This window comes from Urocitellus parryii, chromosome 8 (assembly GCF_045843805.1).
Source record: "Urocitellus parryii isolate mUroPar1 chromosome 8, mUroPar1.hap1, whole genome shotgun sequence".
Classification (NCBI taxonomy): domain Eukaryota; kingdom Metazoa; phylum Chordata; class Mammalia; order Rodentia; family Sciuridae; genus Urocitellus; species Urocitellus parryii.
In genome coordinates, this window is record NC_135538.1 from 122534864 (window position 1) to 122679042 (window position 144179).

Here is a 144179-nt window from a genome sequence, read left to right on the forward strand (position 1 = left end):
TTATAATATATATGCTCTTGTTGACATTTGTGTGCATTTTATTAATGTTGGTGAAATCTAAACTGATTTTAACATTTTTCCCATCTCTCTTTGCTTTCTTTTTCTCTAATTGTATTCTAAATTGCTGAGAAAAGCATGAAAATCTCTGGTCGAGTTTCTGGAGTTGTATATTTCTCTGTATAGTTCTGTCTATTTTGCCTCATTTATTTAAAAGCAATGCTGTTGGGACCATGTACATTTTTGAGTGCTATGTTGTCCTGTTGACACTTTTATCATCATGAAGTGTGCTTCTTTACCTCTAGAATACATTTTATTGTGAAACATTTTTTTTATATTATTGTAGCCACTCCAGCCTGCTCAGGCTTGCTGTTGGTATAATGTATCTGTTCCCATGATTTTACTTTCACTTCAATATTTAAGGTACAAGTGGATATCTTGCCAACAGCATATCATTTGCCACTCAACCTATCAGCTTTTTAATTGAAGGAGTGAATCCTAAGGTTTACTGTGGCTGTTAACATCAAAGGTTTGGGGCCTACCCAGTTGCTTTTCCTATTTTTTCCTATTTCTTATTCTCAGGAACCTCTTTTTTTTTTTTTTTTGTTTTTTTTTTTTTGCTTGAGAACGTATCAGAAACCATAGAACAAGAAGAAAGCAAGCACCTTTAAGACTCTGAGCAAAACATTGTCAATCCATAAGTATATTTAGCAAAAATGTCCTACAAGAATGAAAAGCAAATAAACAAATGCTCCAATGAATGGTAAAGAATTTTATCTTCAGTTTGAAAGCAAATAATATCAGTGGAAAACTCAGACTCCTATAAAACGTAAGAGCATCAGAAATGGCAGACATTTGGCTCATTGCAAAAGACTATCTTCCTCTTTCTCTTTCCGACTTTTTTTTTTTTTTTTGTACTGGGGATAGAAACCAGGGGTGCTTAACCACTGAACTACATCCCAAAATAAAAATCTATTTTATTTTGAGACAGGGTCTCACTAGGTTGCTTAGGGTCTTTCTAAGTTGCTGAGGCTGGCTTTGATCTTATAATCCTCCTGCCTCGGCCTCCTGAATCTGGATTACAGGTGTGTACCACCATGCCTGGCTCTCTTTGACATTTTTTGTTTACTTAATGAATACAAACAGAGGTTTTTCTTTTGGACTTTGTATGCTGAGTAGACATATTAACTATGATACTTACAACCTAACAATGGGAACAGTTTAGAAGTCTAAAGATGTCTATGTTTATGTGAACTAAGACAATGTTAAGTGGTGATAGACTGAAAAGTTAAGATGATCACTGTAATACTAAGGAAGCCTTTATGAAAATAGTGCAAAAAATAAAACTAGCCAGAAAATTACAATGAGATTCTAAAAACAATTGAAATCATTCAAGAGGTCACTTCTGAAGGGTGGTTTCAGTGGATATAAAGTCATTTGGCAGTCTTTTTCTACCAATTATTTGCATTCATCACTCCAATTTCTTCTGGCTCCTTTCTTTCTAAAGAGAAAAAAGTTCTTGATTTTATAGTTGTCCCTGTGCATTTGTTACTTACTGATTTGTAACAATCACCCCAAAACAGAGCAGCTTAAAATTACCAGGGTTTATTATCCTGCCCCTTTCCTATCGGCAAATTCAAGGCCAGAACTGGAAGGCTGATGGGCAGGGAAGGACATCCTTCACAGCTCATTCCTGCAGCTCTTGGCCACAGCCCTCAGTGCCTGGCCATGAGGGAGTCTTTTATCTTAGTAAAAGAGATCTTCCTCTTTCTCCTGTTTTTCATAGACAAAACCTGTAAAATTTCTTTGGGCCACAATGACTCCTTTTTGGTGATTGTTCAGTCACATATCACTTAGCCAGGAATGAATGCAAGAGAGAGCAAATTAAGCAGGTAATCTCCATGTCTTTTTGTTAGAACATCCAAAAAATGCCACCAGAAAACTTCTAATACTCATAAATAATTCATCAAAGTAGGAGGATATAAATTTAAATAAACCATAAATTAATATACACTGTTTTTGAATCAGCTGAAAGAGAAATTATGGAAAAATTCCTTTCACAATACCCTCAAAAAATATATATCTTGGAGTCACTCTAACAAAGAGGGGAAAGACCTCTACAATGAAAACTACAGAACACTAAAGAAAGAAATTGAAGACAATCTTAGTGAAAGGGTAAAGTTTCTAAGCTGGAAAGCTTGAATGTAAAAGATTAGGTATTATTAAGTTCCTCTGTTACACCCAGAACCTGGAATTCCTGAGATAGTTAAAACAACGCCCTACTGGCCATTTAGCCTAGGGCCCTGTGCAGTTCATCACAGGGCCCGAACCAATCAGTTTGAATGTGTAACCCGCTTACGAATGACCAATCACCCCCGCCCGAATGTGCCAATCACGTCTCAGAGTTGTTGTTCAATTTCCCCGCGCCTCATGATGATTTGTTCTGATGTATGCAAAGACTCCCGCCCTCCCCAAAAGTGTACTTAAGCACTGCTTAACCCCTGCTCGGGGCTCTGGGCTGCTCTCCCTTCTTGAGTGAGCCTTGAGCCTCAGCACACTGAATTAGGATCCTCTTCAATAAACTCCCTCCTGCCTATTGCATGAAGCTGGTCTCTTGTGGTCTCTTTTTCCAACGATTCGCCGGATCCTTACATTTTGAAGACAGAAAAATCTCCTATGTTCTTGGATAGGCAGGATTAGCATTGTCAAAATGGCAATTTTGGCTGCACACCATTGATTCTGCTTTGACTCTTTCCTAGAGGTAAATTTAATAAGTCCAGCCACATTCAGAAGGAGGGGAACTAGTTTCCCTTCTTGAATATCATGGAACTTGTGATCAGTTAAAAGCCACCATAGTCATCCTTCTGACCACAAATTATTCATATTCCTTCCACATGCACAATAAACTGCTTTCCCTTCCAGGCCTCCAAAAGACTCATCACCTAAACAGTGCAAACCCCAGAGTCTCATCATATGAATCACATCCAGCTACAGGTGAGGCTCCTTGAATGATCTGAGGTCAGTGCAGCTCTCCATATTCAGTTCATAAGAGCTCACCCTGTGGACTAAAGAGAAGAGCTAGCTGCACCCTGACAACCCTAATATACCATGGTGAGGCATAGATGCTGGTCCCAGGATGTCCTGGCTTCTCTGGATATGATAAGTAGTCTCCAGGGACTCAGAAAGAGACAAACAAATTTATTTGGGCCACATTTACTCTTAAGGAGGTTAAAACCTGTAAATTTTTTTTCTTTCTTCCTAATGCACTCCTCCCACTTTTAAAAGCATTCCTTGTCCCAGGGCTTTTCTGACATGGAATTTTTGAAACAATTTATATTTTGTCCATTTTCCTTCAAAGATGGCTTTGAATAAAACACATTTTCCTACCAATTTCATTTCAAAATGTTCTGGAGCACAGAGCATCATGGCCTGGCTTCCTTCCTCCCAGGCAGTATTACAGCTGCCTAACAACAACTTGAGTCTTACCCTCTTCTTCCCAGACTGGGATATTGTGCTGCTTGGTAGCAACCTGGCCTTTTAGTGTGGGTTAATGGAAAGAGAGAGGAGAAGGAGAAGCAGAAGGAGAAGATCTCATTTATTAATCTTATATGGCACCATTTTTGTTAGTTTGGGGCTACACCATTTCCCTCCCTCCCTCCGTTCTTTCCTTCCTTCCTCCCTCCCTTCCTCCTTCCTTTCTTCTTTCCTTCTCTCCTCTCCACTCTTATGATCATATTTAGCCTCAATTATCTCTTAAAGACCAAATCACTAAGCACAGTTACATTGGGATTAGAAATTCAACAAATGAATTTTTGTGGGCAGCGGGACAGAGTTGTACAAGCACTCAGTCTCCCCCAGACCTTTGTTGCATGCAGAACATTCATCTATTCAATAACTTAATTGTAACTCATCTGTTCAATAACTTAACTTCAAATCTTAACTCAATCCAGCATCATTTTTAATATTTTATGTTCCTAGTGTCATCTAAATGTCATTTAAATTAGATATGGGTCAGACAGACACATGGTATAATTCATCTTGAAGTAAATGTCTCTCCAGGTGTGATCCTCTGAAACCAGACACCAGGGCTCAATGGGCACCCTGACCCCCAGGCTCCAGGAGCAACAGCCTGGCCTGTGGAAAGTGCAGTGGGGTCTCTCCAGGCCTGTGCACTCTGATGGAGTGGTGGCCTGTGTAGGGAGGGGCAGCCCTGATTTTCTACTGTAATGAAAATTTCCTTAGTTAATTCTCTTAATTTTTCACTATATTTTTTATTAGTGTTTGCTCTAGGATTTACTAAGAAACGTCTTCAGATGTATATTAACTTAATTTCATCAAGATATGGAAATTCTTGATAGTTGTATTTCCTTTTCACTTTTGTGCTATTATCTTTAAATGTGTATCTAAATATGTTACAAACCCAACATATATTGTAAGTATTGCTTTGTGTAATTTACAAAAAATTTTGTTTCTTTGTTTTCAAGCTCACTGATTTTTATTCTCCAGTGCAAGTTCTATCATTAATCCCACATCACATATCAGATACTTTCATCTTTGGAAATTTGATTGTGATGTTTTATGTATCCCCTCTAATTTAGTTGTCTAGTTTTGTGATACTAGGGATCAAACTCAGGGCCTTGGATATTCAAGGCAAGCACTGTAATCCTTGATATTCTTATTTTATTTTGAAACACTGTCTTGCTATGTTTTCTAGGCCACACTTGAACTTGCAATCCTCCTGCCTCAGTCTCCTGAGTAGCTGGAATTACATTGTGTTACCATGAATGACTTCTTTTTTTGTCTATATTGTATGTGTCTTATGCAACCTTGTGAGCATGAGGAATTCATTTACAATAACTGTCTTAATGTTAAGTTGTCTGAATTGTTTTTTTCTGCTGTGTGTATGTTGCATTTTTTCATTTTCATTGCATACTTGGTAATTTTTTGTTTTATGTTACACCTTATTCACTGATAGCATCACAGACCCTTCTGCATACTCTCTCTCTAATGTCCAGCAAAGTATTAGGCTTTCTAGTTTCTTTTTTTTTTTTTGGTGGTGGTGGTGGTGGTTGTGGGGGAGGACATCTGTTTATTAAGAAAATCACCCTAAATTAATCTTACAGAGAACACAGAAGCTAGGTAGACAGAGAATAGGCCTTTGGAGGACATTTATTCCTGCTCACCCATACCTAAAGAGCTTCATGGATTTTTCCCTTAACCTTCGTACAGAGATACTGTGCAGGGAAAAATTATTTCTTTCTTGTGAGTTCTGATACAGTTACCCAATGTCTTTCCTCACAAATTTCAACACAAAGTTTAAACTCAAATGTGCTTATTAGGAGTTTTATAAAGTGCTCTTTGCTGACATTGCTTCTATACATCATGTCAAAATTCTTCGTTTCCCCTCTAGTAAAATGGAGAAAACTTTCTAAGGAGAACAGTAAAACATATGAATACTTTGAGTCAGATTTCCAGTCACTTGACCCTTTCTGTTTACAGTGGGCACAGAAACGTTTTCTGGCCCTGTGTGTCCCTAGATACCATTGTCCCCTCTGGTGCTTTTGCTATCTCTCCCTGTCCTTGGAAGGTGTTCTTACCTGTGTGTCCTGATGGACTGAGGACTTGAGAGGTGCCCTCTAGACCCCCAGTACTGTTATTCTCAGCATCCTTCCCTATGTGCCCCAATCTTGCCTATTCTGCAGTTGTGGCCTGTCAAGATACATGTGTCTGTCCCTTCATGTCTTCTAGGCTCCTTGTCCCTGCGCTGTGTCCTGGGAACTTCATCCAGGAAGGAAGATGGACAACTGAAGGCTTCACTTCTTTCATTCCTTTTCTCTCAGAGATTGCAGTCTCTGTCATACTTGTCCAATGTCTGACTGTTTTTCTACATTTTCACATGTTTTTATGAATTTCTAGTGTTTCTTACTCCATTATGGCTCAGAGCAGGAGTCAATGAACAGGATTTTTAAAATAACTGAATTTACTTTCTAATAACTAAATTTGGTGACTTTGAAAAACATCTAGGTCATGGTTAGTTTCCTCCATCTGCAGACATTTTGAATCTTGTCTTATTTTTCTTTGTATATAACACTGGTTCCGATATGTAATTTCCTGTTTCTTAATTCAAATATAGACATCTTATGAGCCTCTTTCTACTATTGCTTGTTTCTACTGATTTTTGATATTGCCATTTTCATCATGTACTTACACAGGAGTACAGGGTGGTGATTACAAATTCCCCAAATACTTGTGTTTCTTCTCCTCTTTTTCTTTTTTCCCCCCTGACTTAAGGTAAATTTCCTAAGAATAATTTTGGGTGGGAAAAAAAATGCTGGGTGCAGTGGTACATGATTGTAATCCCAGTGGCTCAGGAGGCTGAAGCAGGAGGATCATGAGTTCAAAGCCAGTCTCAGCAACAGTGAGGCACTAAGGAACTCAGTGAGACCCTGTTTCTAAATAAATACAAAATAGGTTGGGGATATGGCTCAGTGATCAAGTGCCCTTAGTTCAATCTGCAGTACCCACCTCTCCCAAAAAACAAAAAGATTTTCACTTCTTGCTCAGAGGGTACGAATTTTTTGTTTCCCAGATTTAACAGAAAGCCAGAATGTCTCCCATTATACTCCTATTCAGCGTATGTCTGAGAGTAATCATCCATGTGCTTGTTGTAATTGAATGATGAGTGTTTCTAAAGCCCCTCTGCTAGAGGCTTGGTGTCTACAGGGAGATGGTGAAATCTTTGAGGGTTGTGGCCTAGTGGAAGGTCCTCAGGGCATTGGGGGCTGTGTCCTTGAAGGACATTATTGAACACCCTCCCCTTCTTCTCCTCCTTTGCCTCCTGGTGAGGAGGTGAATGGTTTTGGTCTGCCCAGTGCTCCCAACATGATATGCTGCCTCACTACAGGTGTGAAGTGGCAAGACTTCATGGAATCATCCTTTAAAACTGTGAGCCATAACAAACCTTTCTCTCTACTTTAAAAACAATATGTTCTAATTAGTTACACATGACAGCAGAAAGTATTTCAACTCACTGTACACAAATGGAGCACAACTTCTCATTTCTCGGGCTGTATGAGATGCAGAGTCACACCATTTGTGCAATCATACATGTACATAGGATAATAATGTCCATCTCATTCTACAATATTTCCTACCCCCACACCTTCTCCACTCCTGACCCTCCCCTCTGCCCAATTGAAAGCTCCTTCATTATTCCCTACACCCCCTGACTCATCGTTATGGATCACCATCCACACATCAGAGAAAACATTTGGCCTTTGGTTTTTTGGGATTGGCATATTTTGCTTAGCATGATACACTCCAGCTCCACCCATTTATCTGCAAATGCCATAATTTCATTCTTCTTTAAGGCTGAGTAATGTTCCATTGTGTATATATACCACAGCTTCTTTTCCCATTCATCTGTTGAAGGACATCAAGGTTGGTTCCATAGTTTGGCTATTGTGAATTGAGCTGCTATAAACATTGATGTGGCTGTGTCATGGTAGCATGATGATTTTAAGTCCTTAGAGTATAAACCAAGGAGTGGGATAGCTGAGTCAAATGGTGGTTCCATATGTTAGGAATCTCCATACTACTTTCCATAGTGGTTGCACCAATTTGCAGTCCCACCAGCAATGTATCAGTGTGCGTTTTCCCCCACATCCTCACCAACATTTACTGTTGCTTGTGTTCTTGATAATTGCCATTCTGACTGGAGTGAGGTAAAAATCTTAAAGTAGTTTTGATTTGTATTTCTCTAACTGCTAAATGTTGAACATCTTTTTCATATATTTGTTGATCAATTGTATATCTTTTTCTGTGAAGCGTCTATTCAGTTTTTTAGTTCATTTATTGATTGGATTATTTTTGGTGGGTTTTTTTTGAGTTCTTTATATATACCAGAGATTAGTGCCCTATCTGATGTGCATGTGGTAAAGATTTCTCCCATTCTGTAGGCTAACTCTTCGCATAATTGATTGTTTCCTTTGCTGAGAAGAAGTTTTTTAGTTTGAACACATCTCATTTATTCATTCTTGATTTTATTTCTTGTGCTTTAGAAGTCGTGTTAAGGAAGTCAGGTCCTAAGCTGACATGATAAATATTTGGGCCTACTTTTTCTTCTATTAGGTGCAGGGTCTCTGTTCTAGTGCCTAAATCTTTAATCCACTCTGAGTTTTGTGCAAAATTTTATTTTGTAACATATGCATTTCCAGATTTTTCCAGTTTTCCCAGCACCATTGGTTGATGAGGTTATTTTTTATCTACTGTATGTTTTTTGTGCCTTTGTCTAGTATGAAATAACTGTATTTATGTGGGTTTGTCTCTGTGTCTTCTATTCTGTACCATTGATCTCCATGTCTACTCTGGTGCCAATACCATGCTGTTTTTGTTACTATTGCTCTGTAGTATAGTTTAAGGCCTGTTATTGTGATGCCTCCTGTTTCACTCTTCTTGCTAAGATTGCTTTGGCTATTTCGGTTCTCTTATTTTCCAAATGAATTGCATGATTATTTTTTCTATTTCTATGAAGAATGACATTGGAATTTTAATAGGAATTGTATTATATCTGTATCATACTTTGGGTAGTATGGCCATTTTGGCAATATTAATTATTCCTATCCAAGAATATGGGAGGTCTTTTCATCTTCTAAGTTCTTCTTCAATTTCTTTCTTTAGCATTCTGTAGTTTTCATTGTAGAGGTCTTTCACCTCTTTCATTAAGTTGATTCCCAAGTATTTTATTTTTTTTTGAGGCTACTGTAAATGGGATAGGTTTTCTAGTTTCTCTTTCAGAGTATTCATCACTGATGTATAGAAATGCATTTGATTTATAGGTATTGATTGTATATCCTTCTACTTTGATGAATTCATTCATTAATTGTAGAGCATTTCAGGTGGAAGTTTTTGGATCTTTTAAATGTGTACTCATGTCATGAGCAAATGGTGATAGTTTGAGTTCTTCTTTTCCAATTTGTATTCCTTTAATTTCTTTTGTGTAATTGCTCTGGCTAGTTTCTAGGAGTATTAAAACTTTCCTCTTTATCAGTTAATTATCTCAGGTATTTGGTTCCTCTGAGAGGAATCTATCACAGTAATATATCTTGAGATTAAGAAAAATCAAAGATAAGCTTTCTCCAGTTTGGGCAAATGCCTTGGGACAAGTGTAATTTTTCTCCAAGAATTTCTGCCGACTTTTATACTATGAGCTAAAGAATTGCCCTCTTACTTCTCTATCTTTGGATGTGTCTTCCATTTTATGGCTTCTTAGTTGATTTTAGGGGAAAGGGCAACCTTAAAATCACATTACTATAAATGGAATCATCATGAACTACTGATTCCTTCCTGCTTTTAGTCTGACACCAGGGCAGATGCTGGAACACTCCCTGCTACCTTGAGAGTCCTCCCATCTCAATTGTATTCTCAGCTCAGCACTTAGTATGACGCTTTGAAAAATGCACCATGTCAGTCTTTGCTCAAAACTGCTTCACTGGATGCACAATTCCTTTTGTTAACATTCAGATCTTCAGTGACTGGTGGTGCCTCTGAGCTCCTCTCTGACTCTGCTCAGGACATCACAGATCCTTGCTCTCCCCAGAAGAAACACAGGATCCTGCCCTGGTGCATTTGCACTGCAGCTTCCTCCAGCCTAGAAAGATCTTCCTCCAAACATCCTGACAAATTCTTTCATGTCCTTCAAATCTATCCCCAAAGGTCACCTTGCTAATAAGTCCCATGCTGAGCACCCTCAGAAAACAGTCATCTTACCTGTCCCCACACACCCACTCTGAGACCTGTCCTGGAACACTTATCACCTAACATGAACACTGTCCTCATTTACTGTGCTTAGAGTGTGTCTTCTTCCTCTTTCCTATAGAACACAGGCTCCACAAGGGGGGCACTTTTGGTTTGTTTTCAGTTCCTTAATGTATGCTTGGTGCAAACTGTGTGTCATCTCTTCAGTACTCAACAAGTAAGAGCTGAATGAATGGTCAGTGTAGCCCCTCCCTCTTCTAGGAACTCTGTCTTTATTAATGGAGCCTCAGAACAAATGCTGCTGGGCATCTGCGGAGCAAGGGCTTCTCAGTCTGAGGTCAAAGCCATCTGGGCTTTTCTCACAAGTGCTGCTCTCCCTTCCCCCACACCAGCCCTCCTGCACTCCACACAAGTATGTTTTGATCTTCAAGAAAGATGATCCTAGACTAATGGGTCATGTTTTGCAGCTAAAAAGAAATATCTATTAGACTCTGTTTTATTGATCAAGAAATCTGTTACGGAGCAAGTTCTAGGATTAGTATTGTTAGAGAAATTTATCTAGGATGAGAAATCATGAGCTCCTTCCTCTCTGCTAGTCTCATAATCTGGATCCTTTAAAAATATTGGAGGGATGATGGGAAATAGAATCCAAGAAACTGCTCTGGGATTTTTGGGACAATGACAGAAAAAAAAGAGTTCTGCTGCTATCAATGATGAGAGACACCCAGAGGAGAAAGAGCCCAGACATCATACTTAGTAATAAGAACAAGAGTAATTCTCTATAGAAGCTGAGAAACAAAAAAAGATGGTAGCAGAAGGTCAGCTTCAGGTCTCATCCTATACTGAACCCACAACATGGTGCCCTCCCTGCCCATGATCCTAGAGACAGGATGAGCCCTTGTGATGCATGAGTCCCTGTCATCACAGGTCCTGGTGGGATGGGGTTCAACTGGAGGGACAAGACTAAGGAGCAGGAAGATGATCCAACTGAGGAGTGACCATATCAGAGACCAGGATGCACTGAGCAGAGATTGGGTGTCACCTTGTCCACCCTCAGCTGCTTTCAGTCTTCTCCTGTCCCTACCTGCAGCAGTCTCAGCACAGCAAACATGGATTGTAGGAGATTTCAGGCTTTATTTTCTCTTTGAAATTTAGGAATCTTCATTTAATTAACCCATCAAATGTTACAGTTAAAGCAACATCCTGGGGTTTCATAAATTGGCTTCCAGACCACTCAGGTATCATCGAATCAAGCATTTATTGAAGCTCACCAGTGGTTGCTGAGGGCCATTGCCAAGTAGGAATGACGCATCGAATTTTCCTTGCCAGTGTACCCCATATTGCTTAGAGGACATTTGATGGGACATTGCATGTATGCTTTAGTAAGGTGACCTTGCTCAAAGACCAGGGCGGATCCGGGTTTAGGGCTGATCAGGTTTGAGGAAGTTTCCCTGCTCCTTGAGTTTAAGGCGTTCCTGGCTTAAGACAAGTTTAGGGCGTTCCCAGTTTAAGACAATAGGGGTTTTAGGGAAGTTGGAGGTTGAAGATTATTGCTGCTGGGATTAGGGTGTTCCTGCTGCTTGTTCCCATTGAGTTCTCCTGAGATTCAAATGGGATTTGGAAAAAAGCCTCGGGGAGTAGGTGAAGGGGGCGGAGGCAGACTGGATCAGAGCCCTGGGCACTGTCATTACCTGAGCAGGAAAAACAAAAAACAAAAAACAAAAAAACTGAACCTGGTCAGAGCCCACAGGAGATGTGGGTAATGGAGAAATTATGGATGGATCAGCTCCCCCATGGCTCCCCACTAGACTATTCCTAGGGTCTTAGGGATCCATATTCTTCATACTTACAGGCAGCTGGAGTATAGGGCCCTTTTTTTTACACCTGAGGGAAGAAAGCATCCTGTGAGAGAACAGTATGGAGATAGGTCTTACAGGTGCCCCCTAGTGCTGGACACTGGGACAGTCTCCAGAACTGTGACTGCAGACTCAGGGAAGCATCAGGAGACAGGAAGAAAGTAGGTATGTAGGGATGGAGCCAATTGCTCTCCTGGAGGTCTGTCCTCAGCAGGAAGATTCCCCTCTGGCGTCTAAATTCTGGGAATCAGGTCCCATCACCATAAAAATCAAGAGGATACATTGTCCTTTAGATTCTATGCACAAAAAGTAAATAGGGTCCAGGTTGGGTAAGGACACATGTAGATTTTACTTCCCATTAACAGGGCAGGGCACACTTCTACCAGGTACTTGAAACCATCAGTGGGTCAAAAATTCAGACCCTGCACTTTCCCTACCTGTGTTTTTCTTCTTCCAAATGACAAATTAGATCACAGCTCCAATGACAACAGCTCCAAGGAGAACTACTGCAGCAACAATTCCCACCATGGGGCTGGTGGCCTGAGGGGGTGACTCTGGGAGAGAAAGGGTAGTCAGGTGAGGGGCCCTGATCAGCAGCTTTCAGTCTCTACCCTGCTGAGGGTTTCCAGAAAGCCTCCTGCTTTCCTGACAACAGGCTCTGGGCCCTCACCCCCTCCTCACCCCATCTCAGGGTGAGGGGCTCAGGCAGCCCCTCATGATGCACATGGCATGTGTATCTCTGCTCCTCTCCAGCAGGCACCACCACAGCTGCCCATTTCTGAAAGTTTCCATCCCCTGCAGGCCTGGTCTCTATAAGTTCCATGTCCTCGGTCTGGTCCTCCCCATCTAGTTGCCAGTTCAGGGTGATCTCCTTAGGGTAGAAGTCCAGGGCCCAGCACCTCAAGGTGACATCCCCTTCAGGGCTAGGGTGGTGAGTCACATGCATCTTTGGGGGGTCTGACCGAAAGAACACAGAAATTCAGACATTTTTGGCATTTCCTTATGGACCACTCAAGCAGTGCTCAGATGACCATCCTGAGAGTGGACAACATTACTGGGGTGGGGAGGAGCACAAAACCTAGACACAAGCAGGAACTGATTTTTTTTTGGCATAATCTATTCCTTGGAAAGTTCTAGAATCAGATTGAGATATCCCAATGGAGGAGGCTTCAGGTCCCTAAGAGGGACTTCAGATTCTGATTTGGGTAGAGGCTGAGACATGTGGAAAAGCTGGAGTCAGACCTCCGAGGACACTAGGCTGGAGTGGACCTGACAGTCTGTCCCTGATGCCAAGGCTGCTGACAGGGACCTGTGGTGGGGTATTCCTTGTCTTTCCCACCAGCCAGGGAGAGAGAGAGAGAGAGACGGGGTCCCTCACTTGTCCTGAGAGACAGTGGCCTCAGTTCCTCTCTAGGGCAGCACCTGGGGGTCCAGGCCCACTCACTCCCCCCTGGACAAGGAGCAGGAGGTGTCTAGTGTGGGCGCCATTCTCCTCCCTCCTTGTGGGAAGCTGGAGGAGGGACCTACAGGGGATCAGGCAGGTGAAGCCCCTCACACCTGTGCGCTGCAGCGTCTCTTTCCCGTTCTCCAGGTATCTGGCCAGCCACTCCACACAGGTGCCCTCCAGGTAGGCCCTGATGTGCTCCGTGTCACCCGCTGCCTCCCACTTCCTCTTGGTGATCTGAGCCGCCGTGTCCGCCGCGGTCCAGGAGCGCAGGTCGTCGTTCAGGGCGATGTAGTCCTTGCCGTCGTAGGCGAGCTGACGGTACCCGTGGAGGAGGCGCCCGTCGGTCCCCACGTAGCAGCCGTATGCGTCCTGGAAGGTGTGAGAGCCTGTCCCCGCCCCGCGTCAGCCGCGGCCCCGCCCGCCCGCCCCGGGTTCTCCCTAAACTGAAAACGAAACCGTCGCAGTCCCCGGGCGCTGTCTGGGTCGGGGTCCCCGCGGGTCACAGCCTTGGGGTGAACCTCGGCCCGGGATCCCTGACGACTCGGGGCCGTCCGTGAGGGACGTGAGGGGTCGTGACCTCCGCCAGGCCCGGGTCACTCACCGCCCGCGCTCTGGTTGTAGTAGCGCAGCGCCGTGTTGAGGTTCACTCGGTTAATCTGCGCGGTGCCCTTGAGGTTCCGTGTCTCCCGCTCCCAGTACTCGGGCCCCTCCTGCTCTATCCAGGGCGCCCGCGGCTCCATCCTGGGATTCTCGGCGTCGCTGTCGAAGCGCACGAACTGCGTGTCGTCCACGTAGCCCACGGAGATGAAGCGGGGCTCCCCGCCGGGGCGGGACACGGAGGTGTAGAAATACCTCATGGAGTGGGAGCCTGGGGAAGGGAGCCGCTGAGACCCCGGGATCCTCTTCCAGGCACCCGACCCAGGTCCCAGGTTGACGAGGACAGGAGGAGAGGAGCGGGTCTAGAGGCGCTAAGGGGGTGGTGGGACGCGGGAGGGCAGGACTTAGGGTCGCGAGTGGAGGGTCAGGATGAACCACGCCAGAGTGGGGAGAATCTGGGCTGAGGGCGACAGGGATGGCGCTCTCCCGAGTCCTGCAAGCTGACAGGATGGTGCCCTAGTTCTTCCCTAGCAGAGGCCATTTCTCTCCCCACCCCGCACTCACCCGCCCAGGTCTGGGTCAGGGCCAGGGCCCCGAACAGCATAAGGAGCAGCGTTCGGGGGGCCGTCACCCCCATCCTGCAGCTTTGCGGAGATCTGGGACTTTGCGGGCGGGTGGGACTTTAAAACCCGAACCGCGATGAAGCTGATTGGCTTCTCTTGGAGCAAGACACGCAATCGGAGTGAGACCTGCGGCCGCGTCAGGAGTATCCAGGCAGAAGGACCTGACACGGGTTGGGAGAAGAAGAAGTGAAACTCCAGAGAGAAGAAAATCCCCAGTGCTGGGTGTCCACACCATGGCCCCCTCTAGACCCTGAGAGCCACGCCCAGGGCTGGGACTTTGCCCTGAACACTCCTCTGTACTAAACATTCTTTGTCACACTGTCCCCTGTTTCCAGCTTCAGGGTGTAAAATCAGTAGTTCTCAAACGTTTTGGTTTCAGGATCTTCACATGCTCTTAGAAAGCAGTGTGCACTCCAGAGTGATCGGTTAATGGGGATTATGTCTGTCAATATTTACCATATTAGAAATTAATTCCACGTTAAAGATATGTTATTCCTTCTGAGTATTTATAACTAATTGCATGTAACAAACAGCAATTTGAAAGAGAAATAACTGTTTTCCAAAATCAAAAGATTTAGTCTTAACACTTAATGTTTTTTCTTTTTACAAGTTGAAAGTCCTTTCTATTTGTCATAGAGAATGCTAGATATCATGTGTTCTGCATTTATCCTGTGACTTTGAAACAACAACAACGAAAAATGCATCCTCCATATTACCAAAAGCACTCTACAGATTCAATGCAATTCCGATCAACATCCCAATGGCATTCCTCACAGAAATAGAAAAAGCAATTATGAAATTCATCTGGAAAAAAAATAGAAACCCAGAATAGCTAAAGCAATTCTAAGCAGGAAGAATGAAATAGGTGGTATCACTATATCAGATCTTAAACTATACTACAGAGCAATAGTAACAAAAACAGCATGGTACTGGCACCAAAACAGGCTTGTAGACCAATGGTACAGAATAGAGGACACAGAGACCAACCCACAAAACTACAACTACTTTATATTAGACAAAGTGCTAAAAGCATGCAATGGAGGAAGGATAGCATCTTCAACAAATGGTGCTGGGAAAACTGGAAATCCATATGCAACAAAATGAAATTGAATCCCTATCTCTCACCATTCACAAAAGTTAACTCAAAATGGATCAAGGATCTAAGAATCAAACCAAAGACTCTGGGTCTAATAGAAGAAAAAGTAGGCCCTAATCTCTATCATGTGGGGTTAGGCCCGAAGTTTCTTAATAAGATGCCTATAGCACAAGAATTAAAACCAAGAATCAACAAATGGGACGAATTCAAACTAAAATGTTTTTTTCTCAGCAAGAGAAATAATATGTGAAGTGAATAGGGATCCTACATCCTGGGAACAAATTTTTACCCCTCATACATCAGATAGAGCTCTAATCTCTAGAATATAGAAAGAACTCAAAAAGTTAAACAACAAAAAAATAAATAATCCAATCAACAAATGGGCCAAGGACCTGAACAGACACTTTTCAGAAGAGGATATACAATCAGGATATACAACAAATACATGAAAAAATACTCACCATCGCTAGCAATCAGAGAAATGCAAATTAAAACTACTCTAAGATACCATCTCAATCCAGTAAGAATGGCAGCCATTATGAAGTCAAACAACAACAAGTGCTGGAGAGGATGTGGGGAAAAAGGTACACTTTTAAATTGCTGGTGGGACTGAAAATTTGTGCATCCAATTTGGAAAGCAGTTTGGAGATTCCTTGGAAAACTGGGAATGGAACCACCATTTGACCCAGTTATTTCTCTTCTAGGACTATACTCAAAAGACCTAAAAATGGCATACTACAGGAACACAGCTTCATCAATGTTCATAGCAGCACAATTCACAATAGCTAGACTATGGAGCCAAACTAGATACCCTTCAATGGATGAATGGATAAAAAAAAAATGTGGCTTTTATACATGATGGAATATTACTCAGCACTAAAAAATAACAAGATCATGGCATTTGCAGGAAAATGGATGGCATTAGAGCAGATTATGCTAAGTGAAGTTAGCCAATCCCCCCCTCCACAAAAAACAAACAAATGCCGAATGTCTTCTCTGATATAAGGGGGGTGGGGTGACTCAAAATGGGGTAGGGAGGAAGAGCATGAGAAGAAAATTACCTCTAGATAGGGAAGAGATGTGGGAGGGAAAGGGAGGGAGAAGGGGAATTGCATGGAAGAGGGAAGGAGACCCCCTTCATTATACAGAATACAGGTATGATGATGCGAGGGGAAAAAAGAGAAGTGAATCACATTAGATTGGGTAGAGAGAAGTGATGGGAGGGGAGGGGAGGGGAAGGGGGGAATGGAAGGACAGCAGAATAAAACAGACATTATTATTGCTGTGGGTATATGCGTGACTGCATGACCAATGTGATTCTGCAACCTGTACACTCAGAAAAATGAGAAATTATATCCCATCTAATTCAAATGTATGATATGTCAAGATCATTGTACTGTCATGTGTAGCTAATTAAAACAAAAAAGAAAAAGAAAAATGCAGCCTCAGAGAAGTATCAGGAAGCATGTTTTTAACAAAGTTTTTAGTAACAGTGGCTATTGTCTTTGATACACTAACTTCATACAAGTGTTAGCTTCTTAAAATTTTTTTGCCATATGGACCCTGAAACATTACCATGGAATAGTTCATATTCTGTTGTATTAAAGACTGTGGGTGTGTCTTGCAGATTGAATGGATCTTGTGCTAATGCGTGATATTTTTTACAGACATGCACTGTTTTTCCAATATATATATATATATATATATATATATATATATATATATATATACATACATAGATATGCCTTCTAGTGTTAACATATTTAAATGTAAATAATCAAGAGGTCCAATGTTGATATTTCCACAGATTCACCAGAAAATATTGTAGGTACTTGGGTGTCTGTCAGGTTGATAATGGTGAATGCAGGTTCTCCTAGGTTCTGATATTCTCTTGAGAGCATACATTTTATCATTGAAAACATTGCTGACTGTGATTATCTTGAAGGGAGAGACTCAGTTCATATTTTAGAATTTTGGCCAAATATTGAAGTCTAAGGAATGGGTTCTCTGTCATTCATTCTTTGAAGCAGGAATGGTATTAAAAAGAAAATGGGGCTGTTACAATTTACCACATGGCTTTTGTTGACAAATCACCCTACTTTCAAATGTAGCAGATGTGCTTTATGTGTACTTATAATTCTATTAAATAAGTGTATTTATAATGTGGATTCTGGAATGGCAATTTAATAAAGTTTATATTTTTAACACTTCGATCAGGACATGTTTAAGTGAACTTGCATGTTTTGCCTTCTGCTGTTACAATGTGCTCAGGAATACAGTAACTACTATTGCAGTTTGTTACCAGAGCTTCCACTTTGGCAAGTTTTACTTTGGTGTAAGTAATATTTTAGTGATATTATAAAAGTATTTTTGATCATATGGATCCTGTGCAATCGTTTGAACACCTCCAAGGGTTCCACAGATCACACGCTGAGAACTGCTGCTCAGAGTAACCTGTGGAGAGATCCCAAATGGTCCCAATTTCTTTGCTTGTTTGTATGCCTCTACTCTCAGTAATTGCAAAAACCTGTAAAAAGACATGGTATTTGTGAATAATTAATGAAATTATGCACAATTAGGTGCAGAAGAAAAACCAAAAATAAGTTCATAGAAATTAAAAACTGGTCACAGAAATGAATAATTCTATAGATGATTTGGACAATTAAAATAGTCCCAGAAAAGAATTAGCATGGTACGCTGTTTGAGGAGGCTCCTGGGAGCCTGTGTGCCTTTCACCTGCAACAGCCACACCTTTGGATGTCTGCCACATCTGCATTGCTGACCAGCACTACAAAAATAAGACTCCTTGCTCCCATAGGAAGCTAATTCTTTTTTCTTTGGTTCCTGGGATTGAACCTGGTGTGTGTGTTGGGGGCTAACCACTGAGAAACATCCCTAACCCTTTAGAGGTGGGTCTGGCTAAGTTGTCCAGGCTCCCTGGATTTGCTGCAGTCCTCCCTTGGGTATTACAGGCTTGAGCACCATGCCCAGCCTGGCCTAAGCTAATTCTTCAGATCAAAATAAGACTAGCATGTTGAATGAGAGGGTCAGGAGTGGGGGTAGAGATAATCCTGGTCTCATGGACCTTACTCTGCTGCCCTATGCAAATAGGACAAGCAGGGGTGAAAAGTGAATCCAGTTTCAGCTAGAGGATTATTCCTGGGTACTCAGCTGTGAGGCCAACTCCAACCTATTTTCCATAATCCTAATTTCTTGTGGCCAATGGTTTTGATATTAATGTTCCAATTTGGGAAATTTCCAATCCCAACACTTCAGCTACAAAGGGAATTCAGGTTTTTACAGCCTTTCTCTGGGTTCCCATTTTCTTTGATCCCTGTTTCCAGTGGGCCCCCAAAGGTGACTGGGAATGTGGGGACCTGCCGGTGCCCTAGCCATTGCTGAGGTCTGCATGGGAAGATGGCTCTCTGCACTCAAAATCCTCCAACCTCAGCCAGGTAGTTGGCCTCACAGGCATGTGCTACAACCCAGCTGAACATTATCTTTAATAAGCTGTTTTCTTGGGAAAAAAAATTAGTCTATGGTAAGGAACAGAGAAGAACTGTAAGAGCACAAGGCACAAGGATTTTCAACAACTGAACAATATGAATTGGAGAATAATTGAGAGTAAGGAATGATTTTAAAACCTCAAGACATTTTCTCAGCATTTAGAGTTCCCCACAAATTACATTGAATTGCCTCAAAATAAATGAAATAGACCTATGTCAACATAGGTTACGATGAATTTCAGAGAACAGGTAGAAAAGAAGAGATTCTGAACATTTCAAGAAGCAGGAAAAACAGCTTTGGAAGCTCAAAAATGTTGAAACAATATCATGCACACTCCAAGTAAACGTATTTTCAACACAGAATTCTGTACTAAGTTAGAGTTGGAATGAGAGCTAGGGTGTCTGAAAGACATTTCAGATGTTTAGGGTTTTAATATTTTCTGTTCCATGTTCCTGTAGGATATGGCTAAATGAAGTGAGAAACAAAAATGATGGAGAAAACGCAAGAAAAGGGAATATGGGAAATGTAGTCAATTGGGAGCCAGCATGAGACAGGGAGGCCTTGTTCCCCCATGAGGTAAAGCAGATCCAGGGGGTCAGCCTCACTCCAGTTGTGAAGGCATCCAGTCCAGGTCTGGCAGGACTGAGAGCTCTGGGACTGGTGTCTTCACAAAGACCAAGATGGTGGAATTCTGGATATACTTATACTGGTAGAGACTGTCTTAGTCTGTTTGGCTGCTCTAACAGAACACAACATATTGAGTAAATTGTGAAGAACAGATATTTATTTTCTCACAGTTATTAAGGTTGGGAAGTGTCACGAGCCATCCATGGGCTGTGAGTGTGAGCTATGAGCATTTGAGCAATAAGACTGGTCTTGCTTTGTGCACTGATTGGGCTGTGCAACATCAATGTGCCTTCCTCTTGCTCTGCCTGTGATCCCGCACAGTGTGAGTGGCCAAGATGTCAATCAATCTTCTGACCACAAGACATCACAAAGCAAGACTCCACCTTCAAAACCCTATCTCAGGCCTTCTTTGGTGAAAAACATTCCATTGAATCTCCTTTGTGTGTGTCTCCCCTATAAAATAAAATAATGGAGGTGCACGCTCTCTTTCCAGTATGGAGCTGACACTTGGGTTTGCTGAGCAGTCCCACCCTCAACTTGAGAAACTCATGTTGTGTGCTCCATGATTTCTTGATGGTTTTCTTTGTTATTACTGCATCCAGCTCCTTTAAACCCAGCTCATCTCTTCAGCCTGGCAGCTGGTGACAGGAAAGTCCAAGGTCAAGGCACTGGCATCTAACTAGCATTCTCCTGCTGTTTCCTTATATGATAGAAGGTGAAAGGGCAAGCAGAGGCAAGAGAGACAGGAGGGGCCAACCCATTCCCAAGATAACAGTACTGATCTATTTATGAGAGAGCGACCCCCATGACTCACTCACCTCCCATTAGGTCTCATCTCCCCACACAACTGTGTTGAATATTAAGATTCCAACATGTGAACTTTGGAGCACACATTCAAATGATAGCAGAGACCCTGGAGAAGAGTTTGGGAAATTTCCAGTAATGAGAACAACAGAAACTAAGCAAATGAAGGAAGAATACTTTTATTAACTGCAGGGAAGTTACAAATCAGTTCAAGGAAACAAAGTAATGAAAGCTACAAGCCTAGTTGTGAATAACATTTCCATATTTTTCTGATTGAATATACATTAGAGTCATCTATCATCTAATGACAAGAAATGTGTTCTGATTCTGTGAAGCCAGTATCACCCTGATACCAAAGCAGATTAAAGACAATCTATATATCAATATCCATGGTGAGCATAGAGATGTAAAAAACCTTGATCTAACCAAAGTTATAAAATGACTAATGAGAGGATAGGGCTTGTGAATGGCAGCTCTCCACTAAGAGTGCAACATGAAATGAACAAACAAAGAAGGAGCCCTGTTAGCATTTTGTGTGGGGACACAGAGGAAACAGGTAACAATAAAAGCACCCCAGGCCAAAGTAGTAAAGCAGGCTGCCTATGGGGATCAAGAAATGGGGCTGCATGGAACATGGGATCATTTGTATTTTTACTAAGGCTTGTAGCAGTATTTTTCCTTTCAAATGCTGCCATGATTCCACCAGAAATACAAAAATACCATGTTTAAAAGGACAACATTAAGAAGGGACTCAGACATCACTCTATAAAGTGTATCAGAGAAAAGAGGCAGTAATGGGAGGGAGACATAGGATCAGGCAGTGGATATTTATGGAGGGATTTTGTTTTATTTACTGAGGTTATTTGTTGGTTTTAATGGGATATATTGCAGTATTTTGAATGTAGGAATGAATGAGCCACAGAGAGTGGAAGGTGAGGATGTAGGGAAGGAAGAGGCCAACCTTGTTTCCAAGTGCAGAAATGGCCTTGTCAGCAACAGACCATCCATCAGATGTGGGGCCTGTGATGGGACTATGAGGCCATTCTTCCCTGAGTCCTAATTTTTTTTCAAGTTATGGATGATGCATTTTATCTTCTCTGAATGAGGAGTGAGGATATAGTACTGGGGTGTGAGAAGGGAAGAGAAAATAAGAAATTGCCCCCTAAGGGGATCAGAGAGTTAACTCACCTGGGAAGTGACATTTGCAGAGGGCAGTGCTGGGAGCCACTGAAACCTGTGTTCCTCATGTGAGGGAAAGAGGGACTGAGAGAGAAATATGCAGCATTCAGACTGTAGGAAGAAGAGGATAACAGACTAGAAGGGAACACAACAGAATTTTTCTGGTCTAGGCATACGGATAATTTTTAACTTGCCATTTATCTTTTTCAGCATTTAATAATTTTTCTATATTAAATACACATTATAATCATCTATCATCTAATGGTAAGCAATGTGTTCTCATTCTATGAAGCCAGTATCACCCTGATACCAAAGCAGATTAAATACAATCAAGGGAACAAAAGTATATATCAATATCCATGATGAGTATAGAGATGTAAAAATCCTTAATCAAATATTAGCAATCTCTGTTCAAAAACACATTAAGAAGATTATACACCACAATCAAGTGGGTTTTATCCTGGAAGGCAAAGTTGGCTCAGCATATGAAAATCAATAAATGTAAAATATCATATAAATAAAATGAAAGACAAATATCACATGATCATCTCAGCAAATGCAGAAAATCTCAGCAACTCCAGAAGCTGAGGCTGGATGATAGGAAGTGTCAAGCCAGCCTCAGCAAATTAGGGAGGCCCTACGCAACTTAGTGAGAACTTCTCTCAAATCCAAAAGAGCTGGGTATGTGGCTCAATGGTTAAGCACCCTTGGTTTAATCCCTAGTAACAAAACAAATACCTAATGAATAAATGAGTAACTCATAGGAAAACAACAGATCTAGTAAATCTTAGAATAAACAGGGAGAAGTAAAGGGAGTCAATTAAGAAATAAGTCTAGAAATAAATATCTATGGGGCTAACTCCTGCCCTGTTTTATTGAGATCATTGTAAAGTTAGGATTTATAGCCGTGGGTTTCTCAATGTAGGTCACAAGGGAAATTTCATTAATAGCACAGGTGCACTAAGATAAAGTTTGCCTGCTCCTGGAACCCAGCACCTGTATTCACACAGGATTGATTTGTGGATGAAGTCCCCCTGAATGGAATGGTTGCCATGTCAGTTACTGAAAGGACCAACTAGGGTCAAACACGACCTGCTCAACATGAAGGAGGAGTTCAGTATCAGATTGGTGAAGATTGCAGAAGATGGACCCACCTTCTCCTGCCAAACATCAAACTTAAAAATTTTGTAAGTAGTATCCAGTTTCCTTTGTGCTTCTCTGCTGGGGGATGGATGACCCACTCTCTTTCTCTCTTAAGAGCATTCTTTGCTTGAGCCTCACTTTGACTTATAACAAAACTCTCTTGCTTGGCTTTTCATGTTTGACTCTAAATTTTCTTTCATGGGGCACAAGAACTGAAGCCTGGAGCTTCATCTCCCCATTTACCTGTGACACTGATGGGGCAGGAGTGAGAGGAGCCACTGGAGTGTTGGCCTAGGGTGGTGAGGGAGCCTCCTGAAGAGGTGAACATGGGGAGGAAACAGGGACATTAAGGAAATGGAGGCTGAAGAGGGGAGGGGAAGGAATCAGACCAAAAAAAAAAAAAAGAGCCACGGGAAGGGTCAACCTAGTGAACACTTGTGGCAGGGGATGGGTCTGTTTGGGGAGAGGTTCAGGGTCTTCTAGCTGGGGTGCTGGAGGAGGGCTCCATTTTTTACTAGGCTGGTAATTACATAGGTATTAGCTGTCAGTCATCAGTAGGCCATAGGATGTTCTGGACAGTCGTCTGTGTTACATGCATAGAGTAATTCACTCACATACAGGGTAGAAATGTGAAAAGAAGCAGATGCAAGAGGGGAATTAATGAAGGGGATCCCTCTTTTCCAGAGCCACACTCACTAATGCTGGGGTGGCAGGCAGAATCAAGGAGAGGAGGGAAGAGTAAGGCCTGTGGCTCATGGTGAGCCCTGCTCCCTGATTTCAGGGTTCCCAGGGTCCCCCTTATTGTGCTAAAATGTCATGGTCTTTTCTAAGCCCACCCCCAGGTATCCTGCAACAAGCCTTGTCTACCTTGATGTCATAATTCAGCAAAGTCGCTGCAGTAACAGGGGGCTCAGGGCTGAGAGTGGGCTAAACAGCGGGCAGCCAGGGAGACAGTGTTCTTAGAGGGTCAAGAATAGATGTGGCAGTAGCTGAAGACCATAGGGGGCTACAACCAGACCTGTGATGAGTGAAAGCCCAGGTCCACCCAGCATCTCCCCTGATGCTGAAGTGATCCCTCTCCACCTCTCTAGACTTCCAAATGCAGATAGATGTTCAATCACCATCCCTCTGGATGCTAAGGGTGAACCTTCTCCAACAAATCAGATCTTGTACCCTCTTGGAGCCTGGAGGTCCACCTCTCCGCAACCCCAAGTGTCCAGGACACATTGTTCTGCCTCTTCTCTTCTTTTTTGGACCTAAGCAGGCATAGACCTGTTGCTACATTACTCACCACCTGTCATCTCCAGTTCAGAAAATTAATGGTCTTATGGTTTTTTAAAAAATATTTATTTTTCAATTGTAGTTGAACACAATACCTTTATTTTATTTATTTATTCTGATGTGGTGCTGAGGATCAAACCCAGGGCCTCACACATGCTAGGTGAGTGCTCTACCACTGAGCCACAACCTCAGTCTGGTCCTGTGGTTTTGAGTTTATTTTGATCCCTGCTATGAGTCCCCAGAGTTTGGGGGTTGCTGTTGGGGGAGGCTCCTGAGGGATCCACAGTGTGCAGCTGGGGCAGGACTCTGAGATGGGAAGCCGCAGTGAATTCTCCAGCTTTGGCTGCTGGGATCATCCTGCACCTGGCCAGGATCCCCCTCCTGACTCCAGGGAGCTGTGAATGTAGGTTAGTGGTCAGAATTCCTCTTGGTCATGAGCTTTGTGCTATGTCAAGTGTGGAGGGCACTGTAGGGCTTGCTGAGTAAGGGGTTTCATTTGGGAATAAAGCAATAAGTAGCCCCTACCATACACACATGTGCAAAGAAGACCCCCCAATTACATCCAAGAAAACTACCTGCCTTTCCTGTCCTAGTTGGGGCTTCAGGGAGATCTGCTTCTTGGATTTAGTGACTCCTTAACAAGTGTTTTCAGTTATGTGCCTGGCACTTGCAAAAAAAAAAAAAAAAAAAAAAAAACACCAAAAAAACAAAAAACAAAACAAAAAAAACAACAACCAAAGCCAGGCAAAATTCACAGCCCCTAAGGAGCTTACCTTATGATGGGTGATTTAATAAATAATGAGATGACTGCAGTAAATAAGTAAGTAAGTAAATAAATGAGTGTCAGAAAGTAGACCGATTTAGAGAAAAAGAACAAAGTAGGGATAACAGACATGGTTGTAAATTTTAATCATTTTAATTATTATTCTCAGAGTAGTATTTACTTAGAAGAGACAATTGATCACTGCAACACACTTCTGTGTTATACTGGGAACAACAGACTGCAGTAGGAATGGGAGTGGGCAGATTTCAGGAAGGACTTCCTGTCTGTGATTTTGGACACAAGATTTGTGGATTGATCATATGATGGCTTCTCTTTAGGAGCCTCATGGAGTCTTCCTAAAATCCTGAAGTTTGGGGAGACTGAAGTTCCTGGTATTTGGAGGAAGGTTGGGAGAGCACGGAGCAAGCTGAGGTGGAGTTCCACTCCAACTCCATCTCTGTGCTCTTCTCTTGTCTGCAGAGTTTGAGATATAAGAGAATCTGGATATTCAGCAAAAAATTAAATAAGACAACAAAAGGTAGCTTACATTACCTAAACATTGTAATCCACAATGAAGATGTAATGCTTCTTCAAGATCATAGAGAAAAATATCCAAATATAAAAACCAACCTGCGTATGGTGATACACACTCAACCCAAATTACTCAAGAGGCTGAGGCACGAGGTCACAAGTTTGAGACCAGCTTGGGTAATTTAGCAATTCTCTGTCTAAAAATTAAAAAAAAAAAAAAATGAAAAAGGGCTGAGGATGTAGCTCAGGGTGTAGTGCCCCCTGGGTTCATTTCCCAGGACTGCAATAAAGGAAGAAAGAAAAAGAAGAACAAATTTTATGTTGCAAGTAAAAAATACAGAAAGTGGAAAATTTTACTAATAACAAACAACAAATTTCAAGGCAAGAAGTAGTACCCCTTTTGGGTCATCCTAATTTCCTGCATAATTATTTGTCTTTAATATGACTCTCCAGCTTCCCCAGCCAGGATCTGTTAACCTATCTCATCACCCTCCTTTCTACCCTGCATCTGGTCCACAGTACATGCTCAGTATGTGCAAATAGTCGAGGGTGTCTCTGGAAATGCACTGAGTATCATCAAAATGCCTGACTCTGAGTCTGTCCAAAGCTTCTGTGTACTATGTGCATATAATTGTGAAAGGTGTCTAAGGTATTCAGTTGGTCCCATCTTACCCACCTCTTCTCCTGTTTAACTTCTTCCTCACTTAAACTGACTCCTCCAAGAAGAAGGATCCCTCACTCTGTCCCCTTCCTGTCTTCTTATCTACCTCTGTATCTATTTTCCTCAGCACCTGCACCCACCTCCCACACATGCAGCCGTTTATTATCACATTCATTTTTCTATGAAGAACCAGTGCACCCCCACACCTTGCCACAGAGAGGAGAAGGTACAGTCTCCTGCAATTTAGAGCTTAAAACCCATTGGCTGCCTGATTAACTTGTTAAAGATCTCAATAAATCAGAATAAACCCTTGTCTGTCCTCACTCCTGCTTCAAATCTCTTTCTAAGGAGAGGTCACACTGCAGTTTGGAGTAAAATGATTTAGATACAATTTAGGTGGTCCCTCACCTGCAAAAGTTCCAGTGCTGGCTGCTGAACCTTCTTCTCTAATTCAGAAGTCAGAATCCCAAGCCGTATCACCTCCTCAGGGCCTTTAGTGATATGGCTGCTCCTCCCTTCTGTGAGCTCTTACTCCAGCCCCACCAGCAAGTCCAATAGGAACTGCTCCTTTCTCTCCAGAGCTGATGGCCTGTTCAGACACTGTCACAATATCTTGCCTGTGGCCCTGGGATTTTTTTCTACAGTAAGTGCAGAAAGAGAATCATGATTTCCTCTGGGAGGTCAGCAAACACAATATGTGTGAGTTCTTTGGGATGAGGTCAGAACAGGAATCCCACCCCCTTGATCCCCTCCAAGATCACACCCACACTCTCCCCTAGAACATTCTTCTTCTGTGTACACAGAACATTTTCTGGAGAGTTCTCTTATGAGCAGGGCCTGAATCTCATCTTCTCCTGTAGACTGAAAATTCTGAATTCTATCCCTGTCTCCCTTCAGAATCTTCAGATGGTTTAGAATTTTACCCTATGGAAATAAACATGAATAATCTCAAGATTAAGATGAAAATGACCTCTTTCTAGGCCCTGGGTTTAATCCCCTCTACCAGGGGGGGAAAATGGAAAGAAAATAGAGAATGTCTCAAAACACACACACACACACACACACACACACAAAAAAAAAAAAAACAAAAAAAAACCAACCAACCAAACAAACAAACAAAAAAAAAGGAAGATGCAAAGTGATTCCACAGTGAAATCCAATAGCATTTGATTCTATGTCCTATAATAATAGACATTTGGAAGAGTTTCCATTCTAATTAATGGGAAACAAATACAGTGAACATAGGTGACTTAGAGCAGTTTCTTAAAAGGTAAATAAAAGAAAAATCAATTATCCTTAGAAATACTGAGACTTATGGTATAGTTTTTATTTATATTTACCTGGTCTTTTCATACCAAAAATGCAGGCGATTTTAATGAAAATTAATTAATAATATAAAAATAGAAGAATAAAATCAAGTCAAAATTGAAGGAAAGTATCCATGCTGTTTGAGTCCATTTTCTATTACCATAACAAAATACCCAAGGCTGGTTTAATTTATAAATAAAAAGGTTTATTTAGCTCACAACCCTGAAACTTCAAAGGCAGGGCATTGGCATCAGCTCAGCTCTGGTAAGGACCTCATGGTGATGACATCACAATGGCAGTAGCACATATGAGAGACCAAATCACCAGACAAAAAGCCAGAATGCAGCAAGAGGCTAGCAACAAACTCCCTCTAATCTCTACCTTTCAAAGGAGCACCATCTCCCAATATTAACACTTTTGAGGACCAAGCTCCACACACATGAACACTTGGGGGACTAATTTAAACCATATCCAACTATATCATATCCTAAATCCACATTATGCAAAGAATGGCTAAATTGGTTTTATGATTTCTGTCAGCCAAGGAGAAAAGGGAAACAATAAGTTGCATCATTTTTTTGTGGTACTGTGGATTGAACCCAGAACATGTGCATGCAAGGCAAGCACTCTACCAACTGAGCTATATCCCCAGCTCATTTTTTTTTTTAAACAGACAAGAGGAATGCTACTCTGTCAGTGAAAATTGGTGAAGGCGTTCTCCTCCCATTGTCTTAACAAGGTCACAGTGAGGATGAAAGTGTTTGGCAAGACCTCACTTTTGGGAAACTGAGACCATGAAATCCTTTTTTATGTAATTGGGACTTTTTATTTTATTTTCATAAACCTAAAGAAGGCATGAGTATACTTATTGTTCAGCCAGATTGAGTTCTAGAGGGCCAAGAATATAACAGGTGGTTCATGACTTAAAAGGCTGTTTTACTATCTCTCAGGACATTGAGGACAAAACAGAAAAATATCAACAATCATTCTGGAAATGTTACAGAAACTCTAGGCACCACAATTGATGTTATCAACTAAGAATCCAAATTCATATCCTCAGTCTCTAAAAAAGCCTAAGTAGATACTTATCATGCCTATTGCACGAAGCCCACCATGTGTACCTATTGGATTAAGGATAGGTTATGGTATTCATCCAGGGGAGAAAAGGCTAATAAAAATACATTTCCCTTCTAATAGACCCTCCTTTACTTTCCACAGGGATTTATGATGAGCATAGTTGATGTTAGCAGCAGGGGCCTGACATACAGGGCCTGCCCTTTAGTTAAAGATGACTAAGATTTAAGAATGGCTGTACTTTGACTAAGGAACAAAGAAACTCTCTGAGAAAGTGGCTCAACCAGTTTTATCAGAATAAATGTAGGCATTTTTAGATGCTTTTAGGATATATTATAAGATTGTTATAAGGGGACTTTTAGATGGGATCCTAGATTAGAAATAAAGTACAGGAGTGCTTTAAACTTAAAGGTTAACGACAGGTTAGGAGACATAGAATTTGGTTATGAAGTAGTTTGGCATCTGTTAAACAAGGAAAGGTTACTTCCTGGCAAAATCTGGAATTGTAAATTGATGATGCATTTTACTAATGATTCTGTACCCATAATGATGAAAAAAAAAGTAGAATAAAAAGAGACCCAGAGAAAGCAGTTTTAGAGCTCTCTCTCTGGAGATTGCTCCAATGGAACGACTCCTTATTTCATCCCTGAGCCGATGCCACTCATCCTTCAGGACTCTCTGGGTCCCGCTGGGGCAGGACCCTGGCAGAAATAACATTTTCTCTGATATTAAATTCTGAATGAAAACTTATACAGGAGATTTTATACTGGAAACACTATCTTCAAAAATATCTTTACAAAGATTACATGCTGAAGAATATGCCCTACCAGCAAGTCCAATATGAAGCTGTATACTAAGAGGGCTGGTGTTCTACATTGCTCATTGAGACCCAATGCAAATGCCTCAAAACCCAACACACCCAGGCATTGGGCTAGACTTATTATTATAACAGCTGTGGAAACTGGCATGTGTGAATGTGCCCCCCAAAGTTCATGTGTTGGAAACTTCATCCTGCAGTAGTGTAGAGAGGTGGAATTTGAAGAGGTGATTAGGTCTTGAGGGCTCTGCCCTCATGAAGGATTAACACCATTACTAAGGGAGTGGGCTTGCTCACTGGAATAAGTTCCTTATTTGTTTTGGTCTCCCCACCCCCTCCCCCTTGTGATACTCATGCCTTCATGGTATTTTAATGCAGTAAGAAGACCCACACTAGATGCTGGCACCTGGATCTTGGATTTCTCAGCCTCCTACACCTTGAGCCAATAAACTTCAGTTTATTATAAGCTACCTAGTCTGTGTTATTCTGTTATAGCAGCACAAAGCTGATCAAGACAGAAACAACCAGTTTTATCATCCAAATTCAAGAAGAGAGCTTCCAAAACTTTCTATACTAAAGCATCTTTTGGACCATCATATCAGTATAAGGGCTGCTATTTTTAAAAAAAGATAACAAGTATGGCAAAAATGTGGAGAAAAGGGAATCTTCATACATTGTTGGTCAGAATGTAAATTGGTACAGCCATTATTTTTAAAAAGTATGGAGGTTTCTAAAAAAAAAGAAAAGAAAAGAAAATTAACACATGATCTTGTAGCTCCACCTATGGGTGTTTATCCAAAGGAAGTATAAGTATAATCTCCAAGGGTTATCTTCATTCCTATGTTCCCTGTGGCAATATCACCAGAGGTAAGATATGGAATCAACCTACTGATGGATGAATGAATAAAGAATATGTACCATCTACATATAAGGGAATATTATTTAGCCTTAATTTAAAAAGATTACACATTACACCCAGTGAAATGAGCCAGATACAGAAAGGCAAATACCTCAAGGTCCCACCTGTATATGAAATCTAAAATAGTCCAACTCATAAGCAGAGAGCAGAATGGTAGTTGCCAGGGGCTGGGTGGAGGAAGGGATGGAAAGCCTGGGAAGTCAAAGGGAACAAAGTTGTTTTTGTTGTTGTTGTTTGTTTGTTTTTTTAGTTGTAGTTGGACACAATGCATTTATGGTGCCGAGGATCCAACCAGTGTGTTGCACATACTAAAGCAGTACTCTACCACTGAGCCACAACCCAGCCCACCACCCCCCCCCAACAAAGTTTTATAACAAGATAAATAACTTCTGGTGGTTTGTTATATATCATAATGTCTAACGCTAACAAAAGGAGCACCACAGGGAGAAATCTGGAAGCTCCACCTTGGCCAGGTGAAGAAGGTTCACAGCATCAGGGATGAGTCAAGAGGGCAGTGCATGCCCTGGACATTCTGTGTTGAGTGGCATTTCATCTCTGTGGTCTCCTCAAACCCACAGCCTGGCCAACCAAATTCAAATCAAGGATCATTGTGAGCAACACTCCTCAAAAATGTGAAGGTCATCAAAAGGAAGGACAATCTGAGAAACTGTCACAGGCAGAGGAGCCTTAAAGAGACATGATTAGAATTAAATGCAGTGTGGTATCCTGGATGGTGTCCAGGAACAGAAAAGGGACATACAAACCAATGAAATCCAAAGAAAACATGCTGCTAAACGTATGATCTAATGCGAGAAGTTAACAGCAGGGGAAACAGTGTGCAAGCTACTGGAAGTCTGTCCTACCTTTACCTTTCTGTAAATCTAAGAGAATATAAAAATATCGAGGATTTTATTCACTTATTTGGACTTATTTTGTCAGCACTGGTGATTGCAGCCAAGGCCTTCTACCACTGAGCTACATCCTTGGGGGTTTTGTTTAATTTACTTTGGGACAGGGCCTTGCTAATCTTCCCAGTCTGGGCTTGGACTCCTTAGCCACTGCCTCCTGAGTAGCTGGGATTACACACATGTGCCACCATGCCTGTCCAAGTCTAAGTTTAAAAGCTGCTTTTGGGAAAAGAATAGTTTGTAGAAGAAAAAATACACCTGCTCTACTTTTAATTTTCCAGGCTATTATCAAGAAATTGGGGGCTGGGGATGTGGCTCAAGCGGTAACGCGCTTGCCTGGCATTTGTGGGGCGCTGGGTTCAATCCTCAGCAACACATAAAATACAGATGTTGTGTCCACCGAAAAACTGAAAAATAAATATTAAAAAACTCTCTCTCTCTCTCTCTCTCTTAAAAAAAAAAGAAATTGGAGAAAGGATTTACAGGAAGAATTGAGGAACCTTCAGGATATTTTGTGGGAACGTCCTCTAACTTCTTTTCAGTCCCAGGACTGCTCAGAAGCATCTTCATCCCCACATTGTCGCACCCTCTATTTATCAGCCATGTCTTCCACAGCCTGTTCTCTCCAGAGCTGCTCAGGCAGCTTCCAAAGGCAGCGCAAAGGCGCCCCCGTGTGGACACAGGGCAGAGCACAGAAGACTTGATGGCGCTTTTCCTGTATCACCTGGGAAAACTCCTGGTCTACCTGGGCTCCCAGCTGCTTTAAACTGAGGAGCCAGTTCATAAAATGTCAGTATACGAGTCCCAACTGTTACTCAAAACACAAGAAGGAGTATATCTCCTCCCCATTCAGTGATCCTGGACTCTGGCTTCCAGGATGATGTTGCCGCCCACATAGTGGGTGTCCTGTCTCCTATATGGGACCATGAAGCATCAAGCCCCTGACACTTGTTTCTGCTGATGCTCCTGGGTAAAGGGGCACCAGTTAGGGAATTAACACTGGATTTTTTAACAATAAGATGGCAGGGATGAGAGGGGCTTCTAGAATGTTGGCCAAGGAGGATTAGGGAGTCCATCAAAGATGTGAAAACTGGGTTATTAAGGGAATAGAGGAAAAGAGGGATGGGTAGAAATTAGTCTGCAAAGGGATATGGGAAGGGTAAAGCTTAGTGGACTCTCATGGGGGAGTGTTGGATTCTGTTTGGGGATAGAGTCAGGGGCTTTTGGCTGGGTGCTGTAGGAGGTCTATGGTTATCAATGGGGTGGTATTTGCACATCAATTATCTCTGCCATTCATCATTAGGCTATAGTAGGTTTTAGGCAGTGTTCTGTATTTACAGGAAAGATTCAAACACACATGGAAGAAATGGAGAAAGAAGATGAGAGGGGAATTAGTTTTGTGGATTTCCCCTTTTCCACAACTTGGGCCCCCAAATGCTGATACATAGGCAAAATCATACATAGGCAAAATCAAGGAGGGGAGGAAAGAGCAAAAACTATACCACATGATGAAGGGTCAAGCCCCGGTCCTTCATTCTGGGGTTTCCAGAGTCCCATTCAATGTGCTACATTATCATGGCCCTTTCCAAGCTCAACTTCAGGCAACCTGCACCAAGCCTTGACTTTCTGGATCTTTGAGGTCTTAGGAACTTCTTTAGGAATCTGGGGCTTGGGTTGAGAGTCCCCAGTCCCCTTGGTGGCCACAGTAACAGAGTCCCTGGAGAGTCCAGAGTAGAAGTGGCAGGAACTGAAGATATTGTCTACAACCAACCAGACTGTGATGGATGTGAACCCAGGCATCTGCCAAGCCTCTGCCTGGAACCCAAAGGTGTTCCTGCTGCCCCTTCCCATTCCTCGAATAACCAGACATCCAACCACCAGATCCCTGAACACCAAAGTTGTGCCTTTCTCCAGACTGTAAATCACTCACCCTGAGTATGGAGGGTGTCCCAACACAGCCCTGAGAATCCAGGACACAGGAATTCTGCCTCTTCTTTTCCCTTTGGGATCTAGTTAGACAAGGCCTGTTGCCTGCATTCCTCAGCCCTCATACCCTTGCAACCTGCCTTCCTCCAAATCAGTCATCTTGTGATCCTGAACCCAGACCTTATTTTGAACTCTGACATGTGGTCCCAGAGTTTGGGAGTCATATTAGTTAGAGTTCTCTAGAGGAAAAGAACCAACAGGATGTGTGTGTGTGTGTGTGTGTGTGTGTGTGTGTATGTGCGCCTGTGCATGGGTATGTAATTTTCAAAAGGGGTTTATTAAATTGTCTTACAGAACCAGAAGCCTGATAGTCTTATAATGGCTGCATACAGGTTGGACAGCTAGAGGAACTACAGACACTATAGGCACTCAGTCCAAGAACATGGAACCTCAGAACAAAAGATATCAGTGTTGCAGCCCCCATCTGGTACCAAAGATCTGGAATCTCCTTGGAGAATCATTTGTCAGAGTCTGCTTTGGAAGCATGAAGGAGCAGCAGTAATCAAGAATCTGTTCAATTGTTAATAAATATGTGAAAAAAAATGTTCAAAACCTCTAGCACTTAGAGAAATGAAAATTAAAACTACTCTGAGATTTCATCTTACTCCAAACAGAATGGCAATTATCAAGAATGTGAGTAACAATGGGGCTGGGGCTGTAGTTCAGTGGTAGAGCGCTTGCCTCACACTTGTGAGGCACTGAGTTCGATCCTCAGCACCACATAAAAGTATATAAATAAAGACATTCTGTCCCTCTATAACTAAGAAAAATTGAAATAAAAAAGAATACAAGTAACAATAAATATTGGAAAGATGTGGAGAAAAGGTACACTCATACATGGTTGATAGGACTGCAGATTAGAGCAATCCCTCTGGAATGCAGTATGGAGATTTCTCAAGGAACTAGGATAGGGCTGATAGGGCTGAAGACCTTGTGTTGGGACTGCCATAGATGCTGAAGAAGCACAAGTGTTGGGGAGAAAACCCATCCCAGCTCCAAAGGGCAGTTATTTCTACCTGCAGAGCCGAGTAGATTCTCACCCCAAACTCAAGGCAGCAGTGGAGACAGACACAGTATGAAGACGAACATCAGGTCTTCTCATCCCATCCCAGTCACCTATCAAACACTTTCAGGCTCAAGTGAAGCATTGGTGTTTTTCAGGAAAAGTGGTCTTCAAGATCCTGAAAAAATCCTAGGCCACCATTATCATGATCCCCACTTGAGATGTTTTATCAAGAGTAAACTCATGGGAAACTAATACTCTCTTAACTAGCTGTGTGAGGGCCAAAGTCAGTGAATTTTAACGTGACTGGGAACAAGTGAAGCCACAGGGTTTATGTAGGCTTTTTTCACCAGTAACAATTTCACTTTGTGCAAACATTCTGCTTCTGTGGTTTTTATCAGTGTCTCATGATGGATCAGTTGGAAGAGCACAGGGCAGAGAAGCAACACACCATGTGACAGGGTGATAATTTACTGTGCCCAGAGGTGTATTTCATGTCCCCTCCTTTTGTCCCACCATGATGGTTTCTGACTGTCTCACTGAGAGCAAGAGTGCTCTAAGACCCATCTGCACATCTTCAGCTCTACTGGGAAACACACTCAAGCTGCATCAGAAATAGGAGTGGGCTGGCATCACGGAGGACTTCCTTTCTGTGATTCTGAACATCGGAGTTCATAACTCTCCTGACTGCTTCCCATTTGTGTCCCCTGGAGACTTTCTGAGGTGCTGGAGTCTGGGGGAGGGCGAAGTCCCCATGGGAAAGAAAGCAGCAAGGTGAGGTGCAGTCCTACCCCCAATGCCATCTCTGGTCTCTTTCTCTCCTCATCTAGAGTTTGAGGTGTTAGTCTGATGTGTTCAGCAAATCCCAGTGCCCTGGATCTAGAGGACAGTTGCCACCTGGCAGGATGTAAAATGAAGGAGTTTTCAGCCCCAGTTTCTCAAAACACTAATACCTGGAAAATGTAATCACTAAAACAATGGGAACATTTAATCAAAATTAAATATGTCATATTTCTATTTTTATTTCTTTCTGTATAAGTGAATTGCCACTTAGCATATTTTTCCTTCAGTTGAAAAAGTTAGTTTCAAATTATTTGTAGCAGAGGATTGCTAGTGTGGATTCTGTTCATTTTTAATTATCATAAATTGAGTTCATTTTGCCTTTTCCTCCTCCTTTGTTTAATAAGATATTTAAATGAAATACAAATCACAAATTTGGAAGTAAATTTACATGAATATCGGTGATTGTTTAGAATCATGTTCTGTGACCCCCACCAAGATGTGCTCTTACCCACCCTGGCCCTAAAAGCTTTCTCACACCCTTTATGTTTGAACCTCTCCTCCACCCCCAGTCCAAGGTCATCACTGATCTCCTTTCTGACTGTAGTTTTGAATTTAGAATTTCATACACATAATCATGTAATATGTAGTCTTTTGTATAGCTGAAGATTTTTAAGCTTCATTTATGTTTTCTAACTGTAACTATTACTGAAAGCTAATTTATCCATTGGTTTCTTCACTGAAAAGTTGGTAAAGACATGGTTTATTACCAGTTTGGGTCAGATATAAATATAAATATATGAATAAAACCAGTATGAACATTTGAGTGTAAGTCTTTTTAGACATCTTTCACTTTCTTTTGGATAAATGCTTAAGAATGTGATTATTGGGTCATATGTTAAGTGCATGTTTAATCCAGGATTGTGAAACTGATTTACAAAAGGTGGTGTCATTTTTCTTTCTTTCTTTCTTTTTTTACATTTCTTGCAACAATACATGAGATTTTTACCTGTTGGACATCTTCTTACCACATGGTATTGTCACAGTGTTTTTAATGTTAGCCATTCTAGAGGATGTGAGGGGGTATCTGTGGTTTTAGTTTACATTTCTTTATTGACTCATGATGGTGAGCACCTTTTAAGTACTTATTAGTGGCGTGTATACCTTCTCCTGTGAACTATTTCTCATCTCCATGGTGGAAAGTGTTGTTTGTCTCATTAATGAGTTGTAAGTGTTCTCCATCTACGCTGGACACTGGCCATCTATCCAATGTATGTCTTGGAACAGTTCTCTCCCTTTCTATGGTTTTCATTTTTATCATGTTTGTTAAAAGGTATGTTTAATCCTGATTAAGTTATTTAATCACTTATTTGATTTATACTTTATGTTTTTTGCTTATTTTTTATGTAGTTAAACATTTAGCTCACCCCATTGTAAAAACTTTCTCCCTATGTTTGAAAAACATATTTAATAGTTTTATTATATTTAGACTTATTGTGCTTTAATTCTCTTAGTATGTGCAGAAATAATGGATCTTCATTTGCTTTTCTCTTATAGATATTCAGGTGTTCCAGTAACATGTGTTGAAAGCCCCATCTTTTCTCTGTTGAATTATCTTGGTGTCTTGTCAACAAATAATAGATATAAAATATAGTTTCTTAACTATCCTCTATGAGTTTAGAGTTATCTATATGTGTACTTTTATACTAATGTCATGTTTTATTAATTACTATAGTTTTATAATATTTCTTGATATAAACGATTTCAAACCTTCCAAAGCTCCTGTGTTGGTTTGGTCCCTATCCATTGCACTGTTGAGATGAGGTTGAACCCTTAGGAGGCGGGACCATAAGAAGGGCAGTTAGGCCATGAGGGTGTGAGTGAAATGTATATTGGCACACTGGCCCCTTTTTTCTTTGTCTCTTTGTCTTCTGACAAATCTATAATTTTTAAAGTGAGTACATGTCTGGGGTTGTGGCTCAGTGGTAGAACACTTGCCTCACATGTGTGAGGCACTGGGTTCAATCTTCAGCACCACATAAAACAAGTAAACAAAATAAAGATTAAAAAAAAAGTGGGTACAGAGGGAAGGTTGGAGAGTTGCAAGATTCCTGTATTTGTGTGAATGAATACAATGTTTACTGGATGGAAACTGAAATGTTAAGATGAGTACTGTAACCCTAAGTAAAACTTTTATGAATATAATGTAAAAGAAAAATGCTGACAAGATAATTAAAATGGATTTCTGTGGTGAGCCGTTTCTGTGAACTGTGGCCGCCATTACAAGATGGCGCTGGTTTCCCCTGTAGTCTGTGACAAACAACTCCTTATCAGAATGAGTTGGCACGCTGTGACTTGGCACCCTGTGAGAAAAGTCCACGTGGCAGCTTCGCATTGGGGCTTGAGGTGCTTTATTAAGGCTGGGAGGGGCATCCAGGGGATAGAAGAAAAAGTATCAAGGACCTGAATAAACTGCTGAGAGAAGATTCCCGAGTTGCGTCTTCCTTGCGGGCAAGGGGTCGCGACAAGTGGTGCCGAAACCCGGGAACCAGAACTTTCAGTCAGTCAGGGGTGGTGCACCGGTTAGTCCCAGGTAAGTGGGATCCGCGACCAAAGCGGGGATAGTCCCAGTAAGTGGGATCCTCGACCAAAGCGGGGTCAGCTCCTCTACAAAGAAAGAGAGAGCCTCATATTTATTGCAGCTGCACTGTGTACTTTCACTTTTGTTTTCTGTGTTTCTTTTGTTGTGTCATCTCGTTTTTGTTTTTTGTGGTATCTCTTGTTGTTTTTTGTGCTTCTTTTGTTGTTGTGTCATGGGTGTCGCATCTTCAAGTCCGCTTCTCCTGGCCCTAGATGACCTGTTACGTTCTAAGGGCCTAGAAGTGAAACGTAGTACTTTAGAGAGATTTTTACAGAAGACAGATATTGCTGCGCCGTGGTTTGCATTTTCGGGCAGCCTTACTATACCTAGTTGGGACAAATTAGGGAAAGATCTGGATTTCGCTTACAAACAAGGAACTTTAAGGGGCAGTACCATTCCGCTTTGGAAATTAGTGAGGGGGTGTATAATGGATGGTAAATGCCAGAAAGCTGTGAGCGAGGGTCAGGCTGTTCTTGAGCAATTGCATGAAGAAAAATCGGAGGGGTCACATAGCGAGGTAGCAGAAAGTCTTAGGAGTAAGAGTGGTAAACAGATAAGGGAGTCTGAAGTTAAACAGAGGAGAAGGCTCTATCCGGACTTGACTGAGTTAAAAACTCCCAAGGACACAAGTAGCTCGGAGAGTTCTGAGGAATTGGATCCACCCTAGCTGCTCTCAACCCCGCCTTCTCATCTTCCCCCTCCCTACCAGGCCCACAGAAAAGTCTTAATTGACCTTCTCCAGAATATTCACCATGGCTTATTTTAGGACTTTCAGCAAAAGAATCTCTACAAAAAGGTTTAATGTAGATAAACTTCCTATTTTCATGTTGCCCTGTTTTATTTGGCTACTGTCTGAAAAAATCAGCATTCCAGGCACTGGACACTCCCTTACTAGTTTTTCACAAAAATATGTAACAAGGCCTCTGGCCTTGAGCTGGGCTTCACAGTGCTGACTACATTTCTAAGATAAGGGAGTTACTAACTGGGCTCCATGGTAACAGCTGGCAGGAGGAAGAATTGGAAAGGGAGATAGAGGAACTGGAGGGTCGATTGTAAAAGTCAAGATTTAAAGCACCTACAGCCCCGATCGCTGTCACGCTCCCTCCTTATAACCCCGATTGGGACAAGGGCAACCCCAGAAGGCTGGGGGGTGTTCAGTGGCAGCCTAAGACGGCCCAAACTTCCCAGTAATTGAAAACTTGGATGCCGATGGACAGCCGGCCAGAGTACATGTTCCTTTAGCCTTTAAGGATATTAAACAACTAAAGGAGGCAGTTACTAATTACGGATCCCATGCCCCCTTTACATTGACTCTCTTCGAGTCTTTCTCTGCCAATCAACTGACACCTAGTGACTGGCAACAGCTTTGCATGGCTGTGTTGTCCGGAGGGGATTTTTTGTTGTGGAAAAGTGAAAATCAAGAGAGGTGTCGCGAGCTAGCCCGAGTCAATCAGGACGCCGGCTTCCCACGGCATAACCTTGAAATGTTAACAGGCTTGGGACTATATGCTATCATAAATCAACAAATTAATTATAATCCTGGGGTCTATGCTCAGATAGCTACAGCAGCCATTTGGGCTTGGAAGGCTCTACCTATTTCAAATGCTAAAACAAAAATTTCAAAAATTGCTCAAGGACCCTCTGAGCCTTATTCTGACTTCCTTGCCTGATTGATACAAGTAGCAGAAAAAATATTCCCTAACTTGGAACAAGCCATGCCGGTCATTAAGCAATTGGCTCTTAAATATGCAAATTCCTATTGCCAAAATGCCATTAAATCTACCAGAGCAAAGAGTGTTGATGACATGATTCGAGCTTGTAAGGATATTGATGGAGCTCATATTACTGGACAGGTTCTGGCCGCTGCCCTCAAAACGGGAACAGGGGCCCGCCCCAAGGTCTACTGGGCAATCCAGGGACGGAATGGTGCCCCGGGGAGTGGGCGACTTTGTCACCTCCCACGGACCAACCCCTTTCTATCTGTAGACTCCCTAGGGGAATGCCAGGAAGTACAGGATGTACAACTGCAACCGCAGGTCGCAGAGACAGAACAAGCTGCTACCGCAGTAAGATCTTGGCCAGGCGGGGGAAAATGCAGACAAAATCAAACAAAATACAATCGGCTAAGAAAACTTGGAGAACTTTTGCCCTGAAAATGGGCACCAGACTCCATGTTGTTTGCATCACCATGGTAACCATGGGGTGCCTGGCCGGCATAGCTGCTTCCTGGTCCCACCTCCCACACTTTTGCGGGCTTCTGATTGGTTCTTCCACAGTCACTCAGACAAGACTTCTGGTCCCGCTTTCCAGCCACTAACCTGTACTGCTGTGTTTCAGATTTCTACCGGAGCTGCTCAGAGCCTGTATTAAAAAACATGCCTACCTGTAAATGCTAATGAAAGATATCTTTTTCAGACAAAATTTAATTCCACAGGTTTCTATGTTACAGTCCTAAATTTAAGCTAGTTCTAAGTTAAATAACCTGACTTTTTCTCTATAGTTGTGTTACTAAATAATGTTCTATTGATGGGAGATATCAAATATGCTTCTTTATATTTTACTTTTAATTTTGAAGGTTATGAGGATGCATTTGCTCGCCACAGGAACAAGCCGGCAAAGTTCCTGTGATGACCAAAAAATCCTTATTTTCATTGCTAACTATAAAAATAAAAATGTATACTCAAGGATCTTATTTCAGTTACATCAAGTGACGTCACATAGAAGAGTGCACTCCTAGTTAAAAATAAATTTAAATGGATCCAAATATTTTAAGACCACGTGGTTACATAAAGTTAATACAATTATAAGCTATGTTCTTATTCTTAATGTATATATATATTTTAGATATTTAGATAACCTATATTTGTTAATCTATAAATTAATTAGTACATGCCTAATTGATTAGTTAATATATATTTGCCTAATTGTTTTTCTTCAACAGAAAACCCATAATTTATGTTTTATATTTACATTTATCAGATACTCTGCCTTTTCAGTTACAGATATTTGAGATAAATGTGTTTACTATAAATTTGCTTTTAAGTAAAAATACAATCAAGTAATTTCTAATTTTCAAGGTTATTGTTCAAACTCATAAAATGATAAATTATTATAATTATTTCTCCAAAATATCTAAAGGTTTTAACTTTATTTTCATTGATATTTCTTATCCAAATATAATACTTTGTTTATAGATTCTAAGGTTTTCAAAAATTGTTCCATAGTATAAAAAAAACAAAACAAAACAAAAAAAAAGGCACACATGCCTCCTCCTGGATGAAGAACCTTGGTGTCCTGTGATTTTTTTAAAATTTTTTAACCTCGACGTCTCTCGCCGGACTCGGTTTCCGTTACCCGGACTTGGCATCTGGAGGTCCTTACCGAGATTCGGAAAGCAGAGGTAAGCGGAGGAGGCTCACCTTCTAAGGGAGAAGGGGAAAAATTGGATCAAAGATAATTTAAAGAGACAGGGTACATACCATGGGTAACTCAACAGTGAAACTTCGTCTGGCCAACGAAGTTAAAGAACTGTTAAGCAAACAAGGAACAAGTATAAAAACCAAGACAGCAACTGAATTTGTTGAAGCTATAGCCCAGGCTTGTCCTTGGTTTCTGACAGGAGGCTTTCTTAATAACAGTGATTGGGATTTGGTAAAGCAGGATCTCCAAAAGTTGTTGAGGGACCAGGGTCCAGATAGAGTCCCGATTGCTACTTTCTCTCTATGGAGATTGGTAAAGGATGCTCTTTTAACTGATAAAGTGAAGATTAAGGAACAGCTTGCTGAATGCAAACAGGCTCTTAATCAGGTCCAAACTGCTGCCACTATTAATCAGGTTATTCAACAAACTTCCAACATACTCGAATCTCGAAGTAAAATTAATCAACATATTTTGTCAGGGATTTTAGCTGCCAACCAAAAAATAGATTTACTTCAGGCTCAGGTAGAAGAATTGTCTGACCTGGTGCTTTTGGGTTGCGTTGATCAACGTGCACATTTATGTATAACTTCTGTCAGATTTTATGATTCCAGAAATGCCTCATGCATCATCGGAGAATATCTATCCGGAACCTGGTCCATGGAAGCAGAAAACTTGATCCAGTCTCAACTAACTCAGATTGCTGTTTTGAATAACACCCATGTCAATCCAGTGACCTTGGGTCAATTTACCAATTGGTTGTCATCTGCCTTTTCCTTTTTTAAGGAGTGGGTGGGAATAGGCATTTTTGATGCAATGTGTTGCTTCGGTATGTTCCTCTGTTTGTGGTTTCTCTGTCGCCTCAAGGCCCGCAATGCTCACGATAGGGCTATGATCATACAAGCTCTTGCAGCTTTAGAAAATGGCAATTCACCTCAAGTCTGGCTTGCGCATCTTAAACAGTAAATCTTTGACATGGTCGTTGCACCCCAAGTTATTATAACATTGCACTGGGATCGACATGTCTTTCCTCGCTGTTCTCTTAGTGTTGGAAAGCCCTTGCACTCTGCCGGTCTTGCTGCCATTGCACGCAGATGGGTTTCCACACTAGTGCTTCTCTATCGCTTTAAAGTCCGTGCCTTTCTTTCAGGGTGCTGTCAACTTGTTTGTCATTGTACACAGCCACAGTTCAGCCTCAGCTATCCCCCTCCGTCCACCATCGTCACGGTACAGGATGCGAGGCAAGGCACTGCACTTGAGTGATCCTTGGAGTGGACCTCAAGGAGAGCATGTCCTATTGCATGCGGGTTTGACGTCCTTCCTTACCCCACCTTATCCACGCCCCGCCCCACGAAAAAAGGCGTCGGCTGATATGGCCTCGGATCTGGGGAAGGCGCCTCCTTGGGGCTGAGCCATACTATGCAGCCACTTCTGCACAGTGGGATAGGACCTCTACTCTCGCCTGTATTGTCATACAAAAACAAAAAAGGGGGAACTGTGGTGAGCCGTTTCTGTGAACTGTGGCCGCCATTACAAGATGGCGCTGGTTTCCCCTGTAGTCTGTGACAAACAACTCCTTATCAGAATGAGTTGGCACGCTGTGACTTGGCACCCTGTGAGAAAAGTCCACGTGGCAGCTTCGCATTGGGGCTTGAGGTGCTTTATTAAGGCTGGGAGGGGCATCCAGGGGATAGAAGAAAAAGTATCAAGGACCTGAATAAACTGCTGAGAGAAGATTCCCGAGTTGCGTCTTCCTTGCGGGCAAGGGGTCGCGACAGATTTCTATACACAATGGAAATAATTGAAGAAGTTATTTTTATTTTGAAGGACAGCATTCGTATGTAGATAGCTTTCATTTGGCAGCCCTTTTTTCTGTTAGTTATTGAGACATATCACTCCAATTTCTTCTAGACTACATTGTTGCTAACAAGAATTATGCTCTTGATTACATCATTGTTTCCTGTACATTTGTTACAGTTTTTGGTTTGTAACAAATCTCTCCAAAACATAGCAACTTAAGCTAACAAGGATTTATTATCTTGTTGCTTTTTTGAGACTAATGTCCAAGAATTGGCTTAGCTGGGTGTGTCCACCTCTGAGTGTCTCATGAAATTGCAATTAAGATATTGGCCAGGACTGGAAGAATTGATTGGCACAAAAGGACCTTCTTCATAGCTCATACCTCCTGCCCATATAGGAATCTCCTCAGATGTTTAGCCACAACCATGGCAGGCGCTTTCCCAGGAATGACTGGCCCAAGAGAGATCAGATCAAGCAGAAAACCCCAGTTCTTTCTCTGTGCATATGCATACTGTCACTTCTGGTTTATTTTATCTACTAGAGGTGAGTTTAGTAAACCCAGACTCATTCATGAGAAAGGGAATTGTTTCCTGCCCTTGGGTATCAAGTGTTTTTTTTCAGTTTTTGAAAACTACCAAGTCATACTTTGAGCACAGACTTTTAATATTTCTTTCACATGTACCCTAAACTGTCTTCTATCAAATTCCTCCAAAAATCTCATTCCATCACATACTCAGTGTGAAGTCCAGACTCTCATCATCTGAATGAGGTCCAGTACAGATGCAGCTCCTTGAATGAAGTGATGTCAGTGCAGCTCTTTACATATGCTTCAGGAAAGTTCACTCTCTAACCCTGACTCACACAATATGCAATGTTGGGGCACAGGAAATCACTATGGACTTACTAATTGTGGGCAAGTGAGAGGAACAAAGGAGCCCCAGGACTGCAACATTGTTCAAATACAGAGAGGTAAATATTGGAAGTTTCTTGATTATTTCTTGGTATTATTTTTTCTGAGAATAGTTCCTGGTTCTTGACTCTATACTCAGATCTGTTTTGTGCTCTTGGTGATGCTCTGCTTGTGTTGGCTTGGTCCCCATCCATTGCACTGTTGAGATGAGGTTGAACTCTTAGGAAGTGGGACCATAAGAAGGGCAGTTAGGCCATAATTTCTTCACAGCCTTTTGCTAATTGAACTTGATGACTCTCTGAGGGTTTTTTTTTTATTTCATGCTATCTCTGTCCCTTGCATTGAAAACTCACAGTGTTTCTTCTATTCTAGTTCTCCTAAAGAATCCCCTCAAAATCCTTCTAAGTCTAATAATTGCCCAGTTATAAAGCTACTCCATGCTTTTAAAGTTTTGTTATGGAAGCACCTATTTCAAGTGCTAATGTCTATTGTAGGTATCTAAAACTGAGTAACAAATATTAACAAATATTTATTATATTTATTCAGTGTTATATTTTTAAAGAAATTTTCTTATTGGTAATAAAATGGATGAAACATGAGACATTATGGTAAGTGAATTAAGCCAGGTCCAAAAACACTGCATGATCTCACCCTATGTGGAATCCAGTGTGGGGCAAGGTACTGGTCAAAGAGAACAACCTCCAAGATATGGGAGATGAAGAAGTACTGGAGGTGTAATCTGTGAACATACAGCATGGTGACTATAGTTAATAATACTCCATTTTTTCATAAAATATTCAAAGAGGGAAGATCTTAAAAATTCTAACCACACACAAAAATATGAATAGAAACAGGTCAAAATTGTTAATATTTATTCAGTTGAATTTGTCATTTTATTATTATGTTCTATGTATCCCATATTTTTTTCCTCAGTACTTACCGTGTTTATCCTTTATGTGCCAAGTGGATATTTTATTCTATGTTAATTCCCTTAAGAGATTTTTCCCTAGAGTTTTCTTAATGCTTACTTGGAGGACTTACCTAATATACTTGGTCTTACTAGAAACCACTTTGGAAACTACTATATAGGAATAGAGGATGCTACCTCCATACCTATTTTCTCTTCCTCTTCTATCTGTGCTTATTGTTAAAATATTCTGTCTGAATATGTCAGATACCTCATTTATGTTGTAAAAATTATATCTTTGTATTATTAAGGAAAGTTTTTGTTCCCATGCCTTCAAAAACACTGATCTTTTCTACAATACAGGGTCTACAATTAATCTATCTTATATTCAATATATTTTATATCTTAGACATTTCATTCATTAAAGTTTGATTTTGATTTTCATGTATTTTTCATGTTTCATGTAACTTACTGAACACACATCATATACTTACAATAAGCATTTAAAAATTATCAGCTTCTAATTTTAACCTTACTGTCAGTTCTAGGTTCTGATTGTCTGAATTGCATTTTCTTGTTTTCATTGTATTCTTGGTGGCTTTTTATTTGATGTCATACATTCTGACTTGACAAGTTAGGTGGCAAATATTTTTGCATGTCATAAAAATCTTTTAGAAAATAAAATCATTCAAGAACTATTTGGTCCTTATTGCTCTGTCTTTGTATCTCTCAGGGGAATCAGAAAGGCTAATTATTCACCACTACAGACATGAGACCCCTCTGAGTATTTTATCCAATAACCAGAAAACTATGAGCTTTTCTAATATTGCTAGTGGGAAAAGACACTGTCACTGGCCCTGTGTACCCCTAGGTACCATTGTTCCCTCTAGGCATTCTGGATCATTCTTCCCCTCTCCTGAGTAGTTTTCTAATGCTCATTTACTGATGAGCTGATGACTGAGGGGAGCTCTCTGAGGACCTTCATTGCTTTTATTTTTAGGGACCTTCTCTAGGTGCCTTCAGTTTGCATATTCTGGCTGCCCTGCAATCTCCAAATTCACAACTCTCCACCCTCAACTCCCTGAGCTGGCTGGCTGTGTAGGGCTCCTCTTCCCTGCACTGTGTCCTGGAAACTCCAAAGGAAGGAAGAGGGACAATGGCAGGCCTCACCTCCTTCATTCCCTTTGTCTCAGAAATTTCAGTCTCTGGGGGGAGTGGGGAGCTGGTGTTGCACAATCTGATAAGCTATTGATCTTTGCATATATTTTCTGAATTGTGTTTAAAGTGTGAGAGTAAATCTGGTTTTTGTCCTTCCATCATGGTGTTAGCTACTAGGGAGGCTCTTTTAGGGCAGCACCTGCACTTGTGGGGAAGAAACCGCTGCCCATTTATATGACTGCAAACATCCCTTTTCTCCTTTGTTTTTGTTTCTTTATTTCAGAAATGCCCTCAAGAGTAAACCACGAGGAACATATTAAACCACCCAAAGCTTCCCAGCCCCTCCTCTAGGTGACTTAGAATAAACTTTACTCACTATAACACTAAATTTTTTGCCCTCTTTTTTCCTTTTTTTTCTTTCTTTCCTTTTTTTTTTTTTACAGGCCAGAAGAGGTACATGCAGAAATGGTGAGACTTCTACCTTACCTTGGGAAACAGTAAAGCAAACTTTTGCACTCATATAGAGTCCTTGAGTCTGCTAAGAACAATTTGAACATCAGCTGTCAATACACCAGTTTGGGTAGCAAGGAAGATACACCAGCAGGGTGTTTAGACTTTTGTGGGCAAAGAGAAATAAGTGATGATGTATGGACACTCTCCCTATTTGCATGTACTGAAAAATATAAAGTTAATATTAATGTCAGACCATTCATGGATCCTTAGCTATCTTCCAGATTTGGGTTTTCAAATCCTAGCAAAAGAAAAAAAAACAGGAAGAAAATTCATCGAATAATAATTTTACTATCCCACTGTGTCACTCTGAGGACATAAATTGGAGTAGAAGAAACCTGGACTCCAAATTGAACTATCAGAGAAATAATTTGGTAGATGTTGTTTAGAACTTAGTCAATGGAACTCAGGTGACTGTGATGTGCTGGAGCAAGTTCCCTCAGTTCTCTGTTTCAGGATCAGAAATTAGTGATTCCATCCTTCAACCTTCTGCTCCAGCACTTGAACTCACTTCTTACCTTAGGGAAATTCCACACGTACAAAATAGCAGTTGGAGGCAGAAATCTTTTCCTGGCATTAAAGAGGAAAATCCACTTTTCTTAATGTTATTGTATTTGAGCATTTTACCAGGCTTGAGCTCTACTGGTCAGGTGACACATGTACCAGACCCATGACCATGATGAGTAGACAGAGAACAGCTGGCACTGTGCACACTGATTTGCAAAAATAGCATTAGTGGCAAGAGTTGTGCCTAGATTCCATGAGTAGTAATGACAGCAGTCTTTGATGCAGAGTCCAGTGGCCAGTATAAGGTCTCAGTGGCATCTGAGTCCAGCATCAGGGTCAATGGTTCCCACCAGAGGGAAGATTTGTGGATTGTTTCTGGCTATGAAGCTTCAAGCCTGGTTCTCTCACCTAATTCAAAATTAAATCAACTCCCTTGAACACATATGTAAATTCCTTTATGTTTAAACTGGAAAAACTGGCACTGTTTTTTTTTCTTGAAAGAAGTGACAGATAAATCATGTATGTAGAGTGGTTTCAGAGGTCAGCATTGAGAGTTTTACATTATGGTGAGTTGAGTCACCTCTTAAATCTTCCATCTGCCAGTACCTGCCAGGACACAAAATGATTCTTATCTCCTAAATTGTGTATAATAATTGATTGTATTTATCTTCCATTTCCTTTACAACAAAAACTAGCCCATTTAAATGCAGACGTAAGAACCCTCTCCACCCTGAACTCTCTCATCACTGACCTCAGAAGTTCCCACCTGTCCTAGTAGCTCAATTGTTGGTGGGCTCAGTATGGGAGACCCAATCCTCTCCCCAGACCTTTAATCTCAAGTATGATGCACAAGCTTAATAACTGCTTATTGAACAAGCATGAAATGAGTTTACCACTCACAGTCTAGGAATCCTGCTCTACCTGCTTACCACTGCAATAAGCAGTGTGACTACCAGAGCAGCAGCAGCACCACCACTTGTCTTAAATATGCAGTCTCTTGCTTAACTCTAGACCATCTACTTGTTAAGGTGACATCCAGTGGATTCTCATGCAGGAAAGTCTGGGACTCCCTGGTCTACCTGCTTCTAGACATGGTGCCAGTACTTTGCAGTATGCTCTGGGCATGGGGTCTGATCAGGTCACTTACACTGGAGCTCTAGGGCTCAGTACTTGTTTCTTTCCCCTCTGCAACCAATCTCTCCCTTGATGACCTGTTCAGTTCTCAAGGCTTTAACTATCATTTATATGGAGGCCTCTCCCAGATAAAATCATCCAGTCTAGAAATGTCTCTCCTAAATATGTCCACATTGTCTATCCCAATGCCAGTCAGCCACCCAACGTGCATTTATGGTGCACATCTCAGCACAGCATCTCCTGCACTGAGTGCTTTGAATGCATTCAGTTTTCTCCACATGTGCTCCTGACAGAGTCCTCTCCTTATCTGCTAAGAGCAGCTCCATATTTCTCCAAGCACAGTCCAAAAACCTTGACTGCTCTTTCTCATACCTCAGATTTTGTCCATCAGGAAATGCTATCAAGTCCATCTTCAATGTTGTGTAGAATTCAGTCACTTCCACTGTTTTCATTGCCACAACCAGGTAAAGTGACAGACATGTCCATCCCAAAGGACTCCTTAGTTTCCTCCACTTTTCCCCACCTCCTCACCTGCCCCCTCCATACTGTTCTCAGCAGAGCAGCCAGAGTGAGTCCTTGGAAGGAGAAGTTGTTTCTGTCTGTCTTGCTCCAGACTGCCTCACTCACAGTAAGAATCCTTCCAATATCTCCAGGTCCACATGTTCTCTCTGTACTGATAGCCTCCTCTTGAAGACCCTGCTCCAGTCACACAAGCCTCCTTGTTCTTCCAGAATGCAGAGACACAGTCTTGCCCTAGTGCATTAGCACTGACAGTCCCCCTGCCTAGAAAACAACTCCCCAGTGTCCTCATGACAGAGCTCTTCATGTTCTTCAAATTTGTCACTCCCAACAGGCCCACATTGACCCTAGTGAAACTCTCTTCTTCTTCTTCCCTATCCCCATGCACTGCACTCTGGATCACATTTCCTGTAACACTGACCACCTTCTAACATGAACAGAATAACTTTCCTCACTCTGCTTATGGTAGATCATCTCCTCTTCCCAGGAAAACACAAGTTCCATAAAAAATAGAAATTTTTCTCCGTTTTTAGTTCCTAGATATGATGGAAATGCAAAAATTGTTTGGCATATACATAGTACTCAAAAATGCCAGTTAAATGGCCACTGTAGAGCACCTCCCTAACCTAGTAACATAGCTTCATTGAAGGAACCTCACACCAAAAGCTTCTCTGTGGCAGCTGCAGCACAAGGTCCTCTCACACTGAGGTCAGGATCACCTGGGCTTTTCCCACCAGGTGATCTACATCCCCTTCTACATGGGTCCTGTTTTCCAGACAAATAAAAATCTAAATTAGACTGATTCATATATTATGGATTTGGATAGGAGTCAGCAGGAGGATTACTAGGATTATGGGCAGGAAGAGGCATAAGTGAGCAGGGAATATGGAAACCTAGCAGTAATTTATCTAAGTGAGAAATTATGTCATGCCTCCTCTATGCAAGTCTCATCATCTGGTTCATTTAAAAAGGATTAGGGAAAAGATGGGAAACACAATTTAGGACCCCTGAAGACTGACTCAAAGCTCACAGTGGACTAAAAACCAAGTTGGCACAACCCATAAATACTTGGCTCCTCACAGCCATCACCTGTCCTCACCTGCAAAGAACTCAGAACAGTAAGCACATGGGTTCTAGAAAGTTCTCAGGTTCAATTCTTCCCTCAGGTGTTAGGAGTCTTTCTTCATTTTAATTAATCCATCCACCACATCTCATGACAAGAATTTTACTTTTAGTAGATTAGTAGAAGTTGCAGCGCAGTGCACCATGAAGTTGAGACAGGGATGGAGACAACCCAGCCACACCTCTGCTGGAAAGGAAGGTTGAAAACAGGCAGGGGTCTCTGTGGGGAGTGGGTCTTCTTGCTCTGGGACAGACAACATCTCATTTCAATCCAACAGACAGACAGACAGATAGACAGACAGACACACACACACACACACACACACACACATGGCAGTTGCAAAAGAATTCAGGAGCTCTTCATGTCACAGTAGGGATGGGGACAGACTTCACCAAATCTTGTGTTGTCCAGTCCCCTACAAGGCAGCTGTCTCACACCATAAGAAAAATAATCCTGAATGAATTCAGATCAGTCTCTGTAAGAGCTGACACTATGAACAGCCCATCACACAAAAGTCCATACCCAGAGACCCCTTTACAGGTTGTGTTCCTTTACCCCACCTGCTCTCCCCCTTCAGGACCTCCATGGACTCACATTTACAAGACATTAGAGAAGCTTTGTTGAGAAAGCCATTGTCACTATCTGGGGTAGAACAGATTTGGTCAGAGCCCACCAAAGATATTATTAAAGGAAGAATTGCTGGGTGGTTGAACACCCCCCAGGGGCTCTCATCTAACTCACTCAGAGGATCAGGATCAACTCTACTCACACAGGTAGCCTGTCCATGGCTCCCTGTTTTTCCTATCTCTGAGAAGAAAACAACTGGGAGAAGCCAGGGAGGAGGCAGGGCCATGAGGGCCCAGAGGAACCAGAAAATCCTGAACCCCAAGGAATCTCACAGAACTGTGATGACAGATCCATAAAAGGAACAGAAAATATTAGGAAAGAAATGTGAAGGTGACACCTCTGGATACCAGTGACGAGTCCTGCTCCCTCACATGTTGAAGTGTAACATTAGAGAAGCATATAAAGCAGGGTTTATTTAAAAAGGGGTAACATGGACTTCTCTGGTAGGGACAAGGGGGCCATAGCTGGTATCCTGGTATCCCCAGAGAGGTGTTTTGCCTTTTTATATATATATCCTAGGCTTCCTTTATTCTCCTGGTCTCCTCCCCTAATGTCTCTCCTTCCTGCATACATGAATAGGCCCAGGAGATGCTAGGTGGGATGGCCAACAGGTGAGAAGCAGATGGGCTGGAGGGCCAGAGAGGAGTGATCCAGGCAGGAAGGGGGTGTAATTAACAACTCCCAGTAGGGAGGGACCATTACCTTAGGACAGGTTGGAGTAGGGGCAGGTTATCTTGATAAGGGTGGAGGAAGGGCTTTGAAGAAATTAACATTTCAGTTCCTTCATTCTCTATATTTGACCCTAATTTGGGCTACAAAGGAATTGGGGCCAACTGCCCTCTTGAAGATTTGTCCTCATCTGGGACCTTTCCCTTAGACCTCTGACTGCTAGGAGTCAGGTCCCATTAATCTAATTGTTAATGTACTTTTGCTTTCCAGGTACTGTATAATAGAGTACATTTCAGGAAATAGCCCCAGGCTGCTGGGTAAGCGTGTGTGTGTGTGTGTGTGTGTGTGTGTGTGTGTGTGTGTGTGTGTGTTGTTTCCCAATAAGGAAACTACCTGGGCCTGACCCCCCACCTGCCAGGAGCTCAGACCCCCCCTCCTCACTCCCTACCTGTGTTCTTCCTCCTTCGTGTCACAGGAGCCACCACAGCTCCAAGGAGGACCAGGACAGCAATGATGCCTGTTAGCACAAAAAGACCTGGAGGAAGGTAAACTTCACAAAGAAGCTCAGTGGTTTATTCAGGAACTAAGTCTCACAAGGAACAGGGGATGCAGGGACAAAATACTGACATGTTGGGACCCACTTTCCTGGTGGAAAATGAGCCCCTGAACAAAGGAAGGACTGGGCTTCTATAGATTATTCCAAGAGGTGGTCTAGTGAGCGTATAAGGTTTCTTGGGCACCCAGGAATTTGGGATTTGTTCTATTAATCAGAGAAAGGGTCAGTTTGAGTGTGAAGAATTTGAGCTCTTGGGTCAGGAGTCTGTGCTCAGATGTGGAGAGGATTTACTCCAAGGAAGGTCAGTGTCCCTGAGAGTCTATCACCTTAGTGTGATGAGACACCTCCTTCCTGCCTGCAGTTAGTACCAGGGAAACATTTGTCTTTGGAAATGAAAGCTGTCAGTGCATGGCCTTCTTTTACTCCCTTTTTCTCAGGCCACAATATTTTGGGGATTCTTCATTTTTTATACCTATTAATACCCACATTAATGGGCTGAGGAGGTGGCTCTGGGAATGGAAGACAAAGTGAGGGACCTCCACCCCCCAAATTCAGAGCCTGCTGAATTGTTCCAGGTTCCTTTGACAACAGGCTCTGTGCCCTCATGTCCTCCTTATACCATCTAAGAGTGAACTTGGACAGAAGCCCATGATGCTGTGCACAGCATGTATATGTATGCTCTTCTCCAGACGGCAGCACCACAGCTGCCAACTTCTGGAAAGTTCCATCCCCTGCTGGCCTTTTCTCCCCGTATTCTAGGGGTGGTCTTCCCCATCCCTCTGCCAGCAGGGAAAAGCCCAAGGTCCAAATAAAACATTTCCAAATATAAGTGCACCTAATAACCAAACACCAAAAATAAAGTCATATACCACATTATAATGTTTTTGGTCAACAATGTTCCTATAAAATTATATTACCTAGCAATATCTTGGCTCTCTCAGGTTGTGTAAGTGCTCTCTAAGATGTCACACCACACTCAAATGACCAAATGATGTATTTCTCTGTCACAACATAGGACTGAACCAGTCAGGGTCACTCCAGGTTATCTGAGTTGGCACCAAATAATGACACACAGATGGGAAAAATACCTTTTTATTTGGGTTCTGTGACAGTTCCTCTGACTCAGCTCCTACAAATTGGGCAAGGCAGGCAAGCAAGTAAAAAGGGAGCACATCTTGAACCCTGGCTTTATTTGGGAGGATGTTGCATGGAACATACCATCCATATAAGGCAGAAGGGAATATTACAAGGGGCAGCCCACGGCTCATTGTGTAACGCCAACTTCCAGAGCTGTGCTCCTCTGCTGGGCTGAGATGGGGATTCATCTGCTTCCCTGTGAGGGAAGCCAGTCTCCACATTTCCATCACTCAAAGCTAGGGGGAGCTCAGCTCCTATGTGGCAGCTCCAGGCATTTCTCAGGGTCCCTGTTGGTAAGAAAAGCACAACTATGAAAGAAAACAAATTTGGTAAAAATGAAGAGAGAAATGCAAAATCCAGAAATGTTATTTGAAGATCTCTTCAATATTTTACACTAAGTGATAAATTAAACTACTAGGCAAATGATAAAAAGAGATTTGAACAACTCTATAAGCCATCTAAACATAGTGGACATCTATAAACATTCCTCTCAACAACAGATGAACATACATTTTTTAAGGTACACATGGAATATTTTTCAGGATTCACCATATGCTAGTCTAAACATTAATAAACATTAATCCATTTGAATGCATAAAAGTAATACAAACATCATCTCTGACCACAGTAAATGAATTACTAATCAATCAAATAATAAAAGAAATCAGGAAAAATCACAAATGTATGTAAATTTTTAAAACATTCCAGAATAATCAATGGCTTAACAAAAGAAAAAAAAGTTAGAAAACACTGTCCAATTAATGTAAAGGAAGAGACACCTCACCAAATCTATGAGATAATAATCAAGGAGCATTTAGAGGGAAATTTATAGCAGTAAATTGGTAGCTATAAATGCCTGCATTGAAAATGAAGAAAGGTTTCCAATGAATAGCTAAACCTTCCACCATAAGGCACACAAAAAAGATCAAACTAAACCCCAAACAGACAGAAGAAAAGAGGGAAGAAGGAGTAGAAGATAATAGCAGGAAATAGTAGAAAATAGTGAGTAGAAAACAGTGAAGCAATCAAAGGAATCAAATATGATGGTTTGAAAGATGAACTAAATGGAAAAATAGTCACTGGACACACTAAATAAAATTAGACTAAAATATTTAGAATCATAAAAGAGAGAGGGTGCAATATTACCAACTTTGCAATACTAAAACCAATTTGAATTCTGCTGTGAAAGATAGTATGCCAAAAAATTAGCTAGCATACATAAAATGGACAAATGGCAGACACAGCAACCTAATAATGTTGACTCAAACGTAGACATTTTTGAATGTAGCTAGAACAAATGAAGATACTGAATTAGTAATAATATATTTTATATTTATATATGTCCAAATGACTTTACTGATGAACTGTACCAAGTAGGTGAAGAAAATTATTGATGGCAGCTCAGGCTCCTGGCTCACTATGGGAATTCTAGAGTTTGGCTGCTTGGGTTTGAATCTTGGCTCCATCATTTGTAGGTTGTGAGACCTTGGGAAAGTTTCTGAGCCCTCTGTGTCTCTGCTTCACCTTCTGTACAATGGGGATAACGCTGACTGTTGTACTGAATGTTCACTGGGGTTAACTAAGTGACTAAGGTTAGAATACCATAAACATGAAAAAAATTTGAGATACTCTGGTGGAGTCAGTAATTATTCAGACATATGGCTTTGTAAACTTTTGACATTGTATTTCCTTCACAGGACATGGCCAAGACTGGGAGAGAGACCTAGGACACCTGGGCTTTCTGTGAGCTCTGGGTGGAGGTATCCACATCAGGCAGCAGAGGCTTCTGCAGCCACAAGCACCGAAACCGAACGGTGGATATTAAAGAATAGAAATACAGAAACATTCCCCTTTCCTCAAGTGGAAAACGAAGGAAACAGGAACTAAGTCAGGGCACCCTCCACTGGTCACGTTAGATTTGCTCTTCTATCTGAGGTAGCCATGACCTGACACAAAACTCCTTGTCTTCCTGGGCTCAGCGGTCTCTCCTGTCTAGAGAAGTAACACTTAGAAAGGCACAAGGTCCCCAAAACATGCTTTAAAATATATGAGGCAAGAAATTGTTTTTTAAAAAAGTAAAATACATGAGGCAAAATTGACAGAATTATACAAATGTACGATTCCAGAAATTGTTTTTCCATATTTTCATGTGCTTTTATAAATTCATAGTTTTTTAATGTACAACTCCAAAAATGGTCTTGCTATATTTTCATGTGCTTTTATGAATTTAGAGTTTTTTAGTCCATTATAACTCAAATCAAATGTCATTGAACTGAATTTTTAAAACAACTGTTATAATTTCATTTTCTAATAATTGAATTTGATATCTTTGAAAAACGGTGAATTCATTGTCAATTTCCTACTTCTGCAGGCCGTGTGAAGGTTGTCATATCTTTCATTATACATAATACTGGTTATGATACATAGTTTTCTGTTTCTTAATTCACGTATGGATGTCTATAAGCCTGTTTCTACCACCTGTTGTTTTACTGGTTTTCATTCCTGTTGTTGTTTTCCACTTATACTTACACTTTTCCCTTTTTTTCCATTATGTATAAATAAGCACTTTTTTTTTTTATCAAATAGTTCAGCATCAGAACAAGATTTCCGGTTCTAAAAGGGTTTTCTTTACATAGCATTACACTGTGAGACTATATTAGAAGAAACTGATAATATGTCCTGTTTTAGTTTCTCTTTTGCAATTGGGTAACTTGCTTTGATCTAAAAAGTCAAAATTTCTCTCACACTTGTTAATGCAATATTAGTTTCATTTCAAGTAATATAATTTTACCAGGGCCAGTTTAAGAGACCTTTTTTTATAGTGACATATGACCAACTACAACAAAAACTCATAATTATTTTTACTTACAAGGGCAAATCATCCTTAAAGAAATGAAAGGACTTTACAGAAGTATGTAAGGCAGATGAACCCAGAAATAACATTCATTGAAAGGTAATACTTCATATCCAATAATCCCATATGGTAAATTAATTACTCAGAGTAAGCAGAAATTTAAATTATCCCTTGGGACTTTGACAATTTAATGCTAAGGCTTCTTGTGAATTCTAATTAATGCTCTAAATTAACTATTATATTAGAACAATCTACCAGAAGTCTATGAACCTCAATAATTACAAGCAGCTTTAAATTTATCCTGTGTAACTTTATCCAGTATTCCACAAATAAAATTCTTCTTAGATTGCCCTTGAGATTTATAATCAATTAATTGAGTGCCTATTATATGCTAGGCACTGTGCTGGGTGCTGAGAATGTAGGGGTGACAGAATTCATTGCCTAGAGAAGTGATATCAGCCTGCTGAATAATGGAATGCTTGGCTAGAGGAGCATACACCAATATCCCAAGAATCAAAGCTGTCCAACTTCAGTGATTCAAAAGAGCAAATGGTTAATATAAGACATTTGCATTGTTTTCCTTGAGCGCAATTGCATCTGATGAGAGTATTTGATGCTTTCTATGTAAACTTGGCTTTAGGCAGATGGAGAGGATTGACAAACATCAGCCAAAAGTAGTTCATTATAAATGCTCTAACTGAAGTGAAGCTATTCACCACTGGCTTCATTGTACAGAAAATGAAAAGGTTCAAAAACTCTTCTTTTCACAGATGGGATCAATTTTTAAAGGCTCTGACTCTACCATCTTTACTAAGGAAGATCTTCAGCAGAACATGGTCCATTTCTGCAGAGAGTGAAGTTTTTTGCTACAGTCTGATGCTGTATGCAAAACCTGAAGCAGAATTCTTCTAAATTCTGAGCATTGTATTTGGTGTCTCTCCTGTCTAGAGAAGTAACAGTCAGAAAGGCACATGGTTCCCAGAACACAGTGAGGTCATTGTTAGTTTCCTACTTCTGTAAGCATTTTGAAGGTTGTCATATTTTTCTTTATATATGATACTGGTAATGATATACAACTTTCTGTTTCTTAATTCACATATAGACATCTGGTTTTCAATCCTGTTGTTTTCCACTTAACATTTCTGCTCTGAGCTTTTCATTTCCTTTTGAAATGAATTGTATAAATTGTTTGACACATTGGTTAAATATGGATTCCCATAGAAATCTTTATTACCTCCTTCAAATTTTAAGTTTATATCAACCCAGTACATTTTAAAAACAAAATCAAAATTTAAAGTTTTTGCCTCAAATGGTAAAGCCAATCAGGGCAATGCATCTACATCTATAGGAATACAATGTGTGGATTACAAATTCTCAAAAAGAGTGTTTTCTTTTCTTTGTTTACTTAAGATAAATTTACTAAGAATAATCTTGGGTAAAAAAAAAAGATTTTCATTTCTTGCTCAGAGAAATCTTTTGTTTTCCAGATTTAACAGAAAGCCAGAATGTCTCCTATTATAATTCCTATTGAAACTATTTCTGGGGATCATTAACTGTGTGCTTGTTATGATTGATCCAAAGCCCATGTGTTAAAGCTTGATCCCCGGGTGGTGCTATAGGGAGGGCGATGGTGAAATCTCTGAGAGTTGTGGCATAGTGGGAGGTCCTTAGGACATTGGGGCTGTGCTCTTGAAGGGCATTGTTGGAAACCTGGTCTCTTCTTGTTCTCTTTTCCTTCCTGGTGAGGAAGTGAGTGCTTTGCCCTGTACAGTGCTCCCAACACCATGTGCTGCCTCTCTACAGGTGTGAAGTGGCAGGGCCAATCCCGGACTTCACCTTTCAAAACTGTGAGCCATAATAAACCTTTCCTCTTTATAAGTGAATTACCTCAGGTATTTGATTACACTGACAGAAATCTAACACAGTAATATACCTTGAGTCTAAGGTTTTTCCGAATTTGGCAAATGCCTTCAGGATAAGAGCAACTTTTCTACATGAATTCCTGCCAACAATTATATTTTGAGCTAAAGAATTGTTATCTTACTTACACTTCTGTTCTTTTGAATACTTATTCCATTTTATATCTTCTTTTTATGTCATTTCAGGGGAAGGGGCAGCCATAAAATCAGGTTATTGAAAATGAAGTCACCATGAACTGTTGGTTCTTTCCTGCTGTTGATCTGACACTGGGGCAGATGCTAGAACCCTTTTCTATCTAGAGCAATGCAACTCAAATGTATACTAAGTACACTAGCACTAGACTTTGCAATACTTTTTTTAATCTTCATTTTGTTTGTTTAGTATTTTGTGTGGTGCTAGGATTAAACCCAGTGCCTCACACATGCTAGGCAAGCAATAAAGACCCATATAGAGAAAGTGAGAGTGTGCAAGGACACCTCTACCACACCTTGTCCCAGACTGACACCAGTCAAGCAAAATTAGAATATTTACATCAAGCCCTTGGGTCTGCTGGGAACAGTTTGATCATCAGAAGCTGGTATAGCAGCCTGAACACCTCAGCTCAGTATCTCCACTGAGGCCCTCCAAAGTCCTGTCCTCACACATCCTGTCATTCTCTTCTTCTCCACTGATGCAACTTTTTTCTTCTGATTACAGCATCACAAGTTTTTGATGTTCTCTTTACTTACTATTTTTCATATTCCAGTGAAGTTCATTAGGAAGTGCTGTAAAGTTTATCTTCAAATGTGTTCAGCAGCCAAACACTTCCACTATTTCCCCTGCTCATACTTCTGGTCAGTGACTGACATCTTCGGCATAGAGTGACTAGTTTCCTACAGTTTCCCTGATGCCTTCCTAATCATCTGTCTCAATTCTTTGTCAGCTCATCAGTCAGAGCGATGCTTTGAAAAGATACTCCACGTCTATCTTTGCTCAAAACTGCCTGATTCAATGCAAGATTCCTTCTGTCAAGCTCCAGATCTTCAGAGACTCGCAGTGCCTCTGAGCTCCTTTAGGTGACTCAACTGCGAGGACATCCCAGATCCTCACTCTCCCTAGTCCTCCCTCACAGGATCCTACCCTAGTGCATTTGTACTGTGGCTTCCTGTTGCCCAGAAAAATCTCCCTCCAAACATCCTCATGACAAATTCCTTCATGTGCTTTGAATCTTTCTTCTAAGGTCAGTTTGCTCATAAGTCCCATGATGAGTACCCTAAAAAAACAGCCATCTTCCCTGTCCCCACACACCCACCTGCCCTGCAACAATTACCACCTAATGTGAACACTGCCCTTATTCACTTTGTTTAGAGTATATCTTCTTACTCTTTCCTATGGAACACAGGCTCCACAGAGTTGACACTTTTGTTCTGTTTTCAACTCCCTGATGTATCCTAGATGCAAACTGTGAGTCATATATATATGACGATATTCAATAGTTAAAAATCAGAATTGAATGAATGATCAGAGTCAACCCCTCCCTCTTCTAGAAACACTGTCTTTATTAATGGAGCCTCAGACCAAATGCTGCTGTGGCATCTGCAGCACAAGGTCTTCTCATACTGAGGTCAGAGCCATTTGTGCTTTTCTCATAAGTGCTGCCCTCCCTCCCTCCACATCATCCCTCCTGTTCTCCACAGCAGCTAAGGACATTTTGATCTTCAGAACAAGATGTCCTTGACTAATGGTCATCTTTTCCAACTAAACAGAAATCTCTATTAGACTCTGTTTTATCCATGCAGGAATCTGTAATGGAGCAAGTGCTAGGGTTAGTAGAGCTCAGGGAAGACACAGTGTTGAGTGGAGAAGATGAGAACCTAAGAGGAATTTATCTAAGATGAGAAATCATGAGCTCCTTTCCCTCTGATAATCTCATTATCTGGTTCCTTTAAAAATATTGGAGGATTGATGGAAAAAACAATCCAGGATCCACTCTGTTTTTTGTGGGACAATGACGAGAAAAATGACTCCTGCTGCCAGCAAAGATTAGAGATACCCAGAGGACATGAGACCAGAACTCCTACTTATTAACAAGAACAGGGATAATTCCCTATCAAAACTGAGAAACAAAAAAGATAAGAGCAGTAGGTCAGACTCAGGTCTCAGCCTATGGTAACCCAGTGGCATGATGCCCTTCCTGCCATGGTCCTGGAGACAGACCAGCCCTGGTGATGCTTGAGTCCCTGACATCACAGGTGCTGGTGAGTTGAGGTTCAACTGAAAGGACAAGAACTAAAGATCAGGGAAGATAATCCAAATGAGGTGTGACTACAGCAAAGCCCAGGATAGACTGGACACACACTTGGTACTACCGTGTTCACTCTCAGCTCCTCATCCTTCTGCTGTTCCCACCTGCCCCAGATTCAGTACAGCAAATATGTGTACAATTCATCATGAAGCAGATATGAAAAATCTACTTTTTAATTAATTAATTTTAATTAGGAATATATGACAGCAGAATGCATTTTGATTCATTGTACAAAATTGTGACACAACTTTTTATTTCTGTGGTTGTACACAACCTAGCATTTTACCATATGTGCAATCATACATGTACCTAGGGTAATGACCTCCATCCCATTCCACCATCTTTCCTGCCCCATGCCCAAGATACAGAAAATCTTAATAGTTGTATTTTTCAGACAGAAAACCTGAAACCTTCCATAATCCACATATTTGCTATGGAAGGTTTCAGGTTTTCTCTCTGAAGTTTTAGGAATATTCCTTTCATTTATTCACCCATTAACCACATTTCATGGCACAAATGTGAAATACAAATCAATATTCAGATTCAGTTTTTCAAAATGGAAGAAATGAGCTACAACTCAGGGCAATATAAAGCTAAGTCAAGAGTGGAGACGTCCCTGCCCCACCTCTGCTACCAAGAAAGTTGATTGAGGAGGAGAATAGGACAATGTGGGGAGGAGTCTTCATGCTCAGGGATGGGCTCTTCTCTCCAGTTCCTCACATTATGATGATAAGAACACAGACACATAGACATATGGTTAGATACCAGTTGATCAAAGATAAGCCAGGACCTCTTAAAATTGCAGTAGGGAGCAGGAAGAGAACTGAAGAAATCATTCAATCCCACAAAATGTGGCTGTCTCACACTGTAAAAGAAAGTATTATGAACAAATTCAGACCATTTGTTGTAATGGAGACACTCTGAACAACCCATTATTGTTTTCTTAAACACTTTTTAACTGCAAAAAGGAAAATAAAGTCATTTCACTTAAACATGGCCTGATTGAAATATTAAAAATTATTAACTGTATTAAATCTCCATTCCAGAATCCACATTATAAAAGCACTTATTTGATAGAATGGTAAGTACACACAAAGCACTTTTGCTACATTAAAAAGTAGGGTGTTTGTGTCAACAAAAGCAATTTGGTGAGTTGTCCCTGCCCCATTTTTTTGTAATACCACTCCTACTTAAAAGAACAAATGGCAGAGAGGCTGAGCACGGTGATTCACACCTGTAATCCCAGAGGATCAGGAGGCTGATGCAGTAGGATTGTGAGTTTAAAGCCAGCCTCAGAATAAGTGAGTTACTAAGCAATTTAGTAAGACCCTGTCTCTAAATAAAATACAAAAGAGGGGGATTCGGGTTGTGGCTCAGTGAAATAGTACTTGCCTAGCATGTGTGAGACACTGGGTATGGATTCTCAGCACAGCATATAAATAAATAAAAGTCCATCAACAACTGATAAATTAAAAAAACTCAAATAATGGAATGTAGATTTAATAAAGTTCATAATTTTTAATATTTCAATCAGACCATGTTTAAGTAAACTGACTTTATTTTCCCTTCTGCAGTTAAAAGGCACTCAAGAAAATAATAAATACTATTGCAGTTTGGTACCATAGCTTCTTTGTTGACAAGGTTTACTTTAGTGTAAATAATGTTTTACTGACATTATAAAAATGTTTTTTGATCATATAGATTCTGTGCAATAGTCTGAGCACCTTCAGAGGTTCCATAGATCACACTTTGAGAACTACTGTTCTGAGTGGAGAGATCAAAATTGGTCCCAACTTCTTTGCCTAATTTGCTGCCACTACTCTCAATAATTACTGAAACATTTAAAAATATATGGTATTTGTGAACAGGTAATGGGATTATGCACAATTATATTCAGAAAGAGAACAAAAAGAAGTTCTTAGAAATTAAAACTGATCACAGAAATTAATAAGTATAATAGATGATTTGGATGATTAAAATAATACCAGAAAAGAAGTAGTACAGTTGGAAAAGTAATAGTAAGGAAGACAGAAGAACTGTAAGAACACAAATATCAATAAAGAATTTCCAACAACTGAATGACAAGAATTCCAAACTAATTGAGAATAAGAAATAATTTTGAAATCTGAAAAAAAATTATTTCAGCATTTACAGTTCTGTAAATTACATTTGAATTGTACCCAAACAAATGAAAACTGATCCATGCAAGATACATTACAATAAAATTTCAGAAAGTCTATAGAAGAGGCCCTGAATATTTCAAGAGACAGGAAAAATAGCTTTGGAAGCTACAAAATATTGAAGCAATATCATGCATATTCCAAGCAAAAATATTTTCAACACAGAATTCTGAATGAACAAAGTTGAAGTTGGACTTAGAAATAGGGTGTCTTAAAGACATTTTCAGATGTTTAGAATTTCAATGTTTTCTTCCACGTTCCTCCATGATATAACTAAATGAAGTGAGTAACAAAAATGATGGAGAAAAACCAAGAAAAGAGGATATGTGAAATGCAGGTAAGAGGGGAGCCAGCATGATAGAGGGAAGCCAAGTGTTCTCCCATGAGGTGAAGGCGATCCAGGGAGTCAACTTTGCCCCAGATATGCAGGCATCTAATCTAGGTGTGGCAGGACTGAGGGCCCTGGTACAGCTGTCTTCACAAAGACCAAATTGGTGGAATCCAAGATATGCTTGAACATATCCACGATATACAGGATATCCAGGATACTCCTGGAGACTGTCTTACTCTGCTTGGCTGCTCTCACAGGATACCACATATTGAGTAAATTATGAAGAACAGAAGTTTATTTTCTTAGTTATTAAGGTTGGGAGGTCCATGGTCAACTCACAGGCATCTAGATAGGGCCCTCCTGCTATTTCTTCATGTCGCTGAAGGTTTAGGGCAAGAGAGGCAGGAGGGGCCAACCCATCACCAAATAACACTATAGATCTATTTATGAGAGTGGGACTCTTGTGACTCACCCACCTCCCATTAGGCTCCATCTCTCAACACCAGCACATTGAAAATCAAATTTCCAACACATGTACCTTGGGGCACACATTCAAACCATAGCAGAGATCCTGGGGAGAGTTTGAGAAAGTTCCATTACAACAAAAACTAAGCAAATGATGGAACAACACTTTTACTAACTTCAGGGAAGTTAAAAATCAGTTCAAGGAAACTGAGTAATGAAAGCTACAAGTGTAGTGTGAATAATATTAAATCAGAATAATATAAACAACATTGGTCTAACCAAAATTATAAAATGACTATTGAGAGGAGAGGGGTTTGAGAAGGGAAGCTGTTCACTTAAAGTGCAACATGAAATTAAAAAACTAAGGAGGAGCCCTGTTAGCATTCTATTTAGGGGGACAGAGGTAACAATAAAATCATCAGGCAAAAGAAATAAAATAGGCTGTCTCTGGGGATGAGGATATGGGGCTGTATGGAAGATTGGAGCCATGTGTCTTTATATCAAGCCTTGTAGAAACATTTGACCTTTCAAATGCTGTCCATGGCTTCACTAGAAAAAAAAATCTTTTTTGTTTAAAAAGACAACATGAGAAAGGACTCAGATGTCACTCTATAAGTTGTGTTAGAGAAATGGGATAGTAATTGGAGGGAGACATAGGATCAGGTGGTGGATTTTTTTTTGTTTGTCCTATTTATTTGTTTACATGACTATAGCCAAGTCTTGTGGGTTTTAATGGGAGATACTACAGTAGGATTAATGCAGTAATGAATGAGCCACAGAAAGTGGGAGGTGATGATGCAGGGGATGAGGGGCCAAGCTTGTTCCCAAGTGCAGAGGTGGCCTCAGAGAGCAGCATGATCATCCATTATCACTGGTGGGAATATGGAGAAGACACTTTCAAGTATGGGGGCCGTGATAGGATTAAGAGTCCTACTTTTGAGTCCTACTTTTTTTCCAAGTAAAAAGAGAAACAAGTTCATCCTCTAGGAGTGAGGAGCTGGGAATTAGTACTGGGATGTGAGAAGAGGGGGAGAAAGTGAGAAACAGGCCCCTCAGGGGGCCAGAGAGTCAACTGAACTGGGAAATGGCATTTGGTGAGGGCAGCTCAGGGGCCCCTGAAGACTGTGATCATCATCTGAGGGAAAGAGAGGAGAGAAGAGAAATGTGACGCATTCAGGATGCAGGTGGAGGAGGATAACAGACTAAAAAAAAAACACAAAAAAAATTTTCTGTTCTAGGGATGTGGATTAATTTTAACTTGTCATTTATCCTTGTCAGAATCTTATAATTTTTCTATATCAAATATATCTGTAGTCAACCATGACTAGTGACGGGAATACTTTATAAGAAAGTTTTCTTATTCTATAAAGCCAGTATCACCCTGATACCAAAACAGATAAAGACCCATGAAGGAAACAAAACTATTTATCAATATGCCTGATGAATACAGAAGGAAAATCTTCAATAAAATATTATCAACGTATATTCAAAACCATTATCATGTGGGTTCCATTCAGAGATACAAGACAAAGATCACATTATCATCACAGTAAACTCAGAAAAAAAAAACTCAGTAAAATTCAGTTTCCATTCATGTTAAAAAACACTGAAGAACCTCATAATTGAAGGAACTTGTGTCAACATTGTAAATGCTATATATGTCAAACCCAAAGCCAATGTCATACTAAGTGGGGAAAAACTGAAAATATTTATTTAAAATCATTAATAAGACATCAATGTTCATTCTCTTCACTCCTACGTAATACAGTACTTGAAACTGTAACCAAAGCCATGATACAAAAGATGGAAATTAAAGAGATGAAAGTAGAAAAGGAGTCAATTTTTTCTCTATTTGCTGATGACATTATTCTATACTTATAGACCCCAAGGAAAAAAAACCCACCACACTTCTAGATCTGATGAGTTAGTAAAGGAGCAGGACAGAAGACCAACATACAAAATTTAACAGCTTACTTATACACAAATAATGATTCTTCTTATATAGAAATTAGGAAAAGAATTCCATTCACAATAGCCTCCCAAAATTAAAACCTGGGAGTGCATTAAATCTAGGAGGTGAGATATATATACAGTGAAATTTATAAAACTGAAGAAAGAAATTGGAGACGGCACTATGTTCTTGGTTAGGCAGAACTGATATTGTCAAAATGACCATATTACCAAAGCAATCTACAGATTCAATGTAGTCTTCATCAAAATATCAATGTCATGCACAAAGAATTAGAAAAATAGTACTAAATTTCACATGGAAGAATAGAAGACCCAGAATAGAAAAAGCAATTCTCTGTATTAAGACAATGTTGTAGGCATCACAATACTCAATCTCAAATTATATCATAGAACTATGGTAATAAAACAGCACATGTTAGCATAAAAACATACATGAAGACCAATGGTACAGAAAACCTACAGAGATATAATCATCTGATCCTTCATAAAGGTGCCAAAAGCACAAGTTAGAGAAAACAGCTTTTTTAAGTGAATAGTACTGGGAAAACTGGATATGCAAAAGAATGAAACTAGATGACTATCTCTCATCCTGCACAAAAACCAACTTTGTCCTTTGGGTATATACTGAGGAGTGGGATAACTGGATCAAATGGTGGTTCCATTCCAAGTTTTCTGAGGAATCTCCATGCTGCTTTCCACAGTGGTTTAATGAGTTTGCGGTTGTACCAGCAATGTATGAGTGTAGCTTTCCCCACATATCTGCGCCAACATTTATTGTTACTTGTATTCTTGATGATTGCCATTCTGACTGGAATGAGAGGAAATCTCAGTATAGTTTTAATTTGAATTTCTCTAATTGCTAGTGATTTTGAATTTTTTATATATTTGTTGACATATTATATTTCTTCTTCTGTGAAGTGTCTGTTCATCTCCTTTTCAAGAATCAATAAATGGGATGATATCAAACTAAAAAGCTTCTTTAGACAAAGGAAATAATCAAGAACATGAAGACAGAGCCTACAGAATGGGAGAAAATCTTTGCCACCAGCACCTCAGAGAATTAATCTCCGAAAAAATATAAAGACCTCAAAAAACAACACCAAAACAATAACAGTAAAAACAACAACAAAAATAAAACCAAAACAAATAACCCAATCAATAAATGGGCAAAGAAACTGAACAGACACATTTTTAACTTTTCACAGACTACCTAAGGTAACCTTGTACTATATCCAGTAAAATACAGGAAACTTATTAGCTTCATGTTTACAGTTAACCACCCCTCTGGTATTATCACCATGTATACTACATCAGTGTTCATGATAAACCTAACCAGACAGTAGAATACATAGTGGGGAAAGCTACACTCATACATTGCTGGTACAACTGCAAATTGATTCAACTACTGTGGAAAGTACTATAATACATAGTGGTATAAAGTCATCAATCATTTAAAAAATTAAGTAAAAATACCTAAAAATATATGTCATATTCTGTGGTTAGTTATTCTGTTTTGTACAAATTAGTTATCATCTCCCATCATTACACTCTAGGCTTTTCTTCATTCCAAATTACTTATGGTAGAGAATCACTTAGTAAGGAATCCTATCAATTTTTATTTATCAGATAAATACTTGGTTTTGCTTTGTTTCCACCTTTTTGTCTAAGAGATTTGTGTGAAATAAAATTCACTAATTTTGGGTGTAAATCTAAATGAATATTGACAATTATTTAGAATAATTTTTAAACACCACTGTGGTCAGGATATGCTTTAGCTAGCCTTGCCCTAAACAGTGTTCTCATCTGTCTTCCCATTTTATCCTCTCCTCCACCCCAGTTCTATATGACCACCAACCTCCTTTCTGACTGTAACTTTGAATATTCTGGAATTTTATGTACATTCAAACATGTAGTATATAAACTTTGCTAAAACATAGTTATTTTTAAGCTTTGTTGTGCTATTGTGTGTATTAGTATTTCATTCATTTTTAATACTGAGTATTACTAAAATACTAGTTTATCCACTGAATCTACAGAAAATTTGTTAAACAGGTATGTTATTCCCAGGGTATTATAAATAAAGGCAACTTTTGGGTCTGCTATGTAAAGAATCATGTCATCTGCAAATAGTGATAATTTAAGTTCTTTTCCTATTTTTATGCCTTTAATTTCTTTCATCTGTCTAATTGCTCTGGCCAGTGTTTCGAGGACTATGTTGAACAGAAGTGGTGAGAGAGGGCATCCCTGTCTTGTACCAGATCTTAGAGGGAATGCCTTCAATTTTTCTCCATTCAGAATGATGCTGGCCTGTGGCTTATCATAGATTGCTTTTACAATGTTGAGGTATGATCCAGTTATCCCTAATTTTTCTAGAGTTTTGAACATAAAGGGATGCTGTACTTTGTCGAATGCTTTTTCTGCATCTATCGAGATGATCATATGGTTCTTATTTTTAAGTCTATTGATGTGGTGAATAACATTTATTGATTTCCGTATATTGAACCAGCCTTGCATCCCAGGGATGAATCCTACTTGATCATGGTGTATAATTTTTTTGATATGTATTTGAATCCGATTCGCCAGAATTTTATTGAGGATTTTTGCGTCTAGGTTCATTAGAGATATTGGTCTCTAGTTTTCTTTCTTTGAAGTGTCTTTGTCTGGTTTAGGCATCAGGGTGATGTTGGCCTCGTAGAATGTATTTGGAAGTTCTCCCTCTTTTTCTATTTCCTGAAATAACTTGAAAAGTATTGGTGTTAGTTTCTCTTTAAAGGTTTTGTAAAACTCTGCTGTATACCCATCCGGTCCTGGGCTTTTCTTAGTTGGTAGTCTTTTGATGGTTTCTTCTATTTCCTCTATTGTTATTGGTCTGTTTAGGTTGTCTATATCCTCCTGACTCAATCTGGGCAGATCATAAGACTTAAGAAATTTATCGATGCCTTCACTATCTTCTATTTTATTGGAGTATAAGGATTCAAAATAATTTCTGATTATCTTCTGTATTTCTGAAGTGTCTGTTGTGATATTGCCTTTTTCATCCCGTATGCTAGTAATTTGGGTTCTCTCTCTTCTTCTCCTCGTTAGCATGGCTAAGGGTCTATTAGAGCTAATAAATGAATTCAGCAAAGTGGCAGGATATAAGATCAACACGCATAAATCAAATGCATTCCTGTATATCAGCGACAAATCCTCTGAAACAGAAATGAGGACAACTACTCCATTCATAATATCCCCCCCAAAAATAAAATACTTGGGAATCAACCTAACAAAAGAGGTGAAAGACTTATACAATGAAAACTACAGAACCCTAAAGAAAGATATAGAAGAAGACCTTAGAAGATGGAAAAATATACCCTGTTCATGGATAGGCAGAACTAACATCATCAAAATGGCGATATTACCAAAAGTTCTCTATAAGTTTAATGCAATGCCAATCAAAATCCCAACAGCATTTCTTGTAGAAATAGATAAAAGAATCATGAAATTCATATGGAATAATAAAAGACCCAGAATAGCAAAAACAATGCTAAGCAGGAAGTGTGAATCAGGCGGTATAGCGATTCCAGACTTCAAACTATACTACAGAGCAATAGTAACAAAAACAGCATGGTACTGGTACCAAAACAGGCGGGTGGACCAATGGTACAGAATAGAGGATACAGTAACCAACCCACAAAACTACAAATATCTTATATTCGATAAAGGGGCTAAAAGCATGCAATGGAGACAGGATAGCATCTTCAACAAATGGTGCTGGGAAAACTGGAAATCCATTTGCACCAAAATGAATCTGAATCCCTTTCTCTCGCCATGCACAAAAGTTAACTCAAAATGGATCAAGGAGCTTGATATTAAATCAGAGACACGGCGTCTGATAGAAGAAAAAGTTGGCTATGATCTACATACTGTGGGATCAGGCTCCAAATTCCTCAATAGGACACCCATAGCGCAAGAGTTAACAACTAGAATCAACAAATGGGACTTACTCAAACTAAAAAGTTTTTTCTCAGCAAAAGAAACAATAAGAGAGGTAAACAGGGAGCCTACATCCTTGGAACAAATCTTTACTCCACACACTTCAGATAGAGCCCTAATATCCAGAGTATACAAAGAACTCAAAAAATTAGACAATAAGATAACAAATAACCCAATCAACAAATGGGCCAAGGACCTGAACAGACACTTCTCAGAGGAGGACATACAATCAATCAACAAGTACATGAAAAAATGCTCATCATCGCTAGCAGTCAGAGAAATGCAAATCAAAACCACCCTAAGATACCATCTCACTCCAGTAAGATTGGCAGCCATCATGAAGTCCAACAACAACAAGTGCTGGAGAGGATGCGGGGAAAAGGGCACACTTGTTCATTGTTGGTGGGACTGCAAATTGGTGTGGCCAATTTGGAAAGCAGTATGGAGATTTCTTGGAAAGCTGGGAATGGAACCACCATTTGACCCAGCTATTCCCCTTCTCGGTCTTTTCCCTAAAGACCTAATAAGAGCATGCTACAGGGACACTGCTACATCGATGTTCATAGCAGCACAATTCACCATAGCAAGATTGTGGAACCAACCTAGATGCCCTTCAATAGATGAATGGATAAAAAAAATGTGGCATTTATACACAATGGAGTACTACTCTGCATTAAAAAATGACAAAATTATAGAATTTGGAGGGAAATGGATGGCATTAGAGCAGATTATGCAAAGTGAAGCTAGCCAATCTTTAAAAAATAAATGCCAAATGACTCCTTTGATATAAGGGGAGTAACCAAGGACAGGGTAGGGACGAAGAGCGTGAGAAGAAGATTAACATTAAACAGGGATGAGAGGTGGGAGGGAAAGGGAGTGAGAAGGGAAACTGCTTGGAAATGGAAGGTGATCCTCAGGGTTATACAAAATTACATATAAGAGGAAAGGAGGGGTAAGACAAGACAATACAAGTGGAAGAAATGATTTACGGTAGAGGTGGTAGAGAGAGAAAAGGGGAGGGGAGGGGAGGGGAGGGGAGGGGGAATAGTAGAGAATAGGACAAACAGCAGAATACATCAGACACTAGAATGGCAATATGTCAATCAATGGAAGGGTAACTGATGTGATACAGCAATCTGTATACGGGGTATAATTGGGAGTTCATAACCCACTTGAATCAAACTGTGAAATATGATGTATTAAGAACTATGTATTGTTTTGAACGACCAACAATAAAAAAATAAAATAAAAAAAAATAAAGGCAACTATGATTATTTGAGTGTAGTCTGTCTATGTGGGTATGTTTTCCTGCCTTTTAGATAAATGCCTAAGACTTGGGCCATAAGGTCAGTGTGTTCAATGATATCAGAAATTGTCATACAATTTGTCATTTGTTTCACAAATGGGTTGTAATTTTTCACATTTCTAGCAGTGATATATGAGGTTTCCTGTTGCTCCATATCCTGTTGACATGTGGTATTGTCACAGTGTTTTTAATGTTATCCATTCTAGTTGAGGTGAGGTGGTAGGCATTTCACAGTGGTTTTAATTTGTATGTCTTTGGTAACTAGCGATGGTGAGCATCTTTTTAATACTTATTATGGACTTGCAGAGCTTAGCCTGTGAACTGCTCTTCACATCTCTTGTCCATGGAGTTAAGGGTTGTTTGTCTCATTGAATTGTAAATATTTTTCATATATTCTGAATATTGACTGTATGTCAAATATATTTTCTGTAACAATTTTTTTCCTTTTTTATGGCTTGTGTTTTAATCTCCTTTATCATGGTTATTTAAAGGTGTGTTTTAAGCATGGTCAAATCCATTTCATTACATTTTGTTTTATATTTTATACCTTTTCTTTTATACTTCAGGTAGTCAAAGTTTTTTGTTAATTCAATTTTAATAAATCTGCCTCAATTTTTGTGAAAAGATATACAATAGCTATATTTTATTAAATATGTTGTGATTTCTCTCTTTATTATGATATGAGTAAGGATTGAGCTCCATTTCAAGCCCACATGGATTTTCAGGTATTTTAGAACCATGTGTTGAAGTTCTATCTTTTCTCCATTGAATTATCCTCATATCTTTGTTAAAAAAAACTAATTGATAATAATAGAAGTGTGGTCCCATAACTGGATACTTCATTATGTTAGAAGTAATCAATGTTTCTGCTCTTACACTAATTCCATGTTTTGTTGATGACTACATTTTATAAGTCTTAAAATAAGATATTTTAAGCCTTTCAACTTTGATTTTGTTTTTCAAAAGGATTTAATTATTTTAGGTTGCTGTAGTTTGGATAGTGATAGTCACCCACATGTTGGCTTTATCCCCAACCCATGGCTCTGTTGGGAGCAGCTTGAAACATTTAGGAAGTCAGTTATATCACTGGGGGTTGTGCCCTTGGAAGAGATACTGGGAACCCAGCCCCTTCTTGTTTCTGTATTTGCTTCCTGGATAGTATGTTTGAATGATTTCCTTCTCTCTTAGCTACCACCATGATGTATTGCTTTGGTACAGGTCCAGAAGCAATGGAACTTACCATGGAATAGAACTTCTGACCCAAATAAAATTTTTCACTCTTAAGATTTTTTTTTAAATCTCAAACTTTAATCATGGATCACTGACAAACACATAGGTAATATACCTGTCACTACACATTTTTAAAGTAACATGCTAACTAAAATGTAAACCTGTTTGGAATTTCTTTGGATTACAAACCTGGGTCTTTCAGACCTCAAAGCATCCATGGGTGGGGTAACACTAATGTTCATTTTTATAATTTCCATAACAATCTACATATTTCTAGGTAGAGGATCCATAACATTCATTAGATTTTCTTTCTTTCTTTCTTTCTTTCTTTCTTTCTTTCTTTCTTTCTTTCTTTCTTTCTTTCTTTCTTTCTTTCATTCATTCTTTCTTTCTTTTTTTGTTTTGATTGCCTACAAAATTTAAATCACCCTTGGGCTGGGGATGTGGCTCAAGTGGTAGCGCGCTCGCCTGGCATGCGTGCGGCCCGGGTTCGATCATCAGCACCACATACAAAAACAAAGATGTTGTGTCTGCCGATAACTAAAAAATAAATATTAAAACTCTCTCTCTCTCTCTCTCTCTCTCTCTCTCTCTCTCTCTCTCTCTCTCTCTCTCTCTTTCTCTCTCTCTCTTTAAAAAAAAATTAAAACACCCTGCTAGTGTAACAGTCATTTTACTCTAACTCGTATTGACAGCTGTCACACAAACTAGCAGAGTAAAGGTCTTGATATACAGGTGTACCTTTGCTTGACTATTATCCATGTGAACAAGATAAAATAGTTGCTTACTTGCTTACTCTCACCATTTCTGTACATATCTTCTTGTAATGTGCTAACAAACAGGGCAGAGAATTTAGCATTATAATAAGGGCAAAATGTCTAGAGGGAACATGGTACTTATATATACACAAGGCCAGATAAAATGTCTGCTTCTGCCAGCAATACTGGAAAGCCTCATAGTTTTTGGTCATGGGATAGAGTACTTAGAATGGTCTCATGTCCAGAGTGGTGAATAATCAGCTTGAACTAAAGAATTTCTGGTTTTCCTAAGAAATGTTAAAACACAGAACAAAAAGAACCAATCAATCCTGAATGACTTAATTTGTCCTAAGAATAAATGCTAAACAATATTTATGGTGTGCAAAATAGTTAGCACCTAACTTTGTTAAGTCAGAAGGTTTTGTTTTAAATATAAAGTCACCAAGAATAAAGTGAGAACAAGAAAATGAAATTCATAAGGCAGAGAAACAATTGATCTGAATTAACCCAGAACTGACACGGAGATTAAAAATAAGCAGACAATGATTTTTAAACACTTATTGTAAATGTATGACATACATTCAATAATTCACAAAAGAGACATGAGAGATTCAGAAAAAAATCAAAAGGCAACTGGCAAGAATAAAAATGTCTGAGATGTACAACACACTGGATATGAGATAGGATGAATGGTAGACTATGTATTGTAGGAAAATCAATATCTTTAAAGACATATAAACAAAACCTTTCCTTAATTATATAAAGATAATTTTTAAATCATATGTGGGATAGATAACATTCAGATAGGACATGTTTAATAATAAACACACAAAGAGGAGGAAGAAGAAGTAGAACAACAGAGTTAACATTTCTACATGCTACTGAAATTGAGTTGGTAGATTCCAAAGTGGTTTCTAGTAAAACCAGATGTATATGGTAAGTCCTTCAAGATACCATTAGAAACTCTAGGGGAAAAACTATTCAGGGAATTAATATACTGCAAAATATTCATATGACTCATGCAGAATTGAGGAACAAAGAGATATGAGACATACGGCGAACACCCAGGAAAATGACAGACAAATTTCACTGTATAAATATGAACATTAAATGGAAGGGGAGTAATTAAGTCAATCACAATGCAGGGAGTGCTGCCTTAGGTAAAAGAATAGGACCATATTCTGCTGGAGGAGACGCACTTCACAGTCACAAGTGCACCAAAATCTAATATTGAACCATTGGCACATTAAAATGAAGCATAAGAAATCTGAAGTACTTACACAAATATTAAATAAAATCAACTTTTTAAATGATAGCAGTGACAAACAGGGATATTTTGTAATGAGTAGATAATAAATATATATAATAATTCAGCTTTCCACCAGTGTGATTAAACATCTAAGACAATCATGGTGGAAAGGCTTATTTCACTCAAAGTTTCAGAGATTATAGTGCATGGGTTGTTAGACCTGCTGCCCTGGGCCAGTGGCCCAGTGAGCATCACTCTGGGGAAGACTTGGTGGACCAAACTGCTCACCTCAGATTAGCCAGAGAGCAAAGACAGACAGGCAACAAAAGGCCAATTCCCAACATTCTCTTCAAATTCATGCCCCAAATGAGGTGACTTTCTCTCCACTTAAAGGCCCCTCCACTTAAAGGCTTCAACTTCTCCCAATAATACTGTGAGCTAGTGACCAAGTCTAATACCTATGTCTGTGGGGGACACTTATGCAAATCATAGCAAATAATTAAAGTGTTACTTTTCTGTGCTAGGAGGTAGTAATCTGACCCAGTAGAAACAATGATGGTAGAATGTGATATATATGTACACCTAATCACCAAGCACCAAAAATATAGTCATATACCATGTAATAGTGTTTTGGTCAATGATGTTCCTATGAAATTATATCACCTAGCAGCATCTTGGCTCTCTTAGCTTGTGTAAGTGCACTCTATGATGTCACACAACACTGAAATGACCAAATGATGCATTTCTCAGTATCCCTGTTGGTAAGCAATATACAATTACACAAGAAAACAAACCTGGTATAAATGAAAATAGATATGCCAAATGCAGAAATACTAGTTGGAGACCTCCTCAATATTCCACATCTGATGATGGATAAAATACTAAGTGAAAGATAAAAAAAGATTAGACCAACACTATACACCACATAAAACTAGTGGACATCTATAAACACTCTTCTCAACAATAGCTGAATACACATTTTTTTCAAGTGCATGTGGAAGATTCTCCAGGATGCACCATATGCTAGTCTGTAAGATAAACATTACTCCACTTGAAAGCATAGAAATAATATAAACATGTTCTCTGACCAGGATGGAATGAAATTAGTAAACAACCAAATACTAAAAGAAACCAGTAAAGGTCACAAATGTATGGAAAATTTTAAAACACTACAGAATAATAAATGGCTTGACAAAATTAAAACAATGTTAGAAAACACTCTCAAATTAATGAAAATTAAAGAACAACTCACAAATATAGGAGCTACTAATCAAGGGGCACTTATAGGGACATTTGTAGCAGTAAATAGGTAGCTGTAAATGCCTGAATTAAAAAGGAAGAAGGATTTCAAAAGAATAACCCAAACTTCCACCTAAGGTGCAGGGAAAAGAAGAGTAAACTAAAATCCAAACAACCAGAGAGAGGGAAATAGTAAATAGATAGTAGACATAAAAGTAAAAAATGTTAGAAAATAATGAAGTAGAAAATAGCAAAGCAATCAGTGAAACCAAATATGGTGCTTTGGAAAGATGAAAGATGAACAAGTTGACAAATTGCTAGCTAGGCACACTAAATAAAATAAGAATAAAATAATTAGAATCAATAAAGAAAGAGGCAATAGTAGTAACTTTACAATGATAGAAACAATTTATAGTACAATGTGAACAGTGGTAGGAAAATTTGTTTAATATTTGTAAAGTAGACAAATGGTAGGTTGTTATAGTTAAAACTTCGTCCCAGGGTTTCATAAACTGATTTCCAGACCACTCACATATAATCGAATCAAGCCTTTATTGAAGCACATCGGTGGTGGCTGACCAGAACATAAAGCTGTTCCCCTGATCAGCCCCGAACAATTGCAAGGGCACTCCTTATAAGCCTGAAAACCGCAAAAGGGATGTTCAGGGGTCTAGCCAATGCAAGCAAGCCAGGTTACAGAAGCGGGACAGTGCAGTCAAGCGGAAGGAAGCCTAACCAATCACAGTTAGCCCAGTCACCCCAGTTACAGAAACAGAGTCCCATTACCCTAGTTACAGAAACAATGCCCCATTAGGTAGTTCCGTGTTCTTAAAGGTTTCTATAACAAAAGGAAAAGAACATCTTGCCCCAGTCATGACTCTTCTACTTGGCATGGTTGTTCTGCAGGATGAAGTCATAAAACAAAATGGAGTCACATTTGCTCCTACTACCACAGGTAGACAACAAACTAAAAATGTTGACTCAAGAAGAAATAGACATTATTAATATACCTAGAACAAGTGAAGACATTCATTTAGTACTAATATATTTTACAAAACTACCCACAAATAAAAGTCCTTCTCCAAATGACTTTATTGGTGATTTACAGCAAATAGGTAAAGAAGAATTATTGATGGCAGCTCAGGCTACTGGCTCATTATGGGAATTCTGGAGTTTGCTTGGGTTTGAATTTTGACTCTATCATTTAAGGATTGTGAGAACTTGGGAAAGTTTTTGAACCATCTCTGTCTCGTTTCACCTTCTATAACATGGGGATGACAGTGCTTGTTGTACCTATTGAGAGCCACAACCAAGTCAAGATGGTGCCTGGCACTTTGCCAGGGGGAGTAGCTTGAGAAGTAACACCATTGAGCCATTAAGATGATGGAGATTCCTTAATGGCTGACTGCTGTGTCTAATGATGGTAATTAACTTAAGCTGTGTATAATTATTAAGATGATGAGGATTCCTTAATGACTGATTGCTGTAACTGGATGATGCTAAATTGAGTCAAGCTGTGTATTCAGTTATGTATAAATACCTTAACTGTCTTGCAATAAAGCGGCTCCCACTGTTTCAACCTTCACAAGTTGCTTGTCACACCCCCCCGCCGTTATCTTGCCCAGCCAGACTGCCACAGTACCGAACATTCATGAACTTGTTAGAACAATGCTAGGCATATAATAAACCTGCATACTTGTTTGTTAAGTCAGTAAATGAATGCTTTCTTAAATCTGAGAATTAAAGAATTAATTCCAAATCTTCACAAATTCTTCAAAAAAGTAGAGGAGGAGGGAATACTACCCAACAAATACTATGAGGTGAGTAATACTCTGAAACTACAACCAAAGACATGGTATTAAATAACGATTTCAGAACAAAATCTTATGAATACAGATTCGAAAATCCTCAACAAATCCTACTTAACCAAAATTACCAACACAAAATAATCATACACTACAACCAAGTGAGATGTATCTCAGGAATGGTAGTTTCTTTTAACATCCACAATTTAACTAATGTAATACATCATATTATTACAATGAAAACCAAAAGCCACACAATCATCTTAACAAGCACAGAAGAAACATTGCACACAGTAAAACTCATACATATTGTAAAGGACAATTTTCTCTAGTTGCAGATGATAAGATTTACCATACAAAAACATTTAAGATAATTAATAAACAATTATTAAAACTAAGGAGTTCACCTATGTTTCAGGACATAAGACTCTTTGTTTTGGAGATACTTGTAATGAACAAACTTCAAATAAGAAAACAATTCTATGTTCAACAGCATTTAAGAATGAAATATAAATGACATCAGCAAGATGGCAGCATAAGAGATACTAGGCTTCATCTCCCTCCAGAAAAAAAAAAAAAGAAAACACTAGCCATGAACAAAACTATCATTGAGGTTCCAGTTAAGAATGTGTGCCAATTTGCAGGTAAATGGATAGAGTTAGAGAAGATAATGCTAAGCAAAGTTAGCCAATGCCAAATAACCAAATACTGAATGTTTTCTATGATATTATGAGGCTGATTCATAGTGGGAAAGCGAGCATGAGAGGAATAAATTAACTATAGATAGGGCAGAGAGGTTAGAGGAGAAGGGAAGGGGCATGGGGTTAGAAATGTTGGTGGAATGTGATGATCATTATTGTACAAAATACATGTATGAAGACATGAATTGGTGTGAGTATACTGTATATACAACCAGAGATATGAAAAATTATGCTTTATATATGTAATAAGAATTGTAATGCATTCTGCTATCATATATAAATAAAAATAATATAAAAATGCCCTTTCTATTCCAAATAAATAAAAATAATGTGTGCAAACAAGATTAAAAAAATGAGAAAATAAGCACACACCAAGGATCACTGGGGAAAAACAACCCTGGCACATCGGGAGATGGCTAAGAACCAAGAAGGAGGGGCTACTATTATCAGAAATGTGGAAGGTGCTGCTCTGGCCCCCTGAGGCCTGCTCTGAAGACAACATCAGCAGCATTTGTCACTAGGGTAACCAATAGGGCATGTGCCTGACTTGTCCTGACAGCTATTTTCTCTATTCAGTCCTGACAAAGTAACACACAATCAGGAAGGTGAAGCTACAGAAAGCTATGAATGTCAGAAAATGATAAGACTTTCAGTGTTAACAACAGTAAGCTTCATCCTACATTTAATAGTGAGAGTAAATTAAGTATCAAAAGCCAAATCCTGGTGCAGTGGCACTTATCTGCAGACACCCTTCTCAGGAGTCTGAGGAAGGAGGATCACAAGTTCAAGTCCAGCCTTGGCAACTTAACAAGATCAAATGTAAAGTAAAACATTTTTAAAAATGGGCTGAGGATGAAGCTTAGTGGCAGAGCATTAGGTTAGTTTAAGTGTGGCCCAGGGTTCAATTTTCATACTGCTGAAGAGAGCAAGGAAGGAATAGGTTAAATGTCAGGGAGGCTAGTCAGTGGCTAAAGTTGTGTGTGACTGTAAACTGTGGGCTCCTGGATCCTCCTCTAACACAATTTCCACTATACCATGGGAAGGACAAACTGAAGATGCCAGGAAAAGGGCTGAGACTCATCTCCTCCTGGTGCATTTACTCACAGAAAAGGAAGGATTCAAATGAAGCCAAACATAAAGGACACAAGAAGCAACAGGTCTGTCCCAGACAGGTCTATTCTTGCACTGGGGATGATACACCTTGGACTTCACTCAGGAGTACAGAGAAGAAAGGGAGGATCTCCAACTACCAAGATTAGATCTAAACTGTGAAAGTCTCCAGGGAAAAGATTTGGGCTCTCACAACACTGAACCTGGATAAAAATTTCCTGATGGTACAGAGACCTTGATTTTTAGGACAAAGCAGTTAACAATTGCTAATGCAGAAAAAGAGGCCAACATTTTTCTTTTCAGAATTCTTTCCAATGGCAAACAGTCCCATTATTTAAACTGTATGAAATCAGGCCCTAGCTGACTCTATGTATCTAAGAGGTACACAACTTTCCTATGATTTCTTGTGAAAACCTTCCCAGCAATGGATTTCTAGTTATCAGAGTCTGTCACTCACTGGCCATTACTGAGAGGACAGAGGTGGCAATCTCCTATTATGGCATTCTTGTGTTTCCAGCCATGCCCAGATTTCCCACCATCTGTAGCAGGGTTCTCAAACCTGAGTGTGCACAAGAACTGAGGGCACTTACTGAAAAGCAGATTCCTGCCTCCACCCCAGGGACCCTCTGTGTTAGAGATGGAGAATTTTCTTTATAAGGAGAGCTCCAGGTATTTTGGATCACACTTAGACAAAGATGGTCCTAGAGCAGTGCTTCTGAAACTTTAGTATGTAAGCAAATCGTCTGGGCAGTTTGTTCAAGTGTGCATACAGATTCTGTCATGGGACAGTGGGCCATTCTGTAACCATTCATTCATTCATTCATATTATTCATTCATTCACTTATACCATGTCCCAGAGGAAGTTGATGTTGTGGGTCACACTTTGAGTTGCCATGACCCAAAGATTTCTAACCTTTTCCTGGTCCTCAGAGAACAAAATTGCCAAGAACAAATTTGGTCCTCAACTTCCCCAATTTAGGTGGAGTAGAAACCCTTCTCTCACCTGCTCTCAGACAGATTCCCATGCAGGAGAGGGCCCTGCTCTGGCTTGTCAGGTACTGTGTCCTTAGTTCAGAAAATTCTTACTGTGGAGAGACCCACATATTTGGCCACTGAGGTCTCTGGCTAACTGTCAAGTGCATGGGTTTGAGCTCAGATCCTCACCCTGGCCAAGCTGCACATGTTGCCATTCTAGCCAGAGTCTTGCTTGCAACCCAATGAGAAAATTGTAGTCAAAACTACCTGTCCTGCTTGCTCCTAGAGTCCTGCTCTTCACCAATTAGTTTTTGTTTTCAGCTACCAAAATATTTGCAGCTTTATTGAGGTGTCATTATCAAATATAACTCATGTATGTGTAGGATACTAATATTCAATTCCTTCTACTATCCTTCTTGTCTCCATACCCCTCTCCTCCTTTCACTCCTGTCTGTATAATCCAAACTACTTCTATTCTTTCCTAGTCCCTTCCCCAACTTATTGTGAATTAGCATCTACATATCAGAGAAAATATTTTGGATTGCCTTTTTTTTCTTTTGCTTAAAATTATATTCTCCAGTTTCATCCATTTACTGGCAAATGTCATAATGACATTCTTCTTTATGGCTGAGTAATATTTCATTATGTGTATATACTCCAAAATTCCTTTATCCATTCATCTGTTGAAGGGCAGCTGGTGTGGTTCCATAGTTCAGCTATTGTGAATTGAGCTGCTATAAACATAGATGTGGCTGTTTCACTATAGTACATGATTTTAAGTCCTTTGGGTACAAAGTGAGGAATAGGATAGCTGGGTCAAATGGTGGTCCCATTCCAAGTTTCTGAGAAATCTGCTTACTGCTTTCCATAGTGCTTGTACCAATTTGCAGTCAAATGAACAATGTATGAGTGTACCTTTTTCCCACATCCTCACCAACATTTATTGTTGCTTATATTCTTGAAAATGGCCATTCTGAATGGAGTGAGGTGGAATCTCAGTGTACTTTTGATTTGCATTTCTCTAATTGCTAGAGATGTTGAACATTTTTTTCATATATTCATTAATCAGTTGTATTTCTTCTTCTGTGTAGTACCAGTTCAGTTTCTTAGATAATTTATTGCTTGGGTTATTATTATTTTGTTTTTGGTGTTAAGTTATTTTTCAGTTCTTTATATATCCTGGAGATTAGTGCTCTACCTGAGGTGTATATGGTAAAGATTTTTTGCCATTATGTAGGCTCTCTCTTCACATTATTGTTTCTTATGCTGTGAAGAAGATTTTTAGTTTGATTTCATCCCATTTATTGATTCTTGATTTGCTTCTTTGTGCTCTAGGAGTCTTGTTAAAGAAGTCAGTTCCTAAACTGGCACGATGGAGATTTGGGCCTACTTTTTCTTCTATTAGGCACAGAGTCTCTGTTCTGGTGCCTAAGTCCTTGATCCACTTTGAGCTGATTTTTGTGCATGGTAGACACAATAGACAGCTATTTTCTCTATTTAGTTCTGATAATTAATGCTGAATCAGGAAATTGAAGCTACAGAAAATTATGAATGTCAGAAAATGTTAAGAGTTGACAGTGGTAACAACTGTAAGCTTCATCCTACATTTAATAGTGAAAGTAAACTGTCAAAAGCCTGGTGCAGTGGCACTCATCTGTAATTCCTCTTCTCAGGAGCCTGAGGAAGGCGGAGCAAAGTTTGAGTCCAGACTTGGCAACTTAACAAGATCATGTCTAAAACAAAACAATTTTTAAAATGGGCTCAGTGCTAGAGCAATAGGTTAGTTTTAAGTGTGGCCCCGGGGTCAATCCCAGTACTGCTGCAGGAAGTAAGGAAGGAAGAGAACAAAGCCAGGAGGGAAATAAGTGGCTAATTTTGTGTGTGACCTTAAAGCTCAGACTCCTGACTCCTTCTCCAACACAATTTCCATTACTCCAAGAAAAGGACAAAGACTGAAGATCCCAGAAAAAGGACTAAGACTCATCACCTTCTGCTGCTTTTCCTCATAAAAAAAAAGCAGAATGAAAATGAAGCCAAACATTAAGCCCATGAGAAGCACAGGTCTGTCCCAGACAGGTCAATTTCTTGCCATGGGTGAGAGTATGTGAAGGTAACTTATCATAATGCTTCAAATCACAGATAATAGAATTTTAAAAGGTGGAAGCTGAATATCAGGTTTTTGTTTTCCCTACTGAGCTCAAGCCATCTCACAGGAATGTTATTAATACAGAAGCAAAATGAGGAATTGCGGTTAAATATCCATTTTCATGTGAATCCAGTATTCCAAGTCCCAACATAAATGCCTTGTTCTTACAAAGATACGGATGAATTTCAAGAGGCCAGATTTACTTTTTAAAATTTTTTTTTTCTTTTTAGATATACATGACAGTAGAGTATATTTTAACATATTTTACATACATGGAGTATAATTTATTCATTTAGGAGCTCATTCTTGTGGTTATACATGAAAATCATGTCTGATTCATTCTACTGTCTTTTTTATTGCCCCTGCCTTCCCTCCATTCCCTTCATCTAATCCAATGAACTTCTATTTCCCCCTCTCTGTCCTTATTGTGTATTAACATCCATATATCAGAGAGAATATTTGGCCTTTTATTTTTGGGGATTGGATTATTTCACTTAGCATTATAGTGTCCAGTTCCATCTATTTACCAGGAAATGCCAAAATTTCATTCTTCGATATGGCTCAGTGATATTCCATTGTGTATGTATGTGCATGTGCATGTGTGTGTGTGTGTGTATGTGTGTGTGTGTGTGTGTGTATATATATATATATATATATATATATATATATATATATATATCACATTTTCTTTATCCATTCATCTGTTGAAGGGCACCTAGGTTGATTACACAGCTTCACAGCTTGGCTATTGTTAATTCAGCTGCTATAAAAGTTAATGTGACTAAATTACTGTAGTATGCTGATTTTTAGTCCTTTGTGTACATGCAGAGAAGTTGGATAACTGGGTCAAGTGGTTGTTCCATTCTAAGTTTTTTGAGAAATCTCCAGATTGCCTTCCAGAGTGGTTGAACCAATTTGCAGTCCCACCAGCAATGTGTGAGTGTACCTTCTTTCCCATATCCTCAACAACACTTATTGTTACATATATGCTTGAAACTTGCCATTCTGACTGGAGTGGAACACAATCTCAGTGTAGATTTAGTTTGTATTTCTCTAATTCCTAGAGATGTTGCACATTTTTTTTCATATATCTGTTGACCATTTTCTGTGATGTGCCTGTTCAATTCTTTTGACCATTTATTGATTGGGTTATTTGTGTTTTTTTTTAATGTTAAGTGTTTTGAGTTCTTTCTATATCCTGGAGATTAATGCTCTATTTGAGGTGCATGTGGTAAAGATTTTCTCACATTCTATAGGATCTCTGTTCACATTCTAGATTGTTTGTTTTGCTCTAAAGAAGCTTTTTAGTTTGATACCATCCCATTTATTGAGTCTTGATTTTAGTACTTACATTTTAGGTGTCTTATTGAGGGAGTTGGTTCCTAAGCTTACATTATAGAGAGTCAGGCCTACTTTTTCTCTAGTAGGTGCAGGATCTCTGGTGTGTTGATTTTTGTGCCAAAAGGGCGATAGGGGTTAAATTTCATTCTACTATATATGGATTTCCAGTTTTCCCTGCACCATTTGTTGAAGAGGCTATCTTTTCTCTAATGTACATTTTTGACAACTTTGTCTAGTATAAGATAACTGTATTTATGTAGGTTTGTCTCAGTGTCTTCTATTTTGTACCATTGGTCTTCCTGTCTGTTTTTGTGCCAATACCATGCCATTTTTGTTACTATGTTTCTGTGGTATGATTTAAGGACTAGTCTTCGAATGCCTCCAACTTCTCTTTCCATGAAAAAGGTTGTTTTGACTCTCTTGGGCCTCTTGTTTTTCCAAATAAATTTCATTTATGCTTTTTTTTTTATTTCTAAGAAGAACATCATTGGAATTTCAATAGGAATTGCATTAAATCTGTTTAATACTTTTGATAGTATGGCCATGTTGACAATATTAATTCTGCCTGTCCAAGAACTTGGGAGATATTTTCATCTTCTAAAGTGTTCTTCAATTTCTTTCTTTAATGTTCAGTAGTTTTAATTGTAGAGGTCTTTTACTCTTTTTGTTAGATTGATTCCCAAGTTGTTTTTTGTTTGTTTGTTTTTGATTTTTTTGTTTGTTTTTTGAGGCTATTGGAACTCAGAACTCATTCATCATTGTTGAATAGGAGCACAACTGACTTATTGGGGTTAATTTTATATTGTGTTCCTTTGCTGAATTTGTGTTGAGCTCAGGCAAATTTCTGGTGGAGCTTTTGGGTCTTCTAAAAATGGAATCATGTCATCAGCAAACAGGCATAGTTTGTACTCTTCCACTTTGTATCCCTTTAGTATCTATCTGCTATAGCTAGAGTTTCAAGGATGATGTTGAATAGAAGTAGTGAAAGAGCACATCCTTGTCTTGTTCCAGTTTTTAGAGGAAATGCTTTCAATTTTTGTCCATTTAGAATGATGTTGGCCTTGGGCTTAGCATTTATATCTTTTATAATATTCAGGTATGTTACTACTATCCCTAGTTTTTCTAGTGTTTTCAGCATGGATGGATGCTATATTTTGTCAAATGCCTTTTCTGTATCTGTTGAGATAATCATGTGATTCTTGACCTTAATTGTATTGATTTGGTGATTTACATCTATTGATTTCTATATGTCAAACCATCCCTGCATCCATGGAATGAATCCCACTTGATTGTGGTGCACTATCTTATTAATATATTTTTCTATGTGATTTGCCTGTATTTTATTTTTAAAAAATTGTGTCTATGTTCATCTGGAATATTGGTCTGAAGTTTCCTTTCCTTGAAATATCTTTTTCTATTTTTGGTATCAGGTTGACACTAGCTTCCTAGAATGAATTTGGAAGGGTTCCTGCCTTTTATATTTCATGGAGTAATTTGAGAAGTATTGCTATAAGTTCTCTTTGAAGTTCTCATAGAATTTGACTAAGAATCCATCTGATCTGGAGCTTTTCTTTGTTGGTAGGCTTTTGATGGCATCTTCAATTTCATTGCTTAAATTGATCTCTTTATATTTTCTATGTTCTTCTGATTTAATTTGGGTAGATCATATGTCTCTAGAAATTTGTTGATGTCTTCAAGATTGTTTGCTTTTATTGGAGTATAGATTTTCAAAATAATTTCTGATTATGGTCTGTTTTTCAGTAGTGTCTATTGTGATATTTCTCTTTTCATCACACATTTTTGTAATTTAAATTTTCCTTCTCTTTCTCTTGTTTAGATTTTCTAAGAGTTTATCAATTTATTGAATTTTTAAAGAAATAATTGTTTTGTTCATTTTTTGAACTTTTTGGTTTCCAATTCATATTTTTGCTTTGATTTAAATTATTTCTGGTCTTCTGCTGCTTTTGGTGTTGATTTGTTCTTCTCTCTAGGGGTTTGGAATATAATGTTAGGTTATTTATTTGGTGGCTTTATATTCTTTAATAAATGAGCTAAATACAGTATACTTTCCTCTTAGAACTGCCTCATAGTGTCCCAAAGCTTTTAATATGTTATATTGAGTCTCATTTACTTCTAAGTATTTTCTTATTTTATCCCTGATATTTTTATCTATTCATTGGTCATTCAATATCATATTATTTAGTCTCCAGGTGTTAGCTTCTATTTTTAATTCATCCTTTATTTCTAATTTTGTTTCATTATGATGTGATAGATTGCAAGATATTATCTCTATTTTTTTATTTACTAAGAATTGCTTTGTGACCTATGATATGGTCTATTTTAGGAATGGCTCCATGTGCTGCTGAGAAGAAAGTGTATTCATTTACTGATGGATGAAATATTCTATAAATGTCTGTTATATCTAAAATTTTTATTGTATTCTTTAGTTCTATAGTTTCTTCATTTAATTTTTGAATGGAGTAGTGAGAGAGGCATGTTAAAGTCACTCAATATTATTGCCTTATGTTCTTTTTGATTCTAGTTATTGTGAAATGTTTGTTTGATGTAGGTAGCTGCCATTGTTTGGGGCATAAATATTTAAGATTGTTATATCTTGTTGATGTATATTTCCCTTAAGCAGTATGAAATGACCTTCTTTGTCCCTCTTATTGACTTAAGTCCACTTTATCTGATGTTAGGATAGAAGCTCCTGCTTGTTTATGAGATCCATGTGATTGATATATTTTTCCCCGACCTATTACCTTCAGTCTGTGAGATGAGTGTATTTGGGGGTCTCGTTTTTAAATCCAATCTGCCAGTATATGTGTTTTGATTAATGAGTTTAAGCCATTTACATTCAATGTTATTAATGAGAGATGATTTTTATTCCATGTCATTTTGAGTTATTTCTTTCTTTTAATTTGAATTAGTTTCTTCTTTGGTTGACTATTCTTCTAGTTTACTTCATCTCTTTGTTGGTTTTCAATTTTATTTTTAATTTTTCTCCATGAAATGTTTTATTGAGTTTTCTAGTGCAGACTTTGGTTATGAATTATTTTAATTTATTTTTTTATCATGGAAGTTTTTTATTGCATCATCAACTATAGTGTTAGGAGCCACAGCAAAAATATTGATATAGGCACCTTTGGATTTTATGACTGCCAGCCAGCAATTCACATTCATATGGTATTTGGACTCATGCTGTTTAGCTGGGCCCATTTCAGGACTCAGGTTACTCATGTCACTCTTGTAATGGGAGAGTTCCCATTGGTTGGAAAAGGATGGTAGGAGGGTGTTCCGGGGGAAGTGGAAGCGCCCCCCCGGCTCAGGTAGAACACACACACTTGGCGGACCCACCTGTTAGGGGACGCACACGGCCTCTCTCTAAATAAAACTTTGTCTCAGTTTGACTGGCTTGTGTTTTTGTGCCCAACCGGGTTGCAAGATTGCAAGCCCGCATGCACTGACAGCTCAGCAGGGAATCGCTCAGCAGGGGTGCCGCAGGCAGTGCTCGGCAGCAGGAGCGGGACTCAGCCGGCCCGGGGCCGGGCAGTTTGCGGCATTTTGGTGGCCCGTACGGGGAACGCCCAAAATTTAAAGGTGAGTAATATCGCTCGCCCCTAAGGAAAGGCGACAGAATGGGTATTTCTGTTTTGATTTATTCTGCTTTTATTTCAGGCTCTCTAGCCTTACAATTTTTTCAAGTGAATTGGGAAAAATGGTTAACTCAAGGTTTGAAGTTATTCGGCCCTGAGAGAGAGAAAATTGACATAATCATTTTCCTCCTCTCCGTTTCTGTTTCATTCTGTTTTGGCTTTCTTCTATCCTATCTTATTGGGTTACGTTACCTTTATAGTAGATTAGAATCTAGTAAAAAACAAACCGAAAAACTGTTAAGTAAATTGTTAGAGGTCCAAGCCATGGCAGAAAACATATTAGGTCAAGCAAAACAAAAGGTCTCTCAAGCTAGTCAGATAGAAGAAAATTTGAACAAGGCAAGCTCAGGGAAAAAACGGTCGTCAGATAGGGAGGCTGCTACTAACTCCGTTCCACCACCAGAGGGCATAATTCAACCAACAGCTTTACCTGCCTCCATAGATGATGAACGGAATCCTGAGGCGGGACCCCAAAAACTAGCATGCCCTGTAGTTGAGCAGGGAGAAGAAAGAGAACGAGCTTACCGTGCCTTAGATTTCAAAATAATAAAGCAATTAAAGGAAGCTATAGCAACCTACGGCCCGGCCGCTCCCTTCACAGTCAGTATGGTCGAATCTATTACCAGCTGGAACTTAACACCAACAGATTGGGCTAACGTGTGTAATTCTGTGCTAAATAGAGGACAATATTTATTATGGAAAATTGCCAATGAGGAATTTTGTAAGGAGACAGCTAAACGAAATGCAGAAGCAGGTTACCCTGAACGAGACCTAAAAATGTTACTGGGGAAAAAAGAATTTCAAGGGCAGATGCAACAGCTCAGATATGATCCTGGCGTATACGCTCAGATCGCTATAAATGCAATTAAGGCATGGAAAACTTTGAAGGGACAAGGGCATTTTCAAGGTCAACTATCTAAGATAATACAAGGAGTTAATGAGCCCTACGCTGACTTTGTAGCTAGACTTATTGAAGCAGCCTCTGAGACATTTGAAAATACAGAACAGGCAATGCCATTTATAAAACAACTGGCTTACGATCAAGCAAATCGTTGCTGCAAAGAGGTCATTAGACCATGGAAACAGGAAGATTTAAACACATATATTAAATTATGTAGAGACATTAATGAACAAGGACAAGTCATGGCAGCTGAAGTAAAGCAGGCTTTAGGTACCAAGCCAAAAACATGCTATAATTGCAATCAAGAAGGACATTTTAAAAGAAATTGCCCCATAGGAGGAGAGTTTAACAAAGCTAGATATCAAAAGAGTAGAATCCCGGGTATTTGCCCACGATGCCATAGAGGGAGACATTGGGCTAATGAATGCCGTTCTCAAACCACCATAGAGGGTATTCCGTTATCAAAAAATGGACAAAGACCAAGTGTCTACCCACGATATCGTGGAGAAAGGTATCAGGCCCCGTTGTCAAAAAACGAATTGGAGGGCCCAATGCCCCGGGGCCCAAAACCACAAATATACGGGGCAATGGAGGAACCCAACAGCACCATCAAGGTGGTGCCCAGGACGCATTATCCATTAGATCCCTCATCAGACAGACTAGAGGGAGCGCAGGGTTGGACATCTGTGCCTCTGCCAGAGCAGTATTAACTCCAGAGATGGGAGTTCAAATCATTCCCACAGGAGTAAAAGGACCTCTTCCCCAGGGAACAGTAGGCTTATTATTAGGACGCAGTTCTTCTACACTTAAAGGACTTATGATAAGTCCTGGGGTAATTGATCCCGATTATGAGGGTGAAATAAAAATTATAGCTAGTTCTCCAAGAGGTATATCAGTAATTTCATCAGGAGATAGAATAGCACAGTTATTAATAATACCAAGCCTACATGATAAATTTTCCAGTTGTAATGTAGAAAGAGGTTCCAAGGGATTAGGCTCCACAGGTGTAGATTGGGCTATGCTATCTTTAAATTTAGATTCTCGCCCTATGCTAAAATTAAATATTCAAGGACATGATTTTAATGGACTGCTGGACACAGGCGCTGACCTCAGCATCATATCTCGCCAGGAATGGCCTAAGCATTGGCCATTACAGCAAGCGACCCAAACGCTTAGAGGCCTAAGAGTGGCAACTAATCCCCATAGAAGTGCAATGGTATTAGATTGGAGGGATCCTGAAGGATGTGAAGGAACTATACAGCCCTATGTATTGGACCATCTCCCCATAAATTTATGGGGACGAGACGTCCTAGATCAATTAGGATTGACATTAACAAATAACGTCAATCCTAACGCGCCCACTACTAGGGCAAAACAAGGCTTTAGAAAAGAAAAGATATTAAGAGATCAAGAACAAGATATAACAGCACCAATTCAAGTAGATCAAGAGATAAATAAACATGGATTGGGTTTTCAAAAAGGGCCACTGAGACAATCAAAATTACTTGGAAATCAGAAAGACCAGTGTGGGTTCCTCAGTGGCCCCTAACTAAAGAAAAGATACAAGTAGCCCATGATCTGGTCAAACAGCAATTAGCGGAAGGACATATACAACCTTCCGTATCTCCCCATAATACTCCCATTTTTGTTATTAAAAAGAAATCTGGTAAATGGAGATTATTACAAGATTTAAGAGCCATTAATAATGAGATGGTTATTATGGGACCTGCTCAATCAGGGATTCCCCAATTGTCTGCTCTACCAAAAACCTGGCATGTTCTAGCTATAGATATTAAAGATTGTTTCTTCTCAATTCCAATTCATCCCGAGGATAGTCCACATTTTGCATTTACTATCCCTGCACTGAATCATGAAGGTCCTGATCAGAGATATGAATGGAAAGTACTCCCTCAAGGGATGGCTAACAGCCCAACTTTGTGCCAAATTTATGTTGATAAAGCAATCCAGCCACTTAGAAATCAAAACCCTGAACTACAGATATTTCACTATATGGATGATGTGTTAATGGCACATAAAGATAAAAACACATTGCTAGAATGTTATGCCACGCTTACAAACTTATTAAAAAATTATAATCTAGAGATAGCAATAGATAAAGTACAATTAAATCTTCCAATTAATTATTTAGGAGTTCTATTATCCTCAACCATGGTCCGTCCACCAAAAATTCAAATACGAGTAGATCAACTCAAATCACTTAATGACTTTCAAAAGTTATTGGGAGATATAAATTGGATAAGGCCTTATCTAGGCATACCAACAGGAGAATTAGGACCTTTATTTGATATTCTAAAAGGTCCATCAGATCCAAATTCACCCCGCATGTTAATGCCTGAAGCTAGAAAGGCATTAAAAATCATTGAAACATATATGGAAAATATGCATTTGGATAGAATTGATATAAGTTTGCCTTTATTATTTATTGTACTACCAACAAAAAATATTCCTACAGGGGTATTTTGGCAAGAAGGTCCATTATTATGGATACATTTATCTTATTCTCCTAATACTATTATTACTAGATATCCTGAGGCTGTAGGGCAATTAATACTCAAAGGAATAAAAGCAGCAAAAGGAGTGTTTGGGATTTCTCCCAATAAAATTATTACTCCATATACTATGGATCAAATTGATGAGTTAGCTAATGAGTTAAATACTTGGGCAATAATCATGTGTAAATCTAGTGTTGCATTTGATAATCACTTGCCATCTAATCCTTTGTTGTCTTTTTGGTCTAAGCATCCTGTAGTTTTTCCAAAAATGACAAGAAAAACCCCTATCATAAATGCTCCAAATATATTCACTGATGGGTCAAATAATGGTACAGCAGCAGTAGTTACTCCTGATCAAACTTTTACATTTTTAGTACCCAAACAATCAGCTCAAAAGGTAGAGCTCAATGCAGTATTGCAAGCTTTTATGATGTTCAAAGATTCTATATTTAATTTATTTTCTGATAGTATGTAGTTAATGCTATTGTATCTCTTGAAGATGCTGGTAGGATTTCTCCTTCCTCTACTGTTTTCTCTTTGTTTTCTGCTATACAAAGTCTAATCTGGGATAGAAAGGATCCATTCTTTATAGGACATATCAGGGCACATACAGGATTGCCTGGAGCCCTTAGTTTGGGTAATGAACTAGCAGATAAATCTACACATGACATACATATTTTCTCCACAATAAAGAAGCTATAAATTTTCATAAAAGGTTCCATGTCAATGCTAATACTTTACAAAAACGTTTTAAAATAACTAAAGAACAAGCCAGACATATAATAAAACAATGTCAAAATTGTGTGACATTTTTGCCACAGGTTAATCTTGGAGTCAATCCTAGAGGACTGATACCTAACCATATTTGGCAGATGGACGTCACACACTTGCCAGAATTTGGAAAATTAAAATATTTACATGTTACAGTTGATACTTCTTCTGGATTTTTGATGGGCTCCCTTCATCCCGGAGAAAAAACTAAAGATGTTATAGCTCATTGCTTACAAAATTTTGCCACTGTGGGTGTTCCTAAACAGTTAAAAACTGATAATGGCCCGGGTTACACCTCCAAGTCTTTTAAACAATTTTGCTCATCATTTGGCATTACTCATATAACAGGAATCCCATACAACCCACAGGGACAAGGCATAATTGAAAGAGCTCATCAAACTATAAAAATGTACTTATTAAAGCAAAAGGAGGGAATTAGTAAAGGGTATATATCCCCCAAAGATAAACTTAAAATAACCCTTTTTACTCTAAACTTTCTAAATTTGGATTCATCAGGACTTAGTGCTGCGGAAAGACATATGTATCCGAAAAATGTACATAAGCCTAAGGTACTTTGGAAAGATATTCTAACAGGACAATGGAAAGGTCCAGACCCAGTAATAGTCTGGAGTCGGGGCTCCGTCTGTGTTTTTCCACAGGAGGAACAGCAACCAATTTGGATTCCAGAGAGATTAACTAAAACAATTTCTACAGAAAAAGAAGATGATTTGACTCAAATCCATAACAGCTGATATCCAGAGTTCCAGCCTGGCTATTCTTACATCTGCGACAGTGATTTACCACGGTGCCTTTTTCAATATCTATTTTATTATTTGCATTTTTCCCACATCATAAAGTTCTATTTTATTTTATTTTATTTTACCTTATTTTTTAAGCTCATACAAACCTAGGTTAATGTTTTTCTGATCAGTTTTATTTTTTGACTGTGTTTTGTTTTTTCTTAACTGTAAAGTTTTTAAACATTGCAATGGAGATTTCACCTAGCTATAGCTACAAGGCCTTTATTTACTATTGTCTTATATGTTCTATGTTATGTATGCACTGTTTTGTGTTGTATGTCTGTATGTGTGTATGTCCATATTTCATTTACAAGGAGCGCTCATGTATAAATAGATACAAGTATTCAAAAAAAAAATTAGTCACGTGACTTATATGGTTTAATTTACTTTAGGTAAACAGCTGTTATTAAATTTTGCTTTTAAAGGTGGTTAACAGATATGTTTGTTTACTTTCACCTTTCCTTTTCATTATATTTCATAATTCTGTTCAGGATAATGTCTCTTTAGCAACATGGCCATAATTCCCATCTCCATCCCAGTGCCGGTGAAGACTAAGACCAAACTACAACTTTTATGATAGCTATCACTATAAACTATATAAACTGATACATCAATCAATATAACTCAATAAGACTGCTCAATCAAGGACTTAATTTACTTTGGGAGGAAATGGACATATTGATAGACTCCTCCACTTTGAACTGCTCAATCAAGGACTTAATTTACTTTGGGAGGAAATAGACATATTGATAGACTCCTCCACTTTGAACTGCTTACACAACTTGCCTGGACTATGTATCACCTGTATGCATTGTGCTCTATTTGTTGATACAGCGAACTGATAATGCTAAATATCTTAGCCGATGTGTCACCAGTGTTTCCAAAGGAGCCGTCAATTGGCTTGGTGTCGTGGCAATTCTGCGTCTTTCTCCCTTCTGCTAGTGATGGTCTGATTTTGGGGGCCAACAGAGGTGAGGCAAGAACCTCACCCCCCACTGGCACCAAGGTTAAATTTGGGGGCCAACAGAGGTAAGGCAAGAACCTCACCCCCCCACTGGTGCATAGGCCTATTTACACAGGTATGGCTATATACTGGACCGGTAGTCAGTGACGGGTATGATTCGGTTACAGTGGTATCAACCTAAGCCAGGAGACTGACGCAATAAGGTCAGTTTTCCCATGACGGGTAAGAACCATATGTGAATTGGACATACCTAACAGGCACGGTCCCTAGCCACATTTGCCTGTTGTTTATTTAAACAGAAGGGGGCAGATGTTAGGAGCCACAGCAAAAATATTGATATAGGCACCTTTGGATTTTATGACTGCCAGCCAGCAATTCACATTCATATGGTATTTGGACTCATGCTGTTTAGCTGGGCCCATTTCAGGACTCAGGTTACTCATGTCACTCTTGTAATGGGAGAGTTCCCATTGGTTGGAAAAGGATGGTAGGAGGGTGTTCCGGGGGAAGTGGAAGCGCCCCCCCGGCTCAGGTAGAACACACACACTTGGCGGACCCACCTGTTAGGGGACGCACACGGCCTCTCTCTAAATAAAACTTTGTCTCAGTTTGACTGGCTTGTGTTTTTGTGCCCAACCGGGTTGCAAGATTGCAAGCCCGCATGCACTGACAGCTCAGCAGGGAATCGCTCAGCAGGGGTGCCGCAGGCAGTGTTCGGCAGCAGGAGCGGGACTCAGCCGGCCCGGGGCCGGGCAGTTTGCGGCACTATAGAAGCTCATTTTGCTGTGCATTATATTCTTGGTAAGCACCCATTTTCTTTCAGAGCTTGGAATATATTATTCCAAGGTCTCCTAGCTTTGAGTGTGAGGGTTGAGAAATCAGCTGAGATCTAGATTATTTTCCCTGTAAATGTGACCAGTCCCCCCCCCCTCTTTTGGCTGTCTTTAAAATTCTATCCTTATTCTATATGTTAGGCATTTTTATAATAATATGCCTTGGTAGGAGGAGGAGTACACCATGACCCCAGGCTGTTGCATGGAGAAGGAGTAGACCATGACCTGAACTCATTACATGGAGTAGGAAGAAGATAATCACACACATGAAGCAGAGGAGAACAACTGTGCTGTGTCTTCCCCACCTACCAACTCATGGCTCCCCTGGCCCACTACTATCTTGAGACACTGCAGTCATTTCCATAGCTTGTGTTAGTCTCCATCTTAGGACAATGGGTAGGCCAGGAAGAAGCTGCCTGCCACAGCCCTGCATGTCAAATGACGTACCTCCAAACAGGCTGCTAACAACATTGTACAGCTCTCTCAGCTCCATCTCTGAAAGTAGTCACTTCCATCTTGGGACACCTCTGCTACCATCTTGGGTTACTGCCACTGTTGCCACCACCATCTTTAGTTGAGGCAGTTTCCATCTTCTACACCGGCTAGGGTGTGGAAGTCCAACATCAATGTAACAACAGGTTTGATGTTGCCACCAACATCAGCTAGGGATGTGGTTACTTCCATTTAGGAACAACAGCCAGGAGCTGTAAGACTATCACCAAGTGCCTGAAGACCTGGTTACACCAGAGATATGTATCCCTGCTAGTTTACTCTTAATTCCTCTTTCATTCTTCCTATAATTTGATACCTCTATATTCTCACCTCCTACCTCATAAAACCCACATCCTGCACCATCCCTCTTTGTACACCATTAGAAATAGTAGACCATTATGCAAACCTACTATTTATATTGTAGATATTAATTGAACACATCATTTCTGTTTATTGCAATAAAATTCTAACTTTCTAAAAAGAAACTTTTTGGTTTAAGACTGCATATTGTTTGCATTGAGTGCTATAAATATTGATCTCCCCTTTAAAGGAAAGGTATTGGTTACCTGTAGGGATACTACAAGTTATAGGGTAAAAATTATATGTTCAACATCATGCACAATGAAATCTTCTGGTTCTGAAGTATTTTCTATTAGCAATAATTGCGCCTCGGATAAACCTCATTGGCTACGATACTGCCACTGCACAAAGCTATTTTCTATGGGAAGGTTTCCCCTCACAAAATAAAAATGTCTGCAATTGGTATATGACCCATCATATTTTTTTATTTTTTCTCTTAATAAGTTCTTGATTTCATCTAGGTCATCTCATGTATTATCATGAATTTATTACTAATATTCACAGATCATCATTCTAACATCTGCAGTACCCATACCAGTGCCATTTGTCTCATTCCCAACATTGGCAATTTTCATTTTTTCCTCTAAATCCATCTAGGTAGAGGCTCATAGAATTTTTTTTTTTGTAGAAAATAAAATCCAAATTTTGGGTCTATCAATTTTAAAATTGTTGTTCTATTTGTCATTTGTCTTTATTTCCTTCCTTCTACTCGACTTGGGTATGTATTGTTTTAAGTTTGAAGTTATCAACATGAGATATTCCACATTTTAAAATACTTAACTTCCTTATCATTCAGTTTAAAATGTTTTCCAATTTCTTCTTTGATATAATGATTATTTAAAACTATTTTGTTTATTTTCCAAATATTTATAATTTACTGGTTATCTTATTAAAATTTGCTTCTAATTAAATTCTATTATGGTCACAAAATATATTCTGTATCATAAAACAGTATCTTCGGATTTGTTGAAAATTGTTTTTTATTGATTTCTTAAAAAAATACATGACAGCAGAATGCATTACAATTCTTATTACACATATGCAGCACAATTTTTCATATCTCTGGTTGTACATAAAGTATGTTGACACCAATTCGTGTCTTCATACATGTACTTGGATGATGATGTCTATCACATTCCACCATCCTTTCTAGCCCCCTGCCCCCTCCCTTACCCTCCCACCCCTCTGCCCTATCATCTATTCCTCCCATGCTCCCCCTCCCTACACCACTATGAGTCAGCCTCCTTATATCAGAGAAAAGATTCAGCATTTGTTTTTTGGGGATTGGCTAAATTCACTTAGCATTATCTTCTCCAATGCCATCCATTTACCTGCAAATACCATGATTTTATTCTCTTTTATTGCTGAGTAAAATTCCATTGTGTATATGTGCCACATTTTTTATCCATTCATCTACTGAAGGGCATGTAGCTTGGCTCCACAGTTCAGCTATTGTGAATTGTGCTGCTATAAACATTGATGTGGCTGTGTCCCTGTAGTATGCTGTTTTTAAATCTTTTGGGTATAAACAGAGGAGAGGGATAGATGGGTCAAATGGTGATTCCATTCCCAACTTTCCAAGGAATCCCCATACTGCTTTCCATATAGGCTGCACCAATTTGCAGTCCCATCAGCAATGTATGAGTATACATCCCCCCCCATCCTCTCCAACACTTATTGTTTGTCTTCATAATAGCTGCCATTCTGACAGGAGTGAGATGAAATCTTAGAGTAGTTTTGATTTGCAGTTCTCTAATTGCTAGAGATGATGAACATTTTTTCATATATTTGTGGTGCTGTGAAAACTGGAAATCCATATGCAACAAAATGGAATTAAACCCCTATCTCTTATCATGTACAAAACTCAAAGTGGATCAAGGTCCTAGGAATTAGACCAGAGACTGCATCAAATAGAAGAAAAAGTAGGCCCTAATCTTGATCATGTGGGATTAAGCCCCAACTTCCTTAATAAGACTCCTATAGCACAAGAATTAAAACCAAGAATCAATACATGGGATGGATTCAAACTAAAAAGCTTCTTCTTAGCAAAAGAAACAATTTGTGAGATGAACAAAGAGCCTACATCCTGGGAGCAAATCTTTACTCCTCACACATCAGATAAAGTACTAATCTCTAGGGTATATAAAGAACTCAAAAAGCTAAGCACCAAAAAACAAATAATCCAATCAACAAATGGGCCAAGGACCTGAACAGACACTCTCAGAAGAGGCTATACAACCATTCAACAAATATATGAGAATTGTTTTATGGTTCAAAAAATGGTCTAACCTGGCAGATATGCCATTCACACTTGAAATAATATGTATGCTGTTGTGATATTTGTTCGTATTTTATTAATGTTAGAGAAGTCAAAGTTGATTGTAGTGTTTTTTCCAACTATCTATTTGCTTTTTTTTTTCTAGTTGTTGTCTAAATTGCCAAGATGAGTATGAAAGTCTCTGCACATATTTCTGGAGTTGTATATTTTTTATATAATTCTGTCAATTTTTCCTCATGTGTTTTAAAGAAGTATTTTTGGGAACATGTATATTTCTGAGTGCTTTGTCTTTCTGCTAACCCTTTTGTCCTCCTGAAGTATGTTTCTTATTCTGTAATAATGCATATTATTTTGAAATGTAGTTTTCTGATAGTATTGTGACCATTGTGGCCTGCCTAGGCTTACTGTTAGCATGGCATATTTTTTCCCATAAATTGACTTTCACTTCAGTATTTATACTATAAGTGCATATCTTGCCAACAGCACATCTCTACGACTCAACCAATCAGCCTTTTAATTGGAGAGGTGACTTTAAGGTTTGTTATAGCTATAAAAACATCAAAAGTTTGAGGCCTACCCAGTTACTTTTTCTGTTTCTTGTTCTCTGGAATCTCCTTTTCTGCCTGATGACCATAGAACAAAAAGAAAGTGAGAAAAAAACCTTTAAGGCTCTGAGCAAAAAACACCATCAATCTATAAGGATACATCTAGCAAAAATGTCCTTCAGGAGAGAGGAGAAAATAAACAAAAGTTCGAATGAAAGGTAAAGATTTTCATCACCAGTACGTCTATACTCTATTGAATGGTAAATTGTTCTTTAGTTTGAAAGCAAACAATGCCAGTGGAAATCTCAGACTCCTAGAAAAGATAAGAGCATCAGAAACTGCAAATGTTTTGCTCAATGCAAAGGATTATCTTTGTGCACTTTGTCGCTGAATTGCGCTCTCTCTCTCTCTCTCTCTCTCTCTCTCTCTCTCTCTCTCTTTTTCTCTGACCTTTTGCACTTACTTAATAAATACAAATATAGCTTTTTCTTGGACACTCCATACCCATAACAGATATATTAAATATAATATCTATAGCATAACAATGGGTGCAGTTTGGAGGTCTGAACAGTTGCAAGCTTTTTACATTTGTGTGAACTAAGACATTGTTAACTGGAGGTAGCATAAGAAGTTAAGATGAATACTGTAGTCCTAAGGGAATATGGAATTATGAAAATAGTGAAAAAAAATAAAGCTAGCAAGAAAATTAAAATGGAGTTCTAAAAACAATTGAAATCATTCAAGAGGTCACTTTTGCAGGTCAGTTTCAGTCAATAAAAAATCATATGATAGTCTTTTCTACCAATTATTTGTATAAATCATTCCAATTTCTTCTGGACTCCTTTATTTCTAAAGAGAAAAAAAAATCTCGATCTCATGCCTTTGTTCCCTATGCATTTGTTACTTGCTGGATTGTAACAATCATTCCAAAACAGAGTAGCTTAAAATTTACCAGGGTTTATTATCCTGCCTCTTTTCTGTGGGTAATGTTCAAGGCCAAAATTGGAAGGCTGACTGATATGGAAAGCTCTCCCTCATTCACAACTCATTGCTGAATTTCTTGGTCACAGCCTTCAGTTCCTGGCCATGGGAAACTCCCCTTAGGTTACTGTCCAATAGAAGATGACTTAGCCAGGAATGAATGATACAAGAGAGAGGAGAGAAAGCAGGAAACCCCAGTGTCTTTTCCTCTGTAGCCACACACTATAGATTCTGCTTTGTCTCTTTAGTAGAAGTGAATTTACCTAGCCACATTCATGGGGAAGTGAACTAGTTTCCCTTTTTGAGTATCAAACAACCTGTGTTCAGATGAAAACCACCATAGTCATTCTTCTGACCACAAAGTATTCATATTCCTTCCACATGCTCAACAAACTGCTTTCTATCCAAGGCCTCCAAAGTCTCATTTCATCACCTAACCAGTGTAAACTCTTCATGTGAATCAGGTCCAGGTAGAGATGAGGCTCCTTGAATTAACTGATGTAAGTGCAGCTCTCTACACACATTTCACAGAAATCCATCCTGTGAACTAAAGAGAAGACCTGTGTGCACCTGACAAACCTAATATAATGGTGGGGAATAGAGGCTGGTCCCAGGAAATCCTGGCTCTTTTTTGATATGAGAAGTCTCCAGGGACTCAGAAATAGACAAAACCTATAAAATTTCTTTGGGCCACAATAATTCCTAAGGAAGTGACACCTGTGGAATTATTTTTTTGTCCTAATACACCTTTCCTTGTCCCAGAGCTTTTCTGACATGGGACTTCCTAGATATGAGGTATCCCCCAAAAGCTCATGCAAGACTTTAGGGGGTGATGTGATTAGGTTATGATAATTATAACTTAATTAGTGGACTAATCTGGGTGATAATTGTAGTCAAGTAGGGTATAGGTGGAGGAGGTAGGTCACTGGGGCATGTGCCTTGAGGGTGTATATTTTGCCCCTAGTGAGTGGAGAGCTCCCCCCGCCCCCAGCTTCCCAATTGTCATGTCCTCGGCTGATTTTCACCTCCACATTCTTCTGCCCTGGTGTCTGTCTTACCACAGGCCCAAAACATGGAGTCAGTTATCTATGGAATAGGACCTATGAACCTGGAGCCCCTCCCTTATTTTATTCTTATTAGGTCTTTTGGTCACAGTGACTCAAAGCAGACTAAATCAATTTCCAATTTTGAATCAATAAGTTTTGGGGATGCCCCCCCCTCAATGAATTGGGAATACACTTTTTCTGCTTAGAGAAGGAAGCTGAAGGTCAGATCTCCCACCCTTACAAGGCTCTAAAGAAGTTGGGTACAGAGATGCCCACTCAGGCCTATCCAACTGCAAGATCACTATGTCTGCATAGGGACATTTCCTGCCTGTGTCACTCCCATGCCTCTTCTTTTAAAATTAGGCTAATTTTCAGGAATTTTGGAGATGGGACTTATGAAACAATTAAGTTTCTCCTATATTCCTTCAAAGCTAGCTTTGAATAAAACCCATTTTCCTTCCAATTTGATTTCAAAATTTTCTGGAGCAGAGAGCATTATGATCTGGTTTCTTTCTTCCCAGGCAGTATTACAGCTGCCCAATAGCAACATGACAGTGAATATTTCTGCAACAATGAGAATTATAGCCTAACCTCTTCCTCCCAAGGCAGGACATGTGCTGCCTGGTAACAATCTGGTCATTCTTGTATGTGTTAATGGAGAGAGAGAGAAGGAGATGAAGAAGGAGGATCTCTTTATTATGCTGTGGGACAACAGTATTATTGGTTTTGGGATGCACCTTTTTTCTTCCCTCTCCTCTCCTCTCCTCTCCTCTCCTCTCCTCTCCTCTCCTCTCCTCTCCTCTCCTCTCCTCTCCTCTGTTGTGTCCATATTAGCCTCAATTATCTTCCACAGACCCCCCATCTCCAAACAAGCTTGCCTTGAACTTGCAATTCTCCTCCCTCTGTCTCCTGAGTAGCTGGCATTACAAGGTTGTGCAACTAAGCCTGTTTTGTCTTTTATGTCTCTTAAGTAAACTTCTGAATATGAGGAATTCATTTATAATAACTGTCTCAATATTAAGTTAGTCTGTGTTATTTGCTTCTGCTGAGTTGTCTTTTCTTGTTTTCATTACATACTTGGTAATTTTTTTTATTTGATGCCACACATTATTCACTCATAGTGAATAATGTGTGGCATCAAATAAAAAATTATTCTTCTGAATACTTTGTCTGAAGTCTGGCAAACAGTTAGGCTTTCTAGCATGGACAGTGGGAACAGACATTGTTTTCTGGCCCTGTATATTGATAGGTACCATTATTTCGTCTTATCCCTGTCCTTGGATGGTGTCCTTATGTGTGTGTACTAATGAACTGAGGACAGGACAGGTGCCCTGTAGACCACCAGTGCTGTTAATTTCAGCAATGTGCCTTCATCTTGCATATTCTGCTGTTTGGCCTCTCCAAATACAGATCTCTGTTCCCTCAACTTCCTGAAGCTTCTGGGCTGTGTAGGGCTCCTCCTCCCTGCACTGTGTTGGGAACTGAATCCAGGAAGGAAGATGGACAATTGGCAGCCTCGCCTCTTTCATTCTCTTTCCCTCAGAGACTGTAATCTCTGTAATATTTGTCTAAATGCCTTTCTATCTTTTCATCTTTTTATGAATGTCTAGTGTTTCTTACTCTAGTATCAAAGTAAACATCAACAAAACTGAACTTATAAAATGATTGCTGTAATTTTCCTTTTTTAAAAAAAATACATTTTTTAGTTGTAATTGGACACAATATATTTACTTTATCTAGTTGTTTTTATGTGGTGCTGAGGATGGAAGCTAGGGCCTTGCACATTCGAGGTAAGTTGTCTACCACTGAGCCATATCCCCAGCCTCTAATTTTACTTTTTAATAACTAAATTTGAAAAATGGCTAGGTCACTGTTAGTTTCCTACATCTTCAGGCATTTTGAATATTATCAGATTTTTCTTTATACATTAAACTGATTAAATATGTAATTTTCTGTTTCATAGTCACATATGGATGTCTTATGAGCCACGTCCTACTATCTGTTCTTTCTTCTGGTTTCTGCTTCATCTTCTTGTTTCCTTTTGTACTGAATTGTGTATATTGTTTGACACATTGGTTAAATGTGGATTCCTATAGAAATTGTTGTTCCCTCCTTGAAAATTTGAGTCAATTTTCAACCCAGGGTCTTTATAAAACAAAATCATAGCTTAAAGTTATTTAACCCAATTGGTAAAACCAATTAGGGCAACAAACCTGTAGGGGTCCAAGGTGGTGGTTACAAATTTTGCAAAATAGTAATGTTTCTTCCTTTGTTAAATTTTTTTTTTCTGGTTTGAGGTAAATTTTCTAAGAACTCTTGAGTGAGGGAAAACAGATTTTCATTTCTTGCTTAGAGGACATAAATCTTTTGTTTCCTAGATTTAATGGAAATCCAGAGTGACTCATATTCAGACTATCTCTGAGGATCATTACCTGTGTACTTGTTGTGACTGAATGGTGTTACCAAAGCCCATGTGCCAGAGGGTTGATCTCTGGGTGGTGCTACAGGGAGATGATGAAATCCTTGAGAAGTGGGGTCTAGTGGGAGGACTTTAAGATATTGTGGGCTGTGTCCTTGAAGCACATTGCCAGACATACTCCACCTTCTTTTTCTCCCGGTGAGGAGGTGAGTGGTTTTGGTCTGTCCAGTGCTCCCAACATGATGTGTTGCCCCACTACAGGTGTGAAGTGGCAGGACTAATCATGGACTTCACCCTATAAAACTTGAGCCATAATAAACCTTTCCTTTTAATAGTGAATTATCTCAGGTATTTGGTTACACTGACAGTAAACCAACAGACACAGCAGTATGACTTGTGAGTCTAAGAAAAAGCTGAGATTCCAGATTTGGCAAATGCCTTCAGGATAGGAGTACTCTTCTCCATGAACTCCTGCCTCCATGTATATATTCAGTAAAAGAATCTTACTTATATATCTCTTCATTGATGCTTTTTTCATTTGTGTCTTTTTTTGGGGGAAGGGGTTGACTTTGATGGAAGAGGAAGCCTTGGAACCATGTTACTGAAAACTAAATCTATATGTACTGATTCCTTCATGCTGTTAACCTCACACCAGGGCAGCTGCTGGAATGCTACTGTCTATAGCAATGCTACTTAAAAGTATACTATGTGCAGTAGCAGTGGGTTGTGAAATGTTTGCTGTTATTCCACAATAAGACACATACAGAAAGTGAAAGTAAGGGGCTGGGGATGTGGCTCAAGCGGTAGCGAGCTCGCCTGGCATGCAAGGGGCGCTGGGTTCGAACCTCAGCACCACATAAAAATTTAAAAAATAAAAATGAAGATGTTGTGTCCACTGAAAACTGAAAACTAAAAAATAAATGTCAAAAAAAAGAAAAAGAAAAAAGAAAAAAAAAAGAAAGTGGGAGTAAGGATACCTCTACCACACCTTGTTCAAGACTCACACTGCCGACAGTGAGGCCGACAGCATCAGCCTGGAGCTGTGCAAGCCGGATGGCACACTCTTGTCCTTCACAGCCAACTTCAAGAATGATGTGAATATCTTCCGCACCCTGATCCTGGGGGAGCTGGAAAAGGGGCAGAGTCAATTCCAGGCCCTCTGTTTTGTCACCCTACTGCACCACAATGAGATAATCCCCAGTGAGGCCATGGCCAAGCTGCGGCAGAAAAACCCAGGGGCAGTGAGGCAGGCTGAGGAGATGCGGGGCCTGGAACAGCTGCACGTGGACATCGCTGTGAACTTCAGCCAGCGTGGCCTCCTGAGTGCCCTCTTCACAACGCATGCGCTGAGGCCGAGGCCGCAGATGCCTTTTACACCCACCAGGAGGATGTCCGGTTCTGGCTGGAACAAGGTGTGGTCAGCTCTGACTTCCATGCTCTACCCAGGGCATATGAGCAGATGAAACTGCCTCGCTGCAAGCTGGTGGGTGACCGTGGGAAGCCCTGCACCTGCCGCCATGGCCTGAGCCTGGCCTGGTACCCCTGCACGCTCAAGTACTGCCACAGCCGGTGAGTGGATCACGCCCTACAAGTGTGGCATCTGAAGCTTCCAGAAGAACTATAGCTTTGATGTCTATGTGCCCCAGAGGCAACTGTGTCTTTGGGATGAGGACCCCTAGCACAGCTGCTCTGGGCCCTGCCACCAGAGGAGGTGACAACCCTACCTAAGGCCTTAAGTTCCCTTCCCCCACTCTGGCCCTGAAGCCTAGGCCTGCCTGTGAAAAGGAGTGGGACAGCAGGGTCATTCATGAAGGCAGCCCCCTCCCACCCTGTGCCTTCCTTGGGGGCAGGGAGAGACAAAGCTAGTTCTCCAGACTTGCCCATTTCCCCTCCTCATCTCCCCTGAAGTGTTCACTTTCAAGCAACCAAAATGTGACAGCCTAGAATTCAGCTCTTCAAAGGTTTAGATCCTAAAAGGAGTCTCTGCCTATTAACCCATCTCCCCACTCATGACTAGAAGGAGCTGGCCTTGCCATGCCTTCCTATTCCCTACCAATGAAAGGATTGCACCCCCAAAGGTGCTCTTGGGGACCCATGTCACAGCCCCTGTGTCAGATCCCATGCATTCTTCTTTCTGAAGAGGCCAGGCTGGGTGTGGGGCTGAGCAGATGCCTACCACCCCTGACACTGACCACATGTGCCTTTCCCCAGACCTGGACTTTGCCCCTGGAGTGGGCACCTCCTCTTCCTCCCTCTAAACAGAAATATTTTTGTAAGGTTCTGGGGCAAGGATGGAGTATGAAGTACAAGGAAAACTTGAATTCCAGATTTTTAATACAAAGTATTTGTCATTTGTACCATAAATAAAAGTTTTAAATTTTTACTTGACACACTAAAAAAAAAAAAAAAAGAAAGAAAGACTCACACTGCCTAGGAAAAGATGCATATTTATATAAAGCCCAATGTCTCAACAGCACATCTCCACTGAATGCCTCTAAAGTTTTCTCAGTCTTCTCTGTTAGTTTTCCCTTCTCCATTGATGCAACTCTTATCTTGCAGATTACAGAGTCACAAATTTTTGGTGTTCTCACTTCCTCTTTCTCATATCCCAGATTAAGCTCATTAAGAAGTGCCAGAAAATCCATCGTCAAAATGTATTCAATATCCAAATACTTTCAGTATTTCCTCTGCTCAGACTCCAGGGGAAATGACTGACACCTCCAGCCTAGGACTGACTAGTTCCCCACAGTTTCCCTGCTGCCTTGCTTGTCCTCCTGTCTCAATTCAGTTCTCAGCTCAGCAAAGTGATGCTTTGAAAAGATGCACCAGGTCTGTCTTTGCTTAAAACTGCTTCACTCAATGCAAGATTCCTTTAGTCAACCTCCAGATCTTCAGTGACTTGCTGTGCCTCTGACCTCCTCTCAGTGACAGATCAAGAAGTCTCAGATCCTTGCTGTCCCCAGAACACACACAGAGGAGGCTGCCCTGGTGTATTTTCATGAGATCTTCCTCCAAATATTTTCATGACAAATTCTTTCATGTCCTTTGAATCTTTCCACAAAGCTCATCTTGCTAATAAGTCCCATGCTGAGCACCCTAATAAAACAGCTATCTTCTCTATCCAACACACTCACTCTGATACCTTCCCTGAATCATTCACCACCTAACATGAACACTGTCCTCATTTACTGTGTTTAGAGTTCCTCTTTCCTATAGAACACAGGCTCTATAAGGGTGGATGTTTGGGCTTGTTTTCAGTTCCCTTATGTATCCTGGATACAAAATGTGTGTCATCTACTCAGTACTCAACAAATGAGAGCTGAATTAATGTTCAGTGTCAGCCCCTCCCTCTTCTAGAGACACCGTCTTTATTAATGGAGCCTCAGACCAAATGCTGCTGTGGCATCTGCAGCACAAGGCTTCGCACACTGAGGTCAGAGACACTGGGCTTTTCTCACACATGCTGCTCTCCTTCCTCCACACCAGCCCTCCTGCACTCCATAGCACTCACGTGTTTTGATCTTCAGGAAAGATGATCCTTGACTAATGGGTCATAATTTCCAGCTAAAAGAAACCTTTATAAGACTCTGTTTTCCACAAGGACAGGTCCGGCGGACGGCTGAGGGCTAGGCCCGTCCCCTCCCCCAGTGTCTGCAGGTAGGAGGGGGACTGTGAACACCAGCAGAGCGGGCCCAAAGCCTGCTGAGGGGCGGAACCGGCCCCTCCCCCAGTGCCTGCAAGCGAGGGGAACCTGCAAGCCACGGGCGGGCGGGTCAGGACCAGCAACCAGCCAAGTGACAGCAGCTACACGCGCCGGCGGGGAACGCAGACCGGACCCACAAGGACAGGTCCGGCGGACGGCTGAGGGCTAGGCCCGTCCCCTCCCCCAGTGTCTGCAGGTAGGCAGGGGACTGTGAACACCAGCAGAGTGGGCCCAAAGCCTGCTGAGGGGCGGAACCGGCCCCTCCCCCAGTGCCTGCAAGCTAGGCCAACCTGCAACCCATGTGCAAAATCATAAGAGATCCACACCTAGACACATTATAATGAAGATGTCCAACATACAGAATAAGGAGAGAATTTTAAAAGCTACAAGGGAAAGGAAGCAGATTACATTTAGGGGTAAACCAATCAGAATAACAGCTGATCTCTCAACACAGACTCTAAAAGCTAGAAGATCCTGGAATAACATATTTCAAACGCTTAAAGAAAATGGATTCCAACCAAGAATCGTGTATCCGGCGAAATTAAGCTTCAGGTTAGAAGATGAAATTAAAACCTTCCACGATAAACAAAAGTTAAAAGAATTCGCAGCTAGAAAACCATCTCTTCAAAAAATCCTTGGCAAAACATTACAGGAAGAGGAAATGGAAAATAACATTGAAAACCAACAATGGGAGGTAGGACAGTAAAGGGGGGAAAGTAGTCAAAGAGGATAACAAATCAGGTTTAGTAACATCAATAAACAAACATGGATAGAAGAACAAACCATATCTCAATAATAACCCTAAATGTTAATGGCTTAAACTCACCAATTAAGAGACACAGGCTAGTAGAATGGATCAAAAAACAAGACCCAACAATATGCTGTCTACAGGAGACGCATTTGATAGGAAAAGATATACATAGACTGAAGGTGAAAGGTTGGGAAAAATCATATCACTCATATGGACCGCGGAAACAAGCAGGAGTGTCCATACTCATATCTAATAAAATAGATTTCAAGCCAAAGCTAATCAAAAGGGACATAGAAGGACACTTCATACTGCTCAAGGGAACCATACACCAACAAGACATAACAATCATAAATATATATGCCCCAAATAATGGTGCAGCTGTGTTCATCAAGCAAACTCTTCTCAAGTTCAAGAGTCTAATAGACCACCATACAATAATCATGGGAGACTTCAACACACCTCTCTCACCACTGGACAGATCTTCCAAACAAAAGTTAAATAAGGAAACTATAGAACTCAATAACACAATTAACAACCTAGACTTAATTGACATATATAGACTATACCACCCAACATCAAGTAGCTACACTTTTTTCTCAGCAGCACATGGAACCTTCTCAAAAATAGACCATATACTATGTCACAGGGCAACTCTTAGACAATACAAAGAGGTAGAGATAATACCATGCATCTTGTCTGATCATAATGGAATGAAACTGAAAATCAATGATAAAAGAAGAAAGGAAAAATCAAACATCACCTGGAGAATGAACAATAGGTTGCTGAGTGATCAATGGGAGGAAATTAAAAAATTCCTAGAGTTAAATGAAAACACAGACACAACATATCGGAATCTATGGGACACATTGAAAGCAGTTCTAAGAGGAAAATTCATTGCCTGGAGTTCATTCCTCAAAAAAAGAAAAAACCAACAAATAAATGATCTCATACTTCATCTCAAAATCCTAGAAAAAGAAGAGCAAAACAACAGCAAAAGAAGTAGAAGGCAAGAAATAATTAAAATCAGAGCTGAAATTAATGAAATTGAAACAAAAGAAACAATTGAAAAAATTGACAAAACTAAAAGCTGGTTCTTTGAAAAAATAAATAAAATTGACAGACCCTTAGCCATGCTAACGAAGAGAAGAAGAGAGAGAACCCAAATTACTAGCATACGGGATGAAAAAGGCAATATCACAACAGACACTTCAGAAATACAGAAGATAATCAGAAATTACTTTGAATCCTTATACTCCAATAAAATAGAAGATAGTGAAGGCATAGATAAATTCCTTGAGTCTTATGATCTGCCCAGATTGACCCAGGAGAATATAGACAACCTAAACAGACCAATAACAATAGAGGAAATAGAAGAAACCATCAAAAGACTACCAACTAAGAAAAGCCCAGGACCGGATGGGTATACAGCAGAGTTTTACAAAACCTTTAAAGAGGAACTAACACCAATACTTTTCAAGCTATTTCAGGAAATAGAAAAAGAGGGAGAACTTCCAAATTCGTTCTACGAGGCCAACATCACCCTGATTCCGAAACCAGACAAAGACACTTCAAAGAAAGAAAACTAGAGACCAATATCTCTAATGAACCTTGATGCAAAAATCCTCAATAAAATTCTGGCGAATCGGATTCAAATACATATCAAAAAAATTATACACCATGATCAAGTAGGATTCATCCCTGGTATGCAAGGATGGTTCAATATACGGAAATCAATAAATGTTATCCACCACATCAATAGACTTAAAAATAAGAACCATATGATCATCTCGATAGATGCAGAAAAAGCTTTCGACAAAGTACAGCATCCCTTTATGTTCAAAACTCTAGAAAAATTAGGGATAACTGGATCATACCTCAACATTGTAAAAGCAATCTATGATAAGCCACAGGCCAGCATCATTCTGAATGGAGAAAAATTGAAGGCATTCCCTCTAAGATCTGGTACAAGACAGGGATGCCCTCTCTCACCACTTCTGTTCAACATAGTCCTCGAAACACTGGCCAGAGCAATTAGGCAGACGAAAGAAATTAAAGGCATAAAAATAGGAAAAGAAGAACTTAAATTATCACTATTTGCAGATGATATGATTCTATACCTAGCAGACCCAAAAGGGTCTACAAAGAAGCTATTAGAGCTAATAAATGAATTCAGCAAAGTGGCAGGATATAAGATCAACACGCATAAATCAAAGGCATTCCTGTATATCAGCGACAAATCCTCTGAAACGGAAATGAGGACAACTACTCCATTCACAATATCCCCCCAAAAAATAAAATACTTGGGAATCAACCTAACAAAAGAGGTGAAAGATTTATACAATGAAAATTACAGAACCCTAAAGAAAGACATAGAAGAAGACCTTAGAAGATGGAAAAATATACCCTGCTCATGGATAGGCAGAACTAACATCATCAAAATGGCGATATTACCAAAAGTCCTATATAAGTTCAATGCAATGCCAATCAAAATCCCAACAGCATATCTTGTAGAAATCGATAAAAGAATCATGAAATTCATATGGAATAATAAAAGACCCAGAATAGCAAAAACAATACTAAGCAGGAAGTGTGAATCAGGCGGTATAGCGATACCAGACTTCAAACTATACTACAGAGCAATAGTAACAAAAACAGCATGGTACTGGTACCAAAACAGGCGGGTGGACCAATGGTACAGAATAGAGGACACAGTAACCAATCCACAAAACTACAACTATCTTATTTTTGATAAAGGGGCTAAAAGCATGCAATGGAGGAAGGATAGCATCTTCAACAAATGGTGCTGGGAAAACTGGAAATCCATTTGCACCAAAATGAATCTGAATCCCTATCTCTCGCCATGCACAAAAGTTAACTCAAAATGGATCAAGGAGCTTGATATTAAATCAGAGACATGGCATCTGATAGAAGAAAAAGTTGGTTATGATCTACACGCTGTGGGATCGGGCTCCAAATTCCTCAATAGGACACCCATAGCGCTAGAGTTAACAAATAGAATCAACAAATGGGACTTACTCAAACTAAAAAGTTTTTTCTCAGCAAAAGAAACAATAAGAGAGATAAACAGGGAGCCTACATCCTGGGAACAAATCTTTACTCCACACACTTCAGATAGAGCCCTAATAACCAGAATATACAAAGAACTCAAAAAATTAGACAATAAGATAACAAATAACCCAATCAATAAATGGGCCAAGGACCTGAACAGACACTTCTCAGAGGAAGACATACAATCAATCAACAAGTACATGAAAAAATGCTCACCATCGCTAGCAGTCAGAGAAATGCAAATCAAAACCACCCTAAGATACCATCTCACTCCAGTAAGACTGGCAGCCATTAGGAAGTCAAACAACAATAAGTGCTAGAGAGGATGCGGGGGAAAAGGGCACTCTTGTTCATTGCTGGTGGGACTGCAAATTGGTGCAGCCAATTTGGAAAGCAGTATGGAGATTTCTTGGAAAGCTGGGAATGGAACCACCATTTGACCCAGCTATTCCCCTTCTCGGTCTATTCCCTAAAGCCCTAACAAGAGCATGCTACAGGGACACTGCTACATCGATGTTCATAGCAGCTCAATTCACGATAGCAAGACTGTGGAACCAGCCTAGATGCCCTTCAATAGATGAATGGATAAAAAAAATGTGGCATTTATATACTATGGAGTATTACTCTGCATTAAAAAATGACAAAATCATAGAATTTGGAGGGAAATGGATGGCATTAGAGCAGATTATGCTAAGTGAAGCTAGTCAATCTTTAAAAAACAAATACCAAATGACTCCTTTGATATAAGGGGAGTAAACAAGGACAGGGTAGGGACGAAGAGCTTGAGAAGAAGATTTACATTAAACAGGGATGAGAGGTGGGAGGGAAAGGGAGTGAGAAGGGAAATTGCATGGAAATGGAAGGCGATCCTCAGGGTTATACAAAATGTCATATAAGAGGAAAGGAGGGGCAAGACAAGATAATACAAATGGAAGAAATGATTTACAGTAGAAGGGGTAGAGAGAGAAAAGGGGAGGGGAGGGGGGATAGTAGAGAATAGGACAGACAGCAGAATACATCAGACACTAGAAAGGCAATATGTCAATCAATGGAAGGGAAACTGATGTGATACAGTAATTTGTATACGGGGTAAAAGCGGGAGTTCATAATCCACGTGAATCAACCGTGTAATATGATGTATTAAGAACTATGTAATGTTATGAACGACCAATAAAAAAAAAAAGACTCTGTTTTATCAATCCAGGAATCTGAAATGGAGTAGTAGAGCTCAGCGCAGTGAAACTGCTGAGTAGAGAAGATGGGACACTAGGAGGAATTTATCTAAGATAAGAAATCATGATATTCTTCCTCTCTACTATTATTATAATCTGGTTCCTTTAAAAGTACTGGAGAAATGGTGGAAAATACAATACCGGAAACTGCTCTGAGTTTTATGGGACAAGGACAGGAAAAAGGACTTCTGCTTCTGTCAAAGATGAGAGACAGCCAGAAGAGAAGGAGACTAGAACTCACACTTAATAACAAGAACAGGGATCATTCTCTGCAGAAACTGAGAAACAAACAAACAAACAAACAAAGATGAGAGAAGGTCAGACTTGTGTTTGAGCATATTCTAACCCCATCACATGAGCCCCTGTCATCAGAGGTCCTGGTGGGATGAAGTTTAACTGAAGGGACAATGACCAAGGAGCAGGGAAGATGATCCAGCTGAGGAGTGACCACATCCATGCCCAGGACGTACTGAGTGCAGACTGTGCCACCTTGTCCACCCTCAGCTCTTTCAACCCTCTCTTGTCCTCACCTGCAACATCCTCAGCACAGCAAACATGTGGATTCTCAAGGTTTCAGGTTTTATTTTCTCTCAGAAATTTTAGGACTCCTCTTTTCATTTAACTGACCCATCAACCACATTTCATGGCACAAATTTGAAATACAAATCAATATCCAGATTCTGTTTTTCAGTAGGGAAATAAGAAGCTATAGCCCAGGGCAACAAAGCCAAGTGAAGAATGGAGATGTTCCAGCCCCACATCTGGTACACAGGAAAGTTGATTGAAGAAGAGAACAGAAAGGTGTGGGGATGGGTCTTGATACTCCAGGAGAGGTTCTTCTTTCCATTTCCTTACTTTAAGCTGATAAGAACACAGACACATAGATACAATTTGATGCCAGTTGCACAAAAAGTAGTCGGGACTTCTTGAAGTTACAGTAGGGAGCAGGAAGAGAACCAAACAAATCCTATGTCACTTGGCCACACAGAAGCCTGCTCACACTAGAAAATAAAATATTAGGAGCAAATTTATCTCAGTCTTTCTAAGTGGAGACACTCTGAATGACCCATTACATGCTCAACATGTCCAAATACAGAGAGGCCTGTAACCCAAGAGTTTCCCCTTGCTTCAGTTCCATTCCCTTTTCAAGTATTCCCAGGTCTCTCCTTTTTAAGCAGCAAGAGACACATCAGAGCCCTGAGCACTGTCATTACCCAGGAACAAAAAATCATCCTGGTCAGAGCCCAAGGAGATGTGGCTAATGGAGGAATTATGGGATGGATCAGCTCTCCCATCACTCCCTTCTACACTACCCAGAAGGTCCCAGGGATCATTGTTCATAAAACTTACGGGCAGCTGGAGCATAGGTCCCTTCTTTTCCATCTGTGGGAAGAAAACATCCTGTGAGAGAGCAGATTGGAGGCAGGTCTTAGAGGTACTCTTATTTTCTGGACCTCAGGAAAGTTTCCAGAACTGTGACTGCAGATGTAGGGAAGGATCAGGAGACAAGAAGAAAGGAGATGGGTAAAGATGGAGCCAACAGCTCTCCTGGGTGTCTGTCCTCAGCAGGGAAATTTCCCTGGTGGCCTCCAAATGCTGGGAATCACGTCACATCGTCACAAGTTTCAGGAGAATAAATTTGTCCTATATTTTCTACCTGCTTTACAAAGAATAAACAGGTTCCTAGGCTGAGGAAACATATGTGTGAAGATATTACTTCTCTTTAAAAAGGTAGGGCCTACTTCTCCCAAGTGCTTGAAATCACCAGTGGGAGAAAAATTCAGACCTTGCATTTTCCCTACCTGTGTTTTTCTTCTTCCAAAAAACAAAAGCTACCACAGCTCCAATGACAATAGTTCCAAGGACAACCAGACCAGCAACAGTTCCCATGATGGAGATGGTGGACTGAACAGGTGGCTCTGGGAGAGGAAGTGAAGTTATATGAAAGGCCCTGATCTCCAGCTCTCAGTCCCTATCCTGCTGAGGGTCTCCGGAAAGTCTCCTGCTTTCCTGACAAGGGGCTCTGGGCCCTCACCCCCTCCTTACCCCATCTCAGAGTGAGGGGCTCAGGCAGCCCTTCATGATGCACATGGCATGTGTATCTCTGCTCCTCTCCAGCAGGCACCTCCACAGCTGCCCATTTCTGGAAGTTTCCATCCCCTGCAGGCCTCGTCTCCACAAGTTCCATGTCCTGGGTCTTGTCCTTCCCATCTCGTTGCCAGTTCAGGGTGATCTCCTTAGGGTAGAAGCCCAGGGCCCAGCACTTCAGAATGACATCTCCTTCAGGGCTAGGGTGGTGAGTCACATGTGTCTTTGGGGGGTCTGAGGGAAAGAACAAGGAAATTCAGACATTTGGACATTACCTCCAATGGGCCACCATCCAGAGAATGGTCAGCACAATTAGGGTCTGGGAGGGAGCAAGCACAAAACCTAGACATAAGCTTGGACTCATTCTTCTGGCATGATGTTCTATTCCTTGCAAAGTTCTAGAATCAGGTTAAGACAACCCAATGGAAGAGGTTACAGGTGTCTCAGAGGAACTTAAGTCTCAGGGTGGGTGGAGACTGAGTGATATAGAAAAGCTGGAGTCAGACCTCCAAAGACACTAGGCTGGAATGGACCTCCAATCTATCCTTGATGCCAAGACTGCTGCCAGAGAACTGTGGTCAGTTATTTATTGTCTTTCTCTTCAACCAGGAGAGAGACTGGATCCTTTACTTGTCCTGAGAGAAAGCAGCCTTTAGCTCTGCTCTAGCAGGATACCTTGGAATCCAGGCAGACCCACTTCCCTCTGGACAAGGAAAAGGGCAGTGTTCTAGAGTGCGTGCCATCATTCTCCTTGACTTCTTTTGGGAAGCAGGTGGAGAGATCTACAGGAGCTCAGCCAGGTATCCCACAGCCCCTCATACCTAAGCGCTGCAGGGTCTCTTTCCTGCTCTCCAGATATCTGAGGAGCTTCTCCACACAGGTGTTTTCCAGGTGGACCTTGTGGAGCTTCGTGACACCAGGCGCCTTCCAGTATCGCTCTGTGATCTGAGCCACTGAGTCTGCCACAGTCCAGGAGCTCAGGTCCTCATTCAGGGCGAGGTAATCCTCCCCATCATATGCCAACCGGTAGAACCCGCGAATCAGGCGCCCATCTTGCCCCACTTCTTAGGTTCTCTGGATGGTGTGAGAGCCTGTCCCCACCCCCACGGTCAGGGTCATCCTCACCCCGACCAACCTGCCTGTTCCCCTCCCCGCCCCCAAATGTAAACAAAACCCGACCACAGTCCCAGTGGATGGTTTCTGGGTCAGGGGACTCCATGACTCCCTCAGAATCGGGAATCCCTGTGGACTCGGGACAGTGCTTTCAGGACAGGAAGAGATTTAGACCTCAGACAAGGGCCCAGGGCCACTAACCGCCCTCGCTCTGGTTGTGGTGTCTCAGCAGGTTGGTCAAGCACACTTGGAAATTCTTTGCGGAGTCCTTGGAATTCCATGTGTCCCAATGCTTCTGCTCCTCCTGCTCCACCCAGGGCGACCATGGCTTCATCCTCTGGGACTCAGAGTCGCTGTCAAAGTGCTGGAACTGTGTGTCGTCCACGTAGCCCACGGAGACCAGGCGGGGCTCCCCGCGGCCCGGCCGGGACACAGAGGTGTCGAAATACCTCAAGGAGTGGGAGCCTGTAGGCAGGGATACTGAGACCAGGTCCACCCTTCTCCCAGCGCCCTGCTCCAGGATCCAGGAGGAGAGGAATTGGCTCCGGAGAAGCAAAGGTGGTGGGACAAAAGAGAGAAGGATTTAGAGGATGAGTGAAGAGCCAGGACTAGCCACACCACACAGGGGACAGTCTGGGACAGGAGCAGGAGACCGGCTTCTCTGGGTGGGAGGAGCAAGGGGACGGTCCTTCCTAGCACAGTCAGGTTCCTTCCTGACCCCGCACTCACCTGCCCAGGTCTCCATCAGGGACACGGCCCCCAGTAGCAGCAGGAGCAGGGTTTGGGGCGCCATCACCTCCAGCCTGCACCTTCTGTGGAAGTTCTAAGTCCTGGATGGTGGGTGGGGACTTCAAAACCCAAACCACTGTAATGCTGATTGGCTTCTCTGGGAGCTTAACGCGCAATAGGAGCGAGACCTGGGGCCACTTCAGGAGTGTCTGGGCAGAATCACCTGGCCCAGGTTGGGAGAGGGAGAAGAGAAACGCCAAGAAGGGGAATCCCCAGAGCTCTGCATCCACACCCTAGACACAGCTCTAAACACTAAGAGCCACGCCCAGGGACCTGGGTCTTCAACCTGACCACTTCTCCTTCACAGAGTGCTCTTTGTCACAAGGTTCCCTGATTCCTGCTTCAGGGAGTTCTAGAATGGTTTGGTTTCAGGATCTTTGTATGCCTCAAAGGTTTATGTGGAGTATGTTTATGTGGAGTATGTTTAACAATTAGAAATTAATTCCATTTTAAAGATGATATTTTATTCATTCAGAGTATTTATAAACAATTGTATGTCAAAAGAATAGTTTGAAAGAAAAATAACTGTTTTCCAAAACAAGATTTAATCAGAAGAGTGGATCTTTTTTATTTTTTACAGTTTTTTCTATTTTTTAATTTTTTAATTTTTTTTGTTTGTTCAAAACATTACAAAGCTCTTGACATATCATATTTCATACATTAGATTCAAGTGGGTTATGAACTCCCATTTTTACCCCAAATACAGATTGCAGAATCACATCGGTTACACATCCACATTTTTACATAATGCCATATTAGTAACTGTTGTATTCTGCTACCTTTCCTATCCTCTACTATCCCCCCTCCCCTCCCCTCCCATCTTCTCTCTCTACCCCCATCTACTGTAATTCATTTCTCTCCTTGTTTTTTTTCCCATTCCCCTCACAACCTCTTATATGTAATTTTGTATAACAATGAGGATCTCCTTCCATTTCCATGCAATTTCCCTTCTCTCTCCCTTTCCCTCCCACCTCATGTCTCTGTTTAATGTTAATCTTTTCCTCCTGCTCTTCCTCCCTGCTCTGTTCTTAGTTGCTCTCATTATATCAAAGAAGACATTTGGCATTTGTTTTTTAGGGATTGGCTAGCTTCACTTAGCATAATCTGCTCTAGTGCCATCCATTTCCCTGCAAATTCCATGATTTTGTCATTTTTTAGTGCTGCGTAATACTCCACTGTGTATAAATGCCACATTTTTTTATCCATTCATCTATTGAAGGGCATCTGGGTTGGTTCCACAGTCTAGCTATTGTGTTTTTACAGTTTTAAATGTCTTTTTGATTTGTCTTTTTTTAGAAAACTGCTACATGTTCATATCTTCTGCATTTAATGATTTTGTTTGAAACAAAAAATGCAGCCTCGAACTAATATGTGAGAGGAATCTTTTTAAATAACGTTTTAGGCAACTCTGGCTCTTCATCTTTGATACCACACTATATTGATATACATGTCAGGTTCTTAAAAGTTCTTTGCCATATGGACCCTGAAACATAATCTTTGAATAGTTCATATTTTGCTGCATGAAATGCTGTGGGTGTGTCTTGCGTAATGAATTGCTCTTGTACTAATGCATGATATTTTTTTAAGTCATGCATTATTCTATAAATTATATACACCTTCTAGTGTACATACATTACAGTGCAACTAATCAAGAGGTCACATGTTGATAATACCACAGATTTCACCAGAAAGTGTTATAAGCATTGGGGTCGCTGTCAAGTTCATAATGGTAGATTCAGATTTTCACAGATTCTGATTTCCTTCTAAGACTATACATTTTATCATTGAAAATATTATTGTTAGTGGACAATCTAGAAGAGACAGGCTCAGGTCATTTTTTAGAATGTTGGTCACATATTGAAGTCCAAGGAATGGTTTCTCTGTCATTCATTCTATGTAGCAGAAATGGTATCCCATAAAAATGGGACTAGTACAACTCACCAAATAGTTTTTGTTGACACAGACACCCTACTTTGCAATGTAACAGAAGTGTTTTATTTGTACTTCTCATTCTATTGAATAAATATTTTTGTAATGTGAACTCGAATGGAGATTTAATAAAGTTAATCATTTTTATTTCTTCAAACAGAACATATTCAAGTGAACTGGCATTTTCCCTTGTACAGTTAAAACATGCTCAGAAATACAATAAATGCTATTGCAGTTTTGTACCTTGGTTTCCATCTTGACAAGTTTTACTTCAGTGTAAGTAATGTTTTAGTGACATTATAAAAATAGTTTTTAATCATATGAATCACGTGCAAAGATCTGAATACCTCCAAGGACTCCACAGTCACATTTTGAGAACTGCTGGTCCCAACTTCTTTGCTTGATCCACTACAACTATTCTCAATAATTGCTATAACATGTAAAATATATGATTTGTTGAACAAATAGTGGACTTACGCACAATTATATACAGAAAAAAAGAAGTTTTTAGAAGTTAAATACTGATCATATACATGATAAATCTATAGATGATTTGGATGACTAAAAGTTGTATCAGAAAAGAAGTTATACAATAGAAAAAGTAATGGTAAGGAAAACAGAAGAACTCTAAGAGCATTAGCTATCAATAAAGGATTTCCCAAAACTGAATAATAGGAATTCCACAATGAAAGCATCAGATAAAGAAAGTAAAGCAGGTTGCCTCTGGGAATCAGAAAATAGGGCTTTGGAAGATTGGGATAATTTGTATTTTTACCAAGCCTTGTAGAAATATTTTAAATTTCAAATACATCCATGGTTACACTAGAAAAATTAAAATTCAGTGTTTAAAAAGACAACGTGAGAGAATAGACTCAGATATCACTCTGTGAGGTATATCATAGGAATGGGCAATGCTCAGCATTGTGGGGTATACCTATAATCCCAGTGGCTTGGGAGGCTGAGGCAGGAGGATTCCAAGTTCAAAGCCAGACTCAGCAACTTATTGAGTCCCTAAACAAGTTAGAGAGATGCTTTCTCAAAATGAAGAAAAAAAGGGCTGTGGATGTGCTTCAGTGGCCCTTGAGTTCAATCTCTAATACAAAAATTAAAACTAAATGAGGCAGTATTTAGAGGAAGATGGTGGAATCTGATGGTCATCATTATACAAAATACATGTATGAGGACTTGAATTGGGTGTCAACATACCTTATTTACAAACAGAGATAAGAAAAATTGTGGTATATATGTGTATTAAGAATTGAATTGCAAAAAAATGTACATATATAATGGCATAAATTGGTGTGAACATACTTTATATACAGAGATATGAAAAACTGTGCTCTATACGTGTAATAAAAATTGTAATGCATTCCACTGTTGTCATGTATTTTTAAAAAATAGATAATAATTAAAAATTAAAATAAATGAGGCAGTAATCAGAGGCAGACATATGATCAGGTGGTAGATTTTTTAGGAAGGGATTTTGTTTTATTTACTGAGTTTATCTGTGTTTCTTCTAATGGGAAATATTGCATTATAATTGAATGCAAGAATTAATTTGCCCATAGAGTTAGAAGGTGATGATGCAGGGTAGGGAGGGGCCAATCTTGTTCCCAAATGCAGGGGTGGCCTTAGACAGCAACAGACCATCCATTATCACTGGTGTGAAGATGGAGGAGACAGTTTCAGCTGTGGTGAGGGATTATGAGGCAGTTCTTACTTGAGTTCTACTTTTTTTCCAAGTGAAAAGAGAAAATTCATCCTCTGGGATAAGAAGTGGGGAAACAGTACTGGGGTGTGAGAAGGGAGGAGAAGAAGAGAAATTGTCCCCTCAGAGGACCAGAGAACCACTGACCTGGGAAATGGCACTGGAAGAGGGCAATGCTGGGACCACTGAAGCTTGTATTCATTATATGAAGGAAAGAGAGAGAGGTAAAGAGAAAGTGCAGCATTCAGGCTGTAGGAGGAGCATGATAAGAGACTGGAAAGAAATAGAATAAAAATTTTCTGGTCTAAATGTACGAATTATTTTTAACTTGTCATTTATCCTGTCGGAATTTTATAATTTTCTGTATTAAATATATATTATGGTGATACATCCACCCAATAGGAATACTTTTGAAGAAATGTGTTCTTATTCTATGAAGTCAGTATCACTCTGATGCCAAAACAAAGACACATCAAGAAAACAAAACTATACATCAATATGCTTGATGAACATAGATGCAAAAATCCTTAATACAATATTAGCAATCTGTATTAAAAAACACATTGAGAAAAATGTACACCATAATCAAGTGCACTCCATCAAGAATGGCAAGTTTTGTTCAACATATGAAAATTAATAAATACAATACATCACATAAGTAGAACTAAAGACAAAGATCACATGATTATCTTAGTAGATTCAGAAAAAAAAAAAAACCTTCAACAGAATCCAGTGCCCATTCATGTTAAAAACACTGAAGAAACTAAGGATTAAGGAACTTAAAGGGACTTGTTGAGGTAAGTTACTTGTATATATGTCAAACCCAAAGCCAACGTCATAGTAAGTGGTGAAAAACTAAAAGTATTTTAGACAAGGATGTTCATTCATGTTCAATAGGGATGTTCTTCCCTATTCAAGGTAGTACTTAAAACTCTAGCCAGAGCTATTAGGCAAGAGACATAATTTAAATAAGAAAAGAAAAGAAGAAAAGAAGTCAAATAAGAAAAGAAGTCAAATAATGTCTATTTGCTGATGATTTGATTCTATACTTACAAGATGCAAAACACCACATTTCCAGAGCTGATAACTTTAGCTAAGTGTCAAGATAAAAGATTGACATACAAAAATCAATATATTCCAATATATTAACAATGAATCTGCAGAGAAATAAATCAGGATAACAATTTCACTCAAAATAGCCTGAAAAGACAAACAAACAAACCTGAGAGAACATCTAAACAAGAAGGTGAGAGATGTCTTGAAATATTAGTGCTCTAAAGTCTTTGGAGGGCTATGGATGTGGCTCAGTGGTAGTGTGCTGGCATAGCATGCAAGAAACCCAGGGTTCCATCCTCAACATGGCCTCCCCTAAAGAAAACAATGTCTTTAATAGCATAATCTGAGCTTCATGTTAATAGCATATTTAGTTGCTTTAAATATGCCAGTACAACAGCTATACTGATTCACTTCTAATGGAAAATGTTTAAAATAGTAGCACTTCTAACCTTTGCAGTTCCACAGCTAGCCATTTATAGTTCAGCCTGGTTACTTAATTTTTTGCTTGTATGTTTTATAACCATGACATGCTATATCAATTTTTCCCTAATTTAAATGTTTTTCCCATTTTAAATTAATTAAGTCATTACATTTTGAGCATTTATAAATATGCAACAATTCAAGGGAAATTCAACAGCATCATTCCAGCATTTGACTTCTTCTCCAACACAAGTCAAGGTTAGAAGGAAACTGAGAATTAAGTCATCCTCCATAGTTGCAGATGGCCTTCCTCTAGTACCTGTGGAGCCCATTAATTCAGTTTGGGTTCAGTTCTAGATTCCATAAGAGAAGCGATAGAGGAATCAGGAGAGTAGTGGTACCCTTCAAAGCAGTGACAATCAATAGGAATCCTCCAAATACTGTAGAAAAAAGAGGTTTAGGATAAAGAAAGGCTTGAGACCTGCCTCAGAAGGAAGAGTGATGAAAAAATAGGGCTGGTTACATATTATGCACAATGAAGATGTGGACTTCTTGTTCAAAAATTAGAAAAACAGCACCATTAAAGATATTAAATGTGTTTTTGCCTTCCTCTATGGTCTCATACAGCTTGTTATGGTGATAGTTTCTATTTGCTACTTTATACTGTTATACAGAAAATTAAAATTTTAAATTATTAGCATGCAGAAAAGGAGAAAATTATAAAACATTAAAGAAGGAAATTGAAGATGACACTAGAAGTTGGAAAGACCTTCCACATTCTTGAAGAGGCAGACTTAATATTGTCAAAATGGTCATATTACCCAAAGTGATCTATGGATTCAATGCAATCTCCATTAGAATACCAATGCTGTTCTTCAAAGAACTAGAGGAAATGGTCCTAAATTTCACATGGAAGAATAAAAGACTCAGAATAGTAAAAACAACAAAATAGTAAAAACAATAGCAATAAGAGCAATGTTGAAGGCAGCATAATACTGAATCTTAAATTATATTACAGAACTATTGTAACAAGACAGCATGGTATTAGAATCAAAACAGATATGATGACCAATGGAATAGAATAGATGGTACAGAGAAAAAAATTACCAAAATAAAGTTATTTGATACTTGACAAACATGTCAAAAATACAAATTGGAGAAAACATAGCTTTTTAAACAAATGGTATTGGGGGGAAAAGGATATTCATATATGGAATAATGAAAATAAATCCTTCTCTCTCACCCTGCACAAAAATCAACCAAAAGTGAATCAAAGACTTGGGAATTAGACAAGAAGCCCTGCAACTGCTAGAAGAAAACAGAGCCAACACTCTAACATATTGATTCAGGAATCAACTTCCTTAATAATATGCCTATAGCTCAAGAAATAAGACCAAGGATCCATAAATGGCATCAAATCAAAAACCTTCTGCATATTAAAGGAAACAAAAATGTGAAGAGAAAGCCTACAGAATGAGAGAAAATCTTTGCCAGATACTCTTATAGATTAATATTGAGAACATATAAACAACTCAAAAACTTATCAGCAGAAAAAAATAGCCCAGATAATAAATGGTCAAAATAAATAAAAACAGACATTTCTCAAGAGAAGAAATACAAATGGTAACAAATATATAAAAAAATCCAACATTCTTAGTAATCAGGGAAATGAAAATCAAAAACTACACTGGGATTTCATTTTATTCCTGTTAGAATGGCAATCATCAAGAATACAACTAACAACAAATGCTAGTGAGGATGCAGGGGGAAAGATACACTTAAAACATTGTTGGTGGGACTGTAAATTAATACAACCACTTTGCGAGATTCTTTAAAGTCAATGAATGGTATCACCATATGACTCAGCTACCCAACTCCTTGATGTGTATCCAAAAGAACTAAAATCAGCATACCCTTTTGGGACATGTATACCAATTTTTATAGCAGCATAATTCAAAATGCATAAGTTATAGAACCAGCCTAGGTGTGTATTAGTTGAATAGATGTAAAATGTGCTATATATAAACAATGGAGTTTTACTCAGTCATAACAAAGAATGAAGCATTGTCATTTCCAGAAAATGGTTGGAACCGAAGAATATCATTCTAAGTGAAACTCAAGCGATTAAGAAGTGAAAATATTCTCTTAAAGGTAAAAAGTTGGAGAGAAAAAAAATGAAATCAATAGAAGGGAAAACCAACAGAGTAGAAAAGAGGGATTGAGAGGAAGGGAGAAGGAAAGGACATGGGGAAGTACTAGGAAATGAAACTACCAAATTTAGGTTATGTCCATGTCCAGGTATACAACAATGAATCCTGCCTTTGTAATACAAGTATAATGCAATAACTTAGAAACAATACTAACAGCAGAAGAGAGACCAATAGAGTAGAGCAAGAGGATCAGGGGGACAGAGAAGGAGAGGGAAAGAAGAGATAATGGGAAATGAGATTGATCAAGTTATGTGCATGTATAATTATATAATTATATATAATGAATCTCACTATTAGATACAATTGTAACGCACCAATAAATAAGAAAAACAAATATGTTGTTATGTCACTTCAACATTGTGCAAGCATCCTAGAGTTTACCTCCACAAACACAGATGGCATTGCCTATGACACACCTAGTCTTAGTGCATGATCTGGATATGACCTGTCAAAAGTGTCACAAATGAAAAGGATGTTAATGGTATTTATTTTTGAAAATAGGATTTATGCACACACACAATAATTCAAAGGTACTCCAGAGTATACAAAGGGAAGTTATTCATGTTGCTCCCCATTCCAATGTCATCCCTTATCCTTCAGTTCATCTACCAAGAAACCATCCCAGTTAGCAATTTCTCATTTCTATTCCCAAATATATGTCTATTGTTAGTGTTGTTATGTCAGTAAAGACCACAGACTGGAATACAATAATTGAAGATGACATATCTAATAGGAGATTTGTATCTAGAATACAGAAAGTATCCCCTAAAAACTGATCAATAAGGAAAAAAAACTTATTTTAAACTGGGCAAAACAAATTATATTATTATTTTGTATGCATGACAACTACATAAAAACAAATTTCATGATTATGTAGAATTATAATGGACTAACAAAAAATATGAGGAAAAATGGGCAAAAGTCTGAGAAAATCACTTCTCCCAGGAATATTTATAGATGACAGATAAATGCATGAAAATATGTGCAATGTCATTAGTCATTAAGGAAATGCTAACAGAAACTATATACCATCACACACACATTAGATTGTGTAAAATTTTTAAAAACTGGTAAACTACATGCTGATGAACATGCAGAACAACATTAACTCTCATTCTTTGCTGACAGGGATGCAAAATGGTATAGCCACAATAGGAGACATTTGACATTTTCTTCTAGAACTAAATGTAAACTTGCTGTACAGCCCAGTGACCATACTCTTTTAGGTCTTTCCCAATTAATTTGAATAATTATGTTCAAACAAAAATCTGCATGCAAATGTTTATAGCAGGACACCTCATAAGTGTGAGCTTCACATAGTGACTTCCAAAGATTACAGTATGGGAAAGTGGGGGGCTAAAAAATTAGTATCACAGAGATTTCTCAGAAGCTCTCAGTTTTCCAGGATATTATCAAGAAAACAGAGAAAATAGTTTGGGAAGAAGAATGAGGAGTGTGAAGGATTCCTTGTGGGAAACTGCTCAAATACCTGTACAATTCCAGGACTGCTCAGAAGCATCTTCATCCCCACACTGATGCACCCCCTGGATCAGACATCTCTGCCTCACTCCTTCCACAGCTTGGTCCCCTCCAGAGTTGTTCAGACACTTTCAAATGTTTCCCCTATGTGGCTACAAGGCAGAGTACAGAATACCTGAGCTTGCTTTTCCTGTCCTCATCTGGGAAAATGCCTGGTCTATTTGAGCTCCCAGATGCTTTACATAAGGGGCAACTTCATACTGTGTCAGTTTCCAGAGTCCCAACTCTTACCACAAACACAGATGAAGTATATTTCCTCCCCATTGAAACCCTCCCTATAGGGTTTCAATCTGAGGCCATCTGGGCCTTAAAGATGACCAAGGTATCTTTTCTGAATATCACAAACAGTTCTCTGGTATCCAGGATTACAGGGGATCACACACAGTGGATTCTCTTGGTCTTCTAGATGTGGCCATGGACCATTGAGTCCCTGACAGTTCTTTCTTCTGCTGGTCCTGGGATAAAGGGGCACCGTTCAAAAAATCAACCCTGGATTCATCAACTTTAGAATGAAGCTGGGATAAAAGGACCCCCTGTAATGTTGGTTTAGGAAGATAAGGGAGCCCCATGAAGATGTTAAAACAAGGAGGAAATCAGGACATTAAGGCAATGGAAGCCAAAGAGGGATGAGCCGGAATTATACATAAAAGGCCATGGAAAGGGGCAGCCTAGTGAACTTTTTGTTGTTGTTGTTGTTGTTAATTGTTGATGATCTGTCACCAGCACTACAACTAAGGCATAGCCTGAAATGTTGGGTTTTCTTCCCTTTGTATTTGTGTAAGGAGCACTGCACTCCTATAAAAGGTTTTAAAATATAAACTATACAAGAAAACACAATCCTAAGTGCTATGAATAAAACCAAGTACAAATCTCTATATTAAACATCCATTTTATAAAAAAACAGGTTTTCAATCTGAGGCCATCTGGGGCTTAAAGATGACCAAGATATCTTTTCTGAATATCACAAACAGGACTTCACTTCCAGGCCAAGTAACCATCTGGTGACAATGGCTGGCCCTGGTTTGGTTGAACCTAGGACAGCAGCACAGCCTAGAGAACTCTTGTGGGGGAGGGATGGGTTCTGATTGGGGACAGGCTCAGGGGTTTTGGGTTGGGTGCCAGAGAAGGTCTCTGGTTATCACTAGGGTGGTACTTACATAGTTAAGAGCTCTGTCATTCATCAGTAGGCTATAGTACTTTTTAGGCAGTGCTCTGTATTTATAGGTATAATTCAAACACACACATGGGATAAATGGGAAAAGAAGATGAGAGAGGGGAATTGGTTTGGGGGATTTCTCCTCTTCTAGAGCCAGGGCCCCCTCATGCTGGGTGGGCACAAAGAATCAAGGAGGAGGAAAGAGTAAAAACTGTACCACATGATGAAGTGTTCTACCCTGGTTCCTCATTCTGGGGTTCCCAGAGTCACCCTCAATGTGGTATGATGTCATGGTTCTTTCCAAGTCTGGCCCCAGGGAACCTGCATTAAGCCATGGCTTCTCAGATATCTTAGTCAGTGGGAGCTTCTACTGGAAACTTGGGTTTTTACTAGGAGTTGGCAACTTTTCTAGTGGTCATGGAAAGAGTATACCTGGAGGGTCCACAGTAGAAGTGTCAGAAACTGAAGATAATATTTCTCTGCAATCAACCAGGTCTCTGATGATTGTGAACCCAGTTTTCTGTCCAGTTTCTCATGTGAAATCTAAAAGTGGTTCCTCTCTACCTCTCCAGACCTCCATTACCCAGGTTTCCAACCACCATATTCCTGGATACCAGAGGTACACCCTTCTCCTGGTTGACAATCACTCATTATCTCTGAGCATGGAGGGCTGCTCCAACACAGCTCTGAGAATCCAGAACACAGGCATCCTGCCTCTTTTTATTTCCCTTTGAGACCCAACCAGACAAGAGCCTGTTGTCTACAATCCTCAGCCCTCATCCCCTTGGCAACTGCATTCCCCAAAATCAATCATCCTGTGATCCTGAATCCAAATCTTATTTTGACCTTTGCTGTGTGGCCCCAGAGTTTAGAGATTGTGGCCTGGGAGCTTCCTGATGTGCCACATGATGCAGTGGCCCACAGCTGTGAAGTAGGAAGTAATAAATTCTGGAAGGATTCATTGAAAGGATTTTACCCCTCTGCATCCTGCAACTTGTTTGGGGCTACTCCTTCTGACTTCAGGAGGCTGACATCCCAACTAGTGGTCACATTTTCTCTCTTGGTCACAGACTTGATGCTGTGTCCAGAATGTGGAGAATGCTGTGGAGTTTGCTGAGTGAGGGTCTCCTGGTATGGAATTAGGTAGTAAGAAGCCACCCATATATGCATGCACAAAGAGGACCCCCAACCACATCCAGGAATATCCATACGTATCCTACTTTTACTCAGATTTAAGGTGTTCTGGTCCTTGGAATTATTCACACATATCAAGTCTTTGAGTATTTATTATGTGCCTGGCCTTATTCCAGGCACATGGAAGAGACATCGAACCAAACCAAGGTAACAAATCCTGCCCTGGTGGAACTTACCTTCAGATAGAAGACACAAACATTAATAATAACATGCCTGTAGTCAAAATTAGGAACATCGGAAAGTAGACTGATTTAGAGGGAAAAAAGCAAAGTAGGGAAGATGGGGGAGATGGTTATCACTTCTTTATGATTATCCTCAGCATAGGCTTTACTGTGAGGTGACACTTGGGCTCAGTCTGAAGGAGAAGGGTCAGTGAGCGCCGTACTTATGAGGGATGGGAATTTTTGACTCACTGAGGGTAGAACCAAAATCAAGGCATGTGAGCTGTAATATAGAGGAAAGGCTTCAGTTGGGGCTTTAGGCAAAGGAATGACTGGAACCTTTAGCTAAAGGGAAGCATCCTTGTTTTTATCCCAGGATTCAAGGCTGGTTCAACATATGCAAATCAATAAATGTAATTCACCACATAAGTAGAATTAAGGTCAAGAATCACATGACCATTTCCATAGATACAGGAAAAGGCTTTGATAAAATCCAGCACCCATTCATGTTAGAAATGCTGGAGAAACTAGTTATAAAAGGAAATTACCTAAACATTATAGAAGTTATTTATGACAAACTCAAGGCCTACATCATCCTATAGGAGAAAAACTGAAAGCTTTTTTTTTTTAAATCAGAAATGAGACAAGTTGTCCACTCTTACTGCTCCTATTCAACATATACATGAAACTCTAGCCAGAGCAATCAGGTAAGAAAAGGAAATTAAATAATATAAATAGGAAAAACATCAAATTATCTGTTTGTGGTTGACATGATCCTATATCTAGAAGACCCCCAAACTCCACCAGAATATTTCTAGAGCTGATAAGCAAATTCATCAAAGTAGCAAGATACTAGATAACATACATACATCAATAGTTTCCCAATACTCCTTTAATAAGAAAATGATCAGGAACACCATCCCTTTCACAATAACCTAAAAAAATATATACTTAGGAATAAATCTAAAAAGGAAGTGAAGATCTCTGTAATGAAAACTGAAAATCCTGAAGAAAAAAGTGAAGAAGACCTTAGGATTTGGAAAGATCTCTCATGTTTTTTGCTATACAGATGAAGTGGTATCTCCATTAAAACATCAGTGACCTTCTTCAAAGAACTAGAAAAAAAATAGTCCTGAAATTATTTTGGAAGGATACAATCAAGATTAGCCAAAGCAGGGTTTTTTTCCAAGATGGTGGAATAGAGGAGGTTGCTTTCCTGGTTGCTCTGTGGTGTGAAACCAAGAAAGCAGACAGGCAGCTTCTCTGCAAGGTGAGTGAAGAAAAAAGGGAGGGACTTTACGGGAACCTAAAACTGGACATTCAAAGCAGACCAGGGACACAAGAGGTTAGATATAATAAAGTAAGGGGGGAAAAACCCAAGGAGCACAGCAGCTGCAGTGGCCAGGCCAAAAACACCAGCCAGAGAGTTTCCTCCATGAGCATAGTAGAGGGAAATGGAAATTAAAGGAACCCACATTTTTGGGAGGCCTGAGGCAGAGAATATGGAGCATTTAGAGATCACGGACATTACCCAACAAACCTGAAATTTGTACTGCATAATTTCCATGTGCAATAGATGATGTGCCATCATCTCTCCCGGTGAATGAAGGACAAATGAAAAAATACTTTTGCAGCCATGGAATGGGGGCTGGCAGTACAGGGGGCCCAATTCTTGGCAAACCTGAGTTTGGCCTAAAAAACAGGCCCAGTAAACACACATTGCATGACATAGAGTGTGCTTAAGTGACCAGGAGAAGTCAAATGTGGAAAGAGGTTTACACAGGGGACAACTGGTGGTGGAAACCCACCTGGCCCTACCCTTCTCCCTCCAATCCAACTGCTTGCAGAACTGGCTGGGAAAGACAAAAAAATCTGTCTGGGAACTCAGAGGGCAGGGGCAGAAGAGATTGGAGGCTGAACCCAAGATCAGGAAATATGGAGAACAGGAAATAGTAGGAACTATTTAGTGCTGTATATTGTTTGCATTGGTCATTGTTATTATTTGTCTCTGCCTAAACAGTGAGGTAGTGGAAACCTTCAGGGACAGTATAAGTCCACAGGTAGAAACTCTCCTGCCTCAGATACATAACATTACATGGGTGGACACAAAAACAGTATGAAAAAGCAAGGGAACAATTTGTCTCAAACAAACCAAGATACTTCAATAACAGAATCCATTGGCACCAAAGTGGAAAAAATGTCAAAGAAGGAGTTCAGAACTTTCATAGTTAAACTGATCTGTGAAGTAAAGTTTTGTATAAGAAATGAATCAGACAGAAAATACAGGAAGTGAAAAATCACTTCAATGACAAGGCAGAGATTTGGGGGAGGAAAAAGCAGAAATCCTTGAAATGATGGAAACAATAAACCAAATTAAAAATTCAGTAGAAAGTATCACAAACAGATTAGTTCACTTGGAAGACAGAACCTCAGGCAATGAAGACAAAATATATAATCTTGAAAACAGAGTCAACCATGGAGAGATATTAAGAAACCATGAACAGGACTTTCAAGAACTATGGAATAACATTAAAAGACCAAATTTTTCAGGATAGATGAATGCACAGAGATACAAAATAAAAGAATGCAAATCTTTTCAATGAAATAATATCAGAAAATGTCCCAAACTTAAAGAATGAAATGGAAAATCAAATTAAGAGGCTTAAAGAACCCCCAAGTGTACAAAATTACAACATAGCCACACCAAGTCACATTATAATGAAAATGCCTAGCATACAGAATAAGAATAGAATATTTATTTATTTATTTATTTATGCTTTTTAAAAATTTTATTTGTTTTAATTAGTTATACATGACAGTAGAATGCACTTATATACTTTGATATATCATACATATGTGGGATATAATTTCTCATTTTTCTGAGTAAACATATTGTAGAATCACATTGGTCATACAGTCACATACATACATAAACTAATAATGTCTGTTTCATTCTATTGTCTTTCTTATCCTCACATCTACTGCCTTTCTCTCTTTTCACTTCCCTCTATCTAATCTAAGGTAACAGTGTTTTTTGTTTGTTTGTTTGTTTGGTTGGTTTTTTGTTTTGCATTACAGTTCTTTTTTAAAAAATTATTTATTTATTTATTTATTTATTTATTTTGCATTACAATTCTTAAAAATTAATAATGTATTAAGAATAGAATTTTTAAAGTCCATGAAAGAAAAATATCAGATTATATATAGGGGGAAACCAATTCAGATCTCATCTGATTTCTCAACCCAGAACTTTAAAGCTAGGAGGTCCTAGGAAAATATACACCAAGCTCTGAAAGAAAATGGATGCCAACCAAGAATCTTATATCTAGCAAAATTAAGCTTCATATTTGAAAATGAAATAAAAACCTTTCACAATTAACAAAAGCTAAAATAATTCACAACTAGAAAGGCTGAAGTACAGAAAATTATTAATAAAATATTCCATGAAGATAAAAAAAATTGAAAACCAGCAAAGAGAGGAACTACACTAAAGGAATCAAGGGAGAAACTAATTCAAATTAAAAACTAGAAATCAAGCAAAATGACCAGGAATACAAATCAAATAATAATAACTTTGAACATTAATGACCTAAAATCATCAATCAAAAGACATAGATTGATTAAAAAACAAGACCCCAAAATATGTTTTCTCCAAGAGACTCACCTCATAGGCAAAGACATCCACAGATTGAAGGTAAAAGTATGGGAAAAAAACATATCACTCACATGGATCACATAAACAAGCAGGGATTTCCATTCTCATATCAGATAAAGTGGACTTTAAGACAATTTTAATCAGAAGTGACAAAGAAGGACATTTCATACTGTTCAAGGGAATTATACATTAACAAATCATAACAATCATAAATATTTTTGCCCCAAATAATGGAGTATCTATGTACACCGAACAAACCCTTCTCAATTTCAAGGATCAAATAGACTACAATTCAATAATACTGGATGATTTTAACACAACTCTTTCAATACTGGATAGATCTTTCAAACAAAAATTAAAGCAAGAAACTATACAGCTAAATAATACAATAAATAATTTAGGGTGAGTGGACATATGTAGAATAGTTCATCTATCAACAAGTGAATACACATTCTTCTCAGCAGCACATAAATCCTTCTCTAAATAGACCATATGTTATGTCACAAAGCAAGACTCTTAGCAAATACAAAAAGTAGAGGTAGTACCCTGCATTCTATCAGATCACAATGAAAAAATTAGAAATAAATTATAAAATAATAGAAGCTACTCTAACACTTGGAGACTAAATAATACACTATTGAATGATGAATGGATAGCAGATAAATCAGGGATAAAATAAAAATACTTAGTGGTACATGAAAACACTGATAGAGCATATCAAAATCTATGGAACACTTTGAAAGTTGTGCTAAGAGGAAAGTTCATTGCACTGAGCAAATTCATTAAAAGAATAGAAAGTGAACAAATAAATGAGCTAATATTGTACCTCAAAGGCCTAGAGAAAGAACAAATCAACATCAAAAGCAGTAGAAGACAGGAAATAAATAAAATAAGAGTTGAAATCAAGGAAATTGAAACAAAAGAATTTTAAAAATTGACAAAGTAAGAAGTTGGTTCTTTGAAAAAAATCGATAAAATTGATAAACCTTTAGTCATGCTAACAAAAAGAAAGAGAGAGAAAACTCAAATCACTAAAATTCATGGTAAAAAAAGAATATATCATGACAGACAAGTGAAATACAGAAGATAATCGGAAACTTATTAAGAAAATTTATACTCCAACAAAATAGAAAATCTTGAAGTTATTGGCAAACTTCTAGACACACATGACCTACCAAAACTTAATCAGAAGAACATACACAATTTAAACAGAACAATTTTGAGCAATGAAATAGAAGATGCCACCAAAAGCTTACCATCAAGAAAAGCCCAGGACCAGATGGATTCTCAACCAAATTCTACAAGATCTTCAAAGAAAAATTGCAGAGTTTCTGTTCTCACAACTAAAAGGCTCAGGGGTTACTAAAGTTGAACTGGGCTAATTGGGTTACATGAAATAACCACACAAGAAACACAAATACCTTTTTCATTGGGGTCACTGTGACGGCTCCTCTGACCTTAAGGGTCCACAGGAAAAGAGAGAGCTAGAGCACATGCTGACCCCTTTTATTGAGGAGAAGCTATTCAAATAAGGCAAGGGGTCACATTTCAAGGGGCTGAGTCTTATCTTCATGATGTTCACTGTCAGCAAGTTGACTAACACCTGGGTAGGTCACACCCAAGGGCACAGTAAGAGAAGGGGACACACACAAGGCACTTCCATGAAAGATTTTACCCTAAATAGGGCAAGAGGTTATATTACAAAGGAACAGGTGAGTGTAGCTCCACCCATGGGGCTGTAGCAAGAGACACCTATGCATAAGACACGATCCCTTGAACCCAAAAAGGGTGGGGAAAGTTCTGCCACATTTCTGTGACTGAGCACCTCAGAACCCAGCCAGGGAGTCTGACTCAGTCACATGCAAGGTTGGTCTCCCACAAATAATTAATACCAATACCAATCATTACATAAAACAGAAAAGGAGGGAACCCTTACAAAGTCATTTTATGAAGCTAGTATAACTCTGATACCAAAACCAAAAGCAGGCACATCAAGAAAAGAAAACTTCAAATAGCCAATCTCCCTGATGAGCAAAGCTAAAAAAAATTCTTAATAAAATTCTGGCAAATCACATACAAAAATATATCAAAAAGATAATGCACCATGATCAAGTGGGGTTTATCCCAAGGATGTAATGTTGGTTCAACATACAGTAATTATAAATGTAATTCCTCACATCAATAGACTTAAAGTCAAGAATCATATGATCATCTCAGTAGATGCAGAAAAATCATTTGAAAAATACACCACCCCTTATGTTCAAAACACTAGGAAAAATAGGGATAGTAGGAGCATTCCCCAACATTATAAAAGTTGTATATGTTAAATCAAAGGCCAACATCATTCTACATGGAGAAAAGATGAAAGCATTCCCTCTAAAAACTGGAACAAGACAAGGATTCCAGTTTTTAGAGGGAATTCACCACTTTTATTCAACATTATTTTTGAAACTCTAGCCAGAGCAATTAAGCAGAAAAGAGAAATTAAAGGGATAAAAATAGGAAAAGAGAAACTCAAACTACCCCTATTTGCCAACAATATGATTCTATATTTAGAAAATTTAGAAAATTTCACCAGAAAACTATTAGAACTAATAAACTAATTCAGCAAAATAGAAGGATATAAATTCAACACACATAAATCAAGTGCATTCCTATACATCAGTAATGAATCTACTGAAAGAGAAATTAGGAAAACTACTTCATTAACAATGGCTTCAAAAAATATTTGGTAATCAATCTAACAAAAGAGATTAAAGACCTCTACAATAAAAACTACAGAAGACTAAAGAAATAAATTGAAGATACCCTTAGAAGATGGAAAGATCTCCCATGCTCTTGGATAGGCAGAATTAATATTTCAAAATGGCCACACTACCAAAAGCATCATACAGATTTAATGCAATTCTTATTAAAATTCCAATGACATTCTTCATAGAAATTGATAAAACAATTATGAAATTTATTTGGAAAAATAAGAGACCCAGAATATCCAAAGCAATCCTTAGTAAGAAAAGTGAAGCAGAAGCCATCACAATAACAGATCTTAAATTATACTACAGACCAAAAAAAGTAACAAAATTGGCATGGAATTGACACCAACTGACATGAAGACCAATAGTACAGAATAGAAGACACAGAGACAAATTTACATAAATATATTTATCTTATACCAGACAAAGGCACTAACAACATACATTGATACATTGGAGAAGAGAGCCTCTTCAACAAATGGTGCTGGGAAAATTGGAAATTCATATGGAGCAAAATCAAACTAAGTGCCTATCTCTCATCTTACATAAAAATGAACTCAAAGTGGATCAAGTACTTAGGCACTAGACCAGAGACCCTGAACCTTATAGAAGAAAAAGTAGGTCCAAATCTCCACCATGTCAGCTTAGGAACTGATTTCATTAACAAGACTCATAAAGCAGAAGAAGTAAAATCAAGAATCAAGAAATGGGATCAAACTAAAAAACTTCTTCTTGGCAAAGGAAACAATCAATAACATGAAGAGAGAGCCTAAAAAATGGGAGAAAAACTTTGCCACCTGCATCTCAGATAGAGCATTAATCTCCAGGATAAATAAAGAACTTAAAAAAAGCCCCCAAAAAATTACCCAATCAATGATTGGAAAAAGAAATTGAACTCATTCTTCAGAGAAGAAGCAATACAATTGAACAACAAATATGTGAAAAAATATTCAATATCTCTAGGAATTAGAGAAATGCAAATCAAAACTACATGGAGATTCCATCTCACTCCAGTCAAAATGACAACTATTAAGAATACAAACAACAACAAATGTTGGCAAAGATGTGGGGGGAAAGTCCACTCATACATTGCTAGTGGGACTGCAAATTGGTGCAACTACTATGGAAAGCAATATGGACATTCTTCAGAAAACTTGGAATGGAACAACAATTTGACCCAATTATCCCACTACTTGGTTTATACCCAAAGGATTTAAAATCAGCATACTACAATAACACAGTCACATCAATGTTTATAGCAGTTAAATTCATAGTAGCTAAAGTATGGAACCAACCTAGGTGTCCTTCAGCAGATGAATGGATAAAGAAATCATGGAATATATACACAATGGAATATCTCTTAGCCTTAAAGAAGAATGAGATTATTGCATTTGAAGGTAAATGGATGGAATTGGGGAATATCATGCTAAGTGAAATAAGCCAATCCCAAAGAACCAAAGGCTGAATATATTCTCTGTTATTTGGATGCTAATTGATAATAACAGTGGGGATCTAGTGAAGAATAGAAGTACTTTGATTAGACAGAGAGGAGTGAAGGGAGGTGATCCTTCATGATAGAAGAATGATAGAAGAATGAATCAGACTTGATTACTCTATATGCATATATGATTTTATGAGTGGTGTAACTCTACATCATGTACAACCAGAAGAAAGAGAAGTTATACTTCATCTATGTATGATGTACATTCTACTGTAATGTATAACTAATTAGAACAAATTTAAAAAGTTAAAAAGAGACTAGCCAAAGCAATGTAAGCAAAAGAAAACTGTTCTCAAATTATTCAACAAAGCCATAGTAATAAAACATCATGGTATTGGCATAAAAACTGACATGAAGAAGAATGGAATAGAGTAGAAGACACAGAACAGAACCCCCAGAGATATAGTCATCTGATACTTGACAAAGGTGCCAAAAACATGCATCAAAGAACAGATAGCCTTTTGAAGAAATGCTGTGGGAAAAACTGGATATGCATATATAGAAGAATCAAACTAGACCCTTATATTTCACTGTGCATAAAAATCAACTCAAGAGCTGTGGCTGTGGCTCAGTTTTCGTGCACTTGCCTGTCACATGTGAGGCACTGGGTTCAAGTCTCAGCATGGCATATGAATAAATAAAAATAAAGGTCTATCAACAATTAAAAAATATTAAGGGGGAATCCAAGATGGTGGGCCAGAGGGAGGCAGCATTCTGTGTCTCTGTGACCCAGGTCTCAACAAGTGGGAATACTGCTTCTCTGAGAGCTATAGAGGACATCTTTACAATTGCTTTCACTCAGAAATCACCAGCACTATGCCCTGAGGCAGGGCTCTGGGCCTCAGCATGAGTGCCTTAGGAGGATCATCTATCAGCACTGATGCAGAACTCTCAGACACTACTCCACTCCCACACAGGACACTCAACTGCTACCTACTCACAGGAACTCCAGATGCCACTCTCCTGTGGACCCCCATCTACCAATGAGGGGCTCCCCTGATTGCCTCCATCTTGAGAATTGACCTCACAGCTACAATCATAGTCTCCTATGTGGAAATCTGGAGCCATCTCACAGGCTCTGAAGGAAGTCAAAGCCACTATACTGAATGCCACAGAGCTCATCTCTGAACACATCACACAACACCATCACCTGGCTCACTCCACCCCACCAGACACCCCAGTGCTGGAAGCAGACTGTATCCATCTTGGTTCACCTTCCTCACCATATTTGGTGGGGACAGCTCCCAGGTCAGAACTCCAGCTGTTCAGGTACCTGGTTTCCAACACCCCTCTCTCCCCAGCAGTGGTAATCCAGTACAGTAACTGCCCAACACAAAACATCTCTCAGTTGGGTGGGTATGCAGTGCAACAAGAGCTGTGCCCACGGGTGCCCAGTGAGAGAGTTCCCTCAATTGGGAACTGCTAAGGGAAATGGAGCAAAAGTTTGGAGACTAACAGAGACCAGGAATTGGGAAGTCTTCAGGGAAGGTAGAGAGATTGGACTGGGTGCTCAACTCATATGAGTGGACCCAAAAAGAGACCCTTAATGTGCAGCCTCCCTTCAGGAACTGGTGGGTGTCACTCCTTGCTTCCAGGTGCCCTGCACCAGAACCTGTCCTCCTACCCTGGTTACCTTTACTGTCCTGAGGGCAGAGATACCAGCTAACAACAGACAACCACATCTATTGAATTATAAGGATAGCAGGAAAGCAACAGATCTCTAAAACTAGCAACAATCCTGGTTTCTTCCTTCAATAATTTTTTTTCCTTTTTTTCTTCTTTCCCTGCTATCCTCCCACCCTCACATCCCCAATATATGTAAAATCAAGAACCTTGCATGAATTAGGATTTTGAAAACTGGGACATCTGAATAATATCATATAGAGGTGTTGTATATTCTCTTTTTCTTCTTCTTTTATTTTTCTTTTCCCCTCCAATTTTTCCTATTTTAACAACCTTTACTTTTCTAAATACATATGTGTGTTTGTTTTATGTACTCTACTGGCTTCCAATGTACTTGTCTGCCCAAAACTACTTCTTGTCTATTCTCTTGTTACTAACCCTCTTCATAAGATTTCTTTTTTACACTCCCTAAGATATACTAACTCTATATCCTCACATCCTACCTCCTCAGCACATCATTTTATGCCTCACCGCCAGTTCATTGTCCACCATCAGAAACTGTAAACCTTTTACAAACCTACTGATTATATTATAGATGATAATTGAATCTGACATTTCTGTACATTGTGACCAAACTGTAAATGTCTTAATAGCAACAAATTGTTCATAGATGATATATTGTTGATATTGGGAACTGTTAACATTGTCCTTCCCCACAAAGGAGAGGCTTTGGAACCCTACAGGAGCACTACAAACCTATAGGGTAAAAACAATAACAACCCAAACCCACAAAGTGAGAAGGGAAGACACATGAACAACATAAAAAGACAAGGAAAGAAAGTGCCCCAAACAAATCAAGACACCACTTTATTGGAATCCATGGCCAGCACAGCAGAAGAAATTACAGAGAAGGAGTTCATGATGTACATGATTAAACTGTTCTGTGAACTGAAGAAAGATATAAGAGAGTAAATACAGGGAGCAAAAGATCATTTTGATAAGAAGCTACCTAAAAAATACAGGAAGCAAAAGATCACCTCAACAGGGAGATAGAGGTTCTGAAAAAAAGAAAGACCAAACAGAAATCCTTGAAATTAAAGAAGTAATAAACCAAATTAAAAGTTCAATTGAAAGCATCACCAACAGAGTAGATCACTTGAAAGATAGGACAATGAAGACAAAATATAAAATCTTGAAATGAATGTAGCCCACACAGTGAAAATGGTAAGAAACCATGAACAGAACATTCAAGAAATATGAGATAGCATAGAGAGACCAAATTTAAGAGTTATTGAGATATAGGAAGGCATAAAGTTTCAAACAAAAGGAATGAACAATCCATTCAATGAAATAATATATTTTAAAAAAACTTTCCAAACATAAATATTGAATTGGAAATCAATTTCAAGAAGCTTACAGGACAGTAAATGTACAAAAATCACAACAGATCCACACCAAGGCACATAAAATGAATAAGGAGAGAATATTAAAAGCCACAAGAGAAAGGAATCAGATTACATATAGGGGGAAACCAATTAGGAAAACAGCAGATTTTTCAACCCAGATCCTGAAAACTAGAAGATCATGGAAAAACATATGTCAAGTTCTGAAAAAAAATGGATGTCAACCAAGAATCTTGTACCCAGCAAAATTAAGCCTTAGATTTGATGATGAAATAAAAACTTTTCATGATAAACAAAAGTTAAAATAATATGCAGCTAGAAAATTGACACTACAAAACATCCTTAGCAAAATATTGAATGAAGAGGAAACAAAAACAATAAAGAAAACCAGCAGAGGGAGGTAGTACCCTAAAGGAAAAACCAAAGAAGAAAACAAATCAAGTTAAAAAACAAACAAACAACAACAAAAACAAATATGGCTGGGAATTCAAATCATGTCTCAATAGTAACCCTGAATGTTAATGGCCTAAACTCAGCAATCAAAAGACATAGGTTGGCAGATTAGACTTAAAAAAAATAACCAACAACATGCTACATCCAGGAGACTCATCTGATAGGAAAAGATATACACAGACTAAAAGCAAAAGGTTGGGGAAAATCATACCGCTCACATGGACTATGGAAGCAAGCAGGAGTTTCCATCCTCATATAAAATAAAGTAGACTTGAAGCCAAATTTAACCAAAAGTGATGAGATGGGCATTTCATACTGCCCAAGGGAACCATACACCAACAAGACATAACAATTATAAATATATATGCCCCCCCCCAAATGGAACAGCTGTATTTATCAAACAAATTCTTCTCAAGTTCAAGAGTCAAATTGACCACAATATGATAATCTTGGGTAATTTTAACATAGCTCTCTCACTATTGGATAGATCTTCCAAACAAAAGTAAAATAAAGAAACTATAGATCTCAGTTAAACAACCAATAACTTTTACTTAACTGACATATATAGAATATTTCATCCTTCATTAAGTGAATACACTTTCTTCTCAGCAGCACATGTACCCTTCTCTAAATCAGACCATATAATATGCCACAAAGCAACTATTAACAAATACAAAAAAGTAGAGATACTACCCTGTATTTTATCAGATCATAATGGAAGGAAATTAGAAATAAATGACAAAATAAAAAATAAAGATTACTCCAAAACTTGGAGACTAAACAACATGCTATTGAATGAACAATGGGTTGCAAAAGACATCAAGGAGAAGATTAAAACATTATTAGAGGTAAATGAGAACATAGACACAACATATTGAAATCTTTGGGACACTATGAAAGCAGTACTAGGAGGAAAGTTCATTGCATGGAGTTCATTTCTTAAAAGAAGAAAAAGTCAACAAATAAATGACTTAACATTATATAATAAAGCCATAGCAAAAGAAGAACAAATCAACACTAAAAGCAGTAGGAAACAGAAAATTTAAGCTGAAATCAAGAAATTAAAACAAAAGAAACAATTGAAAAAATTGACAAAACAAAAAGTTGGTTCTTTGAAAAAATAAATAAAATTGACAGATCCTTAGTTATGCTAAGAGAAAACTCAAATTTCTAACATACATGATGAAAAAGGTAATATCACAACAGACACTACATAAATACAAAGGATAATTAGAAATTATTTTGAAAACTTGAACTCCAATAAAATAGAAGATATTGAGGGCACTGACAAATTTCTTAAGTCATATGATTTGCCAAAATAGAATCAGAATGATATACACAATTTAGACAGATCAATATCAAGCAATGAAATAGAAGATGCCATCAGAAGCCTACCAACTAAGAAAAGCCCAGGACCAGATGGATATACTGCTGAGTTCTACACGACCTTTCAAGAATAACTAATACCTATACTTTTCAATTTATTTCAGGAAATAGAAAAGGAGGGAGCAATTCCAAACACATTCTATGAGGCCAATATCACCCTTACTCCAAAACTAGACAAAGACACATCAAAGAAAGAAAACTTCAGACCAATATCTCTCATGGACATAGAGGCAAAAATTCTCAGTAAAATTCTGGCAAATCGAATACAAAAACATATCAAAAAGATTGTGCAACACGATCAAGTGGGATTCATCCAAGGGATTCAAGTTTGGTTCAACATACGGAAATCAATAAACGTAATACATCACACCAATAGACTCAAAGAATCATATGATCATCTAAATAGATGAAGAAAAAGCATTTGACAAAATACAGCACTCATTCATGTTTAAAACACTAGAAAATTTAGGATTAACAGAAACTTATCTCAACATCGTACAGGCTATGTATGCTAAGCCCCAGTCCAACATCATTCTAAATGAGGAAAAATTGAAGGCATTCCCTCTAAAAACTAGAACAAGACAGGGATGCCCTCTTTAACCACTCCTATTCAACATAGTTCTTGAAACACTGGCCAGAGCAATTAGACAAAAGAAATTAAAGGTATACACATAGAAAAAGAAGAAGTTAAATTAGCATTATTTGCTGATGATATGATTCTATACCCAGAAGATGCAAAAAGTTCCACCAGAAAACTTTTAGAACTGGTAAATGAATTCAGCAAAGTAGCAGGATATAAAATCAACACATATAATCAAAGGCATTTCAATATATTAGTGACAATTCCTCTGAAAGGGAACTGATGAAAACTACCCCATTTACAATAGCCCATTTACAATATTTTTTCATAGAAAAAATAAATAAATAAATAAATAAATAAAATACTTGGGAATCAACTTAATGAAAGAGGTGAAAGATTTATGCAGTGAAAACTACAGAACCCTAAAGAAAGAAAGCAAAGAAGACCTTAGAAGATGGAAAGATCTATCTTGCTCTTGGATAGGCAGAATTAATATTATCAAAATGACCATACTACCAAAAGCACTGCACAGATTTAATGCAATTATGATCAAAATTTCAATGGCATTCATCATAGAAATAAAAAAAATCAGTTACAAAATTCATCTGGAAAAATAAGAGACCCAGGAAAGCTAAAGCAATACTTAGCAGGAAGAGTGACGCAGATGGCATCACTATCCCAGACCTTGAACTATACTACAGAACAATAGTAATAAAAACAGTATGGTATTGGCACCAAAACAGACTAGTAGACCAATGGTACAGAATAGAGGACACAGAGACTAATTCACAAAATTACAATTATCTTTTATTAGACAAAGGTGCCAAACCATACATTGAAGAAAAGATAGCATCTTCAACAAATAGTGCTGGGAAAACTAGTAATCTATACGCAACAAAATTAAATTAAACCTCTATCTGTCACCATGCACAAAACTCAATTCAAAGTGGATCAAGGACCTAGGAATAAAACCAGAGAGCTTGTCTCTAATAGAAGAAAAAATAGGCCCTAATCTTCATCATGTTGAATTAGGCCCCAACTTCTTTAATAAGACTTCTATAGCACAAGAATAAAAAAACAAAGAAAGAATCAATAAATAAATCAATAATCAATAAATAAAATGGATTCAAACTAAAAAGTTTCTTCTCAACAAAAGAAACAATCTGTGAGGTGAATAGAGAGCCTATATCTTGGGAACAAATTTTTACTCCTCATATATCAAAGCACTAATCTCTAGGGTATATAAAGAACTCAAAAAGGTAAGCACCAAGAAGAAGAAAAAGAAGAAGAAGAATAAGAAGGAGGAGGAGGAGGAGAAGGAGGGGGAGGAGGAGGAGGAGGAGAAGAAGAAGAAACAAATAACCCAATAAACAAACGGGCCATGGACCTGAACAGACACTTCCCAGAAGATGATATACAATCAATCAACAAATATATGAAAAGATGTTCATCATTTCTAGCAATTAGAGAAATGCAAATCAAAACTACTCTAAAATTTCATCTCACTCCTCTCAGAACAGCAGCTATTATGAAGACAAACAACAATAAGTGTTGGTGAGGATGTGTGGAAAAATGTACACTCATATATTGCTGGTAGGACTGTAAATTGGTGCAGCCAATATGGAAAGCAGTATGGAGATTCCTTGGAAATCTGGGAATGAAACCACCATTTGACCCAGCTATCCCACTCCTCGGTCTAAACCCAAAGGACTCAAAATCAGCATCCTACAGGAACACAGCCACATCAATGTTTATAGCAGCACAATTCACAATAGCTAAACTGTGGAGCCTACCTAGATGCCCTTCAGTAAATGAATGGGTAAAAACAAATGTGGCATATATATACAAATGGAATATTACTCAGCAATAAAAGAGAATAAAATCATGGCATTTGCAGGTAAATGGATGAGATTAGAGAAGAAAATGCTAAATAAAGTTAGCCAATGCCAAAAAAAAATGCTGTATGTTTTCTCTGATATAAGGAGACTGATTCATAGTGGGGTAGGGAGGGGAGCATGGGAGGAATAGACGAACTCTAGATAGGGCAGAGGGATGGGAGGGGAAGGGAGGTGGCAGGGGGTTAGAAAGGATGGTGGAATGTGATGGACATCATTATCCAAAGTACATGTATGAAGACACAAATTGGTGTGAATATACTTTATATACAACCAGAGATATGAAAAATTGTGTTCTCTATATATAATATATATGTAATATAATATATGAGCTCTATATATGCTCATATATGTAATATAAATTGTAATGCATTCTGCTGTCATATAGAGAATAAATCCATAAAAAGATAAAAAATCAACTCAAAGTGAATGAAGTCCCAGAAACTTTGCAATAGCTAGAAGAAAATTTTGACTCAACATTACAGTGTTTTGGCTCAGGCACTGACTTCCTTAACAAGACTCCTTAAGCTCAAGAAATAAAAATCAGAATCAAGAAGTGGGATAGCTCTTTGATTTTAAATGATCCTAATGCAGTTTACTTGAGACCCAGATAGTATTAGGAGCAGGAATGTCAGATCATCAGGCTGTTGTAATTAAAGTGCCACAACTGGGTGGCTTATAAGCAGCAGAAATCTCGTTCTCACTGTCTGGTGCCTGAATTCCAGCTCTAGGTGCTGATCAACTCCATGTCCAGTGACAGCAACTTCCTCATAGAAAACCCTCTTCTCACTATGTCCTCACATGGCAGAAGGGACACAGCAGATTTCTGGGTTCTGCTTCATGAGGGCCCTAATCCCATTCATGAAATCTCTGCCTCCATGACCTCATAACCTCCAAATGCCCCACTTTGATATACTATCTCATTTGATATTAGAATAACAGAAATGCTTGGTATATAGGAGCAATTATTTCCATATAAAATTCTGAGTTGAAAAAATTATTCTATATCTGCACCATCCTCTAATGCAACCTCTGGTTTCATATGACTAACAGGTACTTGGAATATAGCTAGTGTCTGGGTCAGTTGAAATTTTATGTTAGTTAGTTTAAGTATAAAAAATTATTGTGCATGTAGTAGTTTTCATTTTCATTGTATGTATCTAGATTGATAATAGTTTTCAATCTCCTACCTAAAAAAGATGCTTAGTAAATCAGAGGCCCAAGTATATTAACATTATCTTCATTTGTAAACCATGGATTTTTCTGTGGCTAGAGACATATCTATAAAGTTGGCCATGCCTAAAAAAGTTGAATGTGTCTTTTAGTAATTAGAGTGTAGAGATAAAATAGAATATTATTTATCATCTCATGATCATAAATCGGGAATTCCCATTACTAGAGCTGGAGGGGGGCACCCCTGAGGTATTTGAGAAGCCTCCACTTGGCCTTGAAGCCAAAGAGATTTATGTCTGGCATTGCAAGTCATTTTGTGGCTTCTCCCATTTAATGCATTATGCAAATCACAAGGAAACCTCAGTATTTCCTTGGCTAGGGAGGCTGCTCTGGAGTTGGGCATACCCATTGGGTTTGGACATCCCATCTCCTACCTTATTTGGCAAAAGAACATTCCATGGAAAACCTTTGAAGAAGCCCCCTTGTATAAATAAAGCAATCATGGGCTTCTCTCTCTCTCTCTGTCCTTCCAGTGTGGAAACAGGACCCCTAAGGTCACAGAACTGTCTCACCCCCACTTTTTGAAAACTACTTTCTGTGTCATGTGATTTTTCACCATATTTCTCAGCCAGAACACTCCATGCAGAGGAAACCTAAATTTCATAGCCCACAAGGGACATGAGTGATATAGAACTAATCTTTTTTATAGTATTTTTGTTTTCCTTAACTGGTGAATAGTAGGAGTCACAGAAGTCTACACTCAGTCTAGGAGAAAATATATTTTAGGGCAATATATACAAAATATCCTGTAGTTCCTGTAGGCATATTTATTAAATTATGAAAAAATATTTAAGCCTTAGAAATCCAACTGGAAACTTGTTATTATTTGGATTTGATTTATGTGTGTCCCCCAAAGGTTCAAGTGATGCTATTTAATTGCCATTGAGAGGGATAAGAGAGTGAAAACTTTACCTTTAGGAGGTAACTAGGATTAGAAAAATTCATCAGCATGGAATTTTGTGGGTATATAAAAAGGGGGAGGGGGGAACGGAGGAAGGGAGGGATGGAAAAGGACATCAATACACACATGTTCTCCCATGTGAAGCTCTACATTTCCTTGGGATTCTGCCTGTCAAAATGACATCTCTAAATGTGGCCCCTTGGCCTTGGACCTCCAGACCAACGAGTCAGAATAAACCTTGTTTCTTTATAAGGTCATCTAACCTCAGGTATTTTCACATAGTAACAAAAAACAGACTAATACCGAGCTCTCTCATATTCTCTATATTCCATGACCCACTTCCACTCTCTTTGCATTTTTAAATTTATTCATTATTTTTAGATATACATGATACTAGAGTGTATTTTGACATATTACACATACATGGAATATAACTTATTCTAATTAGGCTCCCATTCTTGCAGTTGTACATGATGTGGAGTTTCACTGGTCGTGTATTCACATGTAAATATAGAAAAATTATGTCTGATTCTCTCTTTGCATCTTAAACATATCTTTCCACTTCTCTTTACCTTTGGACACCTCATGAAATTAGAAAGGTGAATAAGAAGTCACTGCTGAGCTAAATGCTGTGAGGACAAGTCCATGGGATCACAAAAGCAAAGAACAAGGAGACCTCCCAAGTCTACCACTACTGTTCTCAGTAACAGCTAAAACATGTACAATGAGGGAATTTGTGAAAAAGAAAATAGTTTTAAAACCCAAAAAATTCAGAAATAGGATAAATACAGCTCTTGGAAATTAAAAAAAATGATCATATGAATGAGTTATTTTGGAGATTATGTGGAACACTAAAGCCATACTACATATATGTATTTGTCATAGTGCAAGTGACAAATGAGGATGAAAATCGAAATGATAATGAAATGAAACTGAAATTGGAAGCAAGACAGAAGAATTGCCTGAATACTAGGCTATCAATAAAGGATTCTAGCAACTTAATGTACAAAGTACAAATGAATGGAGAATAAGGAATGATTTTAAAATCTCACCAAATTATATCATTACATTGTGAGAATGTATGGATTCATAACAATGAATCCCACTATTATGTATAATTATAAAGCACCAATAAAAATCTTTAAATTCTCAAGAAAATTTCTCAGTATTTACAGACAAAAAAAAACAAAAACATTGCGTTTTGAATTGCCCCAGATAATGTTGAGGCAGTGCTATGCAAATTAGTAGGAATTTATTTTCAACAAATAATTCTATATTAAGTCAACATTGAAATAGGGGCTATATTATCCTTAAGACATATTCAGTTGCTTAGGATTTCAGTACTTTATATTCCCTACTCCTGTGTGATCCTGCTAAATGAAGTGGGGAACAAAAAGATGAGAAAAAATGGACATGCATGAATCTAGGTAACAGGGCAGCAGCACCAGGTCAAGGGCTGAGTAAGATGAGGTCGGGGATTGAGGGAGTCAGCCCTGCTCCAGGTGTGCAGCCATCCAGTTCAGGTGTGGCAAGACTGAGGACTCTTGGACCGGTGTCTTCACAAAGACATAGTTGGTGGAATCTGGATATGCTTGAATGTACTCTTAATCTATTCAGAATTCCTAATAAAACACCACATATTGAATAAATTATGAAGGAAAGAAATTCATTTTCTCATAGTTCTTAAGGCTGGGAAGTCCCAGTTCAAGGCACTGGCATGACCAGGGCCCTCCTGCTGTTTTCTTCATGTGGTGGAAGAGCAAGAGAGGCAGGAGGTCAGCCCACTCCCAACATAACAGTATTAATCTGTTTAGGAGAGTGGAACCCTCACAACCTACATTATTAGGTCCCATCTCCCAACACCACCACATTGGAGATAGAGTTTTCCAACATGTGTATTTTGGGGGATATATTCAAACCATACCAGAGACACTGGGGAGAGTTTGGGAAAGAGTCTGTAATGAGGATAATATCAACTAATCAAATGAAAGGGATAATGCT

The 144179-nt window shown here is 39.2% G+C and overlaps 1 protein-coding gene, 1 non-coding gene and 2 pseudogenes across 4 annotated transcripts; 1 reads left to right on the forward strand and 3 right to left on the reverse strand.

The window, feature by feature from the left end:
- Nucleotides 1–10890: 10890 nt before the first annotated feature.
- Nucleotides 10891–14316, reverse strand: LOC144256596 (HLA class I histocompatibility antigen, A alpha chain-like). 3 transcript variants are annotated; one of them, XR_013344164.1, is made up of 7 exons: nucleotides 14218–14316; nucleotides 13658–13924; nucleotides 13167–13442; nucleotides 12291–12566; nucleotides 12047–12163; nucleotides 11604–11637; nucleotides 10894–11444 (listed from the first exon to the last, which is right to left on the reverse strand). XR_013344164.1 is itself a non-coding variant. In XM_077801890.1 (5 exons), the coding sequence occupies exons 1-5, from the start codon at nucleotides 14288–14290 to the stop codon at nucleotides 12075–12077; spliced, it is 981 nt and encodes a 326-aa protein (XP_077658016.1). In that variant the 5' UTR covers nucleotides 14291–14316; the 3' UTR covers nucleotides 12045–12074. The 3 variants fall into 3 exon arrangements, 1 of the variants encoding a protein (XP_077658016.1); XR_013344165.1 differs by lacking the exon at nucleotides 12291–12566 and having other exon boundaries at nucleotides 10891–11444; XM_077801890.1 differs by lacking the exons at nucleotides 10894–11444; nucleotides 11604–11637 and having other exon boundaries at nucleotides 12045–12163.
- A 36-nt stretch (nucleotides 14317–14352) lies between these two features.
- LOC144256463 (out at first protein homolog pseudogene) lies at nucleotides 14353–102356 on the forward strand (annotated as a pseudogene).
- Nucleotides 93625–93761, reverse strand: LOC144256754 (U4 spliceosomal RNA). The gene has a single exon (XR_013344239.1). It is a non-coding gene; the product is annotated as a U4 spliceosomal RNA (small nuclear RNA).
- An 8246-nt stretch (nucleotides 102357–110602) lies between the features above and the next one.
- Nucleotides 110603–113432, reverse strand: LOC144256536 (saoe class I histocompatibility antigen, A alpha chain-like; annotated as a pseudogene).
- Nucleotides 113433–144179: the final 30747 nt, after the last annotated feature.

What these genes read in the sequence shown, in the direction of transcription:
- LOC144256596 (XM_077801890.1), bottom strand. Translation starts at nt 14,290, where the DNA reads ATGGGGGTGACGGCCCCCCGAACGCTGCTCCTTATGCTGTTCGGGGCC. An exon ending in CCTGACCCAGACCTGGGCGG is followed by an intron (nt 13,925 to 14,217) that starts GTGAGTGCGGGG and finishes TCCCTTCCCCAG; the next exon opens with GCTCCCACTCCATGAGGTAT. An exon ending in CTACAACCAGAGCGCGGGCG is followed by an intron (nt 13,443 to 13,657) that starts GTGAGTGACCCG and finishes GGGCGGGGACAG; the next exon opens with GCTCTCACACCTTCCAGGAC.